This window comes from Eleutherodactylus coqui, chromosome 4 (genome assembly GCF_035609145.1).
Source record: "Eleutherodactylus coqui strain aEleCoq1 chromosome 4, aEleCoq1.hap1, whole genome shotgun sequence".
Classification (NCBI taxonomy): domain Eukaryota; kingdom Metazoa; phylum Chordata; class Amphibia; order Anura; family Eleutherodactylidae; genus Eleutherodactylus; species Eleutherodactylus coqui.
Window position 1 is genome coordinate 151,751,389 of NC_089840.1, and position 144,179 is coordinate 151,895,567.

A 144,179-nucleotide genomic window follows, 5' to 3' on the forward strand; every position below is an offset into this window, starting at 1 on the left:
GGGTTTAGGATTTTATTTTCATGAGAATTTAAGACTGAATGCGCAGTACAGATGTGACCGCGCCCTCGCTAGGATCCCGCGGCCTAACCGCAATGATGATTGCGGAAGGGCTGCGGGATGGATGGCTTCCATGGAAACTCGCTTTTACATTGCATGCTATGGCACGTATTTGCTGCGGAATCCAAAGGCGAATGCCCGCTCTGGATTCCGCAATGCAAATCCATCCGTGTGCATTGGGCCTAATAAATAAGGAATTTTTGTTCTTGCCTTTCTAGATTTCATTTTATTATTAGAGATGATCGAGCCTACTCGGCCACGCCCCTTTTCACTCGAGTACCACGATTTTCGAGTACTTCCGTACTCGGGCGAAAAGATTCGGGGGGGAGTGGGGGGTTGCAGCGGGGAGTGGGGGGGAGGGGGAGAGAGAGGGCTCCCCCCTGTTCCCCGCTGCTACCTCCCGCACCACCACGCCTCCCCCCGCCCCCCGGCGCCCCCCAAATCTTTTCACCCGAGTACTGAAGTACTCGAAAATCGCCGTGCTCGATCAAGTAATTACTCGAAACGAGTAGGTTTGCTCATCTCTATTTATTATTAATGATGCATTGCCCTGTGTATAGTGGCTAACTTTAGATTTGCATAAATACAGTTCATATATGTTTTGAATTATGGAATTCAATTGGAAACTGGCTCTTTTAAACTTAGAGTTTCATCTGAAAACCTATTCTTGCTTAAAGGGGTTGTCTGGCCGTAATAAATTAATGTGAGCACTTCTGTTTGCCCATTACAATGCACTTTGTAATATACATTGTGCACTGTAAATTGGCCAAACAGAAGTTAAATACTTACCTACGGGGTGCCCCCCCCGGTTGCCTTCCCCCAACCCCCTGTGTTGATCCTCCGGTCGTCTTTGGATACGACAAATCCATCTTCTTTTCTTGTCGGGCCGGCTGGCTTATTAACTTTTTCTTCCCCACTTCTGTCCTAATCAACAATTCCAGTAACCTGATTGGTTGTTTGGTGAATCAGTCAACCCAAACAACCAATCAGGTTGCTGAAATTGATGATTAGGCCAGAAGTTTCTGCTACTGCTCGGCCCGGAAGAGTAAGGATGGCGGCCTTCTTGGATTCATTCAGCATGTCAATTTCACAGAGAGAAGACAAAGAAGATAAAAGGTAAGTTGAATAATGTTTTTGTTTGTATAATGATGTATGTTCTAATACATTTACTTTACAGGTCATTAGTGGGAAAAAAAATTAACCACGGGCGGCCGAACAACCCCTTTAAGTTCTTTTTTTTTCTGAAGGATCTCAATGTTCTTTTTGGCTGATATTCTCAGAAGATGACCCCTAAAACTGCCTTGCATGTGCGCCATCCATGGGAGAGACTACTGGTATGTCATTAAATTCAAAATATTCCCCTTATATGGTCTGTAACTCTGCAAAATGGTTGATATCATTAAAGAGAAAATGATTTAGTCTTCATGGGGAGGATAGAGAGGTATTGAATTGCTCAATTATATTAAAGTTCATGCATGATCTGACCAATTAATTATATCTATCTGAGAGGAGAAGACTTTCTGTAGGAGCCATCTATCTACTAAAAAAAGATCCATAAGGGAATATAGTTCATGTGGATTAGGGACAAAAGAACAGTCCTTCTCATTAGCATGTTAAATTTTCCAAATGTCAAAAAGGCCCTCCTTAAAAATGAAATCCTGAATATCAAATGGTCTGCAGACGGGATTGTTTCTGTCAATCAAAGAGTTAGGACTCTATTGAAATTTCCACATATAATTACACCACCCTGCTTTACGGAAGACACCTGCTCAAATACATTTCTTAGGAGAGTCTGCTAAGTGCGTATAATGCAAGAATGGTGTATGGAGAATTATTGACCAAACAAGCCAAAATCACAATTCATACTTCAGCATCTGAAATCAAATTAAGGCACTTAAGGGCAACTGAATTTCTAATTGCAATAAATATACTATTTATTACTTGGATGTGAAAAAAACTAGAATTTTGTAGTCTAACCTCTTTTAAATGCATTTCTTGTACTCAAAGGATGTTACATCTTTATTTCCTGACCTCTTTATAATAGTGAAAGTTTCAACCCCTAGACATTAAAAGATAGATTTTTTAACACCATAGGAATGAGGTTTGAGTTACCAGTTTCTATTCCTAGTAAAAAAGTGCCCAGAAAGACTCAAGCATGTATAAACTGCACTATAGCAAAGAACAAAGATATTTAAAAGAAAAAAAAGATTAACCAAAAAAAAAAAGCCAAACAATAGAACGTATTTTGCACAGTCTTGGATTTACATGAAACAATATGATCCAAGTGGAGTGAATATTAATAAAGATACCTGTAGTGGGGAAGACACGAATAAGGAGAGAACTATAAAAGTGTGGAGCATATAATATAAAAAGTTGAGTCCCATTGCAATATGAAAACAGAAAATTAACGTTCCTTTATCAGGAGAAATATACTTGAGGGAAAAAACATTTATTGAGAACTGAAAGTTTCAAAGACTCGTATGTGTCAGCAAGTTAGTTAGTAGGAAATTACTTTTTGAGGATGTGATTTAGGAGAGTGACTGACAGGAGTTGCAAACTTTTCTTGGTTTATGGAAGATGGTCTTTTCTTAGTTGATGAATTGGCTTTGGCTCCCTTTTGTGGCAGTTCCAGGACCAGTTTTTGAATAGAAGCATTAACACCGTGGAATTGACTGTATGGGTTATTCAGTTATTGAAAATCAAGAGTTTAACTGGAAAGCCCCATTTATATTGAACCCTTTGTAAATTTAGCAAATTCCTTTCTCTTGGGAAAGGTGTGAAAATAGCAAGACCTGCTGAAATGCCTCAGGAAGATGCAAGGCACAGATTATATGTAGATTATAGCTTGTTACTAATATCTCTTACACTATATAGCCTGCAAGTCACCTCATGACAGCCCAGCTACTGGCTGGGAATGGAGAAACAACCAAACCCGGCAGTTTAACCCCTCACATGCCATAATCAATAGCATGTAAGCAGGTGACAAGCATAGGAGGCACTGTGATGCAATCACGATGTGCCAATGGGTTTCCATGGCAGCCTGACAAAGGACTCTATGTCTGTTATTTAACTTAGCCCATTACAGCTTGTCTGCAGGAAGGTATAATAGGCTGCCGTACACTGCAGTACATAAGTAATGCAGTGCACTAACCTAACAATCGAATCATCACATCTTAAAGTTCCCCTGAAAGACTTGAAAATGGTGTCAAAAAAGCACTAAATAAAATTCAATTTAAAAAAAATCCTTTGGAAAAACTACAATTTTTCCTCTTTTTAAATGGAAGAAATACTACTTAACCTGCATAGTAAACGATGTAAAAAAATACAAAAACAATGCCAGAATTGCTATTTTTGTCTGTTTTCCTCCCCAAAATAGGCAATAACAGTGAACAGTATAACTTTTTCAAATTTCTTTAACCCCTTCATGACGCGGTCCTTTTTTCCCCCCCATTTTCGTTTTTTCCTCCCCCCCTTATCCATCGACGTCGCTGTATGAGGGCTTGTTTTTTGCGGGATGACTTGTTGTTTTTAATGGTGCTATTTAATGTACCATATAATGTACTGAAAAACTTTTAGAAAATTCTAAGTGGAGTAAAATGAAAAAAAAAAACGACATTCCGCCATCTTTCAGTGCATCTTGTTTCTACGGCGCACAAACTGCAACAAAAACAACTTAATAACTTTATTCTATGGGTCAGTATGATACCAAACTTGTATATTTTTTTTTTACTATACTACTCTTTTTTTTTCAAAGACATTTAATTTTTTCAATTATTTTCTGCTGTCATCTTGTGCGTGCAATAACATTTTTATTTTTCCGTCAACATAGTTCAGCAATGGCTCATTATTTGCGGGATGTCGTGTAGTTTCCGTTAGTACTGATTCGGAATACATACGACTTTTTGATCGCTTTTTATTGCGTTTTTTCTAGAAGACAGGGTGACTGAAAAAGTGCATTTCTGGCGTTCTTTATTTTTTTTTTTGGACAATGTTCACCGTGCGGGGTAAATAATGCACTACTTTGATAGATTGGACTTTTACAGACGTGGTGATATCAAATATGTAGTTTTATCTTATTATTTAGACTTTTTAATTATAGATATAGCAAAAGGGGGGTGATTTAAACTTTTATGACTTTTTTTTTTACAATTAAAAAAAACTTTATTGCTGTTTTTTTTACTTTACTTTTAAGTACCTCTAGGCGACTACAATATGCGATACTTTGATCGCTCCTGCAGTGTGATGTAATGCTATAGCATTATGTTATACTGCATTCTGACAGGCAGACTATCAAGCCACCCCACGGGGATGGCTTGATGGGCAGTCTCTCAAGGCAGCCCTGGGGCCTTTCAGATCTCACCGCGGGGTGGGGTGGGCGTGGGGGGCCGTACGAGACCCTCAAACATCGTTCGAGGGATTTAAATGCCGCTGTCAGAATTGACAGCGGCCTTTAAAGGGTTAATAGCTGCGATCGGCCGAACAGCCGATCACAGCTATTACCTGCGGGTGTCAGCTGTAGTAAACAGCTGATGCCCGTGCTGTATGCAGAAAGGTTGCCCCGCGACCTCTCTGCATACATACCCCGGCACTCCAGGACGTAAATGTACGTCCTGGAGCGGGAAGGGGTTAAAAGCTTGTTTTTACTGTGCAAGTAAATAGTAGTAATTATATAAATCACCATAATTGTATCGACACACAGAATCAAGTTAACATGTCATTTATATAACATGGTGAATATGCCGTAAAAAAAAATTGCTAATCCTACCTCCTAAAAATGCAATGAAAAACAAAGCAATCAAAAATCATCTGTACCTTAAAATAGTGGCAATGAAAACTACAGGTTTTCCTGCAAAAAATAAAATGCTGAAGAAATAATAAAAAGCTTCAATAAAAGTGTCTATACAGAAATCATAAGTGTTTTTGGTGTGCAAAAGTAGGAACACATAAAAAAGCTATATTAACTTGGTATGGCAGAATAGCTTTTTTCCCCCATTATCTCTGTATAAAGCTTCTTTCCCATGAGCATACATCCCACGATATACGCTACCATCTGTGGTGTTACAGCTCCTGAAATCTAACGTTTGTGTGCCCGTTCACATGGCATGGGCCCCTGGTGCATATACGCCGAGGCTACCATGCCGTCGCTCCTTTCCCCTCCCTCCCCCTCGCAGGCTAACCTCTGTTCTCCTCCCCGCTCCCTCTTTGTAATGGAAGGGAGCGGCACAGGGCGGTGCTTAGCTCCGCCTCCTCCTATTGCAAAGAGCGAGCAGGAAGGAGAGCAGAGGGAGGGAGTTTAGCAGCCACGCATAGGAGCCCATGCAGCGGCTGACATATTCCGACCCAAAAGATAGTTCCAGCACTATCTTTTGGGCCCGATATAAAAATGCCTGGCACTTTATTGGCCGGGCGCTTTTACGTCACGAGAATACGACCATGTGATCTGATGCATTGGAATCCAATGCATCAGATTACATCGTATATTGGACGGCCGTGAAAATGGCGGGTTGATATACGCTCGTGGGAAAGAAGCCTAACTAATAAAAGGCAAACAATTAATTATATACCATGAAAACCTGTCCCACAAATAACCTCATGCTGTACAGCTGTGTCATATTGAAAAATAAAAATTGTTACGGGTCTCAGTAGTGGTTAAACAAGAAGAAGTTTTTTACCCATAAATGTTTTTGCTGATTGAAAATAATAAAACACAAAAACACTACAGAAAATTGGCATCGTCATAATCATAGCATTATGGAATAAATTCTCTATAAATTTGTGCCACATAGTCTATGGCATAAAAAGAAACTAACATATAAGATATGCAGAAAACAGGACAGAATTACGCCGAGGTCAGACGAGTGTTTTTTTTGGGCACCGTTTTTTTGGGCACACAAAAAAAGTGTCGCTCGCATGTCCACAAATCGCGTGAACAGGCAAATTTTCTAAGTGCAGAAGACCCAAATTTCATGCACCCAAAAATCGCCCATTCCCTGTAGCAGCTGCTCCAGGAGGAGAGATAAAGAAGCCCCGCAGGGCTCCAGGATTTCCGCAGAGCAGGAAGAGGGAGCGGACCTATAGGGGATTTCCACATAGCAGGGAAAGATGGAGCGGGGCTATGAGTTAATCCCCCATTGCTCCAATCTCCCCCCATGCTCTTGGGGAAAGCCCTGTAACTCTGTCCCCCTCTCTCTCTCTGCTATGGGGAATTCTTTTGGGGAGAGAGGGGGAGGGAGTTCCCTACTGCCCCCGCTGCTGAGCAGTTGTCCAGCAGCGGGGCAGGAGGAATAACCGCTGCTTCCAGTAGGTCATTTAAAAGCTGCTGCCCAGAAGCACTTTTTAAATCTCTTGTTGTAAATGCCTGGTAGTCCCCGCGGGATTAACGGGGTCCCTCGGAAAGTCCCCTCATCCCCACGAGGACTAATAGGAGTTTACAGCAGGGCATTTAAAAGGTGCTTTCTGGGCAGCATGTTTTAAATGTCCTGCTGTAAGCAGCGGGGAATCTATTCCAAGCACAGGAGTTTCTATTAACTCCTGCTCCCATAGGAATCAATGGAAACTCTTGCACAGCGCATAGCACGGACCAGTGTTTTGGCATGGCAGCCACGCATGTCCTATCTTTGTTAGGTGCGCTCCGTTTAGCGCACCTACATTCTCTCATGTGAGCGCTTATATAGGAACCCATTGGTTCTTTTAGAAGCGCTCTTTTTGCATGCACATATAACACGCTCGTCTGACTGAGCCCTTAAAAAGGTTAAAGGGAATGTCTAGTCTAGATTTATGTTTGTTTTTTTTAAACTATATATTTATTGAAAGTTCTTACATAACATGTAATGATATATTGTGATGTCATGTAACGAAGCAACAGCTAATACAGCACAAAAGATACAATATTGTTGCAACATAAGTAGAGAATGAAATAAAAAATATTGACTGAACATTAGGTTATAAAACAGGTAAAAAGGGAAACATAAACTAGTGGTTACTATGCTGTGACATGTGGGAATTAATGTATATGAAAATCATTCTCATACATACCAAGGGCAAATTGACAGTAAACACAATTAAACAGAACAAATAATAAAAAAAGACACTAGAAGGAAGCACACTGGATATGGGAGAAAGCGATGACTAATAAGCAGAATACAAGCGGGAGGGGGCAAAGAATTGTACATTAGCCAAGTATTCCAAGACCATATAGATTAACATTGTTTCCATCTATCACGCACAGAGGGCATTGAAAAAGAGTATTGAGGGCTGCTGCAGATAAGCATTGGCACCAAAATGCTCGCTCCTGTATTTGTGCAGTGAACGAGTCTTATTTATGCACATAACAGTGTATATATTTTTTTTTCCATTCACAATAAAAACACTAGCAATACATCATGCTGACATCACTGACCAAGCCCACTGTAATCACCCTTTAGCTTGGATACAAAATGTGATACAGGTGGGAATGGAGGCTCTAGTATTCTGTTGGGCCAAGCTTCTAGCTTGGAAACAAGATGTGATATGGACAGGCATGGAGGCACACAGGTTTCTTTTTATGGTATCCTATGGCATATCTGTCCACATTTGCTGTAACTGAGCCTTTTAGATGGTGCAAACTTCAGGCTGTTGAACTTGGCATCCCAGATGGTCCCATACATCTATTAGCAACAAATCTGGCAAGCGGGTGGGCCACAGAAGTATGGCAATGTTGAGGAGAAAGTGTGGCAATGTTGTCATTGTCCCTTGTACCACTACTAGGGGTGATCGACTGTTGTATGCAATGGCTCCTCCAAAGCATCACACCAGCAATGGAGGCAGTGTGCTGCTTCACAGCAAAGATAGGATTGATGCGCTCACCTATAGGTCTCCAGACATAAACAGAGCCATCATCAGTGCCCAAACTAACCTGAATTCATCGCTGAGGACAATCTGGTTCCACTCCATAGCAGTCCAGTCTCATTGTTCACAACACCTCTGCAAACAGAGCCCATACATGTAATGGGAGCTGTGAGACCAAATGTCCTTCAGCCAAGAACCTGGGGCCTGTAACAATGGAGCTACCTGTCTCTGGATGGCAGAAAACAAAACAGTTCGAGCTGCTTGTGCTTGTTGTATGATCAGATGATTCTCTCTACTAGTGGTCTGTCAAGGGTGTCCTGAGCCCTGTCACCATGTGTGCCCTCACACATCTACTGGTCCCAACACCTCCTCACAGTTGGATCAGACAATCCTCTCTACTGGTGGTCTGTAGGGGCCATCCTGAGCCCAGTCTCCTTGCGTGCCCTCGCACATCCACTGATTCCAACACCTCCTAACAGTCTGGTCAGAACGGCTCAGGTGAGGAATAATTCATAGATATGACCAACCAGCTTCTCACATCCCAATAATGCGCCCCTTCTCAGACTCTGGTAACGGGGTGAAATCTCTACTTTGCATCATAGAGGCGTCTAGTGGTCAACAAGCTTTACACAAGTAGAAGAAGAGGCCACTACACACAAGGAGCCTCCGAGAGCCTTTTATAGGACAAGGGGGGAACCACTTTTAGGGCCTTAGGTGACAAGACTGTTCATCTAATCACACCACAACTCTTATCATTTACATATCTGCCTGAGATGGAACTACATGCTGAGTTTTACAGCCAAACTACAACTTCTTCTGGGGGTGGTATGGTATTCACCAAGAGCTATTTTTATACTTTTACAACAGAAACTCACTTTTCATGAAAAAATGCTTTTATTGATTTTTTTGACTGTGTAATTAAAAAAAACCTTTATTAACATTTGGGGACATAATGTAATTGCTTGACTGCTTTTATAATGTCCTACTAGATGGCGCTGGAAAAACATCAGTGTGGAATAATGACACCATAGAATTGATCCCATGGATTCTGTATATTCCTAATGGATCTCTGCCACAGATTTCACGTAAACCCTGCTGCAGATTTGGTCTTGGTGAACATGGCCTAAGGCTGGGCGCACACGGTGGCCATGTTACTACCCACACGAATGTCATGAAATATACACGCGAGAAAAATTACAGCATGTTGGCGTCTTGGCGTGTATTATGCGCCTATGCACACCAAGACAGGCATCACGCAGCCAGTGCGCAATGTCATTGTGTACTTACTGCATGCCGCACATAAATCTTGCCACTTGCACACTGCGAGATATGGTCGTGTGAGCCTGTCCTAACTATGTAACTGTGGTTGGAGCTTGTGTGCCTGTGTGTCAATACACCCTGGAGAAAAAATAAACACTTCTTATGTATATGAGCATTCTTCTACCCCCCTTACCATGACGTTCGCGTACATATAGCACATTTTTATTTTATTAACATAAAACATCATACAAGCATTTTCCACAAACCCCTCGGTCATAGAATGCTGAAACATGTCCTTGTCAATCTTATTAAAAAATAGTGAATACTGATCCTCTTAAAAGGACCCTGTCACATCCCAACAACACTCTAAATTGAGTTTTGGTGCTGTTAGGGGAAGTGATAGGGAGCCGGGTGATGTATTTTTTAAACTCACCCGCTCTGGTGATCCAGCAGTGTCTTCTTACTCTGCAGTGCCAGCGGTGCACAAAAATCTGGCTATTTTCAGAGTCCTGGGCTTGTGCTCTGCCATAAACGTTTATTGGACAGCGCAGGCACGGAACTCTGAAGTTGGTAGGCAGCATGAAATCTGACTCTTTTCAGAGTGGGACACCGCTGGATTGTGAGAGTGGGTGACTATATAAAATACATCACCACGCTCCCTGTGGGGAAGTGACGGGTTCCCTTCAAGTTGTAGTTGTACATTTCATGTCTTGCTTAATTGGAAATTTTTTGTGAACCTTCCTTTAAATTGTCCAACTTCTCCCAAATCCGTAATAAAGAATGAGTTAAGAAAAATTACCAGGAAAGAAGCTTGTGTGCACATATATCTTCTAACACCATTAAAAAGCTGTTACTGAATTATATTGCAAAGCTAAATATAAAATACTGCTGATGCGTCTGACCATTTTGGAAAATTGTTTAAAGAATTGCAGAGCCAGCACTGAAATGCAAGTCAGATGCTGGAACATGTAGAATGTTATAATTAAACTGGTTTTTCGAGTTCTAAAATCTTGAGTATATGAACTAAAAATCTTTTTAATATGCTCAATCAACCAACTTTGGACTTTTCCTGTTCGGTCCCCACTTCTCTCTGTTGACAGTCCTACATCTCAGTTAAAACGCACTGACTGGATAATAGTTAATATTATTATATTATAGTTAATACGGCTGCTACACTAGCCAGCTATTGCCATCACTATAGTTGATTATGTAGGTTTATCAACAGGGATCAAATGCAAATTGAGCAGAACTCTGCAAAATCGTTAAGGTGAGCATATTTCAGTCTATAATATTAATATGTTAAGCCTAGAAAGGTTACAATGGTCGAACTTTGTGAAAATGTGCATTTTTTTGTGAACATGAGCAGCTGTATAACTATACATGGTCTAACTTTTAGAGCTTGGAGAACTTCCTAAGTAATAACAATACATAACTTTCAGTTGCTTTTTTCACTTAAAAATGTGAATTTCTTCCACAATATCTTTGTTGATTCCAGTATAATGACAAGTTCGTAAATAGGGTAGGGAATCTGCAAAAAAGAAAATTGTAAATAAAAAATACTACCGTTCTATATACAAGACTGAAAACTAATTAATCATTAGCTGTTCTAAGGTACAAATAGCAGACAAAGGAACAAATGGGAAAATATTGAAATAGTTTATTTGTTTACCTAAGAAGATTGCATGTGATGTTAGAAGCCTCGGGTCACAGCATTTCGGAGGGCAGAACCTGCTAAGGATCCCATAAGGCTCTTGTCTAAACCTTGCTGTTTTAGAGAAGAAATGTGAGAATCAGATAAACAATGAAAGTTACCATAGTATAAATTGAGGACAGTTTGGAACACAGTACAAGAATAAATGCACAGTATTAGAGTGTAAAGCCCCAAACCTAATCAATGAAAAAAAAAAACAATGAAAGACAAAAAAATGGATACCCCTACCCCCAGCACATTTCAGCTTTTGTTTTCTTGCCTGTGTGGTTTGCTACATTCTGACCTATTTACTCACTGGGTTCAGGAGAGGGGGAAATATTATTATGAATCTTGCTTTACAGTTGACAATCTTTTTACAGAGATTTTTGATGCTTTTAATACCCCTTGAAGAAAGATGAGGATGACATACTTGTTAATTATTTTTTACACTATTCATAAGCATTTCAAAAAGATTAGTAATTATTAGAAAAATTATAGTACCTGTGTTTCTGCTTTGCTACATGCACGACACACACACAGCTGTGGTACATGGGCGTATCACAGACACACACAGCTGTGCTACATGTCATGCGTCTGACAGACACAGCTCTGCTACATGACATGTGCCTCACAGACACAGCTCAGCTACATGACATGCGCGTCACAGACACAGCTCAGCTACATGACATGCGCGTCACAGACACAGCTCAACTACATGACATGTGCATGACACACAGCTCTGCTACATCCCCTGTGCGGCACAGACACGGCTCTGCAACTGACATGCGCATCACAGACACAGCTCTGCTACATGTAATGCGTGTCACAGACACAGCTCTGCTACATGACATGCACCTGACAGACACAGCTCTGCTACATGACATGCACCTGACAGACACAGCTCTTATACATGACATGCCTGACACAGACACCGCTCTGCTACATGACATGCACATCACAGACACAGCTCTGCTACATGACATGCACGTCACAGACACAGTTCTGTTACATAACATGATCACAGACACAGCTCTGCTATATAACATGCCCAAAACAGACACAGCTCTTCTACATGACATGTACGACACAGATACAAATCTTCTACATGACATGTGCGTCACACACACAGCTTTTCTATGTGACCTGCACATCACAGAAACAGTTCTGCTGCATGGCATGCGTGTCACAGACACAGCTCTGCTACATGACATGCACCTGACAGACAAAGCTCTACTGCATGACATGCGTGTCACAGACACAGGTCTGCTACATGAAATGCACGTAACAGATACAGCTCTGCTACATTACATGCATATTTTACAAACAGCTCTGCTACATTATATGCGTGAGACAGACACAGCTCTACTGCAATACATGTGCAGGTTACAAACACAGCTCTACTACCTGACATGCGCGACACAGACTCAGCTCTGCTATATGACATGTGCATCACAGACACAGCTGTTACATGACATGCGCGTTACAGACGCAGTTCTGCTACATGACATGCACAGCACAGACACAGCTCTGCTACATTATAATGTGATCCCTGACTCCAGTTACACAGGTGTTTACGTGATGGTGAAATCATCACAGGTCCTGGTAGTTTCTGTCAGCTTATGTAATACACAAGTACTCCTGTGGCTCCTCCCACAGTAGTGCCATCACCGCAGGTCCTTCAGCTGGATGGATCTCTGAAGTGACAGTAGGTCGGTGTCTTCTGTAAGGACCGCTGAGTTGTGTCTGACATAAAAACGGCTTAGTTGTATTCTCATTTTGTTATTTTTCTCCTCCCCTTCCAAGAGCCATAACTGTGTTCTTTCTTCTGTTGGTTAGGCTCTGTGTTTTATATATAGTGTAGGACCTGCGATGACGTCACCAGGGGCAGAGGATGAGAAGCACTCACACACAAACACACATACATACAAACAGACAAGTGGTCATTAGTAGTTTGATATTGGCGATGATCTGAGAAACATTTGCATCAATGGCTCTAGCGTGAGTTGTGTGCTAGGCACGCAATGCATTTGGCAAATGTTGCTATGAGTAATTTTTATTTACCAATCATGTTGGTGATAACGCTGCTCTCACACTGGCATTAATCAATGAAAATTAATGATAAACTATAGTTGTATAATTTATTACTGATTTACTACTTCATTCATTCCATCTGTTGAGAAAACGGGCATCATATAATTGAACAGATCAGAACAAAGAAAGTAGGAGATCCAACAATGTGGCTGGTCTGACAGCTTAGTTTTCAGCCCTTACAGTGCAATCCAAATTGTTGAACCCCCATTGCAAATTAGGGTTAATTGACAAATTTACAATATTTCAGCTGTTTACAAAAAACAAGCAAGAACAATTCAAATAGCTCAACACAATTAATGTTACAAGTAGTTTCTCCACATTCAACACAAAATGCCACTTTTAATGACTACTGCAAACTCAAAGTTATTAAACCCCATGAATATAATCCTAGGAGAAAACATCATGCCTTCTGTGAGGAAGCTGAGGCTTGGGCATCATTGAACCTTCCAACAGGACAAAGAAATCACAGAAGGCAGAAAAAATCCTAATTACCTCAAAACTTTCTTCACAGAATAAGATAAAAAAATGTTATTGACTTAGATTAAAGCCACAGCAAATTGGAAATTAGGGCCAGAAAAAGATACAACATTGATGAGAGGAGAGCTCAGGTATGGACTCGTCCCTACGATATCTCCTTATAACACGGATTCTTATAACCAAAAATGATGCTACCCTTAGGAGAGGCCCCTTCAGCGAAAAACAGTCACCAGAAATAGTATCACCTCAGTGGTATCATCCTAAGTGAAAATCAGTTACGGTGAAAAGGTAGAGGAGAATGTATTATGATCATAGAGGCATCAGATATTGTATCTCCTAAAGGCCATTTTACTAGATTCCTCTAGATTCGGTGGATAACTATGGTGGGTATGTAATATACAGACTGTGTCCCAGCCTTATGGCAATAGGAGTGCTGCTTCTCTGCATATACTTGTCCTAATATACAGCCCAATGATGTGCCAAGTTTCATTTGTTTAAATTGTGTTAAAGTTGAGTGTATATGTCTTTCTGTGATTCTGGTCAGCAGCCCCTGCACTGGGAATGTGATGCTGGAGGGACACACCCCTATGAGGTCAGCCTGCCTGTCTGCAGACACAGTATGAGAAGGAAGCAGGATGTGACGACACACAGAGCAGCAGCCATCTTTGCAGAGAGAAAACCAAGTGTCTGTGCTCTATTGAGTGTGTGGAGATCTTATAGGACTTTCCTGTGCAGCTAACCTGTGTGTAATTCAGTCCAGAGGCAGATAGAGTATAAAGAGACAGTATGTTCAGTGGAGCCATGCTGAAAGGACTGTGCCCAGTGGCTAACCAGTAATACTGACATTGTGGCTGTGGACATTGCCACCAAAGTTATAGACTGGCAGTGCTGTTGAGTACCGGATGGTAACTGCATAACCCTGGCTTATATCGCTCCGCGGTGTATGGATTCTGCAGGACTGTTAGTGTGCTGAGCTACTTGCTGTTGGATCCCATTTCATCCATTTTGTTTTCCTGCCTGCTGAGAAAGATTTTATTGCCTCGGATGTTGTGATAACCGTGAGGAGAATACGCTTCACTATACAAGGAAGGAACGACATTGGGCCCCAACGCGCGCTTCTACACACTGTAAGCAGTCCACCCGGACCACTGGTAAGAGGGGTGCGCACCCAAATGTGAAGTTAGGGTCAGTTAGGGATAGTTTTGGGACTATTGTTCTTTCAGTGTCCGTGCTGTGGAGGTGGACATAGTAAACGTGGAATATATTGTGAAATCTAACTTGAATTGTTCAAACTATACTGTGTATTTTGCTTGTCCTTATTCCTGTTCTTTTACCATTAACTTGCCTTTATTAACCTGTAGTAAATACATTTTTCTTAACTTGACCACCCCGTGTGGGTCCTTTCTGGTTGTGGAGACCAAGCCACCTGCCTTGCTCTCGGTTCACAGGTAATCCAGTGGTTAGTCAGACTGAGTTAATAAGATAGCCTGACCCACCTTGCAAAGTACCACCATGTATGTATGGACCCTCTTATCCTCTGTGGAAGCCCAAAGTGAGTGCCAGCCCAATTGATACTAACTAGGCATGATGCCCACAAATGGGTTCCAATATTATGTCAAAGACTCTACCTATGGTGGGTGATCTGATTATTAGCCAGACTTAGTACTGACTTAGCATAGCCCACCTATGGAATACTCTGATTTACTCTGAATCATCAGTGGAAAACCAAATTGAGTGCCAACCAAAGATGGATACTGGCTGTGTGTAACTCTTGCAAATGGGTTCCAACGTGTGATTTAGAATACCACCACGTACCCACGGACTTGATCTACATCCTCAATGGAAAACCAAAGTGGGTGCCAGCCAAAATAGATACTGACTGTGCATAACATCCACAAATGGATTCCAGCATATAAAATAATACTCAATACATTTCTAAGATAAATACGCTTTCATCAGGAATCTAAAGCTATGTACAGAAGATAGTGCTATCTGTTCTATTAGCTGGCAGGGTACACTAAAGCTTAGTAAGTTAATCTTCATGCCCTGACATCTGGCTGAACAGACTAGAGTTTGGTAGATAATTCTAACTGCACTGATAACTAGCAGCAGGCTGCATCAAGCCCTAATATGTCATTCTTCATGCCCTGATATCTGGGTGAGTGAACAAAAGCTTAGTAGATCATTCTAACTGCCATGATAGCTATCAGCATAGAGAGTCAAAGTGTCCTGTCTGCTGGAAGCAGATAAGTCTGACAATTAACACAAGTATATCTTAAAGTCTACTAAGGCCCAATGCATATGGCCGTATTTGCATTGCGGAATCCAGAGCGGGCATCCGCCTCCAAAATCCACAGTAAATACTGTCCATAGACAGGCTATAGGAAATCATTTTTCCCTGTCAAAGAGCGGAAATGAATGTTTTATTTTGGCACGGAATCCACGCGGACGGCTTCTATTGAAGTCAATCGAAAGCGTTCAATCCGGGGCTATCCGCAGCTGTCATTGCGGACAGGTCAAAGAATCTGCATCATTGCCAAGCGATGATGCGGCATCATCTGTACTGCGCATGTGCTGGCTGGCCCAGCTGGTACATTTGCAAGACAGATCTAGACAGGTCCGCAAGGGTCATGGGCCTTATGCATTCGGTCTAAAGCTTGGTTTCAGAAGTAGTCCTGAAAGATTCTTGAGTGGCCGTCACAGTTGCCTGACTTGAACCACATACATTTCTGGTATGATTTGAAGAAAGTGGTTAGAACATGCAAACCCAAGAATATTAGTGGACTGGAGTCCTTTTTAAATGAGTAACACTAACAGAAGCCAGTGGCTGTGCATTATGTATGCAGCAGGTCATAACTGCAAAAGGGGCTCTATTAAAGACGCCTGTCATTAAAAGCACTCATTAAAAGTGGCATTTTGTGTTGAATTTGGAGAAACCTCCTGTAATATTAGTTGTGCTGAGCTATTTAAATTGTTCTTGTTTGACTGTATTTTTGCGAACAGAAAGGTTGTAAATTTAGCAAAAAAACCTTAATTTGCAATGGAGGCTGAATGATTGTGATTGCAACTATAGCTCTTCTCTCCTGCACTTTTTATCAGATAATTTAGAATCATAGCAAAGATACATTGTGGTCATAAGAACTCTCAGGATAAGAGAGAGCAGAGGGAAACTAAGCCAGCAGTCCAGCTTCATTTACAGATCTCATATTGAGACTAAGGGCCATTTCATATGGAGCAATTATGGTGCGAAACTGAACAATATTGTTTAGTGTGAACATGGGCAACAAACAACTGAACAACTGCCTGTTTAAATCGAGGCAGCAGGCCAGAAGGATTCCCAGCGCACTCCGCCTCCATTTAGTGAGAGGTTTTTGCTCCTTTGTGAAGGCAGAGAAGTGATCATCATTGGGACGACTGTTGGGCACTTAAGTGCCTGACAGCCATCCCGTGTAAAAGTAAAAGACAATCTTTCAAACGATTGAAAGATTGACAGTTTTAGTGATCTTTTTGCATAAACTGCTTATGGACACTAATGTCCATTAGAGTTTATTAACTTCATTTGCGTGTAAATGAGCCTCCGCAGCTGTTGGTAAAAACCAATATGTGGTCTGGACTTTGCACTCAGCTGCATTGTCTTCGCATGGACTTCCATGGGATGTCAGCTGAATACAATGTAATCAGCTGCTCCCATGGAGAACATTGTGCAGTCTCTGCTATCTCTGTCTGTCTGAACGATGGATTTTATGCTCACCTAAAAATCATCGTTCCGCCAAAGAGAGAAAGATGGAAGCATTTACGCACAATGGTTAACGCTCAAAAGCCATGATTTGCACGAATTTTGAGTGATAATTAAAGATAAGCGAGTGTACTCGCTAAGGCAAACTACTTGAGCGAGTAGTGCCTTATGCGAGTACCTGCCCGCTCGTCTCTAAAGATTCGGGTGGCGGCGGGGGGCGGGGAGGAACGGGGGGGGGGGGGGATTTCTCTCTCACTCTCTCCCCCCGCTCACTCCCGCAACTCACCGCTCTCCCCTGCCAGTACCCGGATCTTTAGAGATGAGCGGGCAGGTACTCGCCTAAGGCACTACTCGCTCGAGTAGTTTGCCTTAGCGAGTACGCTCGCTCATCTCTAGCGATAATCATTGCATGTAAATGGGGCTTTAGTGTCTATATACAGTGATAAGTAGATCTGTTTAAGTGGAAAAATGTCCCCCCCCCCCAAAGGTGTTCATAGCATTTAATACAGGTCTCTGCTCAGTATTTTCTGATATGTGTATTTTTAAGTGCCATAACCAGTATTGCACCCATTTTGACTGAACGTGCATCCCTTATATATATGCTTTCCTTATATACATGTTTCTACTAGTGATGAGGTGGACTATAAAGGCCTAGAAGGTTTTTTTTTACATAAGCACCATTTTAATGGAGCAAAATATTACAATACATTGTCAACTGCTTGAAGAACCGATTAACAAGTGTTTAGTTGGTCCCTATTAGTCGAATATAAATATAAGATTAGAGAACATTCAAATGCTTAGGTATCAGCACTGATGTTCATAGCAGACTTTTGTACATAAAGAGATTACTACTACTGATGCTCTTGCTCTGATTTGCTGTAAAATATTGCAAGAGAATTGAAAAGTTATCCAAATAACCCCAATTCACATTCTCTGTTAGAAAATGGCTATCACAGTACCTGTTTTAGAATTCCTTGCAGCTCCTTTTGAGACCACATGTCTGTGAGGAAAAGACGAGCTGCTTCTGCGGCTTTGAGTGAAGTTCTGCGAAAAGTACAAAATGTTAGTCAAGTTTTTTTTATACATCTTATCTAGGAAAATGTCATCAACAGAACTGTTTGCATATATGAGACATATCAGTCTTCCTTGGATTTAAAATGCAAAAAGGAAAGTAAAATAAAAAAATCTTTGATGTTAATTGCTAAAAGATACAAAAAACCTCTACGAAAATAAAACAAATAACATTAGTGTATGATGTCACACAAGGGTGTGGTCACCCAGAGCTGCAGAAGTGAACTGTCTACGAAACCATCGTAAATCCATGTGTTAGGTCACTTTCACACAGCTGGGAAAATCCCATCAGGTTGGTGCATTATGAGACGCACAAATCTCGCACAAATATGAACCCCATTCTTTTGAATAGAGTCATATACATGGCATGTCCTATATTTTCATGTTCCTCAAATGCATTGGCCAACGTTTTCAATGGAAAACACATTGTACGGCCTGCGATGTGCATGTGAAGTTTCCTACTGAAAACAATGGGAAACACTTGTCGATCCCCAATGCGGTTTAAAGTGATGGGTGGTGTTTTTGACAGAAAAACACTTCGCTTCCGCGAGTAAATCGCACGCTAACAAGTGTTATATCGGGCAGAGTTTCATGGACCTAAATCGCACTTGGCCGTGTATAGGAAGCCTTATTGGAATCATTGCAAATAATAATGTGAAATTTCTTCTGAAAGTCAAAGGTAACCTTTACATAATTGATGTTACAAACGAGAGATATCTATTATGTCTAACCTAGAACTCTACTGCAAGACCCCTATGAGGTGGTTACCAACTGCCCCATACTAGGGAGAACAATTTCTTCCTGACTCCAAATAACCCTTTAGTGACCATCCATACGTGTTTTACAGTCGTCACTAAGGGGCCTTCAGCTAAGCCACCAAAAAATCAACACTGGTCTAGTCTATCTACTGACAACTGGACTTCTGTTCTAATGGCCGAGAGAGAAGAAACCTCCCATCCTGACCATTTAACCCTTTACATGCTGCAATCAATATGGATGAGTGGCATGTAAGATGCTGACATGGGAGGGGGCTTTGACTGTCACCTGCTGGACTCCTGTAATGTATTTGAAGGGTTCTGATGAGTTACAACAAAGGGAAAAAGATGGCTCCTTCTTTTATTCCAAAATAATCCATAAAATTACAAATGGTAGGTACCATTTGCACCATGTCTGCGCTCAGACTTGTTTCCAAAGACACTTCTTTTTCAATTACAACTAACAAACTCACATTCTACCTCCAATTCAAATTAATTATGAACCAATCATTATACATTTAAATCATATGTTCACACTTTCACAAGCTTGATTGCGACACCTACCCCCCCCCCCCCTCTCCCTCAAAAAAAAAATAGGTTTTTTTCCTTCTTCAGTGATTAAAAAATCTGATAAGGGGCATTATAGTGGTGTTAAGGCCCATATAGACACAACAATTATCACTCAAAATTCACTCAGAAGCCATCTTTTGAGCGATAATCATTGCGTGTAAATGTGCCCATCTTTCAGTTTTCTGCCGACCGATAGATATCAGTTCGGCTTGAAATCTGTCGTTCAGCAGAACAGCTGATCAGACGGACAGATCAGCGGGTGGTCCTCTGAATAAATTCAGCTCCCAGTGGCTCACATGCTACTAATTGGCACTAATAGGCATTAGTAACAATTAGTAGATTATGCAAAACGATCGCTCAAAAGCCATCTTTTGAACGATCATCTTTGTGTCTAAATGCACCTTTAGAGTCTGCCTTTTACTGTAACCTAGCTCATGGTGTACTGAATGATATCCAGGCTTATAGTAAACTCGTATTCAATCCTACTAATCAATGTCAGGTCAAATTAAAAAAACTATTGCTGGAGCGCAGAAGTATGGGTGTTCTAACAGAGAAAGAATCAGAATGTCTCACGAATATCCGTTAATGTCTGTTTCTTATGGGTTTGCAAAATTACAAAAATTTGTATTTCCTCCTCCCCTGCACACAATTATGGCTGGTATGGGGTCTCTAAATGAAAGATTAAGTGCATTGGTGGATAAAGCCCTGTAGCCACTAGTTCAACGTAATCCTTGATATTAGACATAGTAAAGATGTGGTAAATCATTTCAGAGATTTTTCATGAAAGGATCAGTATATGTGGTTAACATGTGATGTAGAAAGTTTATATTTGTGTATTCCACATCATTTAGCTATCATTGCCGTTACACACCATCTTCAAAAACAGCACAAAGTAAAAAGCTACAAGAATTTATTGTGATTTTTCATTTACATTTAATGGTAATTTTTACCTACAGATAACGGGGCCCCCACAGGGGTCAAGATTCTCCCCAATGTTACCTAATCTGATGATGTCTTAGTGGGAGGAACAATATATTTACTCTCCTTCTAACCCATATAAAACTCAGATAGTGTAGAGTGCACGCTTCATAGACGATATCATTATTATATGGGATCGCAGTGAGGTGTCCGCACAGGATTTCACATATTATCTCAATGATAAAATAAAGTTCACCAGCCAGTCAGATGATGCTCCTGTAGCCTTTCTTGATCTTACTCTCTATGCAAATAAAAACAGTTTTAAAATGGAAACATCCTTTTTTTAAAAAAAAATTAATGCAGCTAATACTATTAGCACTACAAGCCACAAGTTGTTACGCATCTCAGACCGCGTGAAATACGCAAATCACTTAAAATACCATCTGTGGCTATTTCATTAACTGACGGTGGTCAATGCTTTCCTATGGGATGCGGATTTTGTATTTTTTCACACACGGATTTGCTAAATATAATTTCCCCGTGGACATGAGGCCTAAAACAAGCCAAAATTCTAAAAGAAATATTAGAAAAGGGCAACAATGTGTTCCAAAAAGAAATAGAAACTTAGCAAACAAGTTATCTCCAGGTTATTTCACATCAGGTAATAGTTCTCTGCGCTGGTTATCCCAGAAGGGTTTATACATGTGATAGCACTAGATATGCAACTTGTAGATACGGGGTTAAAACTAAACATTTTAAAAGTGCAGATGGAAAATTAAAGGGGTTGTCCCGCGATAACAAGTGGGGTTATACACTTCTGTATGGCCATATTAATGCACTTTGTAATATACATCGTGCATTAAATATGAGCCATACAGAAGTTATTCACTTACCTGCTCCGTTGCTAGCGTCCCCGTTGCCATGGTGTTGTTTAACTTCAGCGTCTAATCGCCCGATTAGACGCGCTTGCGCAGATGGGTCTTTTCCCTTCGGCTCAGCAGCAGCGGCGTTCTGGCTCCGCCCCCTTGTACGCATCATCGCGTAGCTCCGCCCCCATCACATGTGCCGATTCCAGCCTCGTGATTGGCTGGAATCGGCACACGTGAGGGGCGGAGCTACGCGAAGACACAGAAGGGGCGGAGCCAGAACGCCGCTCGTGCCAGACCGAGCCGAAGGGAAAAGACCCATCTGCGCAAGCGCGTCTAATCGGGCGATTAGACGCTGAAGTTAGGCGGCACCATGGCAACGGGGACGCTAGCAACGGAGCAGGTAAGTGAATAACTTCTGTATGGCTCATATTTAATGCACGATGTATATTACAAAGTGCATTAATATGGCCATACAGAAGTGCATAACCCCACTTGCTGCCGCGGGACAACCCCTTTAAGTTTCTTAAAAATGTTGCAAATTGTAATAAACATGTCATTTACAACATATTTTTCACTAACTGGAATTAAATTTACACGGTGCACGAATTACAAACTAAAAACACATATCATGGAGCATATTAATGACATAGAGAAAAAGAGCAAAAATGCCTCAGGGGTTGTAAGACATTTCTGGAGCATCAGGTCTCAGTCACATGTGCGGCGATCCGCGGGGAAAAAAGTCCACACCGCTGGTGCGGCCGAAAATTCGCACCTGTCAAAGAAAGAACATATGGGTGGCAATGGAGGTGGTCATGAGGATTTTCGTCTGCACATTCAGTGCGTTTTTTTCCGTGCAGAATAACGCGCGTATATCCACCCGTGTTACTGAGCCCTCAGGCAGATCTTTGGAGTCATTCAGATTTTGCGGTAATGAAGCTGGGCTGAACACTATCACTTCTTGAAGACTGAGAAGAGTTATTAAATTTCCCTACTACCTTTGTTTATTTCAGCTGTCATACAGAGTACAAATTCTGCTGTACTGTCTACAAGAGCAACACAGGAAATAAGTATGTGCATTCAATATGCCAAAACCCCACAGGAAAGTTCATTAAAAAAGAGCCAATTAGTTACAATATTTGTACTAAAAGATTAACAACCATACTAATTTATAATGACTTAAATAAAAATGCATGATAAAATAGATGACAATCCCTCACAAAATGCATATTGTACTAACACTTAAAAATGAAGACAGACATTTACCCATTCTTGCAGATGTTGACCAAATTTCCTAGCAAGTTGCCGGTCAAGCATTGTTTTGCCAGTTGAGGCTGGGCCATTACAAGATTTCGCATGGTATAACATGCAGAAGACAGAATATCATCTGAGTTTGTTGTGCTTGTAGAAGTTTGTGACAAAAGTCGAGAAACGTCCGGAAGCACCTGTGCACCTGCAATTGACAATAAACAAATAAAAATAAAAATTGAAAGTTTATTACATACATTATTAAAAGCAGATAGTGAGGTTAGTTAATGACTTTTTTATGTGCCGTCCTACCCATGCTCTTGTGAAGGGATGGATGACGAGACATATTGCTTAGAAGCGAAGTTCCCGTTTTCACCACATCAGAGTTTCCAGACTGAAGCAATCGTGCAATTTGGGGAAGTCCGTTTTCTTTCATTCCAATGATTTGACTCATTCCACTAGACATCTAGAAAGAAATCACATAACTACTATACTCTTCTAGATGCTTTAAAAATTAATTGCGTTGTTGTGTTAATGGGGTTGTGTTAACAGGATTGTCCCATCACAGAGACAATACCTTTCACTGGACTTTAGTTTTCCTACGTAACACACATACAAATTAGGGCTGTTTGTATAGGAAGCCAATTATCCAATAAATTTTCAGAATAGGGAAAAGTAACCAAAGTAAATGGAGGAAACCCACACACAAACCAGAAGAACATATAAACTGTAAGCAGGGTCCAGAGCAGCCAGACCTATCAGAGTGGCTTCATTCAAGGTCAGATTCAGACCTTGGGAACATTACACGCCTGTGTGTGTAAGCACATGGGCTGCCACTACGGTCGTTCTCATGGGAGTGGAGGACCCATCGTTTAACCCCTTAGTGACGGAGCTTTTTTGCTTTTTTTCCATTTTTGTTTTTTCCTACTCCCTTTAAAAAAATCGTAGCTCCTTTATTTATCCATCGACGTCGCTGTATGAGGGCTTGTTTTTTGCGGGACAAGTTGTATTTTTCAATGGCACTATTTATTGTACCATATAATTTACTGAAAAACTTTTAAAAAATTCTTAGCGGAGAGAAATGGAAAAAAACCCGACATTCTACCATCTTTCGGTGCGTCCTGTTTCTTCGGCGCACAAACTGCAATGAAAACGACCTGATATTTTTATTCTATGGGTCAGTACGATTACTACGATACCAAACTTATATGGGTTTTTTTTGTTGTTGTAGTACTTGTATTTTTTTTTTTAAGATATTTAATTTTTTTCAATTATTTTCTGCGGTCATTTTGTGTGCGCAATAACTTTTTTATTTTTCTGTCAATGTAGTTGTGCCAGGGCTCAATTTTTGCGGGATGTCCTGTAGTTTCCGATAGTATCAATTTGGAATACATACAACTTTTTGATCGCTTTTTATTGCATTTTTTCTGGAAGACAGGGTAACTAAAAAAGTGTATTTCTGGCATTCTTTTTTTTTTTTTTTTTGGACGACGTTCACCATGCAGGAAAAATAATGCACTACTTTGATAGTTCAGACTTTTACGGACGCGGTGATACCAAATACATATTTTTATTTTATGATTTAGATTTTTTTATAATTGATATGGCAAAAGGGGGGTGATTTCAACTTTTATAACTTTTTTTTTTTTTACAATTTAAAAAACTTTATTGATCTTTTGTCTTACTTTACTTTGAAATCCCCCTGGGGGACTTTAACATGCGATGCGTTGATCGCTTCTGCAGTATTCATTAGGCCCCCGGCTGCCATGACACCTGCACGGCTTCCCCGATCTCACCGCGGGCCGTGCGGGACCCCCAAACAGCGTTCGGGGGATTTAAATGCCGCTGTCAGAATTGACAGCGGCATTTAAAGGGTTAATAGCCGCGGTCGGCCGTGTCAGCTGTAATAAACAGCGCTATATGGAGGGAGATAGCAGCGCTACCTCCCTCCATAAACGTCCTGCAACAGCAGGACGTAGTTTTACGATAGCGCCGTCACTAAGGGGTTAAACAACTCATCAATGAAAGGGGTCAAAGGAGTATATTAATATTCTGATGAAAAGCACAAAATCTGGATCATTAAGTAGTGGAAAAAACAACTCGTGCTCAGATGAATCCAGATTTCTGTTGCATCGTGCTGATGCAGTTCCTCCATCTAATTTGTGGCTACAAGAAGCTTCCTGCCTGCATGGGACAATATTCCTGCAGAATGATTTCAACACATAATAGAATCTATACCATGATGAAGACCAGACTAAAACATAGTGTTGCAGCGGTTCTGGGATCGCTTCCCTGCTGGATAGTCTGGTGCAGGTTTTGGGTGTGTTTCTCTGTTTCCTGGCTCTGGTGGGAGTGGTATTAGGCGAGACATGCTTGGCCTCACCTGTGGGTATTTTGTCAGAGCTGTTTAACCCGGCCTGGGACTTGGCTTGGGTATGGTTTATTTTCAGTCTTCTGCTAGCTGTGGAAGAAGCCAGAAACTTGGAGCTGGTTCCCCTGTTTACCTGAGACTACGCAAAGTTGAGTACAGCAGTTTATATTTATTTAATCTTGTTTTCTGTGTTATTTCCCTATCCCTTATAGGGTTAACTAGTGACCAAGGTACGAGGTCAGGTTCGTCCTTGTCAGGACAGGTAATCTGCAGGTTAGGCAGGTTCCTTTCCTGTTTTAGTTTATTAGGGAGAGTTTATTTCCTTTATGTGGTTGTCTTTATCATTTTGTACTGTTTGTTGAGCAGCAGCATGGTGTTTTCAGGTTACGTATCCAGCGCGTCCCGTGTAAATGTGACACATCAACAGTGAATATAGCTGGGTAACAGGTATCTTCTGTTAAGAAACAATGGATGAAAGACTTGATTAGGTTTAAAAGTAGGCCTTGATGACCCCATCAGACGCAGCCCAGGAGTAAGCATTTGTTGAATAGCAAGACAGCACAGCAATGGGAAGACTTTTACTGCAGCTTTGTGAATCAAAGTGCAGTATATGAGCCATTTGGAATTATCTGGATTTCAGCATAGATTAATAATAAACTGAGGTCTGATTGTCTATAATTGAGCCTTAGGAAAAATATAACTAAACACACAGTTTGTCAGGAAGTGGATGTTGATCCACTTTGGCTTATAGCTAGATCTGGAGGCAGCACTTGTGAAACTCCGTTGTTCAACCTTTACCCCTCTAATTGGGATTTTGTCTTCACTGCATAGTTCCCAAGCCCATTGCTTGTGAAAATACTCTCAATAGTGTGGCTGCTAAGGCTACACAAGACTGAATGGCAGAACCTAAGGATGTGAACACAGACATAGCCAGTAGACAAGCCAATGCCAGGGCAAGTGGCATATACTTCAATGCAACACACAGGCAATAGGTCAGGCCTAGTGGAATAGGTTTAAATATGATAAACTGTTAAGGTCAGGGCAGGCAGTGAGCAAAGCATATCGTACAGTAAATTTAGGTCAGGAATGGAGAGATTAGAGTCAGGAAACCAATGCAGCTCATAAACACAAACTGAACAGGCTTACACAGCTGAAAGATCCAGTTGCTTAGGCATCCTCCTTAGGGGGCGGATGCTTAATATAGCTAGAACTAACAGGTAATAGGCCACAGAGATTTTTGGATAGCACACAATGGCCCTCCAAGAAGAAGGTGGGAGCATGCACATGTCCTTCGGGCAGAAGCTGGGGAGCTTGTGCAGAAGTGGATATGGTGTCGGCCACAGGGCAAAGGATGGTGAGGAAGGACAGTGAGAGTGGCAGCAAGGACAGGTGAGCAGCACCATGATGTGACACAGTTGCTACTTCCATGTCTTTGAGAACATTGAGTAAAGATTTGTAGTGCAGGGAGAGAAAGTAAGCAAACCCTTTAACCCTTTCCAATCCACTGTCTGACGTCTGAAGACATTCTGATTGAAAGCTGTACAGCTCCGATGTTGAAAGACGTCCGGCAGGGTATTCTTACTGTATATTACTGGCCGCTCTGTAGTCGGGGGGCCTCTCAAGCATGTCCCATACCGCAGTACTGGCTCCAGCCAGCAGATGGTGCCATTGTATAATGGCAGAAGGAGAAAGCCCCCTAGGAAACCCTGAATCCAAAATTGGTTTGCAAAGGGTTAATTTAATAACCTGTAGATTACCCAATAACAACACTCACCTCCACCAAATATTTCCTGTAGCTGCACATGAAATTTGTGAAATACTGAGAAGGTATTTTGGATCATCTTTCCCTGTGTTTCAGTTCATCAATATTTCTAGGATGCTTATGTGCATGTACCTCTTCAGGTCCACCACAGCATGTCAATACAGTTAAGGTTAGGACTCTGGCTTGCTCATTCCAAAACACAAATCTTTTTCCACCAGTCTTTAGTTCAGGGGTATTCAACTACATTTCACAAAGGTCTGCAATCAGATGAAGGTCCGGCAGACGCAAATATCAACAGGTTAAAACAGGGAGCATGGGGTCAAAATGCCAAAACCACATCAAAATGTAACACAAAGCACCTAAAAATGCCAGACATGCCACAATGCAGCACAAACTACCTCCCTAGATTCACTTAAATTCCAGGTGAGACAATGCTTTCATGATAATTTGCAGTGGAAATAAATGATAGTATCCATGACATACAACCATTCACAGAGTGCAGAATAATCTAGAAAAAGTAGAAGCCCTTCACAGACTAGACTTATTAAAAATCACCTAATGATAATCTTTATTAGAAAAAAAGGCCTAGAAAACGTACACACTAGGGCTAGACAATTGGGTTGAAGATCAGTGGGAGATACACCTGACCTCCAGGCCCCAAGAATGGACAAACATGCAAACGGAACTCAGACATACATTATAGAAGCGTGTATACTCTCAGCTATGGTCACATATATGCGGACCTATGGCATGGATTAGATGTATGAACCCAGTATATACTCAATGTCCCCAAGATAGGGACTGAGTGTAGTTAGTATCGTTAATTGGTTTATTTAAGTAATCAATAGCTGTCGACTAAGTTAAGCAGCCCTTATAACTTTACGCGTTTCACCACCAGTGTGGCGGATCTTCAGGAGGAACGGGAGCGTAGGTCAAGACAGGTTAAAGCGAGTTGCACTTAAAAACCCAAATCTGAGAGGCCGTCTGTAAGGTAATTATAGGTGTGGGGAGCAGAAGTACAATCACCCACTTTCATATCAGGACTCTAACCCTTATACAGCAAGCATATACAATTAGAACCCCAATAGCGGGAGCTTTGTAACGAGTAACAGGGGTAGGAGGGTTTAAAAAGGATTTTTTTATCCCATAAAGTACTGTCCCCAGGACGTTACCATCCAGGCCAGAGGCGCTGATGGTTTTTATTTTTTTTAGACAGGATCTCTTGAGGGGGGAGGTTTCGCTTTATCCTCTGCTATACGAGGGGCTGGACTTCTGCCAACCTCGGGCAGTAATGACACGTTTATAGTCCCTTATTATCCTGGGGACGTTACTTTATGGGATAAAAATTGTATTCTATAGCTTAGAGATTTTTAAAAAAGTTGTTTTTTTTAAATATCAGAAATGGGTTATTTTATAGGCATATACAGAAATTATGCAACATATCTTCTATTGTTTCTATGTGTGGGGTACTCACTGGTCCTTTGCTAGCAGTAAGATTTTGTAGAGCTCCAGCACAAGCCTCCAATGTGGAGTCCTTCTTGCTCTGTGACAGAAGAGACAGGTATGTCCTAATGGCATTAGAGTGAGACAGAAGCGTAGACCCTTTAGGGTTTGTATCCTCTTCTGGAAGTGGTAACTCGAAATTATTATTCTATAAGAAAAGATAAAGAATAAGACAATAAAACTGTGAAAATGACTTGAAGGCAAGCAGTGTAATTTGAATTCCTATTAAATTTCATCTCCACTACTCTGCAGTATAAAACTATACACTTCCAAAATGCCTCAATACCGTGGTTCCCCAAAAATAAAACAGTGTCTTATATTAATTTTTGCCCCAAAAGAGGCACTGAGTCTTATTTTTGGAGGATGTTTCATTATACTTACCTAGCAGGAAACGTCCGGGTCCCTCCTGCTAGTCTCCGGAGCTACTGCGTCCTTGCTTGCAATCCTCAGACGCCAACAGAAGATTGCTTGCTGGTAACAGGGTTCGTAACCCAGCCTCCAGCAAGAGATGGCTCTGATCGGTTCTCGAGCGCTGCGGCTCAGTCAATCACTGCAGCGCTCGAAAAACCAATCATAGCCATTGCATCGGTTCATCGAGCGCTGCATTAATTGGCTCAGCTGTAGCGCTTGAGAACCAATCATAACCATCATTTGGGGATGGGGGGGTTACGAACCCAGTTACCAGCAAGCGATCTTCTGTCGGCACTGAGGACTGCAAGCAAGTGCTCCGGAGACCAGCAGGAGGGACCCAGATGGCGCCAGCTAGGTAATGTATTGCTTTTTTTATGTTGTGTAACTAGGGCTTATATTTCAAGCTTCCCCCTCCCCCAAAGGGTTGGTCTTATTTTAAGGGTAGGTCTTATTTTCAGGAAAACAGGGAAGCTTGCCAATTTTAATGCATGCTGGGACTTCTATATTACAAAACAGCTGATGAGCTGCAGGTTGTAAACCAGATGAAGTTTATGTTTCAGAGGAACATCAAACCTCGACATCAATGGCAGGAGACAAAGCTCATAAGTCACAAAAGCATAGTCATACGCAAGAAAGCTGATTTCTAGGATGTGGTTTGGTGCCAAAAATATTTTTTCTTCTGATAAAAGCATACAAAATGTTACATTATTTTTTTTTCAAACATTTCTTACACTCCTGTATTATGATGAAAGGTTGGAGAGTCTTGTAGTAACATAGTAAAGCTAAAGCAACCCCACATATGTCCATCAAGTTCAGCCTATTATCATGAAATAATGATTCAGCAGAGGACAAAACACCCCAATAAGCTACAAAAGCAGGTCAGAGGTAGAAATAGTGCTGACTCCACTATTTGATGAGTATATACTGCCATGATTTCCTCTACATGCCCCCGAGTATATAGTGAATCCATTCAGTGTATGGAGAGTCAGCTCATGCCGCTTTTACAACAGCTACTTTCTTAAAATAATTAAGGGTGCGTTCACTCGTTGCATCACTCCTAAATAAATCATAAGTAGCCCTCAGTGCGCAATTTACAAAAGCATTTAGCCAGTGCTCCAATACAGGGGTGTCTGTGGCTGGCACCTCATTATGCAGCCATCGCCAGCTGGTGATACAATGCAGGAGGCATTTGCGACTAGTAGCTTAGTACATGTTACTTAGTAGCATGCAACATGGTAATTGGGATGTAAGCTTAGGACAAGGACCTTCAAAGTAGTATTTTCTGAAATAATACCTGTACCATGTGCCACATGAAAAAGGCAGCAGGAGATTAGGGAGGAAAACAAATGGCTCCGGAGTTGGTGTAGGAAGGGGAAGATCGGGTTCCTGGAGAACTGGACTGACTTTGCTGTTGGCTACAGGCTCTACCTCAGGGATGGGATGCACTTCAATGGGGAGGGGACAGCTGTGCTGGGGGAGAAGATGACTAGAAGGTTGGAGCAGTGTTTAAATTAGGGGGAGTGGGGAAATCAGAGGGATAGAGGGGAAGATAGTGTAGACAGTGACCTGGGACTCAGTAATGAGAATGGGGGTGGAGCGGTGGAAGGGGTTAGTACAGTTAGAAATGGCAGAACAGTTAATAGGGATACACTTTAAAAAATAACGAAAAGCTTTTAAATTGCAGAATGACTAATGCTAGAAGTCTGACCACTAAGGAAACTAATGCTAGACATCTGACCAATAAGGGTGACTAATGCTAGAGGTCTGACCAATAAAAGTGACTAATGCTGAAAGTCTGACCAATAAGGGTAACTAATGCTAGAAGGTTGACCAATAAGGGTGATTAATGCTATAAGTCTCATCGATAAGGGAACTAATGCTAGAGGTCTAAGTAATAAGGGGATTAATGCTAGGCATCTGACCAATCAGGGGAGTGATACTAGAAGTCTGATCAATAAGAGGACTAAGGCTATAGGTCTGACCAATAAGGGATCTAATGCTAGATATCTGACCAAAAAGAAGACTAATGCTAGAAGTCTGACCAAAAATGGTGACTAATGCTGAATGCATGACCAATAAGGGGAATAATGCTAGAAATCTAACCAATAAGAAGACTACTGCTATAAGTCTCACCGATAAGGGGTCTAATGCTAGATGTCTGACCAATAAGGGGATTAATGCTAGACTTTTGACCAATAAGTGTTACCATGCAGCGGTTGCTGGTCCTCCGGGGGCTGCGGTGTGCTGGCGCGTCCCCCCGGCTTGTTTTATGGCTGCCAGGGGTGCGGGTGCCTGGCCGACGTGGTGCTGGAGGCGCGCAGCGCCGTGCGCGCGCACCTGTGAGTGCAGCTGCCGTGCACGAGTTCCCTTTTATTATTTTCTGTTAGGAGTTGGCTGCCTCCCTCTCTCCGCCCCTGGGCGGAGGCTTTTTGTTTAATCCATTCCCGCTGCAGGGCGTACGTTTACGTCCTGGCAGCAGGGTACTTCCCGCAACAGGGCGTAAACTTATGTCCTGGGGATAGCGCAGGATCACATATGATCCCGCGCTATCCCGCAGCGGGAGCCGGCTGTCAGTCACACCCGGCGTCCCGCTGCAACAGCGGGGGGCATCAGAGATGCGCCCCCCGCTGTTAACCCCTTCCCTGCCGCGCTCGAAGTAGATCGCGGCAGGGAAAGAGTTCACAGAGGGAGCGCGCTCCCTCTGTGTCTTCGGCCGGCTCTCGTGATGTTATCGCGGGAGTCCGGCCTGTCGCCATGGTAACAGGACGCCAGACACTGGCGTCCTGTGTTACCAGTGCCTGAGATCGCTGTATAAGCAATAAGGCATGGCAGAGCAGTAGCTCTGCCATGCCTTATCACAGCGATCATCAGGGCAGTGGTCAAAGTCCCCCAGGGGGACACAAATGTTGTAAAAAAAAAACCAAAGATTAAAAAAACACATTTTTTTATGCTTTTTCTCAGATTAGCATAAAAAAGGTAAAAAAAAATAAAACCCCACGTATTTGGTATTGTCGCATCCGTAATGACGCGTACAATAAGATGCACATGCTTTTGACTGTGTATGGAAAAAAACGCAAAAAAAAAACCGCTAAAAAACCCAAATTTTTAGCATTTTGGCTCACTAAAAACGCAATAAAAGTGATCAAAAAAGTCATATGTACCCAAAAATGGTACCTGCAAAAAATAAGCCCTCACAGAGCTCCGTACATTAAAAAATAAAAAAGTTACAGGACTTTGAATGCAGCGATTTAGAAAAAAAAAAAGATTTCCAAAAAAAGGGTTTTTATTGCAGAAAAGTGGAAAAACCTAAAAAAAAATTTAAGAATTTTGGTATCGTTGTAACCGTACCGGTCCGCAGAAAAAATGGAATGTCTCATTTATGCTGCATGATTAACGCTGTAAAAAAAATAAAAAAATCTATGGCAGAATTTATGGGTTTTCTCTCCCTGCTATCATAAAAAAAAAAAGTTTTACAATATAGTCAATGTACCCAAAAATGACGCCGATGAAAACTACAGTTCGCCACGCAAAAAACAAGCCCTTACACGGCCGCGTCGACGTAAAAATAAAAAAGTTATGGCTTTTGATAAACGGAGAAGAAAATCCGCCAAAAATTGTTGCGTCCTTAAGCCCAAAATAGGCCATGTCATGAAGGGGGTTAAAGGTTGGGCAGAGACTGGCAATCATTGCCAGTTCTTGGTTTCCCTCAGATTGCTAGCTAGTCTGCCTCGGTTGGTCTCCTGCTTCTGTCGTCTTGTCTGCTATACTTTGCTATTGTCCACCAGCTTTTACCATCTGCCTCAGTTTTGCTTAGTATTGCTCGTGTTGGTTATTTACATCAGCTTCTTTTGTCAGTATTCTACTCTTTCCATCAAGGTACGGCAGCGTCCCCTTTTTGGTCTCTAGTGAGAGTAGGGATCACTGCCCAGTTGCCCGCCTGGGGTTAGCCAGGAGTGGAGGCAAGAAGGCAGGGACAGGGGTTGTGGGTGAGATAAAGGGCACCTGGGCTGGCGTATCAAGGGTAGTATACCGTAACAATAGGTCTGACCAATAAGAAAACTAATGCTAGAAGTCTGACCAATAAGCGTGACTTAAGCTAGAAGTCTGATTAATAAGGGTGACTAATGCTAGAAGTCTGACCAATAACGGTGACTAATCCTGGAAGTATGATTAATAAGAGTGACTAATGCTAGAAGTCTGACCAATAAGGCTGACTAATGCTAGAAGTCTGACCAATAAGGCTGACTAATGCTAGAAGTCTGACCAATAAGGCTGACTAATGCTAGAAGTCTGACCAATAAGGCTGACTAATGCTAGAAGTCTGACCAATAAGGCTGACTAATGCTAGATGTCTGACCAATAAGGGTGACTAATGCTAGATGTCTGACCAATTAGGGTGACTAATCATAGAAATCTGACCAATACGGGTACTAACGATAGACATCTGATCAATGAGGGTGACTAATGCTAGACGTCTAACCAATAAGTGGACTAATGCTAGATGTCTGACCAATTAGCGGATTATTGCTAAATGTCTGACCAATAAGGAGACTAATGTTGGAAGTCTCATCAATAAGGGAACTTAACTGATGATTAATGCTATAAATCTCATCAATAAGGGGACTAACGCTAGAGGTCTAACTCATAAGGGGATTATTGCTACACATCTGACCAAAAAGGGGACTAATGCTGGAAGTCTGATCAATAACCGACTAATGCTATAGGTCTTACCAATAAGGGGTCTAATGCTAGAAATCAGACCAAAAAGAAGACTAATGCTAGAAGTCTAACCAAAAATGGTGACTAATGCTGGAAGTCTGAACAATAAGGGGATTAATGCTAGAAATCTAACCAATAAGAAGACCGCTGCTATAAGTCTCACCAATAAGGGAACTAATGCTAGATGTCTTACCAATTAATGGATTAATGCTAGATGTGTGATCAATAAGGGGATTAATGCTAGACGGCTGACCAATAAGGGGACTAAACTCTTATTCAGACGACCGTATATCAGCCGGGTATTCACGCCTGACTGATATACGGCGTCCCTCTCTGCAGGGGGAGGAGGCTGGAAGAATCGGGAGCAGTGCACTTTTTGGTCAGATTTCTAGCATTTGTCCTCTAATTGGTCAAACCGATATGTATTATTCATGCGACCGGCCGATATACCCGGGTATTTATAAGGATTACGGTGGCGCTAAGTGACATGACTTAGCTCCACCCCTGTCCCGCCCCTCTCATTGCAAATAGTGCAGAGGGGCGGAGAGGGGGCGGGAGCTCAGTGCACTGCTCCCGCCTTTTCCAGCCTCCTCCCACTGCAGAGAAGAAAACTGTATATTGGCAGGCGTGAATACCCAGGTATATCGGCCGGTCGCATGAATAATACATATCGGTTTGACCAATTAGAGGACAAATGCTAGAAATCTGACCAAAAAGAAGACTAATGCTAGAAGCCTGACCAATAAGGGGACTAATGCTAGAGGTCTGACCACTAAGGGTGACTGATGCTAGAAGTCTGACCCATAAGGGTGACTGATGCTAGAAGTCTGACCCATAAGGGTGACTGATGCTAGAAGTCTGACCCATAAGGGTGACTGATGCTAGAAGTCTGACCCATAAGGGTGACTGATGCTAGAAGTCTGACCCATAAGGGTGACTGATGCTAGAAGTCTGACCCATAAGGGTGACTGATGCTAGAAGTCTGACCCATAAGGGTGACTGATGCTAGAAGTCTGACCCATAAGGGTGACTGATGCTAGAAGTCTGATCCATAAGGGTGACTGATGCTAGAAGTCTGACCCATAAGGGTGACTGATGCTAGAAGTCTGACCCATAAGGGTGACTGATGCTAGAAGTCTGACCCATAAGGGTGACTGATGCTAGAAGTCTGACCCATAAGGGTGACTGATGCTAGAAGTCTGACCCATAAGGGTGACTGATGCTAGAAGTCTGACCCATAAGGGTGACTGATGCTAGAAGTCTGACCCATAAGGGTGACTGATGCTAGAAGTCTGACCCATAAGGGTGACTGATGCTAGAAGTCTGACCCATAAGGGTGACTGATGCTAGAAGTCTGACCCATAAGGGTGACTGATGCTAGAAGTCTGACCCATAAGGGTGACTGATGCTAGAAGTCTGACCCATAAGGGTGACTGATGCTAGAAGTCTGACCCATAAGGGTGACTGATGCTAGAAGTCTGACCCATAAGGGTGACTGATGCTAGAAGTCTGACCCATAAGGGTGACTGATGCTAGAAGTCTGACCCATAAGGGTGACTGATGCTAGAAGTCTGACCCATAAGGGTGACTGATGCTAGAAGTCTGACCCATAAGGGTGACTGATGCTAGAAGTCTGACCCATAAGGGTGACTGATGCTAGAAGTCTGACCCATAAGGGTGACTGATGCTAGAAGTCTGACCCATAAGGGTGACTGATGCTAGAAGTCTGACCCATAAGGGTGACTGATGCTAGAAGTCTGACCCATAAGGGTGACTGATGCTAGAAGTCTGACCCATAAGGGTGACTGATGCTAGAAGTCTGACCCATAAGGGTGACTGATGCTAGAAGTCTGACCCATAAGGGTGACTGATGCTAGAAGTCTGACCCATAAGGGTGACTGATGCTAGAAAACTGACCCATAAGGGTGACTGATGCTAGAAGTCTGACCCATAAGGGTGACTGATGCTAGAAGTCTGACCCATAAGGGTGACTGATGCTAGAAGTCTGACCCATAAGGGTGACTGATGCTAGAAGTCTGACCCATAAGGGTGACTGATGCTAGAAGTCTGACCCATAAGGGTGACTGATGCTAGAAGTCTGACCCATAAAGGGTGACTAATGATAGAAGTGTGACCAATAAGGGTGTCTAATGCTAGAAGTCTGACCATTAAGGGGACTAATGATAGACATCTGACCAATGAGGGTGACTAATGCTAGATGTCTGGACTAATGCTAGACGTTTGACCAATAGGGGTGATTAATGCCAGAAGTCTAACTAGTAAGCTAACCAATCTAGCTAATGCTAGAAATCTGACTAATAAGAAGACTAATGCTAGAAGCCTGATCAATTAGGGGACTAATGCTAGAAATCTAATGGGTTCCACAGGAGGTCACTGTTATTAGTTGCGTACCACAGGGATCAGTTTTGGGCACCATAGTTTTTAATATAATTCTGAAAGAGCTGGTAGAAGGATTACATAGTAGAACATATTTACAGATGACCTAAAACTATGAAAAGTAATTAAAACAAGAGAGGAGAGAATGCAGTTACAAATAGACCTGAATTTTAGTTAACTGTAAACGTTAATGGAGCAACCAGTATCAGGCAGCTGCTGCCAAGGCAAATAGGATCATGGGGTGCATCAGAAAAGGTCTAGGGGCACATGATGAGAACATTGTTCTTCCTCTTTACAAGTCACTGGTCAGACCATACATGGAATATTGTGTACAGTTTTATGGACACCATTAGTCACGAAGGACATACCAGAGGTTGACCGGATGCAAAGTTGGGCAACTAAAGTAATAACTGGAATGGGAGGAATTCAATACCCCGAGAGGTTAACAAAATCGGGTTAATTTAGTGTTGAAAAAAGACGGTTAATGGGTGACCCAATAAGTATGTATAGATATATAAGGGGTCAGTACAGAGATCTCTCCCATCATCTATTTATATCCAGGACTGTAACAAGGGGGTGCTCTAATAACCATGTAGAGATATATCAGGGGTCAGTACAGAGATTTCTCCCATCATCTATTTATACCCAGGAATGTAACAAGGGGCACTCTAATAACTTTGTATAAAAATATTAGGGGTCAGTACAGACATGCCTCCCATCATTCATTATACCCAGGACTTTGACTGTAACAAGAGGGCGCTCTCTACATCTAGAGGAAAGAAGATTTCTACACCGACATAGAAGGGGTTCTTTACTCTAAGAGCAGTGAGACTATGGATGTTTCTCCTGAGGATGTGGTGATAGTGAATTCGATAAAAGAGTATAAGAGGGTCCCAGACATGTTTCTTGAGCGTTATAATATTACATGTCATATCACTGATTACGCAGAAGGGTCGGTGATCCGGAGATTATTCTGATTGCGAGATTGGAGTCGGGAAGAAATTTTTTACTTTTATGAGGAAAATTGTCTGCAACGTAATTGGGTTTTTTTTGCCTTCCTCTGGATCAATATTTGGGGTATAACAGGCTGAACTGCTTTGACATATCTCTTTATTTCAGCCTTACTCATTATGTTACTACATAATGTATCCATTACATCCAACAATTTACAGTATTAGGGCTTATTTACACGAGCGTATATCGGCTGGCGTTTTCACGGCCGTCCAATATACGCTTTCATCTGGACAAGTCCCTCACTTTCTGTGCCTCTCCTGGCAGAGGGCGGGATGGGGGCAGAGCTAAGCTCCCACCCCTTGTCCCAGAGCCAGCAATGGGAGTTGGCGGGACAGAGCAGAGCTTAGCTCCGCCCCTATACTGCTCCCTCCAATTGCAAATGCCAGACTGGGGGAGAGAGGCAGAGAGCCGGTGAGGGGGAGGGAAGGATGGGGTGGGGGAATGCTTAGATGGAAGCGTATATCGGCCGGGGCGTGAAAACCCGACCGAAATACGCTCATGTAAATAAGCACTTATGCTGAGGATAGGATTGGTGATAAATGATTGATTGCTGAGGATACGACAGCTGGAAGCCCAGTGTTCATGATTAAAAATATTCTTCAATAGCACAGTGAGCAGTGCTAATTTTGTAACTTTTAAGATGTGGAAAAAAAAGCTATGGCTCTTGGAAGGTGGGGACAAAAGAATGAAAAATCTCTGGTCTTGAATGGGCTAAAGCTGTGGTTTTACCTGAATCTTGTCACTCTTGTTGCTGAAGCAGCCTGTAGAGGTCTTGTCTGTTTGACGGTTACGCAACATTTGCTCATTCATTTGTGAGTATGTATTCGGGACTTCCGAGTCCAAATGGTAAGACAGATTGTGCAAAATACAGGCACAGTTCTCAACTGACTGGAAGGAAGCAAGTGTGCAGAATGATAAAATAATCTGAAGAGAAGGCTTGACTATTGATGAGCAGCATAGTAATATTAGATGGAATGCTTACCTTGTCATCAGGACGATTAGCAAGCACACACTGCTGTATATAATGCATAAGTGCGTCCACTAGCCCCGGGGTACCACGCATGGCCTGACGTCCAACATCTGCAGAGCTGAGGTTCCTGAGGGAGATAATAAGACTTCAGTCTGAAATGTATGAAAATCTGCAAAAGCTAGAATGGAAATAGGTGTCTACATATATTGAAAGAACAGGAAACCTCTAGTAGTTGTATTGATTGTAGAATCACTTCTAAGGAATGGCAGCAGGCTTTCCTCGCCTCTTGCAGAACAAGGAACAGTTTCTTCACATCTTGTATCCAAGCCAGAGATGGTACAACAGGGTACTAGAGCCTCCATGACTGCCCGTATCATGTCTTCTATCCAAGCTATAGGCAGTACAACAGAGCTTGCATGCCCACCCGTTTCCCATCTTGCATCCAAACTACAGACGGTATAACAGGATACTAGGGCCTTCATGCCTGCTCATATCACACCTTGTATCCAAGCTAGAGGTGGTACAACAGGTACTAGAGCCTCCATGCTGCCTGTATCACATCTTGTATCCAAGCTAGATGTGGTACAACAGGGTACTAGAGCCTCCATGCCCTCCAGTATCACATCTTGTATCTAAGCTAGAGGCAGTACAACAGGGTACTAGAGCCTCCATGTCCGTCTGAATCACATCTTGTATCCAAGCTATAGGCAGTACAACAGGATACTAGGGCCTTCATGCCTGCCCGTATCACATCTTTTATCCAAGCTATAGGTGGTACAACAGTGTAAGAGAGCCTCCATGCCTGTCTGTATCACATCTTGTATCCAAACTACAGACGGCACAACCGGATACTAGGGCCTTCATGCCTGCGCATATCACGTCTTGTATCCAAGCTAGAGGTGGTACAACAGGGTACGAGAGCCTCCATGCCGCCTGTATCACTTCTTGTATTAAAGCTAGAGGTGGTACAACAGGGTACTAGAGCCTCCATGCCCGTCCGTATCACATCTTGTATCTTTGTTGCTTCTCATTAGAGTATAACACGTTACTAATATTCTATAACTACAGAGTAGTGATGTGATCAGCAAAATGTACAACCTCTCCTACTCAGTCCCTTAAACAAGCGGGGCATCCAGGAATTTATCTTCTCCACTGCCATCCAGCATTACACAATCAGACATTTTTAACAGGGATGGTGGATCTTCAGTGCTAATATTGCTGATGGAGGCTGAATGCAGTAACCTTTTCTTCTGCAGAAAATGTAGTATTCAATTTTTCCCATTCAAATGAATAGAGAAACATGTAATGCGGGGTGTGGCAAGTTCAGAGTGAGGGGCGTTGTTTCCAGCAACTCTCTGCACTGATTAATAAAGGCTTTCCAAGTGGACATCCTTTCATGACCTCCACATAATGTACAGTAAGTTATGTGCAAAGGTATGTTAATAGTATAGCTTGACTTTAAACAACCATTTGAAGTTAAACATTTTACAAATGTAAAGAGAGTAGCAAACTATTAAAAGCATTTGTTACCTTAAACATCCAGTTGCATTGAAGAATGTTTCGGGATCCAATGAACTCTTCTGACCAAACATTGAATTATCTGCCCAGCCAGAATATGGAATCACAACGCATTCATTCAATACAGGAAGAGCTTCTTTAACCAGTTCTTGCTTCAGCTGATCGGTAGAGGACAAATTCCAAAGCAAACCTGTATGAGACACAGTATGCTATTTCACGTCTTATGATCCAAAAGCAGTCACGATCAAATATTAGATAACAATCTACCCGGAGACCTCAGACCTCAGACCAGTATATCTTGATATTTGATCAGCAGGCCAGAACTGGAAAAAATCTGCCTCCCTAGATGTTCAGGCTCATGCGCGAAAAAGGCAGAACTTGGAGTATGCAGGTAACTAAGATAACTGTAATTAATATCACTGTGCTCGGGGGAATGGGGCATGTAAGAAAAAACACATCCCAAAATAATTACGGTAGGGTCTTCCATGTGCCTCCGCTTGCTGTCTGGTGAATTACAGAACTTACACCTCACTAGGAATAGATCCCATACTGAAAAAGTTTAGCTACTATAAAACACTGACTGCTGTTTTACAGCATTAATAGTAAAAAAAACCAGGAATCTTAAGAACAGCAAGAAAGAATGGGGGATATTGTAGTGTTTTACTCTAAGAATGTCCTTCAGTTCTACAATGCCCCCATGATTGCATATCGCAGGTCGCCGTTTGGAAGGTTTAAAGAGGGAAAACCAGGGATCTCTAGGTGCTGCCCTCTGCAGTAACTCAAAGTCAAATTGGTCAGTGGCACATTGATTCGACACCCACTGTAAATGGGAGTACTGTAGGTCTGATGGGCATGTAGTTATACCGGGGCAGTATAGGGTATTATTGTGCTCTTGTAAAACAGTATTTAAAATCCTCTTCTATTGGTTTATTATTAACATCAGAATGATTGATTGTCTTGGCACACTTTGCACACACATTTTGCCCATACACATTTTGTTGCTCAACTAGGTAATAGCACCCACCCTGCAAGCTCCACCTACATAGCCTCAGACCCTAGAGCCCTCTTGCACTTTTTTTTGGTGGGAGGAGGGAACTACACTTGTGCTAACAGGTCTCCAAATATTTCATTCAAAAAGCCACACACCACAATAAAAATTTAGGATAACAAAAGATGTCCCAATGCAACATTGTAGAGACAAATCTTATGAAAGTCCAGTGGCTATCTTGTCTTATATTACAGATAACTGGCTTGTAAGTGAATTTTAAAGCTGAGTTCACAAGTGGCAGAAAAATTGAGTCGCAAGTCAGCAAGTTGGCAGCAAAATTAGCATTTTACAGCAATTGTGCTGTAGATTCTCTACCAATTTCACCCTTTACATTGAAGGCATTTCAACAACATAACGAGGTTTTACTACAATTGACTTTTATCACCCATCCATAGGATAAGTGATAAAAGTCCTATCTCTGGGTGTCTCATGATTAGCATGCTGTCACTGGATTCTGGAGCAGTAGGAGAATGTGTTTCCTGGAGTGCTGAATCACATTTTATGGATTGAGAATCTGATAGCAAATCTAGACTTGGAGTACACACCTACAAAAACAGTACCTACCTAAATGGACAGTGTAAAATCTCATGAAGGGTTTCAAGGTTTGGTCTACAGCAGGTCCCTTATTTTCAGTAATGGGTAAAGCTAATATAGTGGCCCAGAATTAGGGGTCCCCTCCAGCACCTCTAAATACATGTTTTATGTTTGTCTTGTGCACTGTGTTGTATGTAAAATGAATCAGATTTATGTGTATTAGGCGTCTGTGGGCATGAATGGGTTAATGTCTGGTGTTGTCTGAAAAATGTATTGTTTTTAGAGATGAGCGAACATACTCGTCTGAGCTTGATGCTCGTTCGAGTATTAGGGTGCTCAAAATGCTCGTTACTCGAGACGAGCACCACTTGGTACTCGTCTCGATTAAACGAGCACTGACTATTGAATTCAATGGAGCCGGCAATACAGTCGGCTCCATTGAAAGCAATGGGCTGCCGGCGAGCGCGGGATGAATTTTCAGGAAGGGCTTAAAAATATAAGCCCTTACCTGAAAATCATCCTAAAATGTGTAAAAAAAAAAAAAAATAAAAATAAAAAAAAAATGTATACTCACCTTTCCGCTGCAGCCGGAGTTCAGCCGCGTCTGGCCGGCAGTTCTCCTGAACTTCTCTGAGTAGTATTCAGCAGCCGGGGATTTAAAATCCCCGCCTGCGGAATGAGCTGCCTCTGATTGGTCACAGCCTCACCAATCAGAGGCAGCTCTCACTCACACCCATTCATGAATGAGTGAGTGCTGCCTTTTATTGGCTCAGTGCAGGGACCAATCGGGGGCAGCTTTCAGCTGAATGACAGCTGAGAGCTGCCCCTGATTGGTCCCTGCGCTGAGCCAATAAAAGGCAGCACTCACTCACCCATTCATGAATTCATGAATGGGTGTGGGTGAGAGCTGCCTCTGATTGGTGAGGCTGTGACCAATCAGAGGCAGCTCATTCAGCAGGCGGGGATTTTAAATCCCCGGCTGCTGAATACTACTCAGAGCAGTTCAGGAGAACTGCCGGCCAGACGTGGCTGAACTCCGGCTGCAGCGGAAAGGTGAGTATACATTTTTTTTTTATTTTTACACATTTTAGGATGATTTTCAGGTAAGGGCTTATATTTTTAAGCCCTTCCCGAAAATTCATCCCGCGCTTGCCGGCAGCCCATTGCCCTTCAATGGAGCCGGCTGTATTGCCGGCTCCATTGAATTCAATGGGCTAACATCGTTCTTCTCTGCCAGAGCTGTTACAGCTGTGGCAGAGGAGAACGATCTTTATGCTGACAGTGCGGGGGGGGGGGGGGGTCTCACTCTTGCCACTATTGTGGCTTAAAGGGGTTGTCCCGTGAAAGCAAGTGGGGGTATACACTTCTGTATGGCCATATTAATGTACTTTGTAATGTACATCGTGCATTAAATATGAGCCATACAGAAGTTATTCACTTACCTGTTCCGTTGCTAGCGTCCTCGTCTCCATGGTGCCGTCTAATTTTAGCGTCTAATCGCCCGATTAGACGCGCTTGCGCAGCCCGGTCTTCTCCCTGGTGAATGGGGCCGCTCGTGCCGGAGAGCTGCTCCTCGTAGCTCCGCCCCCGTCACGTGTGCCGATTCCAGCCAATCAGGAGGCTGGAATCGGCAATGGAACGCACAGAGCCCACGGTGCACCATGGGAGAAGACCTGCGGTCCACCGTGGGTGAAGATCCCGGCGGCCATCTTAGCAAGGTAAGGAAGAAGTCGCCGCAGCGCGGGGATTCGGGTAAGTACTATCCGTTTTTTTTTTTTTAACACATGCATCGGGTTTGTCTCGCGCCGAACGGGGGGCCTATTGAATATTAAAAAAACCCGTTTCGGCGCGGGACAACCCCTTTAATAGTGAGATCTCGGAGCCCGAAATGCAGCCCTGCATGTTGCTCCTCGCCTGCCCTATCCATTTCTGTGTTTTTTACATGACTTTGGTGATTTGCTAAGATTTTCACAAATGAAAACCTTAGCGGAGCACCTGTCATATACAAAAATGCTCGAGTCGCCCATTGACTTCAATGGGGTTCGTTACTCGAAACGAACTCTCGAGCATCACTGAAAATTCGACTCAAGTAACGAGCACTCGAGCATTTTGGTGCTCGCTCATCTCTAATTGTTTCGTCTTGTGTGTCATATAAAAGAGTGGTCACATGTCTGTCAGGAGAGAGTGGAGTGTGGAATGAGACAGTCAGTTAGTTAACCAGAGTCAGAGAGTTAGGGAGACATGGAGGAGGCTGAAAGGTGGTCTGCTGTTCCCGCTGGGGCCTATCCTTCCCGAGATACTCCCCATAGTGACTAGCCACACAGCGTGCATGAGCCCAGACCCAGGAAAGCCATGCAAGAACCGTGTGCGTGTGGAGAAATAGTGAAATCGCCAGGGAGCGAGAAAGCCGTGAGTGACTGACAGGAGAGAGAGAATTACCAGTTCTCATTCAGAAAATACACTCTGTGTGCGTGGACTACTTTATTTCATCTGAAAAGTTCACCACAGAGGATGGAACGTTGGCGTCACAAGTGACAAACAGGACTACAGGTAACCACAGTTACTAATTCGTGATCTCCCCTGTCGGTAACAAGGTCGAGTCCCAAGTTACCCTTAGGGAGGAGACAGTAGAGCCCTGTGACAAGGCATTTCTCTACCCCACTGTCTCCTCGGGTAAAGGACTGCTCCTCGGATGCTGCACCAATGCTACAGCATACTCGGGCATTTAAGTCAAGTGCATGCTTCCAACTTTGTGGCAACAATTTGGGAAAACCCTTTCCTGTTCAAAACATGACTGCACTCCTGTCTACAAACAGAAGTCTGTAAAGACATGATTTGATGAGTTTGCTGTGGGGAACTTGAGTGGCTTGTATAAACGTCTGACCTCAACCGCACTGAGCAGCATTGGGGTGAAATGGAATGTGAACCAGTCCTTCTCTTTCAACCTCTGTACCTGACTTCACAAATGCTTTTCTGGATGAATAGGTACAAATTCCAACAGATACACTCCATGATCACATAGTGTGTTAGACTGAAAAAAGACATATGTCCATCCAGTTCAGACTATTACCCCCAATGTTGATCCAGAGGAAGGCAAAAAAAACCTCAATGAGATAGAAGCCAATTTTCATTATTTAAGGAGAAAAATTCCTTCCTGACTCCAATCTGGCAATCAAAATAATCCCCAGATCACCGATTTACGAGGGGCTACTGATAAGTCTTTGGATTCGTGTTCTTTTTTGTTTCTATGGTAACGAATGCTACATCACATGAAAGCCTTATGTGTCTAATATATTTTTTCAAAATTTTGTGTTTGTAGATTATGGCAACAGTGACCTAGGCACGTGGTAAAACAAAATGGCGGAGTCTAAGGCGATATTCACAGCAAATGAGAGCAGAGGAGTGATAAAATTCTTGTTTCTGCAAAGAAAGTCCACAAAGGATATTCATGGTGATATGTCGCAGACATTGGGGGATCAATGCCCTTCATGCTCTACAGTTAATAACTGAGTTGCCAAATTTAAAACGGGCCCCTTCAGCACCAATGATGAGGAACGTAATCGACGACCGAGAGAGGTTGTTGTTATGTCGATTGTCGATGCTCTGCACAACCTCATACTGGAGAAATCGGCCAATTTCAGCTAAAGGAATAGCAGACATCATGGGGATTACTAATGAATGTGTTTGTGTCATCATCCATGAACATTTGAACATGAAGAAGCTATCTGTAAAGTGGGTCCCCAAATGTTTGACAACAGATCAGAAAAGCATGCGAGTGAAAACTTCCCGGTCCGTTTGTCAGCGAACTTCCTGGATCAACTGGTCACTATGGATGAGACCTGGATTTATTTGTATGACCCTGAAACCAAGGAGCAGTCAAAAGAGTGGAGGCACAGTGGTTCTCCTCGCCCAAAGAAGTTCAGGGTGCAAAAATTAGCCACTAAGGTGATGGCGTCTGTGTTCTAGGATAACGAGGGCGTGCTGCTAGTGGACTACCTTCAAAATGGTTCCACCATCAATGCAAGGTATTACATTGAGCTTATGGACCAACTGAAGGCAGCAGTCAAAGTGTCATAGAGCTTTGTAGGCCGCTTGTTGACTTTACACTATAGCTGGTCCTCCTTTACACTTCCTTTTTTTGTTCAGTATTTTGCATTAGTGTTTGTAAGACAATGCCATGAGTAGGTCCAGAACACAGAAAAGGTACAGATCTCTGTTTTATACTTTTTTCTCTAATTATGATTCACTCCTAGTTTGGGTATACTAATGAAAAATACTGATCAAAATTTGCCAGTGTTAATGAGGCCTCATGTATATTTGCTTAGAACTCACATCTACACTACTGCACAAGTTAGCGTGGAAACATTTTACATCAAAGTTCTGACCTGTTATTTGTTTTTGAATCTCCTGGTTTGGGGACCTCCTCAAAAGGCTAACTGCCTCTCGAATGCCTCCATGCCGGCTTGTCTCAAGTTTATTTGGGTTGTTTTTGAAGACAAGATTCCTTAGAGCCCCAGCTGCTGCTAGCTGCACATTTTGATTTGAACTCTTGAAAAGATCTATTAGCTTTGGTATGCCGTTGTACTGGTTGACCTGAGAACAAAAACCAAAATGTACAAATTACTTGATGTATAATTATTTTAGAATGATTAATTAGAAATCATTGATTGTGCCATTACCAGTGCTCACCTTTAAAGAGTTGCGGAACTATTTTCTTTAAATGTACAGAACAGGTGATTCTAAGCAGTTTTGCAATAGAACTTATTAGCCTATTCTGTACATTTTTTGTACAAACCCCTCTTCAGTTATGGAGCTAGGGGAAGATGAGGCTTGGAAATCCATCTTCAACTAGCTACTATAACTGCATAACTGAAGAGGATGCTCCAGCTGTGCCTGTACAGTACTCTCTAGTGCAGGCTCAGCTGTTCCATAGTAACAGTTTATTAACACTTTTGTTTTGTATTTCATTTGCAAACTTACCTAGTCCTGTGCCCTCAAGATGGGTCCCCCAGTGTTGGTGTTATTAACCCCCCCCGACTATAGTCCCCGACACAGTGTATGAAAAAGCCGTTCTGTGCTGCAGATGGCTTCTCCTCTTAAGGCCGCCTGCACACGGGCGGAAATCCCGCGGTGGGATTTTCCCACGGGATTTCCGCCGCTCAAAGCCTGCATAGGAGTGCATTACAATACACACTCCTATACAGACGGCCGCGGTTTGGCCGCGCGAAATCTCGCGCGGCAAACAAACCGCGGCATGTCCTATTTTTGTGCGGGGCTCGCAGAGCCTCGCACAGAAACGTCACTCACCTGGCCGCCGGCTCCGGTCTGTGCATGCGCCGGCTGCCCGGCAGCTGGCACATGAAAGAGCCGGGGCCACCGGGCGCGGGTGAGTACGCGCTCGTCTCTGCAGGCGCTCAGGTCGGGTCTCGCGGCGAGAATTCTCGCTGCCGGATCCGACCCGCTCGTCTGCAGGCGGCCTTACAGTGCCCCCCATTGCCGCCGAACCTGCTGCATTTTCACAGTCTTAGTGCATCGGATGTACAGTAGTATATGTCACAAAATTACCCTATGCATATCCTTTAGATATCTGTCTAGAATAATTTAGTGAATCCTGTATGGCAAATACTAAGGCGAATAGATGAAGCAGCAAATCACAATGAGGTAATTATTATGGGAGACTTTAACTATCCAGATATAAACTGGGAAACTGCAATCTGCAGATCTCATACAGGTAACAAGTTTCTGTCAATTACTAAAGATAATCATCTTACCCAACTTGTACAGGACCCGACTAGAGGGACCGCCATTGTGGACTTAATATTAATGAGCAGACCTGACAAAATAACAGGGGTGCAGGTTGGGGGCACCTGGGAAGGAGCTACCATAATATAATACTTTCCACTTGTCTTTCAATGTTTTATTGGAGAGCCATAAAATACTAAACTTTAGGAAGACAAATTTCAATCAGCTTAGAAATGCGCTTAACCTTATTGACTGGGACAATGTCCTTCTAAACAGCTCTGCTACATACATGTCACACATGCGCAGCTCTGTTACATGCATGTCACACATGCGCAGCTCTGCTACATGCATGTCACACATGCGCAGCTCTGCTACATGCATGTCACACGTGCGCAGCTCTGCTACATGCATGTCACACGTGCGCAGCTCTGCTACATGCATGTCACACGTGCTCAGCTCTGCTACATGCATGTCACACGTGCTCAGCTCTGCTACATGCATGTCACACGTGCTCAGCTCTGCTACATGCATGTCACACGTGCTCAGCTCTGCTACATGCATGTCACACGTGCTCAGCTCTGCTACATGCATGTCACACGTGCTCAGCTCTGCTACATGCATGTCACACGTGCTCAGCTCTGCTACATGCATGTCACACGTGCTCAGCTCTGCTACATGCATGTCACACGTGCTCAGCTCTGCTACATGCATGTCACACGTGCTCAGCTCTGCTACATGCATGTCACACGTGCTCAGCTCTGCTACATGCATGTCACACGTGCTCAGCTCTGCCACATGCATGTCACACGCGCAGCTCTGCCGCATGCATGTCACACGCGCAGCTCTGCCGCATGCATGTCACACACGCAGCTCTGCCGCATGCATGTCACACACGCAGCTCTGCCGCATGCATGTCACACACGCAGCTCTACCGCATGCATGTCACACACGCAGCTCTGCCGCATGCATGTCACACACGCAGCTCTGCCGCATGCATGTCACACACGCAGCTCTGCCACATGCATGTCACACACGCAGCTCTGCCACATGCATGTCACACACGCAGCTCTGCAACACGTGTGTGTCACACACACAGCTCTGCTACGTATGCGCCTCAGACACACATGGTTCTGCTATGCGCATGACACGCACACGGTTCTATTACGCGCACGTGCCACACATGTAGACACATGGCTCTGCTACATGCGCACATCACACTCAGCTATACTATACGTGCCTCACACACACAGCACTGCTATGCATGTGACATACACATACGGCTCTGCTAAATGCACACGTAACACATGGCTCTGCTATGTCCACGCGTCCCATACACTGGTCTGCTACAATGCTCACATCACACACACACAGCTCTGCTACTCGTGTGACACACACACAGCTCTGCTACTTGCGCGCAACACACACGCAGCTCTGCTACACGCGTGACACACACACGGCCCTGCTATTTGCGCTCGTCACACAGGCTGCTCTGCTACACGCACATGTTACACACACAATGCTCTGCTATGTGCGCACCCCCCACACACACACATGGCTCTGCTATGTACAGGCAACAATCACACACACTGCTCTAATACGTGTGCGTATCACACACACGGCTTTGCTATGCGCGCATCACTCACACACACAGCTGTGCTACATTATAATAGGGATCACAGCCGAGTCCTGCACACCCGGGTCCTGTAAGCACACTGCTGTTGTCCGCCATCATGTGATCACAGGACGGAGCTTAGAGCCCAGGTGACTGATAACATGAAGGTGACCTCCTCACAGGCCCTGGAAGCACACGGCTGCTGTCGGTCATGTGACCTCCCGGGATTCTTTGCTACTGCAGAGCTGGAGGGTGAAACTAGACCCTGGCAGCTCTGCAAGTGACTAATCTTACTACAGGGGTTGCTTTCCCCTTTAATTGGGGCTCCTATGGACGCCCCAGCTACAGTGGGAAAGTGTCAAAAAAAAAAAGTGAATGTCCCGCAGAGGTCTTGCATGATATCATGGGGGAGATTGATAGTAAAAAACACAATTACATATACAAGTAAATAAAAATGACAAAATAAAACAACAATATATACATAAGAAGAAAAATAACACAAAGCAGATGCCAACAAAAACCGTCGCCGTATGCGCCCTGTAATCCAAAGCTATACATATTATATATCAAAATGTCCAAAACAAATAGAGGAACCTATTACCATACTTTATTTTAGTGTATTTAAAAAAAAAAAACTATAAATGTTAAAAAATCATTATTTTTAGCATTTTACCCCCAATAAAACTAAAAAACGGAAATAAAAGTCAGTGAAAAAGATATTTAAAAAAATCGCCCTATATGTCACGGAAAAAAAAACACAGCAAAAATAATTTTGGTAGCTAAAGGAAAAAAATTAGAGCAGTAAAACCGCCACATGGGTAAAATCCCTAAAAAGTGTCTGGTCCTTAAGGTACAAAACAACCTGGTCCTTAAGGGGTTAAAAATCCATTTATATGTGCAGAAAAATATTTGAATCATGTTCAAATCATAAAAAAGAGATGAATTAGAAGCTATTATTGGGATCACATTCACGTTATTGAAGAAAACAGGTTTGTTGACGTGTTTTGGACACTAGTCCTTAGAGTACTCTTATACAGGACAATCTGTAGGGCAACAGAGGCCCGGCAGGTTGTCCCAGCGATAATGGTTCCTAGGTTTTACACAAGAAAGCGCATCACTGACTGAATGGAGACGGAGCGGCTGGGGATCGTTCGGGCCGTCCACCTCCATTCACCGGAAACAGGCAGTCCACAAGTGATACCACCAGTTTACATGGAACAATATGTTGTTCAGTCTCTGCATCCATTTACACTGAACCTTAATCTATCAGATTCTCACTGGATTGCAGGAAACCGTCCCTTGTAAAAGTACACATAACAAAAATCTTCTAGGAAGACCAAACCTATGGGACCATCACTACATATAGCCTATATACTCAATGCTACATATATACGAAGCAACTAACTAAATAAATAGGACAGTCCCTTCTTATAGCCTACATACTAAATGTTACATTTTTATCAAGTAACTAGATGCAAAAAAACATCCTTTCTTACAGCCTATATACTGAATTTTACACTTGTAGCAGGTATCTAGATATATACCGTAGTACAGTCCCTTCTTACAGCCTATATAGTAAATGTTACATATCTAGCTACTAACTAGCTATATAGGGTGCCCATTCTTACAACCTACTATATACTGAATGTTTCATATGTAGCAAGTAACTAGATATATAGGACGTTCCCTTCTTTCAGTCTATATACTGAATGTTACATATGTAGCAAGTAACTAGATATATATAGGAAGTCCCTTCTTACACCCCAAATATTAAATGATACACATGTAGCAAATAACTAGATATATAGGATGTCCTTCTTAAGGCCTCATGTCGACGGGGAAAATAAAATTTAAAATCTGCAGCGGATCACCCGCGTGCATGATCCGCACCTAAAATTTCCCATTGGAATGCATTGACCACCCGCGGGTAGATAAATAGCTGCGGATGGTAATTTAAAGTGATTTTTAAATTTCGAGCACGTGAAAAAAAACGCGACATGCTCCATTTAAGTGCGGATAACGCGTGCGGGAGCTCATAAAGCTCAAAGCTCAATTGATCTCCCGCATAAAAAAAAAAAAGGAATTTAAGCTCATCCGCACTGCATCCGCAGCAGAAATCCGCGTTGCATATCCGCAGCGGACCTGATTTTCCTTGTGGACATGGGGCCTAAAGCCTACATACTGAGGCCTCCTGCCCACGGGGAAAATCAGGCCCGCTACGGATTCTCCATGGAGAATCCGTAGCGGGGCCCTGCGGACATGAGGGCTAAAAGTAAGAATAAACTCACCTGCTGCGGGCCGTGCGTGTCTTCCCTTCTTCGCGGCCGAATCTTCTTTCTTCGGCCCGGCGGATGTGCTCAGCGCGCCTTCTTACAGCCTATATACTGAATGTTACATATGCCGCAAGTAACTAGATATATATGATGTCCCTTCTTAGATTCTATATACTGAATATTACATATGTAGCAAGTAACAAGATATATAGGACGTCACTTCTTACAGCCTATATACTGAATGTTACATATGTAGCAGGTAACTCGATATATAGGACATCCCTTCTTACAGCCTATGTATGGAATGTTACTTCAGTAGCAAGTAACTAGATATATAGGACGGTCCATCACTACATCCTATATACTGAACGTTACATATGTAGCAAGTAACTAGATATATAGGAAGACCCTTTCTTACAGCCTATGTACTGCATGCTGTACATATAGCAGCCAACATAAATATACAGGACCGTCCTTCTTACAGTTTACATACTGATTGTTACATATGCAGCAAGTAACTAGACGTATAGGACATCCCTTCTTGCAGCCTACAGACTGATTGTTACATATGTAGCAGGTAACTAGATATATACGACGGTCCCTTCCTACAGTCTTATATACTGAATATTACATATGAAGCAGGTAACTAGATACATAGAATGGCCTCTTCTTGCAGCCTATATACTGAATGTTACATATGCAGCAAGTAAACTACATATATAGGACGTCCCTTCTTACAGCCTGTGTACTGTATGTTACATATGTAGCAAGTAACTAGGTATATAGGATGTTCCTTCTCACAGCCTAAATACTGAATATTACATACGTAGCAACTTAGTAGGTAAATAGGACATCCCTTCTTACAGCCTATACACTGAAAGTTACATATGTAGCAAGTAAGCTAGATATATAGGACATCCCTTTTTACAGCCTACATACTGAATTATACATATGTTGCAGGTAACTAGATATGGTATTAGTGTATCTTGACGCCACCGGAAGCTAGGGGTTTGACAGGAGGAACGCCCCTCTCACACCCCTGGCTTCCGATCGGCGGAATACTTTAAGGTCCTAGAAGGTCAGTGAGCCTTAGTATGTTAGCCAGCGCTGATGTGCTGCACCCCTGTCACAGACCCTGTGCTGTTGCCTTCCTGTGGCAGTCCCCGCCGCTGTAGCCTCCCTTCATTAGTGATGCACTGAGCTGTGTGCCCAGTGCCGGTGTGAGATCCGTCTTCTGCTCGTCCGCCGGCTCTCATTGTGTCAGTGCCCCCCCCCATATGTTACATGTAGCAAGTAACTAGATATATAGGATGTCCCTTCTAACAGCCTACATACTGAATGTTAGATATGGAGCAAGTTGCTAGATGTACAGGATGTGTGCACTTTTGCAAATGGTAAGTTGTTTCATTTTTAGTAGAAGGAGTAAAAAATTTAGTTGTATTTGCATATCTACGTTGTTGTCAACCCCCTCACTGCTGTTTAACATGATGGGGGAAAGTCAATTAGTTAGAACTCTTTAAAATATTTATTGTTTCAGTTTTGTTTATAATTTCAGTCAGTACTCCAAAATAACAGTTGGCATACATATGTATATAGCTGTGTATAGTTATATCAACCCCAAAAAGATCAAGAGATCTATAGTCTCAATATACAGATTGGTAATAATTTTTTTTATATATATTTCTAATCATCACAAGTTTCACAAGAGAATGCAGCCCTCTCACAAAAACAGTACATCATCAGTCAAATATGCATTAGGGTGGCTTCAGACGAGCGTGTATTTTGTGCGTACATACGCACGCACAAAAACATGCGTCTATTAGCCCCATTGCATTCACTATGGTGTGTGCACATGTCCGTGCTTTAAAGGTGTGTGCCTGCTAAGATAAGACATGCGTGCACCATAGTGAATGCACGCATTGTGTTCAATGGAGCGGCGGCTGCTGCCGGCGGCTCCATTGAAAACAATGGTCTGCCAGGACTCCTGCATTATTTTTCAGGGAAGGGCTTTTACATAGAAGCCTTTCCCTGAAAAACAAAAATTTTAGTGTAAAAAAAATAAATAAATAAACTTACCTGTCCACCGCTGCTGTGTCCCCTGCGGGGATGATGAACACATCTGGCACATGTGGCAGATGTTTCTTTCATCCCCGCTAGTAAAAAGAATTCCCTGCTGCTACATCTGCCACATCTGTGACAGATGCAGCAGAGGAATTCTTCAATTCTCCGGTAGAGGATTCTGCTGCTGGCACCCTGTCAATTGATTTTTTTTTTTGTTTTTTACAGCACTTTTACTGTATTTTCAGGGAAGAGTTTATATTTAAAGCCCTTCCCTGAAATCCATTGATAGGGTGCCAGCAGCAGAATCCTCTACCGCAGCTGTCATGTGTGACAGCTGCAGTAGAGAATTGAGGAATTCCTCTGCTGCATCTGTCACAGATGAGGCAGATGTAGCAGCAGGGAATTCTTTTTACTAGCGGGGATGAAAGATACATCTGCCGCATGCGGCAGACGTGTTCTTTATCCCCGCAGGGGACACAGCAGCAGCGGACAGGTAAGTTTATTTTTTTATTTTTATTTTTTTAGCCTAAAATTTTAGTTTTTCAGGGAAGGGCTTATATGTAAAGCCCTTCCCTGAAAAACAATGCAGGGGTGCCGGCAGAACATTGTTTTCAATGGAGCCGCCGGCAGCAGCCATGGCTCCGTTGACAACTATGCACGGACAGGGTTCAGGTGTGTTTTTGCACGTACCGAGAGAGGTTGACGTTCCGGGGATTGTCGATTCTGTGCATAACCTCATACTGGAGAATCGTCGAATTTCAGCTAAAGGAATAGCAGACATCATGGGGATTTCTTGTGAACGTGTTTGTGTCATTATCCATGAACATTTGAACATGAAGAAGCTATATGCAAAGTGGGTCCCCAAATGTTTGACAACAGATCAGAAAAGCATGCAAGTGAAAACTTCCCGGTCCATTTGTCAGCGTTTCCGGACTGAAGAACTTCCTGGATCAACTGGTCACTATGGATGAGATCTGGATTTATTTGTATGACCCTGAAACCAAGCAGCAGTCAAAAGAGTGGAGGCACAGTTCTCCTTGCCTAAAGAAGTTCAGGGTGCAAAAATTAGCCACTAAGGTGATGGTGTCTTTGTTCTGGGATAAGGAGGGCGTGCTGCTAGTGGACTACCTTCAAAATGGTTCCACCATCAATGCAAGGTATTACATTGAACTTTTGGACCAACTGAAGGCAGCTCTGAAGGCCAAAAGGCACGGCAAGCTGTCCAAAGGAATCTTGTTCCTGCAAGACAACGCCTCCGCTTACACTGCACAAGCGACCACAGCAAAACTGGTGGAGCTAGACTTCCAGATCGTTGACCACCCACCTTATTCACCAGATCTAGCTCCCTCTGACTATCATCTGTTTCCAAACCTGAAGAAACACCTCAAGGGACCACATTTCACACCATTTCTGACGCCATGGCTGCTATGGATGACTGGTTTGAGGCACAACCGAAATCCTTCTTTTTGCAAGGCTTACAGAACTTGGAATACCAAGTGTGTTGACATCAGTGGAGAGTATGTGGAATAAATGTAAAGTTTCATCTTCCTATCCCGTTTTTTTCTGGGTAAAGCCAAAGACTTTGATGGTTGATGTCCCATATGCGTGTTACAATGTATAACCAGCATCATCTCACAATACATTAATAGTAGTCACATGTTACCACGCAAAATAAATGAACATACTTATACCACATAAAGCCCCGACCTTGATACACACCCCAACACAGTGTTTTGCCCAAAGGATGGCACAGGGTTTACTTGGACCTGTGTGTGAAATGGTGGTCTAAGGTCGCTCTCCTACTAGTGCTTTTTATGCATCATTTTTGTGAGCATTTGCTTCCATTTTTACTGCATGTTTTGTTCAGTAACAACGCAGGCATAGCAAGCTGACAATGTCACTTTTTCCCCCCTCCTGGTGACATAGTACACAGCGTTTTTACTGAAGTTTTTAACGCACCCCATTCATTCTAATGAGCTACGCAGGGTGTCAAAAATGCACTACAACGCTAAAAATAGAACATGCAGCGTTCGTTTAGTGCACATTAAAAACACTGCGCTAAAACGCATCTGAGAGGCCCCATTGAAATGAATGGAGGCTTAGTGCAGCGTTTTTCAAAAACCGCCTGTGTGAGAGTGGCGTACGGGTGCTATTACATAGGAACAAGCATCTCTTAGTGAATAGAGCTGGCCGGGAATTGTTCCCTCTGCCTCCTTTCACAGTATGCCGGCAGTCACCATAGATAATCGACTACATATTCACACAGGTCGATCCATCGTTTAAGTTTCTAGGCAGGCAGAAACTGAAGAGTAACGAAAAGCAAACAAATTCAGTCATACAGTTGGGGCATGTGTTTACACGGAATGATAATCGTCTAGATTCTCACTGGATCACGGGAGACTGAATATATCGGTTCGCGTAAAAGGCCCTTAAGTAAATCAGCCGCAATGTATGTGCTCCTTCACTGCCCTACAAGTTAATTTGATATGTTACTTTGTTTCCTGACTTTCCCAAGTGGTCAGGGTCAGTAGTCTCATACTCGGGGCCGGAGGTGATGGAAGCAGTGGAGAGAAGAGGCATCTGATTTTTCTATGTGATGTGTACAAGGGCAGAAGGGAGGTAAGCAAAATGTTCAGACTTTTATAAACACAGCGATACCAAATATGTGGGCCTTTTTTCATTGCTAATAATTTTTTATGGGAAATGTTTTTTTAAACTTTTAATATTTTTTATTTTATTTTGTTTCAGACTTAAAAATAAAAAATGTTATCAAACCTTTTTCTACATTTTCTTTAGTTGTCATAGGAAACTTGAACTTGTGATCACTTGTACTATATTCTATAATACTTAAAGGGGTTGTCCCGCGAAACAAAGTGGGGGTATACACTTCTGTATGGCCATATTAATGCACTTTGTAATGTACATTGTGCATTAATTATGAGCCATACAGAAGTTATTCACTTACCTGTTCTGTTGCTAGCGTCCTCGTCTCCATGGTGCCCTCTAATTTTCAGCGCCTAATCGCCCGATTAGACGCGCTTGCGCAGTCCGGTCTTCTTCTTTTCTGAATGGGGCCGCTCGTGCCGGAGAGCAGCTCCTCGTAGCTCCGCCCCGTCACGTGTGCCGATTCCAGCCAATCAGGAGGCTGGAATCGGCAATGGACCGCACAGAAGACCTGCGGTCAACCGAGGGTGAAGATCCCGGCGGCCATCTTCGCAAGGTAAGTAAGAAGTCACCGGAGCGCGAGGATTCAGGTAAGCACTATCCGTTTTTTTTTTTTTTTAACCCCTGCATCGGGTTTGTCTCGCGCCGAACGGGGGGCTATTGAAAAAAAAACAAAAAACGTTTCGGCACGGGACAACCCCTTTAAGTATTGCAGTATACAGTCATTTCCAATGTTACCTATTAAGCACTGCCACAGGCATCCATGCATGTCAGCCCCTATGATGGCTTATTGGCACCCTATGATTGCGTCCAAGACGGCTGTTAAGACAAGTGGTCAGTTTTGACAGCGAGATCTAAATAGCTAACAGCCACAATCAAAGTCTACCGCAGCTGTTGCTGAAGACTGTAAGCTGTCAAAAACAGCTGATTGCCACCAACTATGGAGTGTACTGGGCTGTCAAACCTTCTCCATACATTGTTTGCGCCTGCATGGCTTATATTTATGTGACACAGTAAGGAAGAGGTTGTGTTTACTTCCAGTTAGAGATGAGCGAGCACCAAAATGCTCGGGTGCTCGTTACTCGGGACGAACTTTTCGCGATGCTCGAGGGTTCGTTTCGAGTAACGAACCCCATTGAAGTCAATGGGCGACCCGAGCATTTTTGTATTTCGCCGATGCTCGCTAAGGTTTTCATGTGTGAAAATCTGGGCAATTCAAGAAAGTGATGGGAACGACACAGCAACGGATAGGGCAGGCGAGGGGCTACATGTTGGGCTGCATCTCAAGTTCACAGGTCCCACTATTAAGCCACAATAGCGGCAAGAGTGGGCCCCCCCCCTCCCAAAAACTTTTACTTCTGAAAAGCCCTCATTAGCATGGCATACCTTTGCTAAGCACCACACTACCTCCAACAAAGCACAATCACTGCCTGCATGATACTCCACTGCCACTTCTCCTGGGTTACATGCTGCCCAACCGCCCCCCCTCCCCCCCACAGCGCACACCAAAGTGTCCCTGCGCAGCCTTCAGCTGCCCTCATGCCACACCACCCTCTTGTCTATTTAGAAGTGCGTCTGCCATGACGAGGAACCGCAGGCACACACTGCAGAGGGTTGGCACGGCTAGGCAGCGACCCTCTTTAAAAGGGGCGGGGCGATAGCCCACAATGCTGTACAGAAGCAATGAGAAATAGAATCCTGTGCCACCGCCATCAGGAGCTGCACACGTGGGCATAGCAATGGGGAACCTATGTGCCACACACTATTCATTCTGTCAAGGTGTCTCTGCATGCCCCAGTCAGACCGGGCTTTTTAATTCATAGACACAGGCAGGTACAACTCCCTATTGTGAAGTCCCTGTCGACCGACAGCATGGGTGGCTCCCTGGAACCCACCGGCGATACACAAAAATATCCCATTGCATTGCCCAACACAGCTGAGGTAGTAATGTCGTGCTTAATGCAGGTGGGCTTTGGCCCACACTGCATGTCCCAGTCAGACTGGGGTTCTTTACAAGTGGAAACAGATGCATTTATAATTCCCTGTGGACCCACAGCATGGGTGGGTGCCAGGAAGCCACCGGCGGTACATAGAAATATCCCATTGCATTGCCCAACACAGCTGAGGTAGTAATGTCGTGCTTAATGCAGGTGGGCTTCGGCCCACACTGCATGCCCCAGTCTGACTGGGGTTCCTTAGATGTGGAAACGGATGCATTTATAATTCCCTGTGGACCCACAGCATGGGTGGCTCCCTGGAACCCACCGGCGATACACAAAAATATCCCATTGCATTGCCCAACACAGCTGAGGTAGTAATGTCGTGCTTAATGCAGGTGGGCTTCGGCCCACACTGCATGCCCCAGTCTGACTGGGGTTCTTTAGATGTGGTTTCAGATGCATTTATAATTCTCTGTGGACCCACAGCATGGGTGGGTGCCAGGAAGTCACCGGCGGTACATAAATATATCCCATTGCATTGCCCAACACAGCGGATGTAACGTCAGCTGTAATGCAGGTGGGCTAAAAATTCATTTGATTACACTGTAGGCGAGGGCCCACAAAAATTGCTGTATCAACAGTACTAATGTACATCAGAAAAATTGGCCATGGCCAACCAAGAGGGCAGGTGAAACCCATTAATCGCTTTGGTTAATGTGGCTTAAGTGGTAACTAGGCCTGGAGGCAGCCCAGTTTAACGAAAAATTGGTTGAAGTTAAAGTTTCAACGCTTTTAAGAGCATTGAAACGTATAAAAATTTTTTAGAAAAATTAGATGAGTGAGCCTTGTGGCCCTAAGAAAAATTGCCCGTTCGGCGTGATTACGTGAGGTTTCAGGAGGAGGAGCAGGAGGAGGAGGAGGAGGAATATTATACACAGATTGATGAAGCAGAAATGTCCCCCTTTTGGATGGTGAGAGAGAACGATGCTTCCATCCGCGGGTGCAGCCTACGTATTGCTTAGGTATCGCTGCTGTCCGCTGTTGGAGAAGAGAAGTCTGGGGAAATCCAGGCTTTGTTCATCTTGATGAGTGTAAGCCTGTCGGCACTGTCGGTTGACAGGTGGGTACGCTTATCCGTGATGATTCCCCCAGCCACACTAAACACACTCTCTGACAAGACGCTAGCCGCAGGACAAGCAAGCACCTCCAGGGCATACAGCGCGAGTTCAGGCCACGTGTCCAGCTTCGACACCCAGTAGTTGTAGGTGGCAGAGGCGTCACCGAGGATGGTCGTGCGATCGGCTACGTACTCCCTCACCATCCTTTTACAGTGCTCCCGCCGACTCAGCCTTGACTGGGGAGCGGTGACACAGTCTTGCTGGGGAGCCATAAAGCTGGCAAAGGCCTTGGAGAATGTTCCCCTGCCTGCGCTGTACATGCTGCCTGATCTCTGCGCCTCCCCTGCTACCTGGCCCTCGGAACTGCGCCTTCTGCCACTAGCGCTGTCGGATGGGAAGTTTACCATCAGTTTGTCCACCAGCGCCCTGTGGTATAGCATCATTCTCGAACCCCTTTCCTCTTCGGGAATGAGAGTGCAAAGGCTCTCCTTATACCGTGGGTCGAGCAGTGTGTACACCCAGTAATCCGTAGTGGCCAGAATGCGTGTAACGCGAGGGTCACGAGAAAGGCATCCTAACATGAAGTCAGCCATGTGTGCCAGGGTACCTGTACGCAACACATGGCTGTCTTCACTAGGAAGATCACTTTCAGGATCCTCCTCCTCCTCCTCTTCCTCCTCCTCAGGCCATACACGCTGAAAGGATGACAGGCAAGCAGCATGGGTACCGTCAGCAGTGGGCCAAGATGTCTCTTCCCCCTCCTCCTCATCTTCTTCTTCCTCCTCCTCCTCCTCCTCCTCACCGCGCTGAGATATAGACAGGAGGGTGCTCTGACTATCCAGCGACATACTGTCTTCCCCCGGCTCTGTTTCCGAGCGCAAAGAGTCTGCCTTTATGCTTTGCAGGGAACTTCTCAAGATGCATAGCAGAGGAATGGTGACGCTAATGATTGCAGCATCGCCGCTCACCACCTGGGTAGACTCCTCAAATTTTCCAAGGACCTGGCAGATGTCTGCCAACCAGGCCCACTCTTCTGTAAATAATTGAGGAGGCTGACTCCCACTGCGCCGCGCAAGTTGGAGTTGGTATTCCACTATAGCTCTACGCTGCTCATAGAGTCTGGCCAACATGTGGAGCGTAGAGTTCCACTGTGTGGGCACGTCGCACAGCAGTCGGTGCACTGGCAGATTAAACCTATGTTGCAGTGTCCGCAGGGTGGCAGCGTGCGTGTGGGATTTGCGGAAATGTGCGCAGAGCTGGCGCACCTTTCCGAGCAGGTATGACAAGTGGGGGTAGCTTTTCAGAAAGCGCTGAACCACCAAATTAAAGACATGGGCCAGGCATGGCACGTGTGTGAGGCTGCCGAGCTGCAGAGCCGCCACCAGCTTACGGCCGTTGTCACACACGACCATGCCCGGTTGGAGGCTCAGCGGCGCAAGCCAGTGGTCGGTCTGCTCTGTCAGACCCTGCAGCAGTTCGTTGGCCGTGTGCCTCTTCTCTCCTAAGCTGAGTAGTTTCAGCACGGCCTGCTGACGCTTGCCCACCGCTGTGCTGCCACGCCGCGTGACACCGACTGCTGGCGACGTGCTGCTGACACATCTTGATTGCGAGACAGAGGTTGCGTTGGAGGAGGAGGAGGAGGAAGGTGGTTTAGTGGAGGAAGCATACACCGTCGCAGATACCACCACCGAGCTGGGGCCCGCAATTCTGGGGGTGGGTAGGACGTGAGCGGTCCCAGGCTCTGACTCTGTCCCAGCCTCCACTAAATTCACTCAATGTGCCGTCAGGGAGATATAGTGGCCCTGCCCGCCTGTGCTTGTCCACGTGTCCGTTGTTAAGTGGACCTTGGCAGTAACCGCGTTGGTGAGGGCGCGTACAATGTTGCGGGAGACGTGGTCGTGCAGGCCTGGGACGGCACATCGGGAAAAGTAGTGGCGACTGGGAACCGAGTAGCGCGGGGCAGCCGCCGCCATCATGCTTTTGAAAGCCTCCGTTTCCACAAGCCTATACGGCAGCATCTCTAGGCTGATCAATTTTGCAATGTGCACGGTTAACGCTTCAGCGTGCGGGTGCGTGGCGTCGTACTTGCGCTTGCGCTCAAACTGTGGCACTAGCGACGTCTGGACGCTACGCTGAGAGACATTGCTGGATGGGGCCGAGGACAGCGGAGGTGATGGTGTGGGTGCAGGCCAGGAGACGGTAGTGCCTGTGTCCTCAGAGGGGGGTTGGATCTCAGTGGCAGGTTGGGGCACAGGGGGAGAGGCAGTGGTGCAAACCGGAGGCGGTGAACGGGCATCGTCCCACCTTGTGGGGTGCTTGGCCATCATATGCCTGCGCATGCTGTTGGTGGTGCCTCCCCAGCTGATCTTGGCGCGACAAAGGTTGCACACCACAGTTCGTCGGTCGTCAGGCGTCTCTGTGAAAAACTGCCACACCGTAGAGCACCTTGACCTGTGCAGGGTGGCATGGCGCGAGGGGGCGCTTTGGGAAACAGTTGGTGGATTATTCGGTCTGGCCCTGCCTCTACCCCTGGACACCGCACTGGCTCGGCCTGTGCCCACACCCTCACTTGGCCCTCCGCGTCCTTGGCCGCGTCCACGTCCTCTAGGCCTACCCCTACCCCTCAGCATGCTGTATTAGCAGTGATTTGATTTCCCAGGCAGGAAAGAAATTGGCGCAAGGCTGCACTGAACCGAGTAACGAGCATCCCGAACACCGTAATATTCGCACGAATATCAAGCTCGGACAAGTACGTTCGCTCATCTCTACTTCCAGTGGTTAAGAATCTGTTTTCGTCATGTTATGGACACACAGGTTAATAGCTTGTTAGGCTGGGTTCACACAAGCGGAATTGATGCAGAATTTCCGTGCAGACTTTCTGCACAGAAATTCCCCCGGCAATTTTTATCCCAGGATAAAGCAGCAAAGTGGATGAGATGTGCAAAAATCTCGCCCACATGCTGTGGAAAAGCTGCAATGAAACTGACAAAGCCGCGGCATGTGAATTTTATCGCCATCTCCGCTATGGGGCAAAATGGCCACAGCGTAATGCAGGCGGCAAAGCTGCTTCAAAACTTGTGCCAAACTGCGTGAGTTTTGAAGCTGCATTTCTGCCACAGAAATCTCGCAGTATTTCCGTGTGGTTCTGCTGCGGTCATTCGTGTGGAGATTTCCACGGGACTTGCGCCCCGTTTGACCGAAGCCTTAGAGTTATACTAATATTAGAGCTCTGTCTCCTAATAATCTAGACACGGGGACACATTTTTATCCATTGAAAGTAAATGGTAAGTGTTCTACTTTAATAACAGCAAGAAGAGATCTTAAAAGCCATGAGGATTTAATACATTAAGTATATTGGAAAACTGTTTAACTTTGCATTATACAAAGACATACCTCGCCCTTGGCACTCTCATCTTGATAGCAAGTATGTTGTATGTAGTTTGCTCCAGATGTCTGGTATTTGTCATTAGGACCTTTAAGAAAGTCCACTGCTTGCTCTATAGTCATAGGAGCTCCATCAAAGTCATCTCGGGAATCCATTCTGAAAATAGATATATACATATATAGCAGTTTAAAATGCTGTGACACAGAATACCTATTATGCCTCCTTATAAGTCTCATCACTCACCTTATAGGTGTCCCCACACCCCTTCTGGGTGATGTCCTTGGGGAGAGACTATACAATCCCCCGACCCACTCACACCCTAGGTTTCTTAACACACTTTTTAGGTGCTCTCCCTAATGAGACATGACACCCCTCCTGACCCACGTCACAGGCCTCTCACAAACTAAGCCAGAAACCTACTGCACACTGAGGAGGGGTAAACACCCCGAAACAGCTGTATGTGCATGGTTCTCTGGCTTCTTATTCCCAATCATTGCTAAGACTTGTTAGAAAGTCATATTGATTTGTAAGAATGCTGCCATCCAATAGATGGTGCTGCAGCGGTATTTTTCCTTATTTACAGAATATCTATAGAAGAGATGATTAGCCCTTAGCCCTAAGCCTAAGGCCTCATGTCCACGGGGAAAATCAGGCCCGCTCCGGATTCTCGATGTAGAATCCGTAGCGGGTCCCTCCTGCCCCGCGGACATGAGCGCTGAAAATGGGAATAAATAAGAATAAACTTACCTCCCGCCCGCTCCAGATCTCCTTTTCGGGGCGGCGTCATCTTCTCTCCGTCGCGGCCGGATCTTCTTTCTTCGGCTCGGCGGATGCGCAGGATGACGTCGGTGACGTGCCCTGCGCATGCACCGCCCCGAAGAAAAAAGATCCGGCCGCGACGTAGAGAAGATGACGCCGCGGCGAAGAGAAGAACCGGAGCGGGTGAGTAAATCCCGATTTTTGTCTCCCGCGGATCCGGACGGCTTCCATAGGCTTCAATAGAAGCCCGCAGGAGCCGTCCCCGCGGGAGACCCGCACGAAAATGGAGCATGGTCCAGATTTTTTCATGCTCCATTTTTAAAAAAAATCACTTTTATTGACCATCCGCGGGTATTTATCTACCCGCGGGTGGTCAATGCATCCCTATGGGATGCGGATCCGCATGCAGGAGAAGAGTTAAAATCCGCTGCGGATTTTAATTCTTCTTTTGCCCGTGGACATGAGGCCTTAGCAACAATTTTTGGTGGATTTTCATCTCCATTTATATTATTTTTTTATGATAACAGGGAGAGAAAATACATAAATTCTGCCATAGATTTTTTTTGTTTTTACAGCGTTAATCATACAGCATAAATGACACAATACATTGTTTCTGCGGGTTGGTACGATTACATCGATACCAAAATTCTTATATTTTTTTTTAGGTTTTTCCACTTTTCTGCAATAAAAACCCTTTTTTGGAAATCTTAAATTTTTTTTTTCTAAATCGCTGCATTCAAAGTCCTATAACTTTTTTGTTTTTCCATGGACGGAACTCTGTGAAGGCTAATTTTTTGCAAAGACAAGCTACAGTTTTTATTGGTACATATGGCTTTTTTGATCACTTTTACTGCGTTTTTTGGGGGCAAAAAGCTAAAAATTAGCATTTTGCCGCAGTTTTTTAGTATTTTTTATTACGCTTTTGGCCATGCAGGATAAAAAGCATGTGCAACTTATTGTACGCGTTGTTACGGTATGACGTTACTAAATATGTGGGATTTTAAATTTTTTTTAAAAAAAATTTTTATGCTAAGATGAGAAAAAGCACAAAAAGGTTGCATTTTACAATTTTCTTTTTTGGAGATTTTTCTTATCTTTTTTTTTTTTTTTACACTATTTGTGTCCCTGTGCCTTATTGCTTATTACAGTGATCATAGGCAATAGTAATACAAAATGCCTGTAGGTGGAGTCCTGTTACCATGACAACCAGCCGGGCTTTCTATGATTACATTGCGAGAGCCTGATAACGTCACAGAGGGAGCGCGCTCTCTCTGTGAACCCTTCCCATGCTGCGATCTACATAGATCGCAGCAGGGAAGGAGTTAACAGCGGGGGTCGCATCTCCGATACACCCCTGCTGTTGCAGCGCGAGGCCGGCTATAAGTGACCGCCGGCCTCCGCATCCGGAAAGCGCAAGATCTCCTATGATTTCGTTCTATCCCCAGGACGTACATTTACGACCTGCTGCGGGAAGTACCCTGCTGCTAGGATGTAAACTTACGCCCTGGAGCGGGAAGGGGTTAAAGAGGTTGTACAGGACTTTTACTATTGACGATCTATCTTTAGGATAGGTCATTAATAGTTGATTGGTGAGAGTCTGCTACTATGAATCCCCACCGATCAGCTGATCGCCTGCTCACTGTCAGTGCAGACAATGCTGAAAGCACATAGTGCTGTCAAAGTTGCAGCAGCTAAGGTTGGTACTGCAGGCATTGAATTCAATGGGAGCTGTGCCTGCAATACCACACTGGGCCACTGCAATATGCACAGAGCTATCTGCTTTCAGTGCTATCTTGGAGCATAAATCTCAATTTTTATGTAAGGGCTAGTTAAAAATCTTGGATGAGGCCTTAAGAAAAGTCGAGAGCTTAAATTGGGAGGCTAAGAAAAGGAAAGTTTAATAATAAAAAGAAGCAGCTCTCCTTTTCTTTTTTTTTTAAGTTCAGCCCATTGGCTACACAAATTAAATCTAGCATACAACACATTAGTTTATTATAGCGAAGGATGCTATAGAACAGGTAGTAATAATCTAAAGGGCATACTGGTTAGGAGTAGGTTTGTGGGAATAAAAAGAATTGGGCAGCAGACTTAGTTCCTGGAGGTTATTTCAATGCAAAAACTTCATTTTGCAAATATAATCCTCTGCTATAAGTGGTTTCTCTGGGTGGAGTTAAACACATTAGGCGGCAGTTTATTACTTACACAACTAATTTTGTAATGTTTTGCAGGTTTGGGAAGTAGCTGTCCTAAGGCCAGAGGAGATAGCCAAGCTTTTACTAAGCAAATAAGCAAAATGGATAATACGAGCCAATGCTCTGGGAGACCTTTGTTTGAATGATCTAAGTGTGTTTTTATAGATTTCTTTTTAATTTATGCTTTTTATTGCCGTTGTATTGATGGAATAAAGTAACTACAGTTTAATTCAACTGGTGAGTGCCACAAGTTTTCTTCTGTATTTGGTCTAATATTAAAGTGGTTATCCGACACATGAAAAAAAATCTAAAAATCCCTTCAATTGTGATAAACCATAGAAACAAACACTATTTACTCATCCACTGCCCCGGCAATGATGATCCGACAGTTCTCCCGGTCCTTGTTTACAAGCGGGCAGCATATGACCACTGCAGTCAGTCATTGGCTGTAGTAGTCATATGCCATATAACTGGCTGTATCAATCACGAGTAGTACAGAGTACTGCCAAAATGTCACAGCCACATCACCAGTACAGAGAACTGGTGAGTAATGTTTCTTCTTATGTTTTAGCACATTTTCAGGGGTTGTTAAATTTTCTTTTAACTCTTGGATAACCCTTTTAACAAATGTACCTTTAATAATAATAATTAGAAAGCTAAAGGCCGCCTGCACACGGGCGGAAATACCGCCGCGGGATTTCCCGCCGCGGGATTTCCCGCGGGATTTCCGCCACTGAAAGTTTGCATAGGAGTGCATTACAATACGCACTCCTATGCAGACGGCCGCGCGAAATCTCGCACGGCAAACAAACCGCGACATGTCCTATTTTTGTGCGGGGCACGCACTCACCCGGCCGCCGGCTCCGGTCTGCGCATGCGCCGGCTGCGCCGCAGCCGGCACATGAAAGAGCTGGGGCCGCCAGGTGCGGGAGAGTACGCGCTCGTCCCTGCAGGCTCTCGGGTCGGGTCCCGCGGCGAGAATTCTCGCTGCCGGATCCGACCCGCTCGTCTGCAGGCGGCCAAAGAGTAAAATATGGTGAAAAAAGGAACAGAAATATAATGACAAAACTACAGAGTAAGTTTCTCTGTAGGTTGTCACAAAGTAGCTAAACTCTATGCACTAACCTGGATGGTAGCTGCATGCCTCCATAGTGTTCTTGCTTTGGAATATAACATGCATCATTCCTCTGCATCGTGCTGTGATATTGCTGTTGTGTCTGCCGCTGTGGTACAGAGATGGGAGTCGGTGTACATGTTGGCGGAACACTCATTTGCTTCCACCCTTGTGCACTTTGATGACTGTAGAAACTTGAGTTTTGGACAGCACCCCTTCCAGACCGCTGCTGCTGAGAATACTGGTTTTGTGCATTATAGAGGTTCTGGCGTCTCAGTGTGGCTTTCATATTTGGACCTGTGAGGTCAGGCTCACTTCGACTGCTCTTCAGAGTGTGCATGTAGCCATAGTTGTTTCCTGGACTAATTGGACTTCCTACAGATATGTACTGTTGTCGGCCCCAGTTGTCAAACTGACTTTGTGAGCTAAAGCGCTTGTTCTCTTTTTTTAGAGTCCCATTGTGCTGAGGCTTTATAAAAGTAATGGGAGAAGAAACAGAGATGAAAGTTAATTTTCTCTTCTTTTAGACAGCTAACTAAAGAAAATATAGTACGATATTTGAAATTGCTAAGCATAATGGTACATTACAGTGCAGCTGTGCAGAATTTTCTGGCCCAAAGGTTTTCTAATCAGACAAATGAGGCAAAGCATTGTACAATTTTAAAAAATGTATCTTGCAAATGTAAAAATATACCTTGGTACTTGTGGGTTATATGTCAATACTTTTTTAGATTAATTTCACAAATGTTTCAACAATACATATGCGTAAAAAAAAACCAACTATTTATTTCTTAAACTGTTTTAATTTCTCCAAAACATAAATATTTATAATATTATTCAGGTGGTATGAACGCGCTAATAGGCTACAAGATAGTGTTGAATTGTATAAATCAGTGATGGCGAACCTTATAGAGACCGAGTGCCCAAACTGTAACCTAAAACCCACTTATTTATCGCAAAGTTCCAACACGTCAGGGGGCGGGGCTTATCACAATGTATGACTCCTACCTCTAGCAATAGTGACATACCACAGCGGCCCCCAGTAGTAGTAGTGACATCCCACATCGGTCCCCAGTAGTAATAGTGACATCCCACACCGGCCCCCAGTAGTAATAGTGACCCCCACAGTGGCCCAGCAGTAATAGCACTCCCCCCTGCCCTCCCGAGACCCATATACTTTACCCCCTCCTCTACCAAGTAGGAGACATTAGGGGAGGGGGGAGGAGGATCCCGGCTGCACACTGACGTCACAGTGTGCGCCGGGATCAGCGCTGCTGAGTGAATGCCAGCCCCTGCCAGTATTCACTAATGTGGTGAGCGTCCGACGGTGGCGTGTGCCAGCAGGGAGGGCTCTGTGTGCTGCCTCTGGCACGCGTGCCATAGGTTCGCCACCACTGGTATATATTAAAAAGGTGATGACCGTTAACCCACAAGCAGAGGCATAACTTGAAGCTCCTGGGCCACAATGCAAAACCTGTAACAGGGCCCACAACAGGTCAGGTTTTCAGAATTTCCTTACTGTTGATCAGGTGATGTAATTATTGTCGGTGCCTCAGACATTGCCACAGGTGTTCTTACTACAGGATATCCTGAAAACATGACCTGTTGGGGTCCATGAGGAGTTTGGGAAACAATGCTATAGGCAATGACAATGCAAGCAATTTCTAATACATCAAAGGGGACATGGCTGGATGTCGAGGAGAGCGATTGTATAGTTCCAAATGGCACAATTGGACCTTTTCCCCCCCTTAACACTCCCTGGTGCCCCTCAAAATGATTAGGAATAGGAAGAAAGGAATCAGTCCACTCAAATTGACAGAGTTTTTTGCACCCAAGGTGGTGATGAGTCCACCGGCAACACCTCATATCAGTCTGCACATCTTTCAGCCCCTAACTCCATTCAGTAGCCCACACATCAGTATGGCATCACCAAAGGGATCTATTATGAACCGATAAGCTCTAATTCAGATATTCCAATCACTGTGCCTGATCTAAAAACATGAGCCCATCATCAGAGATATTTTCAACCCTCTTCCGTCCACACTGACATATCTGTTATAGGAAAAGAACTTCTCAGCTTGACGAAAAAAATAAACTAAGAAAAGATATATGTCCATCCAGTTCAGCCTATTACCTCCCAATGTTGATCCAGAGGAAGGCAAAAAGACACAATGAGGTAGAAGCCAATATTCATTATTTTAGGGGAAAAAATAACATGTAATATTGTAACCCTCAAGAAAGGCACCCAGACCCCTCTTATATTCTTATTTCGAGTTCTCCATCAGCGCATCCTCAGGCAGAGAGTTCCATAGTCTCACTGCTTCTACAGTAAAGAACCTCCTTCTATGTTGTGTAGAAAGCATCTTTCCTCTAGACCTAGAGAGCGCCCTCTTGTTACAGTCACAGTCCTGGGTATAAATAGGTGATAAGAGATCTCTGAATTGACCCCTGATATATTTCTATATAGTTATTAAAGTGCCCTCTTGTTACAGTCCTGGGTATAATAGATGATGGGAGAGATCTCTGTCCTGACCCCTGATATATCTATATAGAGCGGTTCTGAGTAGAGCGGTTCTGAGTAGAGCGGTTCTGAGTAGAGCGGTTCTGAGTAAGGAAGCTGTGTGTGCATAACAATATGCACGGGGACTTCGCTTCTCACAGCACTTGGATGCATCTCTACAACTCAGAGGATATTATATGTTTTCATATCTCAGGATTTCTTACTTTCATGGTTAGATGTCACATTGCTAGTTCCCTATGGTGGGATCTTATTCCTACAATATCCAATGGCCTTATTATATGCATTATTTCAATAAGAGCTGTGCCAGCAATTACAAGCGTCAGCCACTCGACAGGGGTCAGAGCAGGTGCTTCCACTCTGACCTTGATGTAATTGCAATGTTGTCGCCGAACACCCTATCAGCTGACCCGTCGGGCCTCAGCCAATCAACTATTGATGAACTCTCCCGAGGATAGGTTATCAATAGTATTTTTCCCAGAAAACCCTTTTAACAACAGTGTGAAGACCATATGGTTTGTTGATGATTCTCTGCAAATAAATGCTAGAATACCAGTTTTAACTAAAATTCCTTTGTGCTGTCGCTGTTTGTTTTTAAATCACGTTTACTTATTGAACGTAACCAAATTTTTCATTTTCTGTACATAAAAACAGAGAAGAACCTATGGAACGTGAAAAAAACAGATAAAACCCCTACCCCTGTATAATACTTTTGCGATACTCCAGAAGTCCGTAGAGATGGTCTGGACTGATGGAGCACCAATTGCAGCACAGTGCTGTCTGTGCAGTAGGTACTCTGAGGTGCTGGGGAGGATATATGCATGCAGCGACTCTGGCAGGCAGATATGCATCACTTATACTACCAACAGAAGATTTGGGACAGTGTGCTTGCAATCAGGGGCACAAGGCCTGAATCAGATAGCCGAGCGACGCTGCTGCTGTAAACAAATACATATTTACTATGGCAATTTTTTTAAAAGTCAAATTTATTACGAAGTAAGGCTTCGTTCGCACGTCAGTATTTGATCACTATGTTACATCAGTTGTTTTTTAAGCCAAAACTAGGAGTGAATACAAAAATAAGTTGTATGAATGTTCCAGATATATTTTTACTGTATTTAGAACTCACTCCTGCTTTTGGCTATAAAATACGCAAGCAAAATACTGACCAAATACTAAGGTGTGAATGAGGCACAAGGTAGTCTTGAGTGGATTTTACTGGGAAAATAGGTTGTCCAATCTGTTTGACACTAAAATACCTTGCCCCATCCTTGTGAGATCCAACAAAAATAATTCATAAAAGGCCATTTCATGTATGGTAAAATGTAAAAAAAAATCTATTTTTTGATTACTTATAGAGGTTTTCCATAATTAAACTACTGATGACCCATCCTCGTGATAGGTTAAAAATAGTTGATCACCAGTGATCTGCTGCTCAGGATCAGTTGATTGGGTGGCCTTTTCTCAGACATGTAACTTCACATTCATTGTTCACATGGCCTGAGAGCTCTTCAGACCCATTCAAGTAAATGGGATTGAGTTGCAATACCAGGTACCACCGCTATACCATGTACCTAGGCTAAATTGGCTTCTGCCTCAATGGTTTTTTTTGTTGTTGCCTTCCTCTGGATCAACAAGGGGGAGGATTGGGTGAAAACAGACTAAACTAGATGGACATTGTCTCCCCTCAGCCTAAAATACTATGTTACTATGGTATGGACTGAAGTTTCAGCATTGCTCACTTGAGCACCTCTGTTACTTCAATCAACTGATTGGTGGGGATTTCAAGTGAGAAAATCCTTGCCAATCATCTATTGATGACCTCCAGAAGAAAGGCCTTCAATGTTTTAGTACCAAGAAAACCAATTAAAGTTACAGGACTTCAAAACATCAGACTACAGATGAGCAAACTTCTAGATCTCTAGATATGTAGGATACTAAAATCTGTCCTTTACATGTAACATTGTATCACGTTCTATCACCATATTGTAATGTAGAGTTTCTAACTTTCACATAAACTTACCTGATTGCCCCATGTGTTACCAGTCTGGTATTTTGCATAATGATTTCCTGTACTGTTCAGATTCATGTTATAGGAGTCTTCCAGGGTCTCGTACATTGAGCCAACTAGTAAGAAAAAGACAAACAATGTCAACCTGGTTTAGTGTTAATAGGAAGGATCTGCACACATCTGTGTTGGTGTTTTTGTTTATAATGGAAACAACAAAGCAATCTTGGCTCCATCGCAACCCAGGTAGCAGCTGCTTGATTATTAAGGCCCATTTACACGGAGAGATGATCGCTCAAATGACAATTTGAGTGACTGCTTTGACCGATCATTTTGTATAAACTATTAAGTAGCTACTCAGGTACTTAATAGCTTATTAGCGTAAAAATTAAGCCTTTAGATGAATGCAGTTAATAGTCGGAGGGCTACTATCCCCATTCAGCTCCTTTGTTCTCCGACGGGTAACAATGCTGTCAGCACTACCCGCAGAGAACTTATCAGGACCACACAATGATTTTTAGGTTGGCCCTAATTTAATGATCAGCCAGCAGTGCATGAAAAGTGCACGATGGCCGAGTGTTTGATGCAACAATTATCACTGAAACGATGGGCCTTTATGGGGTCTATCAGTTTCTGCAATTCTAACAGGACGACTGGTAGTATTTTTGTCAGATTTCATAGGATTTGCAGCTTTGGAGCCTCTGATGTGGTTGTCAACAGTCTGGGCTGCACATTTTTCCATCACCCATTAAATCATAAAATATATGACATACAGAAAACAAAAGTAATTATATTTGTCTTTAACCCATTACAAGAAAATTAATGTGCTAATGGCACAAGCCCTGTGGCAATTGCCAGTTAATGTTGGCTGTGTTTTGATGACATTGTAGGCTCTGCCATAGGCAGGATGGAGCTGTCCTACCTCATTCTGTACTCTGGCAACAAGCTGATATAATCAGTTCTCAAAAAGAAGAAAAGACCTGAACATTGCGCTTGAATTGATGGCTGTCCTCCCAGATGACGCTGCTTCTGCATTTGGGTGGCTGCTAAAAAAACCCATAATGTCATTAATAGAGATGACCGAGTATCTCCCCGCTCGTCTCTAAAGATTCGGGGGCCGGCGGGGAGCGGCGGAGAGAAACGTCGGGGAGATCTCTCTCTCCCTCTCTCCCCCCGCTCCCCGCCGCAACTCACCTGTCACCCACGCCGGCCCCCGAATCTTTAGAGACGAGCGGGGAGATACTCGGCTAAGGCACTACTCGCTCGAGTGCCTTAGCGAGTATACTCGCTCATCTCTAGTCATTAATCATTTTAAATAGATTCTCTGAGCAAAAAATACTCAGGGCATATGTTTTCTCTTCAAGTCTCTGCATTTCATGTGTAGTGGCCCAGTACATCTAATCCTGGCCCCCTCCATAAATGTCATACATGTCATGTCTTTTGTTGGTGCACTGTGCAAAAGTGTCTAATCATTTTGTTATGTGTATTGCACAGCTGCAGCAAATGAGGAGTTAAGTGTTTGCAAAAGTGTGGGTGATGCTTGCAATGTATCAATTTGTCTTGTCACATGGTATGAGTGAGAATATAAATAAGAGTGTGTGAGAACGGGAAGAGAGAGACTTCATTTTTTCTAAGTTCCTGTGAAAGAGTGCCAGCCACATGGAGGTACCTTCAACTCCCATGTGGTGAAGAATGGAGGAGGAAGAGCAGTTCCTGTTTACCGTAGTAGAGTAAGTCCCTTGAGAGAGAGAAAGAGGGAGCTTGAGCAAGAGAAGGTGCATACAGCTAGGCCTAGTGCAGAGGTATTTTCCTACGCGGTCGTCCTGAAGCCTGGGATCACCATGTAGAGGTACACCCATTTGTTTTTCACATCTGGCCGTCCTGAAGTCTGGGATCACTGGGTGGAGGTACTCAAAAGTCTACTTCTTTACCTGCACTGCCAATTCTGTGTAAACCGTATCATCATCTGTAACTTATCTTTACTAAAGTTTTGCCAGGCCCTGACTGTTCCCAGGGACCTGAGGTATGTTACTTTTATCTACGGCTCCATCCTTTACCGCCAAGGGTCATACCGGTGGGTAACGGAACAGTGGCGTCCCCCATGACATCTGCTATCCTTGTTCTCTAGTTTATTGGGCATCCCTATTCTAGAGGTGTCCAAAAGAGGCCCAGTGCTTATCTGGCTGAGGGTATGTGTCCCTCCGGGAGGGAGCCTGGTAAGTGCCACCATGACAAATAACCACTCTACCCTCCCAGGTCCTGAACAGGTGTCTGGGGTCACCCTACAGAATGCTGCACATGAGCCCCCTGGACCTGGCCCTCAGCAAGTGTTTAGGGATGCCCGCCCTGCTCCTTAGAGTCCAGTAGTGCCTACACTTATTTCATTGGAGACACACGTGCTGGCGGGACGTCCGTGTCCAGTTTGGTACGAACTATCTGGTATAGCATTATCTCACTTAGTGTTCACTGTACTCATAGTGTTACAGCAGGGGAAGGAGTCAAGCAACATTATACCAAATAGCATGAACTTGCAGTGTCAGATGGGACACAGAAGTCCTGTCTAATAGTATGTCTCTCCATGGAAGTGAGGGTAAGCAGTAATATACTTTCAAGAGCGGGGTCATGTGGCTGTGAAAGCTAGTTCACACTAATAGGGATGTTGAATAACGGTGTGTGAAGAGCAGTCCACGCAAAGAGGAACATTAAAAGGGAACGTTGCATTAGAAAATAACATGTTGTGCCACATTGCAGGCCACAGCAGAGACTTATTGTAGACACAGTGGGGGGTCTTGTTATTAAATGAGCCCACAGCAGGGGTCCTATAATTAATTGGGGCCACAGCAGGAGTCTTATAATTAATTAGAGTCATGGTGGGGATCCAATTACTAAATTATGCTACAGTAGGAGTCCTATAACTAATTGAGGCCACAGATTGTTCCTATTACTTAGTGGGACGACAGCAGAGGCACCATTAATAGTGGGACTACACGGGCACATTGTTACAATAGGGGGCACTGAGAACTTGATTAGGCGTTATGGCAGAAGGATGGTAGAGTGTGCAGAAGCGAATCACGGCTGGAAGAAATCTCAGTGGACCCAAAGAGAAGGAAACTGAATACGGATGGCCTGTTTACACAGAGCCGTGTAGTAGCAGACCAATGATGATTGTTACGTCTGCATGAAATTTCCAATCAGCGATTTATGTCTGATCATTCTTTCACTGCACACGTTACACTGCACAATTATCATGCAAACAATTTTTCTTATATTATAAGACTCTATAGTAACGAGGTCTGTTCAACTGGATTGGCGCATAGCCAATGTGGTGCCAATATTCAAAAAGAGGCCAAAAAGTGAATCTGGAAACTACAGGCCAGTAAGTCTTACTTCTATTGTGGGTAAAATATTTGAAGGGTTTCTCAAAGATGCTATCCTGGAGGACCTCAAGGAAAATAGATGTATAACTCCGTATCAGCATGGGTTTATGAAAGATCGCTCCTGTCAAACCAACCTGATCGGCTTCTACCAGGAGGTAAGTTCTAGACTAGACCGGGGAGAGTCATTGGATCTGGTGTATCTGTACTTTTTCAAAGCGTTTGATACTGTGCCGCATGAAACGTTGGTATACGCCATTACTAGTGAGATACCACAAGGGTCAGTATTGGACCCTATTCTTTTTAATACATTTATTAATGACCTGGTAGAAGGTTTGTACAGTAAAATATCAATATTTGCAGATGATACCAAACTATGTAAAGTAGTTAACACGAGAGGACAGAATACTGCTGTAAATAGATCTGGATACGTTTGGTGTTCGGGAAGAAAAGTGGCAAATGAAGTTTAACACTGATAAAAGTAAGATTCTGCACATGGGCAGAGGAAATACATGTCACCATTGCACAGTAAATGGGAAACCACTGGGTAACCCTGACATGGAAAAGGGGTTTGGGTTTTAATTATCTGTAAGCTTAAATGGAGCAACCAGTGTCAGACAGCTGTTGCCAAGGCAAATAGGATCATGGAGTGCATCAAAAGAGGTCTAGGGACACATGATGAGGACATTGTACTTCTTCCTTACAAGTCACTGGTCAGTCCACGCATGGAATATTGTGGCAATTTATGGGCACTGGTACTCAAGAAGAACATATCAGAGCTTGAGCAGTTACAAAAGCGGCAACTAATGTCGTAAATGGAATGGATAGACTACAATATCCAGAGAGCTTATCAAACTTTGAGTTATTTAGTTTAGAAAAAAATATGGACCTAATAACTATGCATAGATATATCGGGGACAATACAGAGATCTCTCTCCTCATCTAAATTTACCCAGAACTATATCAAGGGGGCACTCTAATAACTAAGTATAGATGTATCAGGGGACAATACAGAGGTCTCTCCCATCATCTATTTATTCTCAGGACTGTAATAAGGTGGGCGCTCTAATAACTATGTATAGATATATCAGAGGTCAGTAAAGAGATCTCTCCCATCATCTATTTACAGTCAGGACTGTGACAAGAGGCGCTGTAATAACTCTGTATAATATATCAAGGATCAATACAGAGATCTCTTCCATCATCCATTTATATCCAGGACTGTAATCAGGTGGGCGCTCTAATAAATATGTTTAGATATATCAGAGGTCAATACAGATAACTCTCCTATCATCTATTATATCCAGGACTGTAACAAGTGGGCACTCAAATAACTATGTATAGATATATCAGGGGACAATACACAGATCTATCCCATCATCTATTTACACACAGGACTGTAATAAGAGGGGTGCTCTAATAACTATGTATAGATTCATTAGGGGACAATACAGAGATCTCTCCGCTCATTTATTTATATCCAGCACTGTAACAAGGGGGTGCTCTAATAACTATATATAGATTTATCAGGGGACAATACAGAGATCTCTCCGCTCATTTATTTATATCCAGTACTGTAACAAGGGGGTGCTCAAATAACTATGTATAGATGTATTAGGGGAAAATATAGAGATCTCTGCCATCATCTTTTATACCCGAAACTGTAACAAGGGGGCACTCTAACAGCTGTGTATAGATATATCAGTGGTCAGTACAGAGATCTCTCCCATAATCTATTTATACCCAGGACAGTGACTGGACCAACGTGGCACTCTTTATGTATAGAGGAAAGACGGTTTCTACACTGACATAGAAGTGCGTTCTTTATTGTAAGGACAGTGAGACTACGGAACTCTCCCCTGAGGACGTGGTGATGGCAAATTCGATAAAAGAGTATAAGAGGGTTCTGGACGTCTTTCTTGAGTGTTACGATATTACATGCTATAGAGCAATGCTCAATGCAGCTGATTACGGACAACCCTGAAGCTGTCAGTGCAACAGGATACACAGCAACGGAGTACATAGCAATGGGGTACACAGCAAAGGGGTTCTCAGCAATAGGGTACACAACAATGAAGTACACAGCATCGGAGTATGCAGCAATGGGGTACACAGCAACAGAGTACACAGCAACGCGGTACACAGCAAAGTGGTACTCAGCAATAGGGTACACAACAATGGGGTACACAGCAGCGGAGTACACAGCACTGGGGTACCTAGCAACGGGGTTTACAGCAATGGGGTACACAGCAACACGGTTCACAACAATGGTGTATACATAAACTGGGTAAACAGCATCGGAGTACACAGCAGTGGGGTACACAACAACGGGCTACACGGCAATGGTGCACACAGCAATGGGGTCCACAGAAATGGAGTACACAGCAATGAGGTACACAGCAACAGAATACATAGCAACGGGGTACACAGCAACGGAGTACACAGCAAAGGGGTACACAGCAATGGGGTACACAACTACACGGTACACAACAATGGAGTACACAGCAACGGGGTACACAGCCATGGGGTTCACAGCAACGGGGTACACATAAACTGGGTACACAACAACGGAGTAGACAGCAATGGAGTACACGGCTACGAGGTACAAAGCAACGGGGTTCACAGCAACGGGGTACGCAGCAACGGAGTACACAGCAATGGGGTATACAACAACGGGGTACATGGCAACGGGGTACACAGCCACAAAGTACACGTCAGCAGGGTACACTGCAAGAAAGTACATAGCAAAGGGATACACAGCAATAGAGTACACAGCAATGGGGTACACAGCAACAGGGTACACAACAACGGAGGACATAGCAACAGTGTACACAGCAACGGGGTACACAACAACGGAGTACACAGCAACTGGTGTACACAACAACGTGGTACACAACAAAGGAGTACACAACAGCAGGGTAAACGGTGTGATCACAAGCTACACAGCTTTCCTAGATGTGATCACAAGCTACACAGCTTTCCTAGATGTGTTGTAAGAATAGAAGAGTTAGGCCGGTGTCACACATGGGCACATTTGTTGCACTGTACTTTTTGCTCATTCAATTCATGCGCAATTGTGCATGCAAAAAATCACACATCCTATTCATCAAAATGGGCAATTAGTGTAATTAGTTTAATATGTGCTCTTGTACTGTGCAAAATAGAGCATGGTGTATATTTTTTTGCGTGAACAAATCTACGGGTTCTATTCACTGCGTATCGCGCCTGAAAACTTTTTGTGTGTAATTTGCTGTGCAAATATATTCATGTGAATCCAGCCTCAGTCCAGACATAGTGGAGAATCCATTGCAAATCCGAGACAAAATTTACATGTGTAACCTGCGCATTTTACGACAGATTGGACGCAGATCTGACGTGAAATTCTACATAATTATTGCAACAGAATGAGCTTGCTGCAGACTTGCAAATAACTGTAACGTACTTCTCACTTCTGTGCAGAAAATTTCTAGTACATGCGATTGGCATTTTGAAAACCGCTTCCACTTGCACTGCTGAGGATTCGCAGAAGACTCCCATGCTTGAAAATGGCTGAAAGCGCTATTTATGTGAGCTGCGCGGGTACTGATTGGATCTTTTGCCTGTGATGTGAGTGGAAACAAGAGTACAATATAGGGGCAGCAGGATTATATGAGGGACAATTCGTGGACGCTAGTGTGTCGCTTTCTAACAATAAGATGTCCGATGGTAAATCTTATCTCCTGGGTGGAAGGAGTTTCTATGATCAGGATTAGTGCTGCTCGTTGGTCCAAACGCTTGAAGCTGTATGTGACCCTAGCTGATGGAATGGTGTTATCATAACTGCTGGGGTTTTCTCTCCTTACGGTCCAGCAGTTGTGCAGCAGTTTGTGTTTCTAGGCATCTGCAGGGAGCTGCGGACCCACGATGCCAACATAGAAATAGAATGGCAGTTTTTATACCGTGTCTTATAGATTTGGAAAATATTCAGATGGGAACATTTTACTGTCTTACTGTAATGAAGACAAGACCACCATTATGTCTGAATATGCCCCAAGAGTCATGCCAAGTCTGGACAGAACATCTAACAGCGCTATCTACAACTCCATCTACTTCCTCAGCTGGAAACTTAATTAAAAAATGACAGCCACAGCTTAAGAACGGCCCATTATTACCCAAGCGCGCCATTTACCTCTAGTGCCGTAATTCAAGGTGGAAGACTGTGAACTTCTTGGCTTCTGCCTCCTTACTGTCATCATTACTTGCTCTTTAACACGCTGGTCCCCGCTGGCGCCGCTCCTCAGGCGATTATCCGAAGGGACGGCTAAGGAAGATTCATTCTGCCAGAGGAAGACCTCCGGCTGCAGGGCAGTTTTCAGCGGGGAAGGTGAGGACAACATGTCAGGTGTTTTGCGTATATGTGCACAGAGTTTATGTATATAGGGCTGCACTGCCAAGAACAAATCCGAAGGTGATGGACAAAGATTCACACAGTCAAGAGCAGACGCGTCTCTCTCTGAGGCTTCCTCCACGGAGATGTCTGTGCAGGTCTGGCTGTGGCAGGGAGTGTCAGCGTTTGGGTGACACGCCTTGAGATTTCCAACCGCTCCTTAGTTGTGTCTTAAAATCTGTTTATGACCAATCAGTTTAGTCCCAGAATTTCAGGTAGGACCCTTCCTCGGCACGTGTGGGAGATGGTACAGGGACTCTACCTCTCAATATCCGATGGCGGACAGCTGGGTGACAAGTGGCTGACTGACTCTACAGATATGCAGTGTCTCCTATTAGGAAAGGGGATTATGCAACATGTGGGTGTAGGTAATAAGACATTCATGTGTCATATAGCTTGTTTTGCCTGCTGGGTTACACACACCCAGATCAGATGCACGCAGAGCCATCCTGACACTGCATGGAGTGAGAACCACACCTTCATCAGACACAAGGCAAACTTCAGACTTGTTTTTCAACTTTATCCATGTTATGACGCTGGAACCCATGTTGGATGATTTTCCTCTCACTAGATATGAGCCCACAACAGGAAAACAGAAGCACAACAAAGCTTTAAACACCTAAATCATTACTTCTAGCTGCGCAGCAAACCAATCCCGCTAAGCTCCCAGGGAATGGAGGAGCTTTAGTTTTCAGTCCGTCATGTTGGTGTCATGCTGGCCGAATGGCCCTCAAACGTGGTGCATGCAAGAGGAAAATGATTGCCTCCTGGCTTTCTGAGGTTTCATAATCTGCTATGTAGGCCATAGCAAGAAGCTGGGTGAACCTCACATTTTTGTGCGGATTGCATTCTAAAATGCCACTAATTTAGCTCCATACAATGGGGCAAATCTGCACGCAGCCTTGGCGCACGGTTGCTGTGAGGAAATTGTCAGAAATGTCCCCCTATAATGTATGAACTACGGTGATATCCCTACTGAACATTATGAAACGGCAAAACTACGCTGATACTATGGTAGATGTCAACATGGAATCCACATCGGAATGTGAACATAAAAAGACACCAAGGCATATTTATTAAAGGGTTTGTGCTTTTTTTTTAGCACATTTTGCAACATTGTTTTCTGGCATTTGTGAACATAAGCATTTACCATACTTTTGTACTGCTTTTAATAATTTATGCAACTTGGATGCCTTATTTTGGGTGTAGTTTCCAAAGACACAAATATAAATTGCGACAATCAAATTGTTGTTTAGAGGAGTTGCAAATCGTGTTGACATTCAGTCTGGAATAGAAATATGCACTTCACAGATACCAGGGAGGAAGATCAGGATTGGTCAAATTAAGTGTGACTTTACATAGAGAAACTGCTACATTTCAAAGCACATGTGGGAAATCCTAAAATTTGACAGAAAAGTCTCAAAAGCAGCAAAGCTTAGACAGTTTCCACAACCGAAGAGCAAGGAGAATTCCAAGTGTTGGAAGATTTACAAATTTAAGCCTTTAGGGTGGCTTCAAAGCACAATCATTAACAATCCCTAAAGGAAGGAAGAATTGGAAGCATTTAAAGAGACCAGGATGGATGAAAACAGAACTTACACACATGTTAAAAAGGAAGAAAAATATCAAATGGAAAGAGGAAGGGATATCTAAGGAAGAATATAATGTGGTCATCAGAAACTGTAGGGCAAGTGTCACAAAAGCTAAAGCTAATAATGAATTGAGGCTTGCAACAGAGGCCAAAAGCAATAAAAAGGATTGTGGGGGTATGTCAAAAGCAAAAGAAAAGTCAAAGATGCTATTGGATGCTTACAAAATGAAAATGGTGAATAGTTAAGAATGGTATTGAGAAGGCCAAACTTTTAAATTTCTATTTTGTATCTGTTTCTCTCATAAGGTAGATGGAACATCAACTGATCTTCCCTGTGCTATTGGGGGAATAAAAAAATGCAGCCTATCTGCAAGCAGAGAGATGGCGAGGTAACACTTAGCTAACTTAAATTAATTAAAGTCTCAAGGTCCAGATGAATTACATCCTAGGATACTAAAGGAAGCAGCAGAGGTAATTGCTGAACCACTTGCCATAATCTTTGAAAATTCCTAGAGAACAGAAGTCCTAGAAGAGTGGAAAAGGGCAAATGTTGTCCCTATCTTCAGAAAAAGGGTAGAAGGTGGATCCAGAAAACTACAGACCTGTAAGCCTGACTTCTATACCTTTGAACAAATTATTAAACAGCATGTATGCAAGCACTTGGACAAAAATGGAGTAATTAACCAGAACCAGCAGCATGGATTTGTAACAAACAAGTCATGCCAGACTAATCTAATTTCTTTCTATGACAGAATCACAGACGGGGTTAATCTGGAGGAGGGAATTGATGGGGAAGTGATCAAATTTCCCAATGACATAAAGGTAGGAGAGATAGCTAACGCTAGGGAAGAGAGAGCGTATTCAAAAAGATCTAAAAAAGCTTGAACAGTGGGTGGCAACTAACAGAATGGTATTTAATAGAGATGAGCGAGCATACTCGCTAAGGACAATTACTCAAGCGAGTATTGTCCTTAGCGAGTACCTGCCCGCTCGGAAGAAAAGATTTGGGTGCTGGCGTGGGTGAGCAGTGAGTTGCGGGAGTGAGCAGGGGGGAGAGAGAGATCTCCCCTCCGTTCCCCCCTGCACTCCCCTACCGCCCCACGCCGACACCCAAATCTTTTCATCCGAGCGGGCAGGTACTCGCTAAGGACAATGCTCGCTCGAGTAATTGTCCTTAGCGAATATGCGCGCTCATCTCTAGTATTTAACAAGGAATAATGCAAAGTCCTACATCTGGGCAAGACAAATGAAAAAAGCATATGCAGAATGGGAAATTTAAAAGCAGAAAAACTCACTTAATGCGCTCCATCCAGCTGTGTCAACAGAATGAAAAAAGTCTTACTTGGTGTGGGGTGCCTTGGACTCCTGGCACCCCAATATCCAAAGAAGCAGGGAAACTCCAACGGTGCAGGGGTATATTTCATAAAACGATTTATTATATACATACAAGGGTAAGTGGATAAGTATCGCAACGCGTTTCGGCTTTTTGTAAGCCTTTTTCAAGCATGCTTGAAAAAGGCTTACAAAAAGCCGAAACGCGTTGCGATACTTATCCACTTACCCTTGTATGTATATAATAAATCGTTTTATGAAATATACCCCTGCACCGTTGGAGTTTCCCTGCTTCTTTGGATATTGGGGTGCCAGGAGTCCAAGGCACCCCACACCAAGTAAGACTTTTTTCATTCTGTTGACACAGCTGGATGGAGCGCATTAAGTGAGTTTTTCTGCTTTTAAATTTTACATTTCTCTCCTCCTTGACAACACTGTTTCGGAGTCGCTCGCTGCTGCTCTCCCCTAGGGGATGTCTTTGGACCATCAATGTACTTCATTCCAATTGATTTGAAACACCCCAGTGGACCCATGAACTGACCGGTTTCCTTTCATTAGGACCGGTTCAGTTGCGGTGAGTTTTATTTCATTTTATAACTGTTCCTGATTGCAACTTCGTTATACACCATTGGAGCGCCGCTTCTGATTTTCTGTTTATTCATATGCAGAATGGGAGGAATTGGGCTTAGCAGCAGCACATGTACAAAAGACTTGGGTGTACTAATAGATCATAGACTGAACATAAATCAACAATGTGATGCAGCAGCCAAAAAGGCAAACACAATTTTGGGATGTATTAAGAGAAGCATAGAGTCTAGACCACGTGAGGTAATTATTCCCCTCTACCCTTCCTTGGTCAGATCTCATCTGGAATACTGTGTCCAATTCTGGGCACCCCACTTTAAAAAAGACATAGACAAACTGGAGCAAGTTCAGAGAAGAGCTACCAGGATGGGGAGCGGTCTGCAAATCATGTCCTATGAGGAACAGTTAAAGGATCTGGGAATGTATAGCTTGCAAAAAAGAAGGCTGAGAGGAGACCTAATAGCTGTCTACAAATATCTGAAGGGCTGTTACAGTGCAGGGACTAGGGATCAGCCCTATTCTCATTTTCACAAGGAAAGACCAGAAGCAATGGGATGTACCTGAAAGGGAGGAGACACAGATAGATTAGATATTAGAAAAAACTTTCTGACAGTGAGGGTGATCAATCAGTGGAACAGGTTACAACAGGAGGTGGTGAGTTCTCCTTCAATGGAAGTGTTCAAACAAGGGCTGGACAAATATCTGTCTGGGATGATTTATTGAATCTTGCACTGAGCAGGGTGTTGGACCCGATGATCCTGGAGGTCCCTTCCAACTCTAGGATTCACACGGGTGCACACGCAATACGCATTGAATAGAACCCATTGAATTCAATGGATGTGTTCTCATGTGCGTATTTTCCTGCGCCTTTCAGTCACTCAAAAAAAAAAACTAATTATGATTAGAGATGAGCGAGCACCAAAATGCTCGGGTGCTCGTTACTCGAGACAAAATTTTCGCGATGCTCGAGGGTTCGTTTCGAGTAACGAACCCCATTGAAGTCAATGGGCGACTCGAGCATTTTTGTATATCGCCGATGCTCGCTAAGGTTTTCATTTGTGAAAATCTGGGCAATTCAAGAAAGTGATGGGAACGACACAGCAACGGATAGGGCAGGCGAGGGGCTACATGTTGGGCTGCATCTCAAGTTCCCAGGTCCCACTATTAAGCCACAATAGCGGCAAGAGTGCCCCCCCCCCCCTCCCAACAATTTTTACTTCTGAAAAACCCTCATTAGCAAGGCATACCCTAGCTAAGCACCACACTACCTCCAACAAAGCACAATCACTGCCTGCATGACACTCCGCTGCCACTTCTCCTGAGTTACATGCTGCCCAACCCCCCCCCCGCACGACCCAGTGTCCACAGCGCACACCAAAGTGTCCCAGCGCAGCCTTCAGCTGCCCTCATGCCACACGCTGGCCTCATAGCCACACCACCCTCATGTCTATTTATAAGTGCGTCTGCCATGAGGAGGAACCGCAGGCATACACTGCAGAGGGTTGGCACGGCCAGGCAGCGACCCTCTTTAAAAGGGGCGGGGCGATAGCCCATAATGCTGTACAGAAGCAATGAGAAATCCAATCCTGTGCCATCTACATCAGGAGCTGCAAACGTGGGCATAGCAATGGGGAACCCATGTGCCACACACTATTCATTCTGTCAAGGTGTCTGCATGCCCCAGTCAGACCGGGGTTTTTTATAAATAGTCACAGGCAGGTACAACTCCGCAATGGGAATTCCGTGTGCACCCACAGCATGGGTGGCTCCCTGGAACCCAACGGCGGTACATAAATGTATCCCATTGCAGTGCCCAGCACAGCTGAGGTAACGTCAGATTTAATGCAGGTGGGCTTCGGCCCACACTGCATGCCCCAGTCAGACTGGGGTTCTTTAGAAGTGGACACATGGAGTTACACCTCCGTGTGGACCGACAGCATGGGTGGCTCCCTGGAACCCACCGGCGGTACATAAATATATCCCATTGCAGTGCCCAGCACAGATGAGGTAACGTCAGCTTTAATGCAGGTGGGCTAAAAATTACTAGGATTACAATGTAGGCGAGGGCCCAAAAAAATTGGTGTACCAACAGTAGAAATGTACTTTAGAAAAATTGCCCATGCCCAACCAAGAGGGCAGGTGAAACCCATTAATCGCTTTGGTTAATGTGGCTTAATTTGTAACTAGGCCTGTAGGCAGCCCAGTTAAAATAAAAATTGGTTCAGGTGCAAGTTTCAACGCTTTGAGAATTGAAACGTATAAACATTGTTTACAAAAGTTATATGACTGAGCCTTGTGGGCCTAAGAAAAATTGCCCGTTCGGCATGATTACGTGAGGTTTCAGGAGTAGGAGCAGGAGGAGGAGGATGAATATAATACACAGATTGATGAAGCTAAAAGGTCCCCGTTTTTTATGGTGATAGAGAACGATAGAGAACCTGCTGTCCGCTGGTGGAGAAGAGAACTCTGGGGAAATCCAGGCTTTGTTCATCTTTATGATTGTAAGCCTGTCGGCACTGTCGGTTGACAGGCGGGTGCGCTTATCCGTGATGATTCCCCCAGCCGCACTAAACACCCTCTCTGACAAGACACTAGCCGCAGGACAAGCAAGCACCTCCAGGGCATACAGTGCGACTTCAGGTCACGTGTCCAGCTTCGACACCCAGTAGTTGTAGGGGGCAGAGGCGTCGCGGAGGACGGTCGTGCGATCGGCTACGTACTCCCTCACGATTCTTTTACAGTGCTCCCGCCGACTCAGCCTTGACTGGGGAGCGGTGACACAGTCTTGCTGGGGAGCCATAAAGCTGGCAAAGGCCTTGGACAGTGTTCCCCTGCCTGTGCTGTACATGCTGCCGAATCTCTGCGCCTCCCCTGCTACCTGGCCCTCGGAACTGCGCCTTCTGCCACTAGCGCTGTCGGATGGGAATTTTACCATCAGTTTGTCCGCCAGGGTCCTGTGGTATAGCATCACTCTCGAACCACTTTCCTCTTCGGGTATGAGAGTGGAAAGGTTCTCCTTATACCGTGGGTCGAGCAGTGTGTACACCCAGTAGTCTGTAGTGGCCAGAATGCGTGTAACGCGAGGGTCACGAGAAAAGGCATCCTAACATGAAGTCAGCCATGTGTGCCAGGGTACCTGTACGCAACATATGGCTGTCCTCACTCGGAAGATCACTTTCAGGATCCTCCTCCTCCTCCTCCTCAGGCCATACACGCTGAAAGGATGACAGGCAAGCAGCATGGATACCCTCAGCAGTGGGTCAAGCTGTCTCTTCCCCCTCCTCCTCATGCTCCTCCCCCTCCTCCTCCTCCTCCTCAACGCGCTGAGATATAGACATGAGGGTGCTCTGACTATCCAGCGACATACTGTCTTCCCCCGCCTCCGTTTCCGAGCGCAAAGCATCTGCCTTTATGCTTTGCAGGGAACTTCTCAAGAGGCATAGCAGAGGAATGGTGATGCTAATGATTGCAGCATCGCCGCTCACCATCTGGGTAGACTCCTCAAAGTTTCCAAGGACCTGGCAGATGTTTGCCAACCAGGCCCACTCTTCTGTAAAGAATTGAGGAGGCTGACTCCCACTACGCCGCCCATGTTGGAGTTGGTATTCCACTATAGCTCTACGCTGCTCATAGAGCCTGACCAACATGTGGAGCGTTGAGTTCCACCGTGTGGGCACGTCGCACAGCAGTCGGTGCACTGGCAGATTAAACCGATGTTGCAGGGTGCGCAGGGTGGCAGCGTCCGTCTTGGACTTGCAGAAATGTGTGCAGAGCCGGCGCACCTTTCCGAGCAGGTCTGACAAGCGTGGGTAGCTTTTCAGAAACCGCTGAACCACCAAATTAAAGACGTGGGCCAGGCATGGCACGTGCGTGAGGCTGCCGAGCTGCAGAGCCGCCACCAGGTTACGGCCGTTGTCACACACGACCATGCCCGGTTGGAGGCTCAGCGGCGAAAGCCAGCGGTCGGTCTGCTCTGTCAGACCCTGCAGCAGTTCGTGGGCCGTGTGCCTCTTCTCTCCTAAGCTGAGTAGTTTCAGCACGGCCTGCTGACCCTTGGCCACCGCTGTGCTGCCACGCCGCGCGACACCGACTGCTGGCGACGTGCTGCTGCTGACACATCTTGATTGCGAGACAAGGTTGTGTAGGAGGAGGAAGAGGAGGGTGGTTTAGTGGAGGAAGCATACACCGCCGCAGATACCAGCACTGAGCTGGGGCCCGCAATTCTGGGGGTGGGTAGGACGTGAGCGGTCCCAGGCTCTGACTCGGTCCCAGCCTCCACTAAATTCACCCAATGTGCCGTCAGGGAGATATAGTGGTCCTGCCCGCCTGTGCTTGTCCACGTGTCCGTTGTTAAGTGGACCTTGGCAGTAACCGCATTGGTGAGGGCGCGTACAATGTTGCGGGAGACGTGGTCATGCAGGCCTGGGACGGCACATCGGGAAAAGTAGTGGCGACTGGAAACCGAGTAGCGCGGGGCCCCCGCTGACATCATGTTTTTGAAAGCCTCCGTTTCCACAAGCCTATACGGCAGCATCTCCAGGCTGATCAATTTGGCTATGTGCACGTTTAACGCTTGAGCATGCGGGTGCGTGGCTGCGTACTTGCGCTTGCACTCAAACACTTGCGCTAGCGACGGCTGGACGGTGCGCTGAGAGACATTGCTGGATGGGGCCGAGGACAGCGGAGGTGAGGGTGTGGGTGCAGGCCGGGAGACGGTAGTGCCTGTGTCCTGAGAGGGGGGTTGCATCTCAGTGGCAGGTTGGGGCACAGGGGGAGAGGCAGTGGTGCAAACCGGAGGCGGTGAACGGCCTTCGTCCCACCTTGTGGGGTGCTTGGCCATCATATGTCTGCGCATGCTGGTGGTGGTGAGGCTGGTGGTGGTTGATCCACGGCTGATCTTGGCACCACAAACCTTGCACACCACAGTTCGTCGGTCGTCTGCACTCTCAGTGAAAAACTGCCGCACCTTTGAGCACCTCGGCCTCTGCAGGGTGGCATGGCGCGAGGGGGCGCTTTGGGAAACAGTTGGTGGATTATTTGGCCTGGCCCTGCCTCTACCCCTGGCCACCGCACTGCCTCTTCCAACCTGCCCTGCTGCTGCACTTGCCTCCCCCTCTGAAGACCTGTCCTCAGTAGGCTTAGCAAACCAGGTGGGGTCAGTCACCTGATCGTCCTGCTGCTCTTCCTCCGAATCCTCTGTGCGCTCCTCCCTTGGACTTACTGCAATTACTACTACCTGAGTGATAGACAACTGTGTCTCATCGTCGTCGTTCTCCTCACCCACTGAAAGCTCTTGAGACAGTTGCCGGAAGTCCCCAGCCTCATCCCCCGGACCCCGGGAACTTTCCAAAAGTTGGGCATCGGTCACGACAAACTCCTCCGGTGGGAGAGGAACCATTGCTGCCCATTCTGGGCAGGGGCCCGAGAACAGTTCCTGGGAGTCTGCCTGCTCCTCAGAATGTGTCATTGTCATGGAGTGAGGAGGCTGGGAGGAAGGAGGAACAGCAGCCAAAGGATTCAGCGTTGCAGCTGTGGACGGCGTAGAAGTCTGGGTGGTCGATAAATTGCTGGATGCACTTTCTGCCATCCACGACAGGACCTGCTCACACTGCTCAGTTTCTAATAAAGGTCTACCGCGTGGACCCATTAATTGTGAGATGAATCTCGGGACCCCAGAAACTTGTCTCTCTCCTAATCCCGCAGCAGTCGGCTGCGATACACCTGGACCAGGAGCTCGGCCTGTGCCCACACCCTGACTTAGGCCTCCGTGTGCTCGCCCGCGTCCACTCCTCTAGGCCTACCCCTACCCCTCAGCATGGTGTATTACCAGTAGTGCAGAAACAGAACGCTGTAATTAAATGTGCCGCTTATTGGCCTGTGGTTGGAGGCTGACTTCGCTTATGGAACGCACAGCAGAGCCAGGAAAGAATTTTGCGCAAGCCTGTAGTGAGACGTAGGTGCGTATGACTGAGCTAGTGGAATTCACAGCGCAGAAGCAGTGAAGTGTCCAAAGGCCACTAGTAGGCCTTAAGTATTTTGCTTCTATTTTTTTAAAGGCTGAACTGAGACAGCAGACAGATACTGTAGGCAGCGTATATATGTATACTGTTTCCCTCTGGACGGGATGACGGCGGTGATGTAACGGGCAACGCAGAGCCAGGAAACAATTTTGCGCAAGCCTGCTGTAACACTTAGCTGCGTATTAATTAGGACTACTACTCCCAGCAGACACGCAGTACACTGAAGACGGTCACAGGCAGCCCAAAGATAGTATTTTTTTCCAAATTTGTTTGAAAAAGCCCACTGCCTATATAGACAGTATATCTCCTTCACCTTTCCCACTGTCCCTGCCTCACCAGTACTGGCCCTATACTATGTAAAATTACTGCAGACTGTTTCCCTCTGGACGGGATGACGGCCGTGATGTAACGGGCAACGCAGAGCCAGGAAACAATTTTGCGCAAGCCTGCTGTAACACTTAGCTGCGTATTAATTAGGACTACTACCCCCAGCAGAGACACAGTACACTCAAGACGGTCACAGGCAGCCCAAAGATAGTATTTTTCCCAAATTTGTTTGAAAAAGCCCACTGCCTATATAGACAGTATATCTCTTTCCCTGTACCACTGTCCCTGCCTCACCAGTACTGGCCCTATACTCTGTACAATGACTGCAGACTGAGGACGCAATGCTCTGCACGCCCGATATACAAAAAAAAAAAATTGTGCAACACTGCTCACAGCAGCCTCAACAGTACTACACACGGTCAGATGTGGCCCTAAGAAGGACCGTTGGGGTTCTTCAAGCCTAAAATAACTCCTAACGCTCTCCCTATAGCAGCAGCAGCATCAGCAGCACTGTCCCTGATCTCTGTCAGAATGCATCTGTGGTGAGCCGCGGGCGGGGCAGATTTAAATACTCCGGTGACACCTGATCTTCCCAGCCACTCACTGCAGGGGGGTGGTATAGGGCTGGAACATCACAGGAGGAAGTTTTAATGCCTTCCATGTCTTTCTATTGGCCAGAAAAGCGCGCTAATGTCTCAGGGATGAAAGTGAAAGTAACTCGAACATCGCGTGGTGCTCGTCTCGAGTAACAAGCATCTCGAACACCCTAATACTCGAACGAGTATCAAGCTCGGACGAGTACACTCGCTCATCTCTAATTATGATCTATTTTCTTGTGCATTTGTGCACCGAAGGTCACAATAGAAGCCAATGCGGATGTGCAAATGCGCATGCAAAATGGATAGGAAATGCGGGATAACTGCGTAATTGCTCAGGAAAAAGAACTCCCCTAGAAACTCATTAGACTAATTAGCCATTTCAATGGTTGAGAGCTTCAGTGCTTTTTTTTCTGGCGTGTGCAAATGCACATGCCTTGCGCACAGAAAGAAAAAGCTAAATATACATTGACAAGCGATCAAAACAGCATTGTTCATTCCGCAAATACGCTTGTGCTCATGTGAAGACAGCCTAAATGCAACAACACATCCAAAATCACTGCAGCCACTAATTATTTATCTAAAGTTGGAAGTCGGTTTTTTGGTTTATGAATGTCCCCCAATATTCACTTAGGAAAAATACAACCATCATTTCACAAAAACACAAATGTCATCGATGTACCGAACAGTGAGGGTACGTTTATACTTAGCAGACTTGCTGCAGATTTTCAACAGCAGAAAAACTGTCATATTCCACACCATTGTCATCTGGCCCCATAAATCGTAGCTAATAATCTATAAACAATGCAGAGCACAACACCTGAAACTACTAATTACCGCCCAAAGGGTCAAGTAAGGATCATATGATCTAGGGTCACGTATCCAAAGATGTCAACATCTTTCTTTTTTTTTTTTAAACTATTTTTTATTGAGATTTTTCATGTTTAAACAGCATAATATAATATATAACACAACATTTTCCAGTCGAACAGTCCTTGGTGTAGCTCAAAGGTTTCTGTTTATATTCATTCGGCCGGTATCAACATAGTATATATAAAAAATAATACTTGAATAAGTGAAGAAAATAAAAACAAAATAAAAACAAGAAAATATACATGTACATATCTACATGCACATATATACATATACATACACAAATAAAACAACAATAACGGAGATCGTGATGATTAACTTTTCCTTCCATAGGTGAACATTGTACTGTTATCCTATTCTTTTTCCTGAACGTTCCATTGTTCTTAGCATTAGATTTGGGGCTAAAATCTGCATCGCGCCTAAGACTGGTTTTATAACTATCCTTCATTTCTGTCTACTTCCTCTCCCATATGTTGTGGCGTTATTTGTTTATGTTAATCTAATTTAATTTAAAGGGGTTGTCCCTTTACATCGTGCATTAAATATTGGCCATACAGAAGTTATACACTTACCCCCTCCGGTGCTGGCGTCCCCGTCTCCATGGCGACGATCAAACTTCTTCTCTGGTCGCACGAACAGTCGGGCTTGCATAGACAGGAATCCCCTTCTGGAAGGTCCTTGCTCACGAGCTGCATCCTGGCTCCTCCCCCTTCTCAGCGTCATCACGTAGCTCCGCCCCGTCACATGGTGCCGATCAGCCAATGGAGAAGAACATCCACGGTGCACCATGGGAAAAGACCCGCAGTGCACCATGGGAGAAGACCAGCGGTGCACCTTGGGAAATGATGGTGGCCATCTTGGAAGAGGAATTTTTATAACTTCATGAAACGATCTAACGGTGAGTAGAAACTCTCTTTAAAATCGCTTTCCATGGGTAGATTATCATGTTTTCTTTAGGAGAGGGACTGGGCAGAGAAAAAATTTACAATTTTGCCGCGGGACAACCCCTTTAAGTCTCCCCAGACGATTAGTGTCTGTCTGGATATAGTACCAAGATGTATTTCTAAACGTCGTTAGTCAACATCTTTCTGATGAGACTACATCCCAACAAGTGATAGTGTCGCAACAGTGCAATGATCACACAGAGCGTTGTATCAGATGCTGACCCTTTAGTGACGCTTCCATTGCCTTTTTACATCCTGCCTAAGTGGGCTTTAATCCTCAGGGACGTAAAAACATGCATCCCCTGAGGAGTAAAGCCATGTGGGCTGTGCACGTGACAGCTACGTGCTGTCGGTTACCAGAGGTAGCCAACAAGATGGAGGGAACACCCGTTGGATTTCAGGGCACAACTGAATAAATTCCAGGCCCCATTGCTCACTAGTGTGGAAAAAAAATTGACTCCCCCTCTGCGCTTCCCTAAATTTTAGATAAAAGTAATAATATAAACTCTGTGGTATGTCCGAAGATAGGGGTAATTACGAAGCCCTGGTTGGGATGGGCACATGGGGCAATAAAACCGGGTATCCCTTCTCCTCCTATGGTTTTTTAGGGGTTATTTCTTGACCTCAGCAGCAGGGATGGGGTGTAAAAAGTGGCGCTCTGTGAGGCTTCATAAGACATTCAACAGGCTGCTCCTGGAACTGCAGGAAGGTGGGGTAGCCAAGAGCAGGGAGATTTTAAATTTCCTGGTCAATCCTCGACTTTTGCGTATGCGTCTGCTAATTTGCTAATGGGCACTTACGCAGAAGCCATGGTAAGGTACGCAGATAAAGATCCCATTGTGGGAGAAATCCAGGGACCTTAGTTATGTAATTTCATCTCCCCTTACGGATCCGTAAGGGGAGATGAAACTTTAACTTTTTGAACTTTTTATTTTAACTTTTTTTTAACCTTACATGATCCTTGTGCATCACAGAAGGGGAAATTAAAAATTAAAAACAATCACAGAAAATGGACGTTACTTACTAAGTGAGGGATGCATATAGATGCATCCTCCTCTCACCATGCAGGTAGCTGACTACCAAATGGAGGAGCAAATAACACCTGTGCAGGACACCGATAAGACAACCACTCACACTGCCTCTTGATAATGAGGGGGGTGGCTGCTTGGCGTACACTCCCACACATAGTGGATACAGGGTGCCAGGCCATTCTGATATATGTAGTTCACCATGCAGACCAGCAACCTATTAATGACGCCATGTTAATTCAGCGGGTTGCCCTGCATTTCCATCAGTGAACCACATTGTTATTTGCTCCTCCATTTGGTGGTCAGCTACCTGCATGGTGAGAGGATGCATCTGTGATTGTACATGATCACTGTGATTCGATGGATAACAGTGATCATGTGACCATTAACCGCATACAGCGGTCCCCGGTCACATCTCCCTGCACTCAGCTATCTTTGACAGCCGGGTGCAGGCAGATTTTAAATTTGCCGGGCTTTTAGGCCTTCTGCGCACATTAGCACATGCGCAGAAGCCTGCATCAGGTCCCGATCTCCACAGGACATCACGGAGGATGGGGGTGAGTATTTTCAGCTGCCCCCATGGATCCGATCCATAAGCGCAGCTGAAAGTTTAACTTTTTTTTTTTTTAAATCTGTTTTTATTAAAGTTTTTTCTTTTATTACAACATGTCATCATTCCATATGCAGTAATAGTATAACAGACAGGCAGATTCGACCACGTAATCAACATAACAGGTATATTCTCCTACTTAGCATTCATATAGTGAAAATATCGCAACCATTGTTTTGTCATCAATCAATCAATCCCCCTGTCCATCCCACGGCTGACAGGGCCGCCCACTTCGCCCGACTCCACGTCTCCGAGCCGGGGAAGGGCGGGGGACCGGCTCTGCACATCTTGTTTAACATAACAGGGGGGTGGGGTATATTGGGTAAGGGGGGGGGTGGGTCTGAGGGGAGGTGGGGGGGGGGAGGGAGGGTCATCCCTGCCACTGGGCAGGGGGTATCTGAGCACCAGGAGGACGAGAGGTCACGGAGGGTGGGTCGTCCCTCGGCTCCTCTCTCGTTCAACCACCTGATTACTGCGTCTTGGGTCTCCTCATGACCTCGGCAGATCTGCACCGCCAACCATCTGCACCTCTCTTCTACAGTCTTCTTTATCTGATTTAGTTTGTAATTTGTAATCCCTTATCTGTAACCTATAATCTGCAATTTCCAGCCTCTGGTTATCCCTTGTTAGTGTCATCTAGGGGTATAGTAGTCCCCCTTACTTTGCCAAGAGAGGTCGGGGTCCCGCAGCCAGCCAAATTTCACTCAGGGGGTTTCCAACCTTTCCTAATTTACTTTTTGTTCCCGACCATCCTACGGGAGTGCATCAGTCCCCAGTCGGTGTTCTTCTGGGAATCTATAGCGCCCTCTTCCACAGCTCCCATTTTTTGATAAATTTTTCGCGAGTCCCTCTTTTCCAGCTAGTTAATTCCTCCAGGCTATATAAGAGATCTACTTTCCCTTTCCACTGGTTCAAGAGCGGGGGCGTCCTCTGGAGCCACATTGTGGGAATCAGAGATTTGGCTACATCAATCATAAGTGCTATCAGGTTGTCCCTTATAGGGTGGAACGCATCGGATGGTCTGCCTAGGAATATAATTTCCGCGGAGAGGGCAAAGTCTGGTTTAATGCTTTTAATTACCTCCTCTACTCCCTTCCAGAACTGGGTGAGAGCCGGGCAGCTCCACCAAATATGACTGTAGGAACCCGTCCCTGCGTCACATCTCCAACATCTCTCCTGTGAGGCCAGCTTGTGTTCGTACAGCCACTGTGGGGTTCTGTACCATCTGGAGAGTAATTTATAATGGGTCTCTTGGAGAAGGACGCAGGGCGAGAACCCAAAGGCGGTTCGAAGGGTGAGCTTCACCTCTGCCGGCGTAAGAGTAATTTTCAATTCTCTTTCCCACGATGTGAGAAATGCTGGTTTTGATTCTCTCGTGGGGGCGACGAAGTTCCATAGGTAATATTTAATACCCCTATGCCTAGCAGGCCCATCTTGCCACATCTTTTCAAAGTTTGTGTATGGTCTAGTTGATCTAAACCGCTCACGAAAAATTGTGATCATCTTTGTGGAATGTGCTTTTTGTAGAAAGGATAGTTTAAGATCCGGTCTCAGTGTTTGGATCACTTCTGGTTCTTTTTTGCAAGTTAAGTTTTGGATATCTTCTACTCTAAAGTGGGAAAATTTCTCCCAGATACTTCTGGTTGCCGGATCTGAGGGGACTTTTAGTAAGGCTCCCATTGCCTCAACCGGTGCCACCGGGGAGGGGTCGGGCGCCAAGGCTTTACCCAGGTTCTCCCAGACCTCGCAGGGCCCCTTCGTCAGTGGGCTTGAGTTTTTAACCTTTTTGGAGGCTTCGGTAGGATACCATAAGTCTGATATCAATGTGTCTCCATGTGAGGTTTTCGCTAAAAGTTGTAAGAATGGGTCCCGTTTTGGGTTGACCAGGTCCACCCAATAACTCAATTGAATTGCTCTATGTATATCTCGCATACAGGGCAGATCGATGCCCCCCTCCCATCTCCTTCTAGTCAGTAGACTTTGAGCTATCCGTGGCCTTTTGTGTTTCCATATATAGCTTGAAAACATGGCTTGGAGAGTTAAGAAGAACGCGTTTGGTATAGAGATTGGGAGCATACGGAGTTTGTAGGTAATGATGGGTACTACATATGATTTAATTATATTTTTTCTCCCAAACCAGGATAGGTATGGGATGTCATAAGACCTGAGTAAGTTTTTGATCTGAGCTAGGAGTGTTTGGAAATTAGCAGTGTACAGATGTTCCACCTTTTTAGTGACCTTGATCCCCAGAAAGTCTATTGCTGTGTCGGTCCAAGCCAGGGGGGACTGAGTTTTTATCATTTTGCTAGTGCTCTCCGGCACCGATATATTTAAGATAGTCGATTTTGAGAGGTTTATTTTAAAATCTGACATTTTGCCAAAGCTCTCTATATATGTGATTAAGTTTGATATACCCCTGGCAGGGTCCGACACCACAAACAGGATATCATCCGCGTATGCCGCCAATGAGAGTGTTTGGTTCCCTACCGTGATCCCCTTGATCCCCTGATGTTGTCTCACTCCTTGAAGTAGTGGTTCCAACGCAAGCACAAATAACGTCGGGGAGAGAGGGCACCCTTGACGGGTCCCATTGCAGATGTCAAAAGCGGGTGAGAGTGTATTGTTTATTCTCAGCCTCGCATATGGGTTTCTATACAGGGAAAAAATTGCTGTTATTAGAGTATCTGGGAAGTTAAAGGCTGACATTACCTTCTGTAGGTAGACCCAATTTATCCGGTCAAAGGCCTTTTCTGCGTCTGTCCCTATAAGGACCATGGGGGTTTTACGCAGTTGGGCTATTTTTATGGCATGTAGAATTTTATAGCTATTATCTTTCCCTTCCCTACCCTTGACAAAACCCACTTGTTCTCTATTGACTAATCTCGGGATCAGGTCCTCCAATCTTCTGGCCAGAAATTTCGCCCATAATTTTACATCGAGATTAATCAAGGAGATTGGTCTATAGTTGGCACACGTTTCCGGGTCTTTGTTCTCTTTATGGATGAGAGTTACATGGGCCTCTAATGATTGTCTGGGAAGGCACTCTCCTTGAAGTAAGGCGTTAAATAGCTCTGTCAGTCTAGGGGTCAGTGTTTCCTTAAAGGTTTTAAAATAATGTGCTGAGAAGCCATCCGGTCCTGGGCTTTTGCCAACAGGGCACGACTTGATCAATTCGTCTACCTCTCGGTCCGTTGCCAGTGTTATTAGCGTTTGTGCCTCTTCTTCGTTGATTTTCGGGAGTTTAATAGTTTTTAAGAAGGAGTCTATGTTTTCTTTTAGCGTGTCTTGTTCTATTTGTGTGGGTTTTTTTCTCAAATTATACAGATTTGCATAGAATGAGTGGAACGCGGATGCTATCTCTCGGGTAGATGTTACTTTTTTTCCCCTGTGGTCTGTAACTGCGTTAATTTGGTTCCTATTTCTGGCTTTCTTAAGTAGGGCTGTCATTAGTTTGCTCCCTTTATTCCCCTGTATGAAAACTGTTTGTTTTAGGAACAAATGTCTTTTGTTGAATTTGGTTCTCAGTAGTAAGCCTAGTTCTCGTCGTTTGTTTGTCAGCTCATCTAAATTCTTTTTAACCTGTGATATTTTGTTTATACGTTCAATTTTGGCGATTTGGGCTAGGAGTGAATCAATCTCATGTTGTTGGGTCTTCTTAATCCTTGAGCCTAGCGCTATGAGAATCCCCCTCATGTAGGCCTTATGAGCCTCCCAGACCATAGGCGATTTCTGTTCTTTTTTACTGTTGTTTAGGAAATATTCTTCTGACAGGGTCTTTAGCTTCGCGTTCTCTTCTTTATTATCTAATAGGGACTCATTCAGTCTCCACGTCCACTCCTTAGGGCCCTCTGGACCTATTTTAATATCTGTATGGATCGGGGCGTGGTCTGATATAGAGATCACACCTATCTCTGTTTTTTCAACATATGGGAGGAGATTTTTGGATACAAATGTGTAGTCCAACCTTTGGTAGGATGCATGGACCTGTGAGTAGTATGTGAAATCTTTAGTTGTAGGGTTGAGCGTTCGCCATGCATCTACCACTTCCAGATCTCCCAATGCTCTGAACACTCTGCCCAGTCTGCCCTGCGAGATCTGGGATCTACCTCCCGATGTGTCCAACATCGGGTTTAGCGTCAGGTTCCAGTCCCCTCCCAGGATAATAGATCCGGTGGCAAATTCAGCTAATGTTTTGAGCTGTTTGGTTAACCATTCAGTTTGTTTTATATTTGGTGCATATAGATTTGCAATGGTAACCTTTACATTATTCAGGGTGCCTTTTAGAAAGAGCGCTCTTCCTTCTTCATCTGATAGTTCTGCTATGGGGACAAAGTTCACCGATTTATGGAATAATATTGACACACCTTTTGATGCCGAGTTTGGATGGGAGCTGTGGAAGCATTGCGCAAACATTTTCCCCGGTAGAGAAAAACATCTACCTCCCTTAAAATGTGTCTCCTGTAGGAGAAGAATCTTTGTGTTAAATTTTTTGACTAGCTGCGAGACCCCGTACCTCTTCCTCGGCGTATTGAGGCCTCTCACATTGAAGGAGGTGCAGCGTGTGGCGTCTCCAGACATGACGGGCATGATGAGACGACGCGTTCGGTGGGTCGACACGTGATTTTCTCACGAAACTTTATGAGAGTTGTCTGTGGGAGCAAAAAACAGGTTAAGTTTATTTAATCTTATGTATAAACTAGACCTTATGTTTCTAAACGAGGCGTTAAGTATCTTTGTTTGTTACTACAAAGGTGTGTGTTATCCTTTGGGGTCTATGCGGCGGACGGCGGGGCGAGTAGGTTTCAAGTATTCCTACCAATGGATGGGTGTGGAGGGGATCGGAGTAGGTGGGTCAGACAGGGGGTAGGTAAACAACGGGGAGGGGAAGTAAACAAAAATAACTATTTCCTCTCGTAGGCGGAGAGGAATACGAACACCAGTATGTGTTCGTAGTAGTGAGGCAAGAGTTAAATTTCAACTAGATCAAGATAGTCTAAAACTTTTTTTCTTCTGTCCTGATCGGGTAGAGACAAACACAGACACCCCTTTTTTAATTGGGGTGGGTCTGTTAAGCATTAAAACATTGGTAAACTATACAACCATATATCTAACAACTGTATTCCCAGTCTCCGGGTAAACTCCGGGGCACCTTAGGGGACGAGAGAGGGGCGTTTTCCGGTTCAACGTCTCTCCAGGCTTGTTTCTTCCTGCAAAATAATAAGTTATTACGGACAAACAGAAATTAATGCAGGAGAGTTTTTGCATGCTGGGTTATTCTTCCCCCTTTTGGTTTGGGCCCAAAGTTCACTCTGCTGACGAGCTGGGATCCGATAGTAGAATGTCAGCATTAACCTCATATATCGGTTATTTCGTCTTCTTCTCTGGGTTTTTTCTTTTGTTTATTTTTGGGAGATTTCGTCTGATGGGCTTCTCTCCATTTTTCTGGGTTCGGCAGTGGTGGGAGATTAGGCAGCTCCGGTAGTGGTAACCAATTGGGGAGGTCAATGGGGTCTATTCCTAGGTATTGCCAACTGTTATTCAAGTCTTCAGGTGTGCGGATATTAAGTCTTTTACCCCCATGGGTCACCCCTATCCCAAAAGGGAACAACCAAGCGTACCTGATGTTTCTCGATCTCAGTGCTTCCAATAGGGGTTTTAAGAGCCTACGTTTAGCCAGTGTGGTTGGAGCTAAGTCCTGAAATATTTGGATTTGCGCTCCGCCATATTGTAGGTCTCGGTGATCTCTGGCCGCCTCCAAAATGGCCGCCGCATCATTGAAAGCCAGTACCTTGCATACAATGTCTCTTGGCGGGTCTGATGCTGCTGTTCGTGCTCGCAGCGCCCTATGCACCCTTTCGATCGTTATTTTTGCTGCTCTTTCTTCGCCCACCAGAGAAGCGAAAATTTCTTTTGTAATTTTCGTAAGCGCTTCGCTCGCCCACGACTCCGGAACGCCCTTAATGCGCACATTATTGCGGCGGCTGCGATTCTCTAAGTCTTCTTGTTGCAGTAATGTTTTGTTCAGCTGCATATGCTGTATTTTTAAGGAGTATGCTAGCTCTTGTGCATGTGAGGTAATGGCTACTGAGGTGTCCTCTAACTCCTCCACCCTCCTCCCCATGTGTCTCACCTCCTCCTTTATCTCTGCCAGCTCTGCCATTACCGGGCTCATCATTTTGGTGAAGAGGTTTCTCATAAAACTCCTAGACAGCTTCTCCTCTTCTTCTTCATCTGAGGAGGATTCCTCTTCTCTTCCGGATCGCGGGACTGCAGCAGCAGCCGCGGCCGCCGGCGCCATCTTGCCTGGAGCACGGGGCGAGCGAGCGGGTCTTTCCTTCAGATATTTCTGAAGATCCACCTGTCCCTTTGCCAGCCGCGGGGTCCCCAGGTGGTCTCCAGGCTTTTCTTTTGTGATTTTCCCCATTTAAGCGCTTTTTAGTTGTAGCTGGGTGTCTCTGTCAGCGTCTCTGTGATGGAGCTCTCAGCCAGCAGCCATCACTCTCAGCGGTCAGGCTCCGTCCTCAACTGGGGGTGCGTTTTAGCGGTTTTGTCGCTGTACGGCTTTAGGGGGGGAGGTTGCTGTTAGTAGAGCCACGCTAATGGTGGTTCCAGAAAAATTAGAGCTGGGCTCTCTAAAGTTTAACTTTTTTAAACTTTTTTTTTACTTTTCTGTGATCGCTGGTATCCATTGGCGATCAATGGCCCAGGGACCAGTCACTGTGGTCCACGATGACATCTTCCGCGTCCTGGCTACCTTCAGGAGCTGGGAGCCAAGAGATTTCAAATTTGCCAGGGGCCCCCAACCTTATGCATATGTTCATGACGTAATCCACTCCATCTGCATTTGATTGCTCCGCCTTCCTTACACTGAATTTGCTGTGATACCTTTAAATTTGTCATAATCTGTGCGCAATGGTATGTCCCACTGCTTCATATAACTTGAATTGACACTATTTGTACTATATGTATTTTCCTCATCACCTCCCCCAAATAGCTTTCTCCCTGTCTCATCTTAGTGTTGCTGGACACAGTTTGTTTTTGTAAGAGGGCAATAAAGCGCCCGCGCCCCCCCCCATCTTGTTCATTAGCCATCTAAAGGTGGGTCAGCTGGTTGACTAGTGAAATGTAACAAGCCACTCCCAGCTGAAGTCCTGTAGCCAGAACTTTAAAGTCAGTTCTATCCTCCTCCTCCATGCCTCACCAGAGGCTGCCTCACCTGATGTGTCCAGCAACAAGTGTTTTATGCTGTCGAATGATGCAGTTATACAGCGCAGTTCGACAGAGCAGGAGACAGGTGACATGCACAACTGTCCAAAGCCTGGAGGGAAATACTCTCCTCTTTGCACTAATCTCCTTCACTATCCTCTTTTCAAGCCTTAACACTTTCTTCCAATGCCCAGGCCCAACACACTCCATCCACATCAGCCCCTCCCTCCTCTCCTCACCTATGTATGGCTCCCATGCACTGTTCAACTTCCTAAGACGCCTTCAACCCCCCAATACTGCAAAGAAACACCTTAGCCACCCACACAAATCCCCTAACCATGCGCTCACCTTTGCTACTCTACTACTCCTAGCTGCAGGGGACATATCCCCCAACCCAGGCCCACCCCGTACTGTTCTCTACCAAAATGCCCCCCCTGCCCCATTCAAATGTGCCCTATGGAACTCCCAATCTGCATGTAACAAACTCCCAACTATCCATGACCTTTTCACCAGTAAACGGTTGAACTTGCTCACCCTCACGGATACCTGGATACAGCAGTCCGATTCTACCTCCCCCGCTGCATTGTCCTATGATGGCCTGCAGTTCTCCCACACTCCCAGATCGGATGACAGACGCAGCGAAGGAGTAGGCATCATCCTCTCCCCAAACTGTACCTTCCAGGTCATTCCCTCAGCTCCCTCGCTTACCTTCCACTCCTTCGAAGTCCACACCCTGCGACTCTTCCGCCCACTGCTTTGCGTGTTGCAGTTATTTACCGCCCCCCAGGTCCCACCCGCCTGTTCCTAGACCACTTTGCTGCCTGGCTCCCCCACTTCCTATCCTGTGAAATCCCAACCCTCATCCTTGGTGATTTCAACATCCCTACTAACGACTCTAGCTCCTCATCTGTCTCCCGGCTTTTAACACTTACCTCCTCCCTTGGCTTATCACTAATCTTTGACTCCCCCACTCATAGAGATGGTAACACTCTCGATTTAGTTTTCCTCCGTCTCTGCTCTGCTTCTCATTTTACTAACTCCCCACTTCCACTCTCAGATCACAACCTTCTCTCTTTCTCCATCAGGCACCCTAGCATCTCTCCTGACCCTCCAATCTATCGCACCTCTAGGAACCTCCAGGCTGTCCGCACTAAACAGTTTGCCAAAACTATTCAGTCCTCCCTATCGCCTATTTCTCACCTCCCCTGCCCTAACCTGGCAGCCGAATACTACCACACTACCCTCAGCCGTGCCCTGGATGAAGTGGCACCGCCCGTGACGCGAGCTGTCAAACGCAGACCACGGCAACCCTGGCTCATGTCCCAAACGCGCTTCATCCGGCGGTGCTCTAGGTGCGCTGAGCGGCTGTGGAGAAAGTCAAAGCTGCCGGCAGACTTCCTCCACTTCAAATTCATGCTGAAAACTTATAACCTAGCCCTTCATCATGCCAAACAAGTTTATTTCACCTCCCTTGTCTCCTCACTATCCCACATCCCCAAACAACTCTTTGAGACTTTTCACTCCCTCCTCAGCCCCAAAGAACAGGCCCCTGCGACAGGCCTGACTGCTGGAGAACTAGCTGCCTATTTAAAAGAAAAAAAATCGACAACATTCGAAAAGAAATCTCTGAAAGCTGCATGGTTAGCCCCCATCCCAGTTTCATCAGCACTGCATCCAGCACCTACTCACTATCTACGCTAGAACCAACGACAGAGGAAGAAGTCTCCAGGCTCCTTTCCGCTGCCCGCCCCACCACCTGCGCTAGCGAACCTCTCCCCTGTCACCTCCTCCGGTCCCTTTCCCCAGCTCTCATTACTCACCTCACTACAATCTGCAACCTCCCTCTAACCTCTGGCACTTTTCCCTCCTCATTCAAACACTCCATTATATCCCCTCTGCTTAAAAAACCAACCCTGGACCCAAGTGATGCTGCCAACTACCGACCCGTCTCAAACCTCCCCTTCATCTCCAAATTACTCGAACGCCTGGTCTACTCCCGCCTTACTCGCTTTCTCTCTGACAACTCGCTCCTCAACCCCGTCCAGTCTGGCTTCCACTCTCTACACTCGACCGAAACTGCTCTTACAAAAGTAACAGATGACCTGATGACTGCAAAGTCGAGAGGTGATTACTCCCTACTAATCCTCCTTGACCTGTCTGCTGCATTTGACTCTGTCGACCATAATCTCCTTCTCACTATGCTCCCCTCTATTGGTCTAAAGGATACTGCTCTCTCCTGGTTCTCTTCCTACCTCTCTGACCGCTCTTTCAGTGTTTCCTTTGCTGGTTCTATCTGTGCTCCACCTACTCTCGCTGTGGGGGTACCCCAGGGCTCGGTCCTTGGTCCCCTACTCTTCTCTATACTGCCCCAATTGGACAAACCATCCACAAATTTGGCCTCCAATACCATCTCTACGCTGACGACACCCAACTATACACCTCCTCTCGTGAGATCTCTGGAGCATTCCTCCAAAATATCACCGACTGTCTGTCCGCTGTCTCTAACACTATGTCCTCCCTTTTTCTCAAACTAAACCTCTCTAAAACTGACCTCCTTGTCTTTCCACCTTCTAACCGACCTCCCCTCAACATCTCCATTCCAGTGTCTGGCACCATCTTAACCCCCAGACGGCATGCCCGATGCCTTGGGGTCACACTGGACTCTGACCTCTCCTTTGCCCCCCATATCCAATCTCTGGCCCAAACATGCCACATGCACCTCAGAAATATTGCTAAAATACGTTTGTTCCTAACCACGGACACGCTAAAGACGCTCGTGGTTGCCCTCATCCACTCCCACCTTGACTACTGCAACTCGCTACTCATCGGCCTCCCCCCCACTAGACTCGCTCCACTCCAATCCATACTAAATACAGCAGCTAGACTCATTTTTCTATCCAGTCGTTATTCAGACACCTCTGCATTATGCCAGTCACTGCATTGGCTGCCCATCCACTGCAGAACTAAATTTAAACTCCTCTACCTCACTCACAAAGCTCTGCATGGTGCTGCGCCACCATACATCGCCTCCCTACTGTCAGTACACCTCCCAGCCCGCTCACTCCGATCGGCTAACACACTCAGACTAAACACCCCTGTAATACGAACCTCACATGCTCGCCTACAGGACTTCACCAGAGCAGCACCCATCCTCTGGAATGCTCTACCCCAAGGCATCCGGACAATTCCCGATGCACGAAATTTCAGACGTGCCTTAAAAACGCACCTCTTCAGGGAAGCATACCAAATCTCCTGACCTAGTCCCTCGCCACTCCCTATGGTGCTTCACCCTGTTTGCCTTCCGATAAATGATCTGTACATAAAATTTCCTATTGCCTGTGTTCCCCAACCCCTGCACCTCCTGTACCACCCCCAATCCATTTGTGTCTAACCCAATGTACCTCACATTGTATTTGTTGCAATTGTTGTATTGTTTTGCATTTATCCATGCCTGAAAGCGCTGCGGAATAAGTTGGCGCTATACAAATAAAGATTATTATTATTATTAAAGGAGATGTCCCGCGCCGAAACGGGTTTTTTTTTTTTCAACCCCCCCCCCGTTCGGCGCGAGACAACCCCGATGCAGGGGTTAAAAAAACCACCCGCACAGTGCTTACCTGAATCCCGGCGGTCCGGCGTCTTCATACTCACCTGCTGAAGATGGCCGCCGGGATCCTCTGTCTTCGTGGACCGCAGCTCTTCTGTGCGGTCCACTGCCGATTCCAGCCTCCTGATTGGCTGGAATCGGCACGTGACGGGGCGGAGCTACACGGAGCCACTCTCTGGCACGAGCGGTTCCATAGAAGACTGCTGAAGACCCGGACTGCGCAAGCGCGGCTAATTTGGCCATCGGAGGCCAAAAATTAGTCGGCACCATGGAGACGAGGACGCTAGCAACGGAGCAGGTAAGTAAAAAACTTTTTATAACTTCTGTATGGCTCATAATTAATGCACAATGTATATTACAAAGTGCATTATTATGGCCATACAGAAGTGTATAGACCCACTTGCTGCCTCGGGACATCTCCTTTAATCCTTCTGCATATTTGCTGCGCATGTTAAATTCCCATTGCCCATATTAGTGCATGTTACTTGTGTAATATGCAACAAAAAATAGGACATGCTGCTTCTTGATGGCGCATGAAAAAAATGCAGATGCGAGTAGCCCAATAGAATTCAATGGGCTTTTAGCACTGCATATTACATGCGTATAATATGCGGATGACATCAGCCTGTGTGAGTGAGCCCTACAGCAAACACCCAGCCCTAAAGCCAAAGCTTTGCAGTAATGACCTAGAAACAATCCTGTTATGTACCAGAGAGGCTGCAATCCTCCTGAGAGCTGGACAGAGCTGTTCACTTACATGCACCTTCTGGGTGAGTTACAGAGACCATGATCCTACCCTAATCTTGAGCCCCCGACACACTTGTGTAATTGGGGTTATGTGTTGTCCGTGTTCTTCCCTGGATGCGATCCATCAGGGCAGCTAAATCTTTAACTTTTTAAAACTTTTTATTGACTTCATTGTGATCGGCAATGAATCCAATGGATAGCGACAATTGCATTGCCGGTGGGCTCCCCGCCGCTCCCCATGACAGTTTCATGTTGTCGGCTACCTCCAGTAACCAACATTAAGTAGCTGTCATATCTACAGCAAACGTGGCTTTAATCCTCAGAGGATGCATTTTTTTTACATCCCTGAGGATTAAAGCCCACTTAAGCAGGACGTAAAAAGGCGATAGGGCTGTCACTAATGGGTTAAGAGGGGCAATACCTGTCACATTATGTCTCATTGGTGGAGAGAAAATCTCTTAAGAGACTTTTCGAAGGGCATGCATAATGGGGATGACTTGATTAACAAAACTGCTGTAATCTTTTTGTTTTTGTGTTAGAACTCCTAACAACAACGCCAGTCGGCCCCCCATTTTAATTTTTTTTTTAAAGTGTGTTTAATAAAAAAAAAAAAAGGGTATACTCACCTCCTTTTTGGCTCCCCGGCTGCTCCGTCTCCCTGAGGAGACAAGCCTTCTAGCAGCAGAGACATAACTGCGGCTTAGCCCTGGCAGAAGCATCAGCCCATCTCTCCTGCATGCACCTCCTTCTCCGACCACCAAAACACTCCCAAACTACCAATCACAATACACTCAAAGGACAGGGAGATAACCAAACTTACTGAAAGACAAACAGGCTGACGAATGATAGAGGGACCCTACTCTGGGTCGGTACTGTTGTACCTTGTCGACTCCGGAAGCTAGGGGCAGACCTGTGTTTGGTGGAGGTAACTCCCCCTGTCAAGCCCCTAGCGTCTGATTGGCTGTGCTGTTCCCCTAGCTGTTCAATGCCCACACTTACTTCGTGGAGTTCATCCATTGTTGCCCTTGCAAGACACCACCGTGGCCTTACACCGGAAACACAGCAGCTATTGCAGCACCTGCTCAGAGACACGACCATATAGGACTCAAACAAACTAAATGCTATTCATGACAGGAGCACAGTGCCGGGGACTGTCTCACCCAAAGCGACATAACGGGGCACAGCGTCGGGCACTGTCTCACCCACAGTGGCATGCTGCACAGTAACAGTAGTGCAGGCACAGACTACATTGCTGGAAAAATACTGTTTGCAACAATGGCGGGGTCATCTCTCACAGCAGTCACTCACAGCAGCAGCGGGGTCGTCAGTCTCAGCAGCGGTGGGGTCATCAGTCACAGCAGCGGTGGGGTTGTCAGTCACAGCAGCGGTGGGATCGTAAGTAACACTCACTGTAAGCCTTCACCCACGGCACAGCACTGCAGTAGACCCACACATAGCCAATCAGAAGCTAGAGGCTTGACAAGGGGGCATTAACTCCAACAAAGCCAGGTCAGCCCCTAGCTTCCGGTGCAGACAAGATACACCAATATCCTCTGGGTCACTACATCGGGATTTGTTTGCAGTGATCATGTGAATTTGCCACATGATTGCACAACTAGGACGTCAGCAGGGGACAGTGGCACTGATTGCAGTGGCCAGGGAGAAATAGAGGAGGTGAGTATATACAGTTTCTTTAACCCCTTGAGTGGCACGCCCGGAAATTTTCCGGGAGGAGCTCCACTGCCCATAGCTATATAGCCCGGAAGATTTCCAGGCTATGTATCACTATGGGAGCTGCAGAACACAATGCCACAAGCTGTGTCATTATGGTCTGCCTGCACAGCCCCACACAGAGCAGTTCACGACCTTGAAATAAGAAGCAGGGAGATACTGCCGATCTGCCGGCAATCTCCCGCTTTTAATTTCAAACTCCTGCACTAGTTTGTTTACAGGTTGCCATAGAGACCATCGGCTGGTCTCTGTGGCAGGGAGAGCTGGTGCTTGGCTGTCAGAGGACAGCCAGGCACCAGCTCTACACAGCAGAGATCAGAGAAAACCTCCGATCTCTGCTCTGTTAACCCTTTAAATGCTGCAGTCTATGTGACTGCAGCATCTAAAGGGCTGTCACCATTAGACTACTGGAATGTGATCAGGGCGTCCTGATGGGTCTCTGTGGAAGTCCCCTAAAGAGACAAAAAAAAAAAGTTAAAAAAAAAAAGTTAAAAAATTATTTAAAAAATAAAAAACAAAAACACTTGTCTCCCTTTACTTTGTAAAATATTAAAAATAAAATTACACATGTGGTATCCCTGCGAGATACCTCTCCCCCTGTTTGAAAAATCATAACTCCTTTATTTATCCATCGATGTCGCTGTATGAGGGCTTATTTTTTGCAGGACGAGTTGTATTTTTTAATGGTGCTATTTAAAGTACCATATAGGCTGGGTTCACACGGGGTGTATTCCTGCCGGAAATCCCACGGTTTGACCGCAGCACAAACCGCGAGATTTCCGCCGTAAGAACCGCGGCAGAAAAACCCGCGGCGGCTTTAAAGAGGCCTGGCCTCTCGCTCTTCCGCTGCGGCCGGCGCTCCCATAGAGGAGAGCGCGGCCGCGGCGGAAATAAAAAAAATAGATATGCTGCATATTCTGAAACCGCGGCTGCAGCCGCCGCAGCCGCGGTTCCAGCCTGACTTACCGCAGCGGATTGGCCGTCCCGTGTGGACGAGATTTCTGAGAAATCTTGTCCACATGGCTGGCTAATCCCGAGATTAGCGGCCACAGGCGGATTTGCCACGGCAAAATTCCGCGCGGAATTTCCGCAGCAAATCCGCCCTGTGTGAACCCAGCCATAAAGTACTGAAAAACTTTTACAAAATTCCAAGTGGAGTAAAATGAAAAAAAAATGACATTCCACCATCTTTTAGTGCGTTTTGTTTCTACGGCACACAAACTGCAACAAAAATGACATAACTTTATTCTGTGGGTCAGTATGATTACTACGATACCCAACTTGTATAGTTTTTTTTTGCTGTAGTACTTGTATTTTTTCTGCTGCATCTTCTGCGCTCAATAACTTTATTTTTCCGTCGTCGTACTTGAGCGAGGGCTCATTTTTTGCGGGATGTCCTGTAGCTTACGTTAGTACTAATTTAGAATACATACAACATTTTGAACGCTTTTTATTGCATTTTTTCCGGGAGACAAGGTGACTGAAAAAGTGCATTTGTGGGGTTCTTTATTTTTTTTTTTCGGACTACGTTCACCATGCGGGGTAAATAATGCACTACTTTGATAAATCGGACATTTACGGACGTGGCAATACCAAATATGTATTTTTATTTTATGATTTAGATTTTTTTATTATAGATATGGCAAAAGGAGGGTGATTTAAACTTTTATTACTTTTTTTTTTTTAACGTGTGAAAAAGTCGTGAAAAAGAAAAAAAACTATTACAATTTGGTATTGGCATAATCATACTGGCCTGTAGAATGACTTTAATATATTAGTTATACTGCTCAGAGAATGCAGTGAAAAATAAAAAACATGCCAGAATTACATATTTTGTTAATCTTGCCACTAGAAAAAATGGAATAAAAAGCGATCAAAATTTTACATGTTCCAAAAAATTAGAGAAATAAAGACTAGAGTTCATCCTGCAAAAAACAAGGCCTTCTAGAGCTCTGGCAATGGAAAAATAAAATTAATACGGCTCTTGGAATGTGGCGACACAAAAGCAAACCTTTGAGAAAAAAAAATGTTTGAAATGTACAAAAATAGCAAAACATTAAAAAAAACTGTATAAACTTGGTATCGCCGGAATTGTGCTGACTTAGGCCTCATGTCCACGGGGAAAATAAGAATTAAAATCCGCAGCGGATTTTAACTCTTCTCCCGCGCGCGGATCCGCATCCCATAGGGATGCATTGACCACCCGCGGGTAGATAAATACCCGCGGATCGTCAATAAAAGTGATTTAAAAAAAAATGGAGCATGAAAAAATCTGGACCATGCTCCATTTTCATGCGGGTCTCCCGCGGGGACGGCTCCCGCGGGCTTCTATTGAAGCCTATGGAAGCCGTCCGGATCCGCGGGACACAAAAATCAGAGTTTACTCACACGCTCCGGTTCTTCTCTTCGCAGCGGCGCCATCTTCTCTCAGTCGCGGCCGGATCATTTTGCTTCAGCCCGGCGCATGCGCGGGGCACGTCACCGACGTCATCATGCACATCTGCCAAGCCGAAGAATGAAGATCCGGCCGCGACGAGAGAAGATGACGCCGCCGCGAAGAGAAGAAACGGAGCGGATGGGAGGTGAGTTTATTCTGATTTATTGTTATTTTCAGCCCTCATGTCCGCGGGGCAGGAGGGACCCGCTACGGATTCTACATGTAGAATCCGTAGCGGATCTGATTTTCCCCGTGGACATGAGGCCTTAGAGAATAATGCTATGACATTATTTATTCTGCACGCTGAACGCCGCAAAAATGAAATCCAAAAAACAAATGGCAGAATCTCCCTACAAATTTTTTTACAAAAGTTATGGAATACATTATATATACCCAAAAATGATGCCATCAAAAAGTACAACTTGTCCTGCAAAAAACAAGCCCTTATATGGGTAGGTCAATGGAAAAATGAAAAAGTTATGGCTCTTGGAATCTGACTGCAAAATTAGTTGAAATTAAATTAGACCATTTTAAAAAGCTGCCCTGGTGGGCACGACAGGGTGGTAAGAAACCCGCCACTCAAGGGGTTAATGTAATTACTAGAGATGAGCGAACGCGTTCGTCTGAGCTTGATATTCGTGCGAATATTAGGGTGTTCGGGATGTTCGTTATTCGTAACGAACACCATGCGGTGTTCGGGTTACTTTCACTTCCTTCCCTGAGACGTTAGCGCGCTTTTCTGGCCAATTGAAAGACAGGGAAGGCATTACAACTTCCCCCTGCAACGTTTAAGCCCTATACCACCCCCCTGCTGTGAGTGGCTGGCGAGATCAGGTGTTCGCCTAATATAAAAGTCGGCCCCTCCCGCGGCTCGCCTCAGATGCGGTGTGAGTTAGATGAGGGACAGTGCTGTTTATACCGGAGCTGCTGTAGGGAAAGAATTGGTAGTTAGTGTAGGCTTCAAGACCCCCCAAAGGTCCTTATTAGGGCCACTGATAGCTGTGTGTTGGCTGCTGTTAGCAGTGGCATTTTTTTTTTTCTCAAAATCGCCTCTGCAGACCGTTGCACCTGGCATTAGGGACAGAAGTGCTGCATAGGCAGGGAGAGTGTTAGGAGTGAGTGTAGCCTTCAAGAACCTCAACGGTCCTTTCTAGGGCCATATTTATCCGTGTGCAGTACTGTCCAGGCTGCTGTTGGCTGTGCTGCATTTTTTTGGGGCTTCTCAAAATCGCCTCTGCAGAGCATTCCACCCTCCATTGATACTGCAGGGAAAGAATTGTATAGGCAGGGCCACAACACAGTTATTATTCATAGAATATACGCAGTGCTGCCTTTTGGTGGGAAAAAACTGAAAACAAATCTATTTGTCCAGCCTCTGTCCGTCCTAAGGGCTGTGGACACGTGTGAGCTGCGTGAAAAACATTGCTAAATCATACGCACCCAGCTACGCTTTACTGCTGGCTTCGCTATTTGCTTTCCTTAATTGGGAAAAAAAATACCTGCTCTGCCAGAGTTATAATAACTCTGCTACCCTCACGTTCTGTGACACATAAGCAGGGACACAGCACAGTTATTACACTTCTCATGTTCATTGAATATACGCAGTGCTGCCTTTTGGTGGGAAAAAACTGAAAACAAATCTATTTGTCCAGCCTCTGTCCGTCCTAACGCCTGTGGACACGTGTGAGCTGCGTGAAAAACATTGCTAAATCATACGCACCCAGCTACGCTTTACTGCTGGCTTCGCCATTTGCTTTCCTTAATTGGGAAAAAAAATTCCTGCTCTGCCAGAGTTATAATAACTCTGCTACCCTCACGTTCTGTGACACATAAGCAGGGACACAGCACAGTTATTACACTTCTCATGTTCATTGAATATACGCAGTGCTGCCTTTTGGTGGGAAAAAACTGAAAACAAATCTATTTGTCCAGCCTCTGTCCGTCCTTACGGGCGGTGGAGACGTGTGAGCTGCGTGAAGAACAGTGCTAAATCATACGCACCCAGCTACGCTTTACTGCTGGCTTCGCCATTTGCTTTCCTTAATTGGGAAAAAAAATACCTGCTCTGCCAGAGTTATAATAACTCTGCTACCCTCACGTTCTGTGACACATAAGCAGGGACACAGCACAGTTATTAAACTTCTCATGTTCATTGAATATACGCAGTGCTGCCTTTTGGTGGGAAAAAACTGAAAACAAATCTATTTGTCCAGCCTCTGTCCGTCCTTACGGGCGGTGGAGACGTGTGAGCTGCGTGAAGAACAGTGCTAAATCATACGCACCCAGCTACGCTTTACTGCTGGCTTCGCCATTTGCTTTCCTTAATTGGGAAAAAAAATTCCTGCTCTGCCAGAGTTATAATAACTCTGCTACCCTCACGTTCTGTGACACATAAGCAGGGACACAGCACAGTTATTAAACTTCTCATGTTCATTGAATATACGCAGTGCTGCCTTTTGGTGGGAAAAAACTGAAAACAAATCTATTTGTCCAGCCTCTGTCCGTCCTAACGCCTGTGGACACGTGTGAGCTGCGTGAAAAACATTGCTAAATCATACGCACCCAGCTACGCTTTACTGCTGGCTTCGCCATTTGCTTTCCTTAATTGGGAAAAAAAATTCCGGCTCTGCCAGAGTTATAATAACTCTGCTACCCTCACGTTCTGTGACACATAAGCAGGGACACAGCACAGTTATTAAACTTAGATTATTCATTCACTAGAGGCAGTGGGGCCTTTCGTTTTCCAAAAAGGGCAAAAATTATATTTGGCCTGCAGTCTTGCGCCAATTTATTTCCTGCCTGTGAAATCAAATCACTGGTAATACAGCATGCTGAGGGGTAGGGGTAGGCCTAGAGGACGTGGACGCGGCCGAGGACGCGGAGGGCCAAGTCAGGGTGTGGGCACAGGCCGAGCTCCTGATCCCGGTGTGTCGCAGCCGACTGCTGCGCGATTAGGAGAGAGGCACGTTTCTGGCGTCCCCACATTCATCGCCCAATTAATGGGTCCACGCGGGAGACGGTTATTAGAAAATGAGCAGTGTGAGCAGGTCCTGTCCTGGATGGCAGAAAGTGCTTCGAGCAACCTATCGTCAACACGCAGTTCTGCGCCGTCCACTGCTGCAAATCCGAATCCTCTGTCTGCTGCTCCTCCTTCCTCCCAGCCTCCTCACTCCACTACAATGACACCTGCTCAGGAGCGGGAACACTCCCAGGAACTGTTCTCGGGCCCCTGCTCAGATTGGGCAGCAGCGGTTCCTCTCCCACCAGAGGAGTTTATAGTCACTGATGCCCAACCATTCGAAAGTTCCCGGGGTCCGGGGGATGAGGCTGGGGACTTCCGCCAACTGTCTCAACAACTTTCTGTGGGTGAGGAGGACGATGACGATCATACACAGTTGTCTTGCAGTGAGGTAGTAGTAAGGGCAGTAAGTCCGAGGGAGCAGCGCACAGAGGATTCGGAGGAAGAGCAGCAGGACGATGAGGTGACTGACCCCACCTGGTGTGCAACGCTTACTCAGGAGGACAGGTCTTCAGAGGGGGAGTCAAGGGCATCAGCAGGGCAGGTTGCAAGAGGCAGTGCGGTGGCCAGGGGTAGAGGCAGGGCCAGACCGAATAATCCACCAAGTGTTTCCCAAAGCGCCCCCTCGCGCCATGCCACCCTGCAGAGGCCAAGGTGCTCTAAGGTCTGGCAGTTTTTCACAGAGACGCCTGACGACCGACGAACAGTGGTGTGCAACCTTTGTTGCGCAAAGCTCAGCCGGGGAGCCAACACCAACAGCCTCACCACCACCACCATGCGCAGGCATATGATGGCCAAGCACCCCACAAGGTGGGACGAAGGCCGTTCACCGCCTCCGGTTTGCACCCCTGCCTCTCCCCCTGTGCCCCAACCTGCCACTGAGATGCAACCCCCCTCTCAGGACACAGGCACGACCGTCTCATGGCCTGCACCCACACCCTCACCTCCGCTGTCCTCGGCCCCATCCACCAATGTCTCGCACCGCACAGTCCAGCCGTCGCTAGCGCAACTGTTGGAGCGCAAGCGCAAGTACGCCGCCACGCACCCGCACGCTCAAACGTTAACCGTCCGCATCGCAAAATTCATCAGCCTTGAGATGCTGCCGTATAGGGTTGTGGAAACGGAGTCCTTCAAAAGTATCATGGAGGCGGCGGCCCCGCGCTACTCAGTTCCCAGTCGCCACTACTTTTCCCGATGTGCCGTCCCAGCCCTGCACGACCACGTCTCCCGCAACACTGTACGCGCCCTCACCAACGCGGTTACTGCCACGGTCCACTTAACTACGGACACGTGGACAAGCACAGGCGGGCAGGGCCACTACATCTCCCTGACGGCACATTGGGTGAATTTAGTGGAGGCTGGGACCGAGTCAGAGCCTGGGACCGCTCACGTCCTACCCACCCCCAGAATTGCGGGCCCCAGCTCGGTGCTGGTATCTGCGGAGGTGTATGCTTCCTCCACTAAAGCACCCTCCTCCTCCTCCTCCTCCTCCTCTGTCTCGCAATCAAGATGTGTTAGCAGCAGCATGTCGCCAGCAGTCGGTGTCGCGCGGTGTGGCAGCACAGCGGTGGGCAAGCGTCAGCAGGCCGTGCTGAAACTACTCAGCTTAGGCGATAAGAGGCACACGGCCCACGAACTGCTGCAGGGTCTGACACAGCAGACCGACCGCTGGCTTGCGCCGCTGAGCCTCCAACCGGGCATGGTCGTGTGTGACAACGGCCGTAACCTGGTGGCGGCTCTGCAGCTCGGCAGCCTCACGCACGTGCCATGCCTGGCCCACGTCTTTAATTTGGTGGTTCAGCGCTTTCTGAAAAGCTACCCACGCTTGTCAGACCTGCTCGTAAAGGCGCGCCGGCTCTGCGCACATTTCCGCAAGTCCCACACGGACGCTGCCACCCTGCGCACCCTGCAACATCACTTTAAGCTGCCAGTGCACCGACTGCTGTGCGACGTGCCCACACGGTGGAACTCTACGCTCCACATGTTGGCCAGGCTCTATGAACAACGGAGAGCTATAGTCGAATACCAACTCCAACATGGGCGGCGCAGTGGGAGTCAGCCTCCTCAATTCCTTTCAGAAGAGTGGGCCTGGTTGGCAGACATCTGCCATGTCCTTGGTAATTTTGAGGAGTCTACCCAGGTGGTGAGCGGCGATGCTACAATCATTAGCGTCACCATTCCTCTGCTATGCATCTTGAGAAATTCCCTGCAAACCATAAAGGCAGCTGCTTTGCGCTCGGAAACGGGGGCGGGGGAAGACAGTATGCCGCTGGATAGTCAGGGCACCCTCCTGTCTATTTCTCAGCGCGTACAGGAGGAGGAGGAGGAGCATGAGGAGGATGAGGAGGAGGGGGAAGAGACAGCTTGGGCCGCTGCTGACGGTACACCGGCTGATTGCCTGTCATCCTTTCAGCGTGTATGGCCTGAGGAGGAGGAGGAGGAGGAGGAGGAGGAGGATCCTGAAAGTGATCTTCCTAGTGAGGACAGCCATGTGTTGCGTACTGGTACCCTGGCACACATGGCTGACTTCATGTTAGGATGCCTTTCTCGTGACCCTCGCGTTGCACGCATTCTGGCCACGACGGATTACTGGGTGTACACACTGCTCGATCCACGGTATAAGGAGAACCTGCCCACTCTGATTCCCGAAGAGGAAAGGGGTTCGAGAGTGTTGCTATACCACAGGACCCTTGCGGACAAGCTGATGGTAAAATTCCCAGCCGACAGCGCTAGTGGCAGAAGGCGCAGTACCGAGGGCAAGGTAGCAGGGGAGGTGCGGAGATCGAGCAGCATGTACATCCCAGGCAGTGCAACAGTCTTTAAGGGCCTGGCCAGCTTTATGGCTCCCCACCAAGACTGTGTCACCGCTCCCCAGTCACGGCTGAGTCGGCGGGAGCACTGTAAAAGGATGGTGAGGGAGTACGTAGCGGATCGCACGACCATCCTTGGTGACGCCTCTGCCCCCTACAACTACTGGGTGTCGAAGCTGGACACGTGGCCTGAACTCGCGCTGTATGCCCTGGAGGTGCTTGCTTGTCCTGCGGCTAGCGTCTTGTCGGAGAGGGTGTTTAGTGCGGCTGGGGGAATCATCACAGATAAGCGTAGCCGCTTGTCAACCGACAGTGCCGACAGGCTAACACTCATCAAGATGAACAAAGGCTGGATTTCCCCAGACTTCTGTTCTCCACCAGCGGACAGCAGCGATACGTAAGCAATACGTAGGCTGCACCCGCGGATGGAAGCTACGTTCTCTCTCACCATCCAAAACGGGGACATTTCTGCTTCATCAATCTGTGTCTAATATTCCTCCTCCTCCTCCTCCTGCTCCTCCTCCTGAAACCTCACGTAATCACGCTGAACGGGCAATTTTTCTTAGGGCCACAAGGCTCAGTCAAATAATTTTTCAGAACAATTTTTAAAAGTTTCAATGCGCTTAAAAGCATTGGAACTTTAACTTGAACCAATTTTTCGTTACACTGGGCTGCCTCCAGGCCTAGTTACCACTTAAGCCACATTAACCAAAGCGATTAATGTGTTTCACCTGCCCTCTTGGCTGGCCATGGCCAATTTTTGGGATGTACATTAGTACTGTTGATACAGCAATTTTTGTGGGCCCTCGCCTACAGTGTAATCAAATTAATTTTTAGCCCACCTGCATTACAGCTGACGTAACCTCAGCTGTGTTGGGCAATGCAATGGGATATTTTTGTGTACCGCCGGTGGGTTCCAGGGAGCCACCCATGCTGTAGGTGCACACGGAGTTTTTAATACATCTGTACACTTCTAAAGAACCCCAGTCTGACTGGGGCATGCAGTGTGGGCCGAAGCCCACCTGCATTAAGCACGACATTACTACCTCAGCTGTGTTGGGCAATGCAATGGGATATTTCTGTGTACCACCGGTGGGTTCCAGGGAGCCACCCATGCTGTGGGTCGACAGGGACTTCACAATAGGGAGTTGTACCTGCCTGTGTCTATGAATTAAAAAGCCCGGTCTGACTGGGGCATGCAGACACCTTGAGAGAATGAATAGTGTGTGGCACATAGGTTCCCCATTGCTATGCCCACATGTGCAGCTCCTGATGGCGGTGGCACAGGATTCTATTTCTCATTGCTTCTGTACAGCATTGTGGGCTATCGCCCCGCCCCTATTAAAGAGGGTCGCTACCTAGCCGTGCCAACCCTGTGCAGTGTGTGCCTGCGGTCCCTCGTCGTGGCAGACGCACTTCTAAATAGACATGAGGGTGGTGTGGCATGAGGGCAGCTGAAGGCTGCGCAGGGACAGTTTGGTGTGCGCTGTGGGGGGGAGGGGGGGCGGTTGGGCAGCATGTAACACAGGAGAAGTGTCAGTGGAGTGTCATGCAGGCAGTGATTGTGCTTTGTTGGAGGTAGTGTGGTGCTTAGCAAAGGTATGCCATGCTAATGAGGGCTTTTCAGAAGTAAAAGTTGTTGGGGGGGGGGGGGGCCCACTCTTGCCGCTATTGTGGCTTAATAGTGGGACCTGTGAACTTGAGATGCAGCCCAACATGTAGCCCCTCGCCTGCCCTATCCGTCACTGTGTCATTCCCATCACTTTCCTGAATTGCCCAGATTTTCACACATGAAAACCTTAGCGAGCATCGGCGAAATACAAAAATGTTCTGGTCGCCCATTGACTTCAATGGGGTTCGTTGTTCGAAACGAACCCTCGAGCATCACGGGAAGTTCGTTACGAATAACGAACACCCGAACATTTTGGTGTTCGCTCATCTCTAGTAATTACATATTTAGCAGGGAACACTATTTCTTAAAAAGGGCAAAAGATGGCATTAGATGTAAAAGGAACAGAAGGGGCATTTTATCTAAAATAGGCAAAAGCTGGCATATCTAAAAGTGTGTAAGAGCTAGCATTATATATAAAGGGGCAAAAGGTGGTATATCTAAAAGGGACAAGAGGAGGCATTGTTACTGACTGAAGGCAAAATGGGGTGTTATTACTAACTGGGGGCATAAAGGGCATTATTACTGACTAGAAGCAGAAGGAAATATTTTTAATGAGTGGGAACAAAAGGGGCATTATTACAGACTGGAGGCAGAAAGGGGGTATTATTACTGAATGGGGCAAAAATGAGGTAATAATGAGTGAGTATAAAAAGGGAACTGTTAGGTTGCACTCCCGGGACCTGTTGTTCAGCAGGTTTCCACGAGCAGACCTTCACAGGTGTGGGATAATTGAACTGGCTGGGTGTGGAGTTTTCTGCATTACCTGGTGTTTTGGTGTGACCAGCGATGTGTTCTGTTGGGTATGTGCAGGTGGCCAGATATGTGGTATATAGGTGTGAACAGCTATGTGTCCTGCATATGGTGCATCTCTCCGGGTTCCTAATCAGGGATAGCCAGGTCTGAGATGAAGATGGTGGGGCCGTCCTTACTAGGGTGCCCGCTTTTAGGGAGGGGTGCCCCACTTCCCCTGATTAGTAAGGGGCAGGTTTCCTTCTGTCTTGATCCGGAGTGTTGTAATTTGTTCTTGCAAATACTATGTGAGTGTGTTTGCAGTTTTACTAGGACACCATCTTGCATCCATATTGAGGCGCAGTGCTTAAGGGTGCTGCACGGACGTAACAGGAACATTGTTACTGAAAGCACAAAAAAGGGGGTATTACTGAGTGGGGGCATAAAGAAAGCATTATTACTAGGTGGGGGCACCCTTTACTGTGCAGGAGTTACTTACTACTTGGCCTCAATAGGGGGCATAAAAATGGTGACACTGTTACTGTGTGGTGCTTCATGGGTAGTGTTATGACATCCAATTGTTCCATCAATATGCTGTGAGGCTCCAAATCAGAGGTGGTTATGGCGGCCGCCGTGAGAAAGCAATGGACACAGAAATTTAGGACTGTGTCTAGAAGCAATCTACCTTTATTACAAAACATCTTTCTCTATATAATATTTTAAAGAAGTGTGGTCTATTGTCAATATGTGTACATTTTAGTCAGTCGTGTGTTTTACATAGATAGAAGTTAATCATTAAGGCTTTCTCTTTACTGGACACTATTGCACACTGACTGTTATCATACAGCGCGGCACGGGGTCCCGCGGTCGGCGTGCGTCGCTCCGGCGTCGGCTCCGGCGGCCTGGAGCCCTGTGTCGAGGTTATCCCAGCAGCTTGGGGCGGCCAGTGGGCGGCGGCGTGGGCGTGTGCGCCCGTAGGGTGCCGCCCGCACTCCTCCGTTCTTCTTATACAGCAGTGGGTGGAGTTGCCTCCTCCCACTCTCCGCCCCTGGGCGGAACCTTGTGGTTAAAAGACTGGCAGTGAAGTGAGCTCACTGCCAGTTATTGGTTCTGCTTGCACCTAGCCAGTCTGTCTGCGGTTTCCTCAGCCAGTCCCTAGTTGCCGGTCAGCTCCCTCTGGTTCTCTCTGGTTCCCGTTGTCCTGTCTGCCCTTGTCGGTTCTGTTAGCCTCTAGTTTAGTCTGGCCCAGTCAGCACTAGTTGCTATCCAGTATCCTGTCTGTTTGCCTGTGAGCTCCATCTCCAGCTTGGTAGTTTTGTTGGTTGGTTCCATCTGCCTCCCCTGTCGGCACTCTGTTCCCCCCATTAGGTAGCTTGCTTCTTGTCAGTCGCCAGGTCCCTAGCCAGGGCAGGGACCGTCGTCCAGTTGTCCGCCTGGGGTTAGCCAGGGCCGAGGCAAGTAGGCAGGGACAGTGGGGTGCGGGAGGATCAGGGCACCCCCATCTGGCGCTCGGGGGAGCAGAGTGCCGTAACATAATAACTGGCCCTTAAAATACTGTTTTTCTTTTCATGGCGGCGATCAGCGCCCTTGCAAACCAGCTGCAAGACCTGGTGCCGGTGATCCGGGATTTGTCAGCTCGCATGGTGGCCCAGGAGCAGTGGGCGTTGTCGCAGGGGCAGAACGCCGTTACCAGTCCCGAACCCAAGTGCCCTCTTCCCGAGGTGTTCTCTGGGGAGAGGAACAAGTTTTTCGTTTTTCAACAGGCGTGTCGCCTGTTTTTTTGGATGCGTCCCTGTTCTTCCGGCTCGGAGGCCCAGAGGGTCGGGCTTATAATATCCCTGCTGTGGGGCTCTGCCCAGACTTGGGCCTTTTCCATTCCCGAGGGTTCCCCCTCCCTGCAGTCGGTGGACTCCTTTTTTCAGGAACTCGGGGGTATCTTCGATGAACCGGACCGAGTGGGGTTGGCGGTTTCACGGTTGCTGGCGCTGCATCAGGGGTTGCTTTGTGTGGAGGATTATTGCTCCAATTTCAGACGCTATGCGGGTGACACTGCATGGAACGAGAGTGCCCTGAAGGACGTTTTTCTGCAAGGTCTCTCGGACGCGGTCAAAGAGCTGTTGATCTCCCATCCCGTTCCCGGGTCCTTAAAGGAGGCTATGGAGCTAGCGGTGAAGGCAGATAGGAGGCTCAGGGCTGGGAAGCAGGACAGGCAGACCAGTAGAGTCAGGGAGGTCGTTTGTCCTGTTCCCTCCTCTTCCGTACCAGTCTCTGTTCCCGAACCTATGGAACTGGACCCGCTGGACCCCAAGGAGCGACGCCGAGTTCGGTTATTGCATCATCTCTGCCTCTACTGCGGGAAAGCTGGACATCGGGCTATAACCTGCCCCCTGAGGCCTCAGCGCCCACAGTCTGAATCGGCAGAAAGACTCCCAGTCCTAGGCGATTGCAGGGAGGGTCGCCTAGGACCACAGGTACGTCCTAGACTTCTGATACCCTGCCAGGTTAGATTCCGGAACTTCTCCCGCCTAGGGCAGGCGTTTATTGATTCCGGAGCAGCCGCTAACCTGGTAAGCATGCGTCTCGTTGAGCCCCTGAGGGCTGAATTTGTGGCGCTGAAGACGCCAATTCGTTTTGCTAGCATTGATGCTACTCCTCTTGCTTCGGGCTTGGTACGATGGAGGACCCCAGTGTTACAACTCACGGTGGGGGGTCGCCATTCGGAAGGTCTATCGTTCCTGGTGATGGAGAAAATGTCGGTAGACATGATACTAGGGATGCCGTGGCTGGCGTTGCACAACCCCCAATTCGATTGGGCCACTGGGGAGCTAACCCAGTGGGGGCCATCCTGCCATAGCCATCGCGCTTCCCTTCCTCCCTGCTCAGTCGATACCGCACTCAGTCCCCGAGGTCTCACTTACCTTCACACCCCGTCCGCCTACCCTGCTGCTGATGTCGCCACCGATGCCCTGCAGGGGGGAGGGAAGAAAGGGGTGGGGTCTCGTATGCAGTTGCGTTGTGAGGAGAGTCTGTCGGTATTTGAGCCGTACAGGGTGGGACAGAAGGGGTACCGGTCCTCTGGAAATCGCAAAAGGAGGGGTCGCAGGGGGTTCCATAAGTCTTTGTCGAAACCTGTTGTCCCTTCGGTGAGGCAAGTAGGCAGGGACAGTGGGGTGCGGGAAGATCAGGGCACCCCCATCTGGCGCTCGGGGGAGCAGAGTGCCGTAACACTGACCTTTGAACAGTGTAACTGTACTGTAATCACTTACACAGTCTGCAGAGTGTCTCAGTAGAGCTGATATCTACCATATGGTATACATGGTCACTATGTGTATGGAGGTAATATTGGTTTTTATGTAGTGTTTTTTTCTACAACAGTATGGTAGGAATTAGAGATGAGCGAGCACCAAAATGCTCGGGTGCTCGTTACTCGGGACGAAATTTTCGCGATGCTCGAGGGTTCGTTTCGAGTGACGAACCCCATTGAAGTCAATGGGCGACCCGAGCATTTTTGTATATCGCCGATGCTCGCTAAGGTTTCCATTTGTGAAAATCTCGGCAATTCAAGAAAGTGATGGGAACGACACAGCAACGGATAGGGCAGGCGAGGGGCTACATGTTGGGCTGCATCTCAAGTTCCCAGTTCCCACTATTAAGCCACAATAGCGGCAAGAGTGGGGCCCCCCCCTCCCAACAACTTTTACTTCTGAAAAGCCCTCATTAGCAATGCATACCTTAGATAAGCACCACACTACCTCCAACAAAGCACAATCACTGCCTGCATGACACTCCGCTGCCACTTCTCCTGGGTTACATGCTGCCCAACCCCCCCCCCCCCCCCCGCACGACGCAGTGTCCACAGTGCACACCAAAGTGTCCCTGCACAGCCTTCAGCTGCACTCATGCCACACGCTGGCCTCATAGCCACACCACCCTCATGTCTATTTATAAGTGTGTCTGCCATGAGGAGGTACCGCAGGCACACACTGCAGAGGGTTGGCACGGCTAGGCAGCGACCCTCTTTAAAAGGGGCGGGGCGATAGCCCACAATGCTGTACAGAAGCAATGAGAAATCCAATCCTGTGCCACCGCCATCTGGAGCTGCACACGTGGGCATAGCAATGGGGAACCTATGTGCCACACACTATTCATTCTGTCAAGGTGTCTGCATGCCCCAGTCAGACCGCGGTTTTTTATAAATAGTCACAGGCAGGTACAACTCCACAATGGGAATTCCGTGTGCACCCACAGCATGGGTGGCTCCCTGGAACCCACCGGCTGTACATAAATGTATCCCATTGCAGTGCCCTGGACAGCAGAGCTAACGTCAGATTAAATGCAGGTGGGCTTCGGCCCACACTGCATGCCCCAACCTGACCGGGGTTTTTAATTCATAGACACAGGCAGGTACAACTCCCTATTAAGAAGTCCCTGTGGACCGACAGCATGGGTGGGTGCCAGGAAGCCACCGGTGGTACATAAATATATCCCATTGCATTGCCCATCACAGCTGAGGTAATGTCATGTTTAATGCAGGTGGGCTTCGGCCCACACTGCATTCCCCAGTCAGACTGGGGTTCTTTTAGAAGTGGACACACGCAGTTACAACTCCGTGTGGACCGACAGCATGGGTGGCTCCCTGGAACCCACCGACGGTACATAAATTTATCCCATTGCAGTGCCCAGCACAGCTGAGGTAATGTCATGTTTAATGCAGGTGGGCAAAAAATTAATTGGATTACACTGTATTCGAGGGCCCCCAAAAATTGGTGTACCAACAGTACTTATGTACGTCAGAAAAATTGCCCATGCCCAACCAAGAGGGCAGGTGAAACCCATTAATCGCTTTGGTTAATGTGGCTTAATTTGTAACTAGGCCTGGAGGCAGCCCAGTTAAAATAAAAATTGGTTCAGGTGCAAGTTTCAACGCTTTAATGAGCATTGGAACGTATAAAAATTGTTTAAAAAAATTATATGACTGCGCCTTGTGGGCCTAAGAAAAATTGCCCGTTCAGCGTGATTACGTCAGGTTTCAGGAGGAGGAGCAGGAGGAGGAGGATGAATATTATACACAGATTGATGAAGCTAAAAGGTCCACGTTTTTGATGGTGATAGAGAACAATGCTTCCATCCGCGGGCGCAGCCTACGTCTTTTTTAGGTATCGCTGCTGTCCGCTGGTGGAGAAGAGAAGTCTGGGGAAATCCAGGCTTTGTTCATCTTGATGAGTGTAAGCCTGTCGGCACTGTCGGTTGACAGGCGGGTACGCTTATCTGTGATGATTCCCCCAGCCGCACTAAACACCCTCTCTGACAAGACGCTAGCCGCAGGACAAGCAAGCACCTCCAGGGCATACAGCGCGAGTTCAGGCCACGTGTCCAGCTTCGACACCCAGTAGTTGTAGGGGGCAGAGGCATCACAGAGGACGGTCGTGCGATCGGCTACGTACTCCCTCACCATCCTTTTACAGTGCTCCCGCCGACTCAGCCTTGACTGGGGAGCGGTGACACAGTCTTGCTGGGGAGCCAGAAAGCTGTCAAAGGCCTTAGAGAGTGTTCCCCTGCCTGTGCTGTACATGCTGCCTGATCTCTGCGCCTCCCCTGCTACCTGGCCCTCGGAACTGCGCCTTCTGCCACTAGCGCTGTCGGATGGGAATTTAACCATCAGTTTGTCCGCCAGGGTCCTGTGGTATAGCATCACTCTCGAACCCCTTTCCTCTTCGGGTATGAGAGTGCAAAGGTTCTCCTTATACCGTGGGTTGAGCAGTGTGTACACCCAGTAATCCGTAGTGGCCAGAATGCGTGTAACGCGAGGGTCACGAGAAAGGCATCCTAACATGAAGTCAGCCATGTGTGCCAGGGTACCTGTACGCAACACATGGCTGTCCGCACTAGGAAGATCACTTTCAGGATCCTCCTCCTCCTCTGACTCTGTCCCAGCCTCCACTAAATTCACCCAATGTGCCGTCAGGGAGATATAGTGGCCCTGCCCGCCTCTGCTTGTCCACGTGTCCGTTATTAAGTGGACCTTGGCAGTAACCGCGTTGGTGAGGGCGCGTACAATGTTGCGGGAGACGTGGTCGTGCAGGGCTGGGACGGCACATCGGGAAAAGTAGTGGCGACTGGGAACTGAGTAGCGCGGGGCCGCCGCCACCATCATACCTTTGAAAGCCTCCGTTTCCACAACCCTATACGGCAGCATCTCCAGGCTGATAAATTTGGCTATGTGCACGTTTAACGCTTGAGCGTGCAGGTGCGTGGTGGCGTACTTGCGCTTGCACTCCAACACTTGCGCTAGCGACGGCTGGACGGTGCGCTGAGAGACATTGGTGGATGGGGCCGAGCACAGCGGAGGTGAGGGTGTGGGTGCAGGCCAGGAGACGGTAGTGCCTGTGTCCTGAGAGGGGGTTTGGATCTCAGTGGCAGGTTGGGGCACAGGGGGAGAGGCAGCGGTGCAAACCAGAGGCGGTGAACGGCCTTCGTCCCACCTTGTGGGGTGCTTGGCCATCATATGTCTGCGCATGCTGGTGGTGGTGAGGCTGGTGGTGGTGGCTCCCTGGCTGATCTTGGCGTGACAAAGGTTGCACACCACTGTTCGTCGGTCGTCTGCACTCTCAGTGGAAAACTGCCAGACCTTTGAGCGCCTCGGCCTCTGCAGGGTGGCATGACGCGAGGGGGCGCTTTGGGAAACAGTTGGTGGATTATTCGGTATGGCCGTGCCTCTAGCCCTGGCCACTGCACTGCCTCTTCCAACCTGCCCTGCTGCTGCACTTGCCTCCCCCTCTGAAGACCTGTCCTCAGTAGGCGTAGCAAACCAGGTGGGGTCAGTCACCTCATCGTCCTGCTGCTCTTCCTCCGAATCCTCTGTGCGCTTACTCCAATTACTACTACCTGAGTGATAGACAACTGTGTCTCATCGTCATCGTCCTCCTCACCCACTGAAAGCTCTTGAGACAGTTGCCGGAAGTCCCCAGCCTCATCCCCTGGACCCCGGGAACTTTCCAAAGGTTGGGCACCGGTCACGACAAACTCCTCCGGTGGGAGAGGAACCATTGCTGGCCATTCTGGGCAGGGGCCCAGGAACAGTTCCTGGGAGTCTGCCTGCTCCTCAGAATGTGTCATTGTAATGGAGTGAGGAGGCTGGGAGGAAGGAGGAGCAGCAGCCAGAGGATTCAGCGTTGCAGCAGTGGACGGCGCAGAACTTTGGGTGGTCGATAGATTGCTGGATGCACTTTCTGCCATCCACGACAGGACCTGCTCACGCTGCCCATTTTCTAATAAAGGTCTACCGCGTGGACCCATTAATTGTGAGATGAATGTGGGGATGCCAGAAACGTGCCTCTCTCCTAATCCCGCAGCAGTCGGCTGCGATACACCTGGATCAGGAGCTCGGCCTGTGCCCACACCCTGACTTGGGCCTCTGCGTCCTCGCCTGCGTCCACGTCCTCTAGGCCTACCCCTACCCCTCAGCATGTTGTATTACCAGTAGTGCAGAAACAGAAAGCTGTAATTAAATGTGCCGCTTATTGGCCTGTGGTTGGAGGCTGACTTCCCTTACGGAACGCACAGCAGAGCCAGGAAACAATTTTGCGCACGCCTGTAGTGAGACGTAGGTGCGTATGACTGAGCTAGTGGAATTCACAGCGAAGAAGCAGTCAAGTGGCCAAAGGCCAGTAGTAGGCCTTAAGTATTTTGCTTCAATTTTTTTAAAATGCTGATCTGATACAGCAGACAGATACTGTAGGCAGCGTATAATATTATGTATACTGTTTCCCTCTGGTGGGATGACGGCGATCATGTAACAGAGACAGCAGATCCAGGAAACAATTTTGCGCAAGCCTGCTGTAACGCTTAGCTGCGTATTAATTACGACTACTACCCCCAGCAGATAGATACTGTAGGCAGCGTATAATATTATGTATACTGTTTCCCTCTGGCGGGATGACGGCGATCATGTAACAGAGACAGCAGATCCAGGAAACAATTTTGCGCAAGCCTGCTGTAACGCTTAGCTGCGTATTAATTACGACTACTACCCCCAGCAGATAGATACTGTAGGCAGCGTATAATATTATGTATACTGTTTCCCTCTGGCGGGATGACAGCGATCATGTAACAGAGACAGCAGATCCAGGAAACAATTTTGCGCAAGCCTGCTGTAACGCTTAGCTGCGTATTAATTACAACTACTACCCCCAGCAGATAGATACTGTAGGCAGCGTATAATATTGTGTATACTGTTTCCCTCTGGCGGGATGACGGCGATCATGTAACAGAGACAGCAGATCCAGGAAACAATTTTGCGCAAGCTTGTTGTAACGCTTAGCTGCGTATAAATTACGACTACTACCCCCAGCAGATAGATACTGTAGGCAGCGTATAATATTATGTATACTGTTTCCCTCTGGCGGGATGACAGCGATCATGTAATAGAGACAGCAGATCCAGGAAACAATTTTGCGCAAGCCTGCTGTAACGCTTAGCTGCGTATTAATTACGACTACTACCCCTAGCAGATAGATACTGTAGGCAGCGTATAATATTATGTATACTGTTTCCCTCTGGCGGGATGACAGCGATCAATTTTTGGGAAAAAGCCCACTGCCTATATAGCCTGAATATCTCTTTCCCTGCCTCACCAGTACTGGCCCTATACTCTGTACAATGACTGCAGACTGCGGACGCAATGCTCTGCACGGCCGATATACAACAAAAAAAAAATTGTGCAACACTGCTAAAAGCAGCCTCAACAGTACTGCACACGGTCAGATGTGGCCCTAAGAAGGACCATTGGGGTTCTTGAAGCCTAAAATAACTCCTAACGCTCTCCCTATAGCAGCTCCGGCACCAGCAGCACTTTCCCTGATCTCTGTCAGAATGCATCTGTGGCGAGCCGCGGGAGGGGCCGATTTATACACTCGGCTGACACTTGATCTTGCCAGCCACTCACTGCAGGGGGGTGGTATAGGGCTTGAACGTCGCAGGGGGAAGTTGTAATGCCTTCCCTGTCTTTCTATTGGCCAGAAAAGCGCGCTAACGTCTCAGAGATGAAAGTGAAAGTAACTCGAACATCGCGTGGTACTCGCTTCTAGTAATGAGCATCTCGAACACGCTAATACTCGAACGAGTATCAAGCTCGGACGAGTACGTTCGCTCATCTCTAGTGAGCAGCAAATGGTTAAAGTATTGTCACATTTTAAATTTGCTTTTTTTTTTATGTACAAAATAGGTGACTAGAAACTATTTTTCCACTGTTTACCAGCAAATTTTGTACATTTTTCATGAAAATAACTGCATAGCTGACACAGAACTACCATATGAGCTATGCTTGCACAGTTATCTCTAGTGCAGGCACAACAGTACAAATCTTGCTATTTGTATAGAGCCAACTTATTCCGCAACACTTTCAGGTAATTTTTATTTATTACCCCCCACCAAGCTGGGTACTCGGAAGGATGGAAGGCTAAGCCAACCTTGAGACGGGTACCTGAAGCATGTAGGGCTGTATACTGAAGGTATACAGAAGGTATACATTGCATTTACTGAAGGTTGTGGGAATTAAACCTCCAGGTCGTGAGCAAGAGCGTAGTACTCTGCACCACACAAGGCTCACTAACATGTTTCCCCAAAAATAAGACACTGTCTTATGTTAAGTTTTGACCCCAAAGAGGAGAGGCACAGTGGCTTATTTTCAGGTTGGGATAGGAACTTATACTTACCTGGCCTGCGGCTTCTGAGTCCCTCGCGCTGGCCTCCGGCGCTGTCGCAGGTTTACATGTCCTCCTATCTGATATATCACTCTCTTTCTGGTGACGGGGCTTTGAATACCCTGCCTCCAGCAAGAGAGTACTGTGATTGGATCACGAATGCTGCTGGCTCAGCCAATCACAGTCATTCAATGATGTCATTCACTGAATTGCAGTGAATGATCAAGTGCCAGCTCTAATTGGCTGTCACCAGAAAGAGAGTGATATGTCAGCACAGAGTTCCATTTGCATACACAGATATCTTTCAAAAGATTGAAAGATCAGCGATTGTTTTGCATAAAAGTAATAATAGGCACTAATTGATATTAGTACTTATCAGCTTCATTTGCATGCAAATGAGCTTCTTTGAGCTGTTACAAAGCTCAGCAGGAGGTCTGAGCTCTGTAATTAGCTGTATTGTTCAGCCATGGGCTCCCCATGGAGAATTCAGCACCATGGACAGCAGACACAGCCATGCGGTCCTGCTAATCAGCTGTTCTGCTGGTGAGGATGAGAACTAAGAACAGCGGTAACAATGTTATCAGTTCTCCCAGAGCAGAAGACAGCGTGAAGCCCTGCTTATCAGCTGTACTGCTGAATGATGATTTTCAAGCCAAACAGTGAAAGTTGAGCACATTTAGACACAACAATTATCGTTCAAAAGATGTCTTTTGAGTGAACTCTGAGTGATAATCTTTGTGTCTAAATGGGCCTATAGTGTGTTTGCAGGAGTCACATTTTAAAGCTTCTGCACCTCCCGCCATGAAACATGCAAATTTTTCCATATTCACAGCCAATGCGGATAAGAAAAAGGCTGGAGTAATTATCGCCATAAGAAATACTTTAATTTTTACTGTCAGGAACCAAATTTAAGATGCTAAAGGCCGCTATATCATTCTAGTCTGTACTCAGAACTCAGTTCCAGTGACATTAGTAAATATCTATGCTCCGATCACAAAACAAATTAATTTTTTGAACAAAGTAATGAGCAATGTGCAGAGGCTTACCAGGGGGCTATAATTGTTTGCGGAGACTTCAATATTACCCCAGACAGAGGACTAGATAACGCAGGTGCTAATAATAGACATATGCACTCGCTTGAACCTTGTTTGCAAAGGGAAACCCTATATGACTCTTTCCGTTGCAAAAACGCCTCTTCCCGCAAATTTTCCTTTTACTCAGCCCGCCACAGTAGCTTTTCCTGTATAGACATACGTCTTGTAAATAGATCATTATTACCAGCTGTGTCAGCCTCTGAATTGGGAACAGTCACGTGGCCCGACCACGCCCCCTGTGATACCACCGTTTCTTTGGGACCTCAATATTTACATCTTAAATCTTGGAGAATGAATACTTTTCTAATGAAAATACCTAAATACAAAGAAATTATAGCAGACGAGATCAAGAACTACTTTAAATATAATGCCATTCCGGTTCAAGTCCCAGGTGGGTCTGGTTGGCACATAAAGCTTATATAAGAGGTATATTTATTAAATTGGGGGCAAGATTCAAAAAAGAGGAGTCAATAGAAGTAGATGATCTCATTAATAAAATTCAACCGGTGGAGAATGACCTGCGGAGATCTCCCTTAGATCATGCACATAAGCAACTTTTTCAATTTAGAGAAAAACTATATCAATCTTTCTTTTTAGCAAATTTGACAAGGAATTAACCAGGCTCAAGACAAATATCTATGCTGCAGTTGGTAAACCATCAAAAATTTTAGCCAGACAGATTAAGAAGAGAACCTAAAACTAGGATTCCTTATTTATGGGCCCCCAGGGGACAAGGATTTAAGATTACTCATCCCAAACAAATAGCAGACACATTTAGGGCTTACTACAGTAATCTTTTTAATTTAAAAAATGACCTCAATATCCCACATCCAACATCAGAAAGCTTAGAAGACTTTTTCGCCAGATCCCTTTACAGACTATATCTAAAGAAGACAATAAGACATTGGAGGCCCCCTTTTCTTTAGCAGAGTTAGATTTGGTAATAAAATCCTTCAAGCCCCTAAAATACCCTGGTCCCGACGGGTTTGCAAATAATTATTTTAAAAATTTTACAGAATATCTGTCCCCGTGTTTACTAGAAACATTAAATCTAGCTGCAGATGAAGGGTCCCTTCCAGAAGAATGTTTGCAAGCTACAGTAGTGACCCTACCAGAATCGAGAAAAGAGCCTACCTCCCCGAACAATTTCCCCCCCAATCTCTTTGCTAAACACAGATGCTAACATTTATGCCAAACTAATAGCTAACCGTCTACTGACTATTCTCCCTAAGGTTACCCACTCTGACCAGGTAGGGTTCACAAAGGGCAGACAAGCACCAGACAGTACAGTACACGCAAAGTTATAAACTTGATCCCCATATCAGAACAGTCTCGTACCCCTACCGTGTTTCTAACGTTAGATGCTGAAAAAGCCTTTGATAGGGTCAATTGGAACTTTGCTTTCTTAGCCCTCAAAATGTTTGGCATGGGAAATACAGCGATTAACAAAATTAAAAAACTTTATTCTTCCCCTATGGCTAGAGTCCTGGTTGACGGAACAATTTTGAGACCTTTTAATATTTCCAATGGGGTAAGACGGGTTATCTTCTATCTCCTTTCCCCTTTGCTTTTCACTATGGCTATTGAACCGCTGGCTGAACTGATCCGTACCAACATTGGTGTATAAGGTGTCATCGCAGGTTCCTTTAACCATAAATTAGGTTTATTTACGGATGATATCATCCTGACTTTAAAGAAACCTCTCTAGTCTCTCAGGGAGGTCTGAAAGGTTATACAGATGTATAATGAAGAGTATTATTACAGCTTGAATGCCATTAAGTCCCAAATTCTGGGAATTAATATTTCACCCAGGCACCGTGATGCTTTGAGGAAAGAGTTTCCCTTCAAGCGTCAGGAGGATAACATTCCCCACTTGGGGATTATTTTGTCTCATTCCTTAAATCTGATAATAGAAAGAAATTTTAACTCTTTGATGGATTCCCTGCGGTGGGAGCTAGACTCATACAAGTCCCAGTACTTATCATGGCTGAGCAATATTGCAATTTATAAAATGATGACGCTCCCTAAGCTCTTGTATGTCTTTAGATCTCTTCAGATTGTGTTGCTCATCAAACTTCCTAAAAAATTGCAGAAACAAGTTACCCACTTTACCAGGGAGGGAAAGAGACCCAGAGTAGCCTTTAAATATTCTGGCTCTGATAATGGGTAAGGGTGGAGTAAGTGCACCAAAAATAGGAGCGTATCAAAAGGCTGCAATTATAAATCAGACGAGATACTGGTTGTCCAGGGCTAGGTAGCAATCGATGAAGCATCTATTAAGCAGAAACCCTTGGGGCTGATATTATTGGTTTATATTTTATTCCTTCTCTGAAAAATTTCCACACGCAACATTATATATTCTGATTAGAGATGAGCGAGCACCAAAATGCTCGGGTGCTCGTTACTCGGGACAAAATTATCGCGATGCTCGAGGGTTCGTTTCGAGTAACGAACCCCATTGAAGTCAATGGGCGACCCGAGCATTTTTGTATTTCGCCGATGCACGCTAAGGTTTTCATGTGTGAAAATCTGGGCAATTCAAGAAAGTGATGGGAATGACACAGCAACGGATAGGGCAGGCGAGGGGCTACATGTTGGGCTGCATCTCAAGTTCACAGGTCCCACTATTAAGCCACAATAGCGGCAAGAGTGGGCCCCCCCCCTCCCAACAACTTTTACTTCTGAAAAGCCCTCATTAGCAATGCATACCTTAGCTAAGCACCACACTACCTCCAACAAAGCACATTCACTGCCTGCATGACACTCCGCTGCCACTTCTCCAGGGTTACATGCTGCCCACCCCCCCCCCCCCACAGCGCACACCAAAGTGTCCCTGCGCAGCCTTCAGCTGCCCTCATGCCACACCACCCTCATGTCTATTTATAAGTGCGTCTGCCATGAGGAGGAACCGCAGGCACACACCGCAGAGGGTTGGCACGGCTAGGCAGCGACCCTCTTTAAAAGGGGCGGGGCGATAGCCCACAATGCTGTACAGAAGCAATGAGAAATATAATCCTGTGCCCCCGCCATCAGGAGCTGCACACGTGGGCATAGCAGTGGGGAACCTATGTGCCACACACTATTCATTCTGTCAAGGTGTCTGCATGCCCCAGTCAGACCGCGGTTTTTAATTCATAGATACAGGCAGGTACAACTCCCTATTGTGAAGTCCCTGTGGACCGACAGCATGGGTGGCTCCCTGGAACCCACCGGCGGTACATAAAAATATCCCATTGCATTGCCCAACACAGCTGAGGTAGTAATGTCGTGCTTAATACAGGTGGGCTTCGGCCCACACTGCATGCCCCAGTCAGACTGGGGTTCTTTAGAAGTGGAAACAGATGCATTTATAATTCCCTGTGGACCCACAGCATGGGTGGCTCCCTGGAACCCACCGGCGGTACATAAATATATCCCATTGCATTGCCCAACACAGCTGAGGTAGTAATGTCGTGCTTAATACAGGTGGGCTTCGGCCCACACTGCATGCCCCAGTCAGACTGGGGTTCTTTAGAAGTGGAAACAGATGCATTTATAATTCCCTGTGGACCCACAGCATGGGTGGGTGCCAGGAAGCCACCGGCGGTACATAAAAATATCCCATTGCATTGCCCAACACAGCTGAGGTAGTAATGTCGTGCTTAATACAGGTGGGCTTCGGCCCACACTGCATGCCCCAGTCTGACTGGTAATATGTACCTTAACAGTAACCTCGTTGGTGGTAATGTGGTGGTGACTGCGGACCTGGTAGCACGGTTTTATGTAGTTGGTTTTCGGAATGTGGCCAGGATTAAGTGGGCCGTGGCGGGGGGATGGTGGTGGTGCTCTCTTGTTGTGTCGTTAAAGGTGAAATTCTTGGACTGCCACCAGACGGACCAATGCAAAGGTATTTGCCAAGAATGTTTTCATTGTTGGAGGAGGAGGGGGATGTTTTGGAGGCACTATGTGTCCTCTACACGTGTCCGTGGTTATATGCACCTTAACAGTAACAGCGTTGGTGGGAAATGGCCTCGCCGCCATCATGTCTTTGTGAAGCCTCTGTTTCCACACCCCAGTGACATACCATTAGCAGCGGTATAGGCAGAGCCCAGAATTATTAACATTTCAGCGGTAGCATTAAGGACAGGCCCCACTAACATATCACTAGCAGCAGTATAGGGGGAGCGCAGTCTTAGTTCCATTTCAGTAATAGTAGCACTCAAGACAGGCCCCAGTAACATTCCCATTGCAGCAGTTTAGGGAGATAACAGTCTCTTTCACATTTCAGTAGCTGCAGTATAGACAAGGCCCCAGTTACATTTATGTAGCTAAAGTGTAGGCCAACCCCACACACCTTTCTGTACCATGGGTGCAGGCGAAGAACATAGAAATTACTATGATTACACTGTAGGTGAGGGCCCAAAAAAAAATGGTGTACCAACAGTAGTAATGTACCTCAGAAAAAATTGGCCATGCCCAACCAAGATGGCAGGTGAAACCCATTAATCGCTTTGGTTAATGTGGCTTAAGTGGTAACTAGGCCTGGAGGCAGCCCAGTTTAACGAAAAATTGGTTCAAGTTAAAGTTTCAACGCTTTTAAGAGCATTGAATCGTATAAAAATTGTTTAGAAAAATTATGTGAGTGAGCCTTGTGGCCCTAAGAAAAATTGCCCGTTCGGCGTGATTACGTGAGGTTTCAGGAGGAGGAGCAGGAGGAGGAGGAGGAATATTATACACAGATTGATGAAGCAGAAATGTCCCCGTTTTGGATGGTGAGAGAGAACGATGCTTCCATCCGCGGGTGCAGCCTACGTATTGCTTAGGTATCGCTGCTGTCCGCTGGTGGAGAAGAGAAGTCTGGGGAAATCCAGGCTTTGTTCATCTTGATGAGTGTAAGCCTGTCGGCACTGTCGGTTGACAGGCGGGTACGCTTATCTGTGATGATTCCCCCAGCCGCACTAAACACCCTCTCTGACAAGACGCTAGCCGCAGGACAAGCAAGCACCTCCAGGGCATACAGCGCGAGTTCAGGCCACGTGTCCAGCTTCAACACACAGTAGTTGTAGGGGGCAGAGGCGTCACCGAGGACGGTGCTGCAATCGGCTACGTACTCCCTCACCATCCTTTTACAGTGCTCCCGCCAACTCAGCCTTGACTGGGGACCGGTGACACAGTCTTGCTGGGGAGCCATAAAGCTGGCAAAGGCCTTGGAGAATGTTCCCCTGCCTGCACTGTACATGCTGCCTGATCTCTGCGCCTCCCCTGCTACCTGGCCCTCGGAACTGCGCCTTCTGCCACTAGCGCTGTCGGATGGGAAGTTTACCATCAGTTTGTCCACCAGCGCCCTGTGGTATAGCATCATTCTCAAACCCCTTTCCTCTTCGGGAATGAGAGTGCAAAGGCTCTCCTTATACCGTGGATCGAGCAGTGTGTACACCCAGTAATCCGTAGTGGCCAGAATGCGTGTAACGCGAGGGTCACGAGAAAGGCATCCTAACATGAAGTCAGCCATGTGTGCCAGGGTACTTGTACGCAACACATGGCTGTCCTCACTCGGAAGATCACTTTCAGGATCCTCCTCCTCCTCCTCCTCTGGCCATACACGCTGAAAGGATGACAGGCAAGCAGCATCTGTCCCCTCTGCAGTGGGCCAAGCTGTCTCTTCCCCCTCCTCCTCATGCTCCTCCCCCTCCTCCTCAACGCGCTGAGATATAGACATGAGGTTGCTCTGACTATCCAGCGACATACTGTCTTCCCCCGCCTCCGTTTCTGATTCCAAAGCGTCTGCCTTTATGCTTTGCAGGGAACTTCTCAAGAGGCATAGCAGAGGAATGGTGACGCTAATGATTGCAGCATCCCCGCTCAGCATCTGGGTAGACTCCTCAAATTTTCCAAGGACCTGGCAGATGGCTGCCAACCAGGCCCACTCTTCTGTAAATAATTGAGGAGGCTGACTCCCACTGCGCCGCGCAAGTTGGAGTTGGTATTCCACTATAGCTCTTTGCTGCTCATAGAGTCTGGCCAACATGTGGAGCGTAGAGTTCCACTGTGTGGGCACGTCGCACAGCAGTCGGTGCACTGGCAGATTAAACCGATGTTGCAGGGTCCGCAGGGTGGCAGCGTGCGTGTGGGATTTGCGGAAATGTGCGCAGAGCTGGCGCACCTTTCCGAGCAGGTATGACAAGTGGGGGTAGCTTTTCAGAAAGCGCTGAACCACCAAATTAAAGACATGGGCCAGGCATGGCACGTGCGTGAGGCTGCCGAGCTGCAGAGCCGCCACCAGGTTACGGCCGTTGTCACACATGCCCGGTTGGAGGCTCAGCGGCGCAAGCCAGCGGTCGGTCTGCTCTGTCAGACCCTGCAGCAGTTCGTGGGCCGTGTGCCTCTTATCTCCTAAGCTGAGTAGTTTCAGCACGGCCTGCTGACGCTTGCCCACCGCTGTGCTGCCACGCCGCGTGACAACGACTGCTGGCGACGTGCTGCTGCTGCTGACACATCTTGATTGCGAGACAGAGGTTGCGTAGGAGGAGGAGGAGGGTGGTTTAGTGGAGGAAGCATACACCCCTGCAGATACCACCACCGAGCTGGGGCACGCAATTCGGGGGGGGGGGGGGGGGGTGGGTAGGACGTGAGCGGTCCCAGGCTCTGACTCTGTCCCAGCCTCCACTAAATTCACCCAATTTGCTGTCAGGGAGATATAGTGGCCCTGCCCGCCTGTGCTTGTCCACATGTCTGTTGTTAAGTGGACCTTGGCAGTAACCGCGTTGGTGAGGGCGCGTACAATGTTGCGGGAGACGTGGTCGTGCAGGCCTGGGACGGCACATCGGGAAAAGTAGTGGCGACTGGGAACCGAGTAGCGCGGGGCCGCCGCCGCCATCATGCTTTTGAAAGCCTCCGTTTCCACAAGCCTATACGGCAGCATCTCTAGGCTGATCAATTTTGCAATGTGCACGTTTAACGCTTGAGCGTGCGGGTGCGTGGCGTCGTACTTGCGCTTGCGCTCAAACTGTGGCGCTAGCGACGTCTGGACGCTACGCTGAGAGACATTGCTGGATGGGGCCGAGGACAGCGGAGGTGAAGGTGTGGGTGCAGGCCAGGAGACGGTGCTGCCTGTGTCCTCAGAGGGGGGTTGGATCTCAGTGGCAGGTTGGGGCACAGGGGGAGAGGCAGTGGTGCAAACCGGAGGCGGTGAACGGGCATCGTCCCACCTTGTGGGGTGCTTGGCCATCATATGCCTGCGCATGCTGGTGGTGGTGCCTCCCCAGCTGATCTTGGCACGACAAAGGTTGCACACCACTGTTCGTCGGTCGTCAGGCGTCTCTGTGAAAAACTGCCACACCGTAGAGCACCTTGACCTCTGCAGGGTGGCATGGCGCAAGGGGGTGCTTTGGGAACCAGTTGGTGGATTATTCGGTCTGGCCCTGCCTCTACCCCTGGCCACCGCACTGGCTCGGCCTGTGCCCACTCCCTGACTTGGGCCTCCACGTCCTCGCCCGCGTCCACGTCCTATAGGCCTACCCCTACCCCTCAGCATGGTGTATTACCAGTGATTTGATTTCCCAGCCAGGAAATAAATTGGCGCAAGCCTGCTGTTAAACTTAGCTGGCTGCGTATGATTTTTGTTTACGTTCTCCACCCAGCACACACGTACCCAGAACGCTGAGGACTGTCAGAGGCAGGCCAAATAGAATGTTTTCCCTTTTTTTTCAAGGAAAGGCCCACTGCGTATATTCAATCAATAATAAATGTGTTGTGGCCCTGAAATGTGTCACAGAACTGCAGTGTTGCAGAGTTATTAACTACAGCAGAGCGGTGATTTCCCAGGCAGGAAATAAATTGGCGTAAGCCTGCTGTTAAACTTAGCTGGCTGCGTATGATTTTTGTTTACGTTCTCCACCCACCACACACGTACCCAGAACGCTGAGGACTGTCAGAGGCAGGCCAAATAGAATGTTTTCCCTTTTTTTTCAAGGAAAGGCCCACTGCGTATATTCAATCAATAATAAATGTGTTGTGGCCCTGCAATGTGTCACAGAACTGCAGTGTTGCAGAGTTATTAACTACAGCAGAGCGGTGATTTCCCAGGCAGGAAATAAATTGGCGCAAGCCTGCTGTTAAACTTAGCTGGCTGCGTATGATTTTTGTTTACGTTCTCCACCCACCACACACGTACCCAGAACGCTGAGGACTGTCAGAGGCAGGCCAAATAGAATGTTTTCCCTTTTTTTTCAAGTAAAGGCCCACTGCGTATATTCAATCAATAATAAATGTGTTGTGGCCCTGCAATGTGTCACAGAACTGCAGTGTTGCAGAGTTATTAACTACAGCAGAGCGGTGATTTCCCAGGCAGGAAATAAATTGGCGCAAGCCTGCTGTTAAACTTAGCTGGCTGCGTATGATTTTTGTTTACGTTCTCCACCCACCACACACGTACCCAGAACGCTGAGGACTGTCAGAGGCAGGCCAAATAGAATGTTTTCCCTTTTTTTTCAAGGAAAGGCCCACTGCGTATATTCAATCAATAATAAATGTGTTGTGGCCCTGAAATGTGTCACAGAACTGCAGTGTTGCAGAGTTATTAACTACAGCAGAGCGGTGATTTCCCAGGCAGGAAATAAATTGGCGTAAGCCTGCTGTTAAACTTAGCTGGCTGCGTATGATTTTTGTTTACGTTCTCCACCCACCACACACGTACCCAGAACGCTGAGGACTGTCAGAGGCAGGCCAAATAGAATGTTTTCCCTTTTTTTTCAAGGAAAGGCCCACTGCGTATATTCAATCAATAATAAATGTGTTGTGGCCCTGCAATGTGTCACAGAACTGCAGTGTTGCAGAGTTATTAACTACAGCAGAGCGGTGATTTCCCAGGCAGGAAATAAATTGGCGCAAGCCTGCTGTTAAACTTAGCTGGCTGCGTATGATTTTTGTTTACGTTCTCCACCCACCACACACGTACCCAGAACGCTGAGGACTGTCAGAGGCAGGCCAAATAGAATGTTTTCCCTTTTTTTTCAAGTAAAGGCCCACTGCGTATATTCAATCAATAATAAATGTGTTGTGGCCCTGCAATGTGTCACAGAACTGCAGTGTTGCAGAGTTATTAACTACAGCAGAGCGGTGATTTCCCAGGCAGGAAATAAATTGGCGCAAGCCTGCTGTTAAACTTAGCTGGCTGCGTATGATTTTTGTTTACGTTCTCCACCCACCACACACGTACCCAGAACGCTGAGGACTGTCAGAGGCAGGCCAAATAGAATGTTTTCCCTTTTTTTTCCAAGGAAAGGCCCACTGCGTATATTCAATCAATAATAAATGTGTTGTGGCCCTGCAATGTGTCACAGAACTGCAGTGTTGCAGAGTTATTAACTACAGCAGAGCGGTGATTTCCCAGGCAGGAAATAAATTGGCGCAAGCCTGCTGTTAAACTTAGCTGGCTGCGTATGATTTTTGTTTACGTTCTCCACCCACCACACACGTACCCAGAACGCTGAGGACTGTCAGAGGCAGGCCAAATAGAATGTTTTCCCTTTTTTTTCAAGGAAAGGCCCACTGCGTATATTCAATCAATAATAAATATGTCTTCTGGCCCTGCAAATGTGTCACAGAACTGCAGGGTTGCAGAGTTATTAACTACAGCAGAGCGGTGATTTCCCAGGCAGGAAATAAATTGGCGCAAGCCTGCAGGCCAAATAGAATGTTTTCCCTTTGTTTTCAAGGAAAGGCCCACTGCGTATATTCAATCAATAAAATATGTCTTCTGGCCCTGCCTACACAATTCTGTCCCTGTAGTATTACTGCAGGGCGCAATGCTCTGCACGGCCGATTTGGGAAAAAAAAAAATGTGCAACACTGCTAACTGCAGCCTCCACACTACTGCACACTGTTAGATGTGGCCCTAAGAAGGACCGTTGGGGTTCTTGAAGCCTACACTAACTCCTAACACTCTCCCTGCCTAACCACCACTTCTGTCCCTGTAGTATTACTGCAGGGCGCAATGCTCTGCACGGCCGATTTGGAAAAAAAAAAATGTGCACCACTGCAAAAGGCAGCCTCCACAGTACTGCACACTGTTAGATGTGGCCCTAAGAAGGACCGTTGGGGTTCTTGAAGCCTACACTAACTCCTAACGCTCTCCCTACAGCAGCTCCGGCACCAGCAGCACTGTCCCTCAGCTATCTCACAAGGCATCTGAGGCGAGCCGCGGGAGGGGCCGACTTTTATACTCGGGTGACATCTGATCTCCCCAGCCACTCACAGCAGGGGGGTGGTATAGGGCTGGAACATCACAGGGGGAAGTTGTAATGCCTTCCCTGTCTTTCAATTGGCCAGCAAAGCGCGCTAACGTCTCAGACAGGAAACTGAAAGTAACCCGAACATCGCGTGGTACTCGTTACGAGTAACGAGCATCCCGAACACGCTAATATTCGCCCGAGCATCAAGCTCGGACGAGTACGTTGGCTCATCTCTAATTCTGATATGTCCCCTACGGTACAGGCCTCTCTGAATGCCTAGAAATATCTGATCAAAAATCTTGATCCTTCCCCTCAATCTGATAGACCCAACATTCCCATAGAGACACTGGAGTTTTTTTTTATTAATGACCTGGTCTTAAGATCTTGGAAATCAAGAGGAGTACACCATCTAGATGAAATTTTAGAAATTTCAGGGGCCATAATCCCCTTTGAGTTACTCAGGAAAAAATTCAACTTTCCTGAGGTCGAACGGCTAAGTTACTATCAGATCAGATCTTTCCTTCTCTCAACCAATATTCATAAAATCAAAATTCCCGTAATAGTATTCACATTTTTGAAAACAGACCTCCCAATAAACAAATCTCAGATAGGAGCAGTGTACGATAGTATGACTGGCAATCGCTCAATGAGTAAAAAAATCCTTGTCCCTGAATTGGGAAAGACCTGAAAGTAACTATCGATGAGGAAATTTGGGAAGTTGCACTTAAACTCACGACAAGAGCAACTAAACGCTCTGGAATTCTTGAGGTTTATATTAAAATTGTTAGAAGATGGTATTTAACTCCAATGTCTCTCAAAAACAGGGGCCTGCATGCGAGTGACGAGTGTTGGAGGGGTTGCGGTGGTAAAGGTTCTCTGCTCCACATTTACTGGAAAGAAATATTTCTTATGATCAAAAATATTTCAAACCTCAATATCGCTAACATGACCTGAAAGCACCCTCCTTCTTTTGCACGTGGAAGGGATACACAACTCACTTAGGGCTCCCACCCACTAGCGTTTTTTTCTCCACTGCGCTGCGAGAGTAAGTGAAAACTCTCACAGAGCAGTGCAAGAAAATCGCTGCAATATCGCTGTGACAGTCTTTTCAATGGGGCCAGCGGCAGCAGCGCTAGCCCCATTGAAAAGATATGGAGAATGCCGTGGACTTCTGCCACAGCTGTCACAGCTGTGGCAGAAGTCAGCGGCATGTTATCCCATTGCTTTCAATGGGATCGGCACTGCTGCCCATCCCATTGAAAGCAGTGGTTTCTGACAAGCCCTGCAGAATGATTATCGGAGAAGGGCTTGAAATATAAGCCCTTCCCCGATAATCATAAAAAAGTGGTTAAAAAAATAATAAAAAAGTTACTCACCTCTCCTGCTGTCAGCCGCGTCCTCCGGCTGGCTCCGTGGCACTGCTACTGAGCTCTTTCAGCAGACGGGGATTTAAAAATCCCCGCCTCCTGAAAGGGCTGTGCGGATTGGCTGTAGCTGCTATTGGCTGAGCCCTCAGCCAATCTGCACAGCCCTTTCAGGAGGTGAGGATTTTTAAATCCCCGGCACTGCTGAAAGTGCTGGACAGCAGTGCCGGGGAGCCAGCCGGAGGACGCGGCTAACAGTAGGAGAGGTGAGTAAATTTTTAAATTTTTTTTAACCACTTTTTTATGATTATCGGGGAAGGGCTTATATTTCAAGCCCTTCTCCGATAATCATTCTGCAGGGCTTGTCAGAAACCACTGCTTTCAATGGGATGGGCAGCAGTGCCGATCCCATTGAAAGCAATGGGATAGCTTGGGATAGCTTGCCGCGGTCCCCGCGGGGCTGAAGGAAACTTCTGCCACAGCTGTGGCAGAAGTCAGCGGCATTCTCCATATCTTTTCAATGGGGCTAGCGCTGCTGCCGCTGGCCCCATTGAAAGGACTGGCGATGTTGCAGCGATATCCCAGCGATTTTGGGATATCTGCCTGCGTTTTTCTCGCACTGCGATGCGAGACTTTAACTTTAGAATCGCATCGCAGTGGAGAAAAAAACGCCAGTGGGTGGGAGCCCTTAGAAAGATAAAAGGACATATTTTTATGCTGCGTCTTATCTAATTGCCAAACAATGGAAAAAAAGTGTTGCCCCCAAGAATAGAGGACCTTTGTGATCTGCTGATCTCTCATGCCTCAATGGAGAAATTAATGGTAACTCAATCTAATTACTTGCTAGAATATAAGGAACTGTGGAATGTAGGACTTTCAGAATACACCAAATAGATGTATACAGAGCAAATTTTTGGTTTCTATTGTTTTTTATTCTGTATAGTGTTGTGGTTATTGTATTAAAAATAAAAAATTACCTTCAGGACATAAATTGGAAAGTTTTTATGCATGTACCATGTAATTTTCAAAAAAGAAAAAAGTTCTTGACATGCTCACAAAATCATGAATTATGCCTGAGTTGTCCTGTAGAAAATAAAAAAATGTTCTAAAGCAAAAATACTACTTTGGATGTCCTTGCCCTAGGCTTACATCTGAGTTCCTTGAAATCATTTTTAAGGATCCTCCACCTACATCTAACTTTGTCATTGGTGCCAATGTGTACCATGACTGCTGGATCCTCATCAGCCCCTCCCAGTAACCTGTCAACCCAATATTCAATGTGTCAAACTCGAGAGCCAGGAAGAGACAACACACCTTTTGTCGATCTAAATCTTTGTGGCACACTGCTCTGTCTGTCCCCTTAATAGAGTCCCCCACTACTAGGATCTGTTTAGCCTGTCCTGCGCTCCTATTCACCTTCTTAATGGAGCAGACATTCCCCTGGCAGTCAGAGTGCATGTTGTGCTACAGCAGTGCTGATCCTGTAATGACATCCCTTTCATCTGCCAACTTTGCAAAGTTGTTGATGTCATATCTGCTTCTGCAAAACAAATGATATTCTATTTGTTAGTGTTCACACCACACTACCAGGAATCCCCGGCAGTAAAAGTAAACAGAGGAGGAAAACTTTCCATAAAGGGAACTAGAGGGTGATAACCCACTCACTAACCCTGATAAATGATAAAGGAAAAACCAGCATAAGAGTAAACCAAAACTTCGAAGAATAAATCTCAGAATTTATCTGAAGAGCCATTGAAAGAATCACAGAAACCAGATCCAAAAATGTCCTCACTCCCCAGCAGAAGGAGACTGCACTGAAACTGACAAGCACAGAATCCAGACAAGGAGGGAACTTAAAAACCCTCCCTAACTGTCCCCAGGTGTACACCAACATCTGACATACCTATCAGAATACCAAATGTACAGTCAAGCTCAAACTAACACAACAGTACCTTTCCTTCTAGAAGGGGCCTCTGGACCGATATGCCATTGTTTACCAGGGTTATGTTTGTTCTCAATGAGAGAAACCAAGTAATCTTGTAGATCCAATACCTTTTAATGGCTAACAAAATTTTTGTTAGCCATTAAATGGTATCATTCTACAAGATTACTTGGTTTCTCTCACTGAGAACAATCACACTTCACTCTACAGGGTAACACGGTACCAAACCATTTTTCATATCAGACAACAGAGAAACAGGTATAGCCATCTTTGTTTCTGGACCGGAGGTTCACATTTATCCCTATTTTCTGGACCCTTGTGCTTTCTAGGGGCCGTGGATCACAACAGACATTTTCTTTCTGCCCTATGTCAGTGTGTGCAGGCACACCAAGGGCTTTATATCTGGGCTATATCAAGGGCTTTTTATCTGTAGCTCCTTTTCTAACATCTCACCCATTTCAACTGTCTCAAAGAACGTGATGTCATCTGCCAGAGTAAGCTAATTTTTTCTGGTTTTCCCCCTTAAAGTTTTGCACAAGCAGTGAGATACCACTTTTTTCCTCCTCACTTTCAAAAAAATCATAATAAAAAAAAAAAAAAATTGATGACAGCTACATGATGGTCTGTTTTCTTTGGGATTGTATTGTATGAGTTGTATTTTTCAGTGGTACCAGTTGAAGTACTTTATAATGTATTGAAAAACATGAACATTTCTAAGTGGGAAAATGGAAAAACCTGCAATTGCACAATTTTTTTGATTGTCGGGGAGAGGGGGGATTACAGCATTCACGGTGAAGTAAAAATGACATTATCTCTACTCTGTTAATACCATTAGGGCGCCTAACCACCAGCTATATGTTTTCTTGCAATGCGAGAGTGAGTTAAAATGCAAGTCTCGCAGCACTAAGAAAACTCTGCGATATTGCTCATTGTTTTAAATGGGGCCAGTGGCAGCAGCGCCAGCCCCATTGAAAGCATGGGTAGTACATCACGGACTTCTGCCACAACTGTGACAGCTGTCACAGCTATGGCAGGGGATTCCTTCATCAATAAATGGCTTAGCGCTGCCTGTGATTAGCTGAGCGCTGTGACCAATCACAGGCAGCAATCAGCTGTCATTCAATGGCTGAGCGCTGCCTGTGATTGGCTGAGCACTCAGCCAATCAGACCAGCGCTTTATGGGGGCGAGGATTTTTTAATCTCCGGCCTAAAGAAGACAGGGGCCAGGGCCAGAGAGAAGAGCTGGATGTCTGTTTTAGGTGAGTAACATTTTTTTTTTAACTTTTTTTTTCAGCTAGGGATGATTTTCAGGGAAGGGCTTATATTTCAAGCCCTTCCCCGAAAATCATCACTGCGGGGGTTGCCTGCAGCCCACTGCTTTCAATGGCGCCACAGTAGTACCGGCCCCATTGAAAGTAATAGGATAACATCTCAGACTTCTGCCACAGCTGTGACAGCTATGGCAGTCTCCGTGGGGATGAAGGAATCCCCTGCCATAGCTGTCACAGCTGTGGCAGAAGTCCACAATGTACTTCCTGTGTTTTCAATGGGCCTGGCGTTGCTGCCGCCGGACCCATTGAAAATAATGAGCGATATCGTAAAATTTTCTTTATGTTGTGAGGCTTGAGAGTAAAAATCACAAATGAGTATGACATCATTTAAAATTATTGGTTTCATAATCAGGCATTTTCACTCGCTCTAGCGTTGCAAGAAAACATATCGTTAGTGGGTAGGACCCCTTACGGTGAAATCACCGTATATTTTTTTATGTAGTACTGCTTAAAAAAATTAAAACTACCTTTTAAAAAAATGATCTTTCTGTTGCCATAACTTTAAAATCTCTTGTTGATAGGGTTGTGTGAGGGCTTGTTTTTTGTGGAATGACCTGTACTTTTTATTAATACCATATTGGGGAACACATGACTTTTTGACCATTTTATTCTTTTTTATTTTGGAAATAGGGAGACGAAAAACACTGCAATTTTTTTTTCTGATGGCATTCACAGTGTGGGATTAATAATGTGATAATTTAATAATTCGGATTTTTATGAACACAGCAAATTTTTTTGCATTTTTTAATGTGATGATTGGGAAAAGGGTTTAAACTTTTCATTTTTTTAATAATAAACCTTTATTTTACTCTGTTTTACATTTTTTTTCAGTCCCCATAGTGCACTTGAATTTGTGATCATTTGATCAGTCATACAGTATAATGCAATACTATAATATTGCATTATACTGTATTCCGACTAGTGACCACCACCATGTCTTGCTAATCAATCTTTCATTGCAGCCCTGGGGGCTTCCAAAAGGCCCTTTGCTGCCATGACACCTGGTTGGCTCACCGCAAGTTAACAGCCATGATTGGTATTATGTCCGATTGTGGTTATTGCAGAGGGATGTTGGCTGTCAAAGATGACTGATAAGCTCCATTTGTAGTGTGGGCTTTATACACACACTCGCCATATGGCGTATATTGGGAAGGGGTTAAGCAGCGGGGTCCTCCTTGGTATTCACCCATAGATTCCTGTTTTGTTCAGTCTGCGGCTTATGGTATGGGTTGAAATCATCATTCCAGATGTCTCCAACTTAGCCTGAAGTTTTTTGGATATTGTATGAAGTTTTTATGCTGTATTTGAAACCAACTTTTGTTTGGTTGTCTGATGCTTCTTTCTCTATCCACCACATCTTGAAAGGTTCTTGACTGTTCCATGAGTGAAAATATTTTTGAAACTAGGATGCCAAAGCCTTTGATGGTAGCCTTGTGCCTTCAGGTTTGGTGATGATGATAGCATTTCTGGTCCGCTCAGACATCTCTCTTGTTTTTGTGAACAAGGTACACGCAAAAAAACTGGCCTTTTTAAAGGGAATATATCAGCTGGAACACACAGTCCAAACTGCAGGTGGCATGTTATAGAGCAGGAAGAGCTGAGCAGATTGATATTAGAGATGAGCGAGCACCAAAATGCTCGGGTGCTCGTTACTTGAGACGAACTCTTCGCGATGCTTGAGGGTTCGTTTCGAATAACGAACCCCATTGAAGTCAATGGGCGACCCGAGCATTTTTGTATATCGCCGATGCTCGCTAAGGTTTTCGTTTGTGAAAATCTGGGCAATTCAAGAAAGTGATGGGAACGACAGAGCAACAGATAGGGTAGGCGATAGGCAACATGTTGGGCTGCATCTCAAGTTCCCAGGTCCCACTATTAAGCCACAATAGCGGCAAGAGTGGGCCCCCCCCCCAACAACTTTTACTTCTGAAAAGCCCTCATTAGCAATGCATACCTTAGCTAAGCACCACACTACCTCCAACAAAGCACAATCACTGCCTGCATGACACTTCGCTGCCACTTCTCCTGGGTTACATGCTGCCCAACCCCCCCCCCACGACCCAGTGTCCACAGCGCACACCAAACTGTCCCTGCGCAGCCTTCAGCTGCACTCATGCCACGCCACCCTCATGTCTATTTATAAGTACGTCTGCCAGAGGAACCGCAGGCACACACTGCAGAGGGTTGGCACGGCTAGGCAGCGACCCTCTTTAAAAGGGGCGGGGCGATGGTCCACAATGCTGTACAGAAGCAATGAGAAATCCAATCCTGTGCCACCTCCATCTGGAGCTGCACACGTGGGCATAGCAATGGGGAACCTATGTGCCACACACTATTCATTCTGTCAAGGTGTCTGCATGCCCCAGTCAGACCGCGGTTTTTTATAAATAGTCACAGGCAGGTACAACTCCGCAATGGGAATTCCGTGTGCACCCACAGCATGGGTGGCTCCCTGGAACCCACCAGCTGTACATAAATGTATCCCATTGCAGTGCCCTGGACAGCAGAGCTAACGTCAGATTAAATGCAGGTGGGCTTCGGCCCACACTGCATGCCCCAACCTGACCGGGGTTTTTAATTCATAGACACAGGCAGGTACAACTCCCTATTGTGAAGTCCCTGTGGACCGACAGCATGGGTGGGTGCCAGGAAGCCACCGGCGGTACATAAATA

The 144,179-nt window shown here is 45.9% G+C and overlaps 1 protein-coding gene across 1 annotated transcript; it reads right to left on the bottom strand.

Moving 5' to 3' along the window:
- Positions 1-8,759: 8,759 nt before the first annotated feature.
- On the bottom strand, positions 8,760-78,325 carry PKP1 (plakophilin 1). Its single transcript, XM_066600321.1, has 14 exons — positions 77,742-78,325; positions 70,215-70,318; positions 65,685-66,142; positions 61,617-61,764; positions 45,199-45,406; positions 39,244-39,421; positions 37,726-37,840; positions 37,473-37,631; positions 28,174-28,350; positions 22,879-23,032; positions 22,585-22,771; positions 18,098-18,182; positions 10,814-10,909; positions 8,760-10,672 (listed from the first exon to the last, which is right to left on the bottom strand). The coding sequence occupies exons 1-13, from the start codon at positions 77,947-77,949 to the stop codon at positions 10,835-10,837; spliced, it is 2,256 nt and encodes a 751-aa protein (XP_066456418.1). The 5' UTR covers positions 77,950-78,325; the 3' UTR covers positions 8,760-10,672; positions 10,814-10,834.
- Between the last annotated feature and the right edge of the window lie 65,854 nt (positions 78,326-144,179).

Coding starts and splice junctions, on each gene's coding strand:
- PKP1 (XM_066600321.1), bottom strand. CDS start 77,949: ATGTTGTCCTCACCTTCCCCGCTGAAAACTGCCCTGCAGCCGGAGGTC. Junction 61,765..65,684: donor GGCATGCAGCTACCATCCAG/GTTAGTGCATAG, acceptor ATCTATTTTCAG/AATGGATTCCCGAGATGACT. Junction 23,033..28,173: donor TTACTGCTAGCAAAGGACCA/GTGAGTACCCCA, acceptor ATTTCTTTCTAG/ATGTCTAGTGGAATGAGTCA.